Source organism: Pongo pygmaeus, chromosome 5 (assembly GCF_028885625.2).
Source record: "Pongo pygmaeus isolate AG05252 chromosome 5, NHGRI_mPonPyg2-v2.0_pri, whole genome shotgun sequence".
Classification (NCBI taxonomy): Eukaryota; Metazoa; Chordata; class Mammalia; order Primates; family Hominidae; genus Pongo; species Pongo pygmaeus.
In genome coordinates this window covers 7,892,874-8,037,052 of record NC_072378.2, presented here as the reverse complement: position 1 = coordinate 8,037,052, position 144,179 = coordinate 7,892,874, and the positions used below count along the sequence as shown (strand labels likewise).

Genomic DNA, 144,179 nt, shown 5'->3' with positions numbered 1-144,179 from the left:
AGACTCTGTCTCAAAAAAGAAAAAAAAAAGCCTATAATACAAGATTTAAAGTTCTACAAATATGAACTATTATCCATACAAATAAGCAGTGTGATTTTCTAATATGTATATTAGAAAATTATATATATAATTTGATATATATATAATAATATATATAATAATTTGAAAATTATATATATTTTAGGAATCAAAAGCTTAGTTCTTCTATTGACATCTATGTGACCTTGGACTAGTGATTTAACCCTTTTGAGCCCAGTGTTTCCTCAGTTGTAAAATGAGAGGAATGATCCTGACATCAAAGGATGCTTGAGGCATAGTAAACATTAAATGAACCTGAAGTCCCTTCACTCGTTGCTCCCTGATGGGAGTCCAAGAGGAAAAAGAAATCACTTTGAAGGGAATGGAGGCGGATCGTTATCTGTTAATGCAATGGCTTCTTCCATCCGGATTGCATTGTGATGCTCATGCTGTTGAAATAGTTAGTGTTTCCAAGGAAAGGCAGTTCTTGATTCCTTTCTCCCTGCTCTCATCCCTCTTCAGCTGCAGGATCAGCAAAGATAGACTATTTCTCCCAACCACTGCTCTTTACTGAAGCCCATAGAGCAAAGACAGAACCTGGCTAAATGTCCCTAGAATTCGAGCTAAAAAAGAGGCCTTTATCCGTGTGCCTCTGTTTCCCAAGTGCCAGAACTGCTATGCACAGTGAACTTCCTTTCCATAAGTGACAAAATGCATAACCAGAGAGAGGGAGCAACCACGTTACAACACAGGGCAGTGCAGCAAATTTAATGCTGATGTGTTCGTTGATTAAACCTTGATTAACCAAATAAAAGTGGTTTTATTTGGTCGTTGTTCAGTGTTGAGAACATTCTTTCCCAAAACTCACATCAAATTAGGCTGACTTGATGATAAAAACATAGTTGCACAGATAATATTAGTCAAGCCTGGGCCATAACAAACATCCGTCACTGTTCAAGATGACAGGCGCTGCTTGTTGGCTGAAATTCTGTCTGATGGTGTTAATAGCAAAGAGAGAGAGAAATTCTTTTAAACTCAAAAAAAGGCCACTCTTATGGTTAAATCAAGGAATCACAATTTTTTTCCTTAAATAAAATGAATCAGACATGAGAATTAGGAATATCAATACAGTATGTTATTTTATATTTGTATTATTCTTACTTTTTTAGAAAAATGCAAGGGCATATTCCAACACATAGATAAGAGGCACTCAAATAAATTAAATGTAAAATATAACTCTCTGGGGTTAAACATAGGGCCTTTGCTGTTAAGAGTTAAGGAAGAGGTTTTCCTTAAAAATGTGTTTGAGTTTCAGAGATATTTGATAATTAACTGTAATAAGAAACAAATAGAACAACAACAGAAACAACAAAACTTCCTCCTAAATAGAAGCAACCTTAATTGAAAGCAAAGTAAGCAATCATAACTGTGATGGTTTAAGTATTCCTACACAGCCCTCAGGAGGTGAGAAGGATGATGGGGGAGGCGGATGGAAATCAAGTTATTTATTTAAGGATTATGACCTGAAATCCATGTTTAAAAAATATATATATATATTTTTTACCTCAAAGCACTGATCCCGGTTAAAATGCAAACATTTCAGAAGGGTTGCACTTCAAGACTTTTATTAGTCATTTACCACTTAGTACAAGCTAGCTCCCAAAAGCAAAATTTGAAAACACAAATGGGCCCGACACGGTGGCTCGTGCTTGTAATGCCAGCACTTTGGGAGGCTGAGGCAGGCAGATCACTTGAGGTCAGGAATTCGAGACCTGCTGGGCCAACATGGTAAAACCCCATCTCTGCTAAAAAATATGACAATTAGCTGGGTGTGGTGGGCACCTGTAATCCCAGCTACTCAGGAAGCTGAGGCAACAGAATCGCTTGAATGTGGGAGGCAGAGCTTGCAGTGAGCCAAGATGACATCATTGTGCTCCAACCTGGGCAACAGAACAAGACTCTATGTCAAAAAAAAAAGAAAGAAAGGAAAAAGAAAACACAAATATGTAGATGGAGGGAGAGCAGGAAAAGGATGGAGTGAAGGAATTAGAGGCACTAGTTCCTTAAAAGGTTATATCCACAACACTAAGAGGAAATTTATCCAAAATGATATTTGGCCTTCTGAAGGTCAACTTCTTTTTGTTTTACATTTTTGCCAAGGCCCAATACAAATGTTAAACGAATTAAACAATTCTCAGGTCTTAAAAATCAATTTAATAGTGTCCACTTATTTCTTTCAAATGTGGCTTAAATGAGTGATGAAAAATGCTCACACACTTCCTGACACATTGCACATTACTTTTTATTAGTTGGGCAGAGAAAGCAGAAAGAACCAGAAAATGTCCCCTGGATACAAGAGAAACTGGGTCGGTATGTCATCAAATGTTATCCCCTGAAGGAGTGGTACCATCTCTGCCTTCTTCAGTGCTATACTCCCAGCGCCAAGCACACACCCGCAGGATGGTCTTAGGTAACCTTTGTTACCCATAAACGACCTGACCATCAATTTTACCCCCTACCAAATAACCAGGATTGCATCATTTGGCCGATGAGGAAGCTAAGACTGGGAGAAATTAAAGGATTTCCCCAGAATCGCACAGGAACTTCACAGGAGAGCCAGGACGAAAACACAGGTGCTCCCGATTCTGCAGTGAACCAGCTGAGTTCCACATCCCACCATGCAAATCAATTTGTCCAGCTGGTTGCTTCCAAGTTTACCATAAATTTATCTGAGCCACTTATCACTGACTAATGGACCACCATATTTCAGAAAATCTAAGACACTGTGGGTTGTGACATGCACCCACGTTTTATATACCACTAAGAGAAAAACCACTGCTAACTCAACAAGGACACCATGCTTTCTTACTACATAGACAATCATTTTATGCTCATTAAAAGAGCTTTTTTAGACCTGACTGGGGATAGATTTTATCAGGTATCACCCCTGTGCATGCATTTTGAAGACATGAAATAGATCAGTTAAGATATTCCTAAAACAGGCCGGGTACGGTGGCTCATGCATCTAATCCCAGCACTTTGGGAGGCCGAAGCGGGTGGATCACCTGAGGTCAGGAGTTCAAGACCAGCCTGGCCAACACGGTGAAAACCCATCTCTACTAAAAATACAAAAATTAGCCAGGCGTGGTGGTGCATGCCTATAATACCAACTACTCGGGAGTCTGAGGCAGGAGAATTGCTTGAACCTGGGAGGTGGAGGTTGCAGTGGGCAGAGATCGCATCACTGACCCCAGCCTGGGTGACAAGAGCGAAACTCCAACTCAAAAAAAAAAAAAAAAGATATTCTTAAAACTTTCTCACAGAATTCCACTCATGTGACTCATTTTTTGACTTACAGCTGTCTTATGTTTACATTTTGCCAAACAATGTCATCTTCAGTACCTTAAGATCATTGGTTTTGCAGCATTTCTTAAAATAAATTCATAAGAGACCATAAAGCCGCCGGTGCTGGCCTCCTGGCCAGCTATGCACAATGCAGTGCAGGACAACTCCACTCCCGCTTCCAGGAGGTTGCTACATTCTGCTAATTCATTGCTGCCCCGACTTCCACCCCAGAACCATTTGTTCATAGATGCTAAGAGAGTGGGCCATATTGTCTCTGGGATTGTCTTCCATGCTCTTGACACCTATCCTGAAGTTTTTGATGTCACGCTTTTTCAGGCAGTGACCATTACAGACCAACAGTGACCCTAAGATGCATCCCAGTATCAGAGATGCTCTAAAAATGTATATGCATTTGGAATCCATGAAATGCTGCACATATTGATTTGCTATTTGTTGTTTATGTCTCTCCACTAGAATGTGAGTGCAGGGACTTTGTCTATTTTGTTCACCCCCATGTCTCCAGCCCTAGAACAGTGCCGGTATGGTAGGCAAGCAACATTTATTGTATACACGACTGGATTCATTAATTCCATTAAGTTGCTAATTTGGTTGGGGGGCGGTTTAGTTAATTTTTTTCTCTTCATTAAAAAGCAGTATTATAGGCTGGGCACAGTGGCTCACACCTATAATCCCAGTACTTTGAGAGGTCGAGGCGGGCGGATCACCTGAGGTCAGGAGTTCAAGACCAGCCTGGCCAACATGGCAAAACCCCGTCTCCACTAAAAATACAAAAATTAGCTGGATGTGGTGGCGCATGCCTGTAATCCCAGCTACTCGGGTGGCTGAGGTGACAGAATCACTTGAACATGGGAGGCGGAGGTTGGCACTAGTGCTCTCCAGCTTGGGCGACAAAGCAAGACTCCATCTGGAAAAAAAAAAAAAAAAGCAGTATTATAGTATAATCTTTCTCTCTTTTTTTTGTAAAATATGTTTACACCTAAAAAGAAGTAGAGATAAATAACCTTATATTAAGAGCTGTATATAATTGATTTTTCTTCCTTTTGTTTATTTACACTTTCTAAATTTTCTAGCATGAACATTATTACTTGCTAATTTGATAAGAGCGTATATCTGCACATTATTTTAATTTGTATTGCTTTATTTGTATGTGGTAAAAGGTGAAAGCTTTCTGTACTGCATAGCAAAAATACATGGTGAATTCAATTATTTTTGCATCAACTTTATTTTCAATACGTTAACTTTACAACATCTTGGCAGAAAAATTTCTTTAAAATGCATATCTAAAGCCTGAAGACTGGTTGCGGTGGCTCGCACCTGTAATCCCAGCACATTGGGAGGCTGAGGTGGGCAGATCTCTTGAGGCCAGGAGGTGAAGACCAGCCTGGCCAACATGGTGAAACCCCATATCTACTAAAAATACAAAAATTAGTTGGGTGTGGTGGCACGCATTTGTAATCTCAGCTACTCGGGACGCTGAGGCATGAGAATTGCTTGAACCCAGGAGGCAGAGGTTGCGGAAGCTGAGATCGCACCAGTGCACTCCAGCAAAAGCCTGAAGACAAAAGAAAGAAGACCAAGCTAGGGAACCCTGGGATCAATCAAAAACTCTCTAGGAACCCTGGGCAAGGCCCTAGGTCCTGTCACCTGAACAGGTCCCTCTGTCCTCCCAGGTTCTGTGGTCTTCAGGAAGGGTCTCTGGGCCAAGAAGAAATTCTTTATGTTCTCATGGTTCTGCAGAGGAAGATCATGGGCTGTTGGCAAGTATGAACCATGCTACTCAGAATGGCATATAAAAGCTGAAGGGAATGCCAGCACTTTGGGAGGCTGAGGCAGGTGAATTGGTTGAGCCTAGGAGTTTGAAACCAGCCTGGGCAACATGGCAAAACCTCATCTCTACAAAAATTACAAAAAGTTAGCCAGGCATGGTGGTGCACACCTGTGGTGCCAGCTACTCAGGAGGCTGAAGCACGAGAATCGCTTGAACCCAGGAGGAAGAGGCTGCAGTGAGCTGAGATCACATCACTGCACTCCAGCCTGGGTGACAGAGCCAGACCCTGTCTCAAAAAATAATAATAAAATAAAATAAAAGCCGAGGAGACACATTTCAGTCAGATAATCAGCATCTCAAACTGGTCAACTTCAATCCAGACCAGTGAAGGGATGGGGACAGGGGTAGAGGTTAAATTATGTTTCCCCCAAATTCTTATGTTGAAGCCCTAACCCCTAGTACCTCAGAATGAGATGTATTTGAAGACGGAGCCTTTAAAGAGGTGATTAGGTTAAATGAGGCCATTGGGGTGAGCCCTAATCAAAGCTAACTCGTGTCTTTATAAAAAGAGGAAATGTGGACATGGAAGGGGTGGCAGGGATGCAAGCACACAGAGGGAAGACTGCATGAGGACAGAGTGAGAAGGTGCCATCTACAAGACAAGGACAGAGGCCTCACCAGAACCCAGCCCTGCCTGCACCTTCCTCTTGGACTTCCAGCCTCCAGAACTGTCAGGAAATAAATGTCTGCTGTTGATGCCGCTCGGTCTGTGGTACTTTATTATGGCAGCCTTGGCAAACTGGGGATAGCCAGTTAATGACCCTGGGTCAGCAGGACTCTTCTTTTAACAAAATTTAAACTCGGAGAGTTTATCTGATCCCCCATGGTCCATGAAAGACTGTACATGATTCGCAATAGTGACAGGAAACACAGGCAGAAATGCCTTCTACCTGCAGTGAATTCCAAAGCACTTCTCAGCTTTTATTCTCGAGCTTCTCCCACACCAAACCTCCATAATTTGCTAATAGTTGGTGACTGAGAGACTGATTGAAATCCCCATTTCACCTGGACTCCTTGATGGTCCAAATAGATGAAGGGCAGGTGGCAGAAAGGACATAGTAAATGAGAAGCTTGGAAAAGGCACTGCTTGGTTAATCAGCCCCTTATAGATAGTGCTGAATTCGTTGTACCTAACAAGATGTAACGAAGCTTATTGCATAGGAAAAAGGAGCTGACGGATTATTAGCCTGACATTCTCTATTTGCTAAACGTACAGAACAGATTCATTACCTTTGTCCCCCCCGCCCCTTAACAGTATGGGTTTGATTGCCCTCTTGCCTACAGGTGATTCTCCATCAAAATTAAATCCATCAGCTAGTTCTCAATTTTATAAACTATGCAGGCAGGGGGAGAGAGGAGGTCGGGCGGAGGCTTGCTCTGGGTGGGAGGAAGGTTACCTTTCCCAGGGCTACAACGCCAATCCAAAATTCTTCTAATCCGAGGGCTCTGAAGATACCTGTATTCACGGTCCCATAGTGACACCAGCTGGTCAGATTCCAAACAACAGCTTAGATGGAGAGGAAATGGCTCAGCCCCCTGCACCGCGCTCAGATGATAAATAAACAGCCCTGGCCTCTTGACACTCTGCCTGTTCCAGTTTAAATGACATATGCCATATAAGGCATAAATACATTTATAGAATAAATACATAATACAAAAATGTGTAGATACTTTGGCTGTTACAAGCTCCTCTTCTCTTTCCCAAAAGATCAATGACACTGTTGATGCTTAATTGTCAATTACCGTTTTCCTCCCTAGCAATTACACACCCAGCCCTATGAGCTGGCGCAGATTAAATCGGGAGGTCCTTGCCGGTTTACCAAGGTATGGAAGGTGCGCCATTGGGAGAGAGAATGAGACCTGATGTTCAGTTTGTATGTGACAGATGGAGAGGACGGATTGTGAAGGCCAAAAATACCTCTAGATTTGTCCATTTCAGAGCTGCTGGAGCTCCAGAGTCTCCTGTGAAGGCTTCTTCCCCAAAATGCGGCCTTAGAGATATATTCATGAAATATTCACTTTGGCTCCTGATTTTATATTCATAATCTTGTAGTCTTTTCCTTTCAGGAAAAGGCTCCTTCAAATTGTATAAGCTTCAGACTTTGAAAAGCTGGGATCCACACCTGCAATAATGTATATACTAGATGTACTGGTACAAATGTTGGATACCTACTATATCCTCAGTACTGTGCTAGGTGCTGGGACATGCCCAGGGAAGGAGCAGGAAGCTTCCTACTCGATCAGTTAACCACACCAGCACATAAAATAACTAGCCAGCGTTGCAATGCAATATGTAATTAAAGACTAAATTGTGTAATCCAAATTATGTGCACAGTAGCCTGGAAATTCACAGGGGGAAATAGAGGTTATTAAAGGATGTGAAGCAATTCTGGAATGCTTCACTGAAGAAGTCTTAAGTGGAGCCAGAAAAGTATGGGAGAAAGTAAAAAGAAGTATCTAATCAAGGGGGAGAAGGGGGAGTGAAAGCCTCGAGGTGGAAATGAGGTGTTTTTTGGGGGGTTTTTTTGTTTGTTTGTTTGTTTGAGACAGAGTCTCACTCTGTTGCCCAGACTGGAGTGCAGTGGCGCGATCTTGGCTCACTGCAACCTCCACCTCCTGGGTTCAAGCAATTCTCCTACCTCAGCCTTCTGAGTAGCTGGGATTGCAGGCTAATTTTTGTATTTTTAGTAGAGACAGGGTTTCGTCATGTTGGTCAGGCTGGTCTCCAACTCCTGACCTCATGATCCACCCGCCTCGGCCTCCCAAAGTGCTGGAATTACAGATGTGAGCTACCACACCTGGCCAAGGGAATTAGGTCATTTTTGGTGAGCAAGAATGAGAGCAGCTTGACAGAACCAAGCTGCACTTTGGAAAGTCTTGGGAGACGTTGAACTGAACGAGGTGGGAATCCAGCTACCATGGACAGGGACAGCGCGTCAAGAATTTTGACTTGATTTTGGAATCTCAAGTGAGAAAAACCACACAAAGGTAACTCTGCTGGCGTTTTACACAATGATTACGCACATTTTTCTAACAACTTGCTGGAAATAGAATGAGCATTGCAGCACCATCGGACAGGTGCCTTACTCATTGGAGATGTCTGGACAGTGCTGTGATCATCCTCGCCAGCTGCAGCAATAGCACCCTGGGTCCTACAGCCAGAAAGAAGGATCTGATCATCACCTCGTCCTCATGCTGTGCTGATGAGCCTCAGTGTACAACTACTGGCCTGTTTTGGGAAAGGCAGATAAGTCCCAGGTGCAGAGCTTATGGCACACAATTTTTACCTAAACTAACTTTTATCCACGATACCTACTCCGCTTTCACTGCCTTCCTAACTTCTTGGCTCTTAGAATGTCCCAGCTTCATGCTCTTTTTAAATACCTGTATAAGAAATCATGTCTTTAAATAAGTAGAGGGTGCTTTTCATGTTACCATGTAAAGGTTTTGAAATAGCCCCTGAAAAAAACATAAATATCTCTTTTAGCAGCCTATCAAAATGCCAGACTTCTCGGCATTTTGTGTCATTTCCTGTGGATTAACCCAATATCAATGTCAAGCTTCTTGAAGACAGAAATGATGCCATTTCCTAGCATATCCCAATGCCTCGAATTTGCCTAGCACGTAGGAGTTGCTCCATAAATGTTTGTTGGATGGACGGATAGATGGATGGATGGGTGAGTGGGTGGGTGGATGGATGGATCTTTGGTTGGATACATTTAAAGTAAAATGAAACATCCTGGCTAACACCGTGAAACCCCATCTCTACTAAAAATACAAAAAATTAGCCGGGTGTGGTGGCACGCACCTGTATTCACAGCTACCGGGAGGCTGAGGCAGGAGAATTGCTTGAACCCGGGAGGCAGAAATTGCAGTGAGCCAAGATTGCACCACTGCACTCCAGCCTGGGCGACAGAGGAAGACTCTGCCTCAAAAAAAAAAAAAAAAAAAAAAAAAAGTATAATGAGAAACTGGAAATATGTATGCATTGGTTCTGATAGGAGTGGACCCATCCCATTGCCATTGTTGTCAGGATCTGGATCAGCAAGACATTGGCCAACTGGGACAAAGAAAAGAATAAGACTCAAAAAGTGATGAGAAGAACCAAATACTCCTGAAGACAAACTTCACTGCTCAAAGTGGCCTGGTGCCAGTCCTTTTCAGGAATTAGATGAAACTGCAGCATCACTGAACCACCTCACAATTCCATTTGCAGACAGGAATGCCCAAGCAGATCCCAACAGGATACTCACCCCATGGAGGGACAGAGTGGGTTGATCCAGCCCACTAATAATGCTGACATTTCTACAGTGCTTTCTTAGGTGCCAGGCTCGTTCTAAGTGCTCTACTTACATTAACTCCTTTAGCCCTCATGACTAACTTTAGAGGTATGTAGTACTATTTTAGAAATAGTCCATTTTACAGTTGAAATGCTGGAACACAGAGATGTGAAGTAGCTTCATCCAGGCTATACTCCTAGTAAGTGGTAGGGAAGGGAATGCCAGGGGGAGCCTGGCCTTGGATACCAGGCTTTTCCCCATCTGCCGTGCTGCTCTTGGATACCAGCTGAGGGTAGAGCAAAGATAGAGGGCCTCGGGCCAGGCGCAGTGGCTCATGCCTGTAATCCCAGCACTTTGGGAGGCTGAGGTGGGCAGACCACAAGGTCAGGAGTTCAAGACCAGCCTGGCCAATATGGTGAAACCCCGTCTCTACTAAAAATACAAAAAAATTAGCCAGGCATGGTGGCGGGCACCTGTAGCCCCAGTTACTCGGGAGGCTGAGGCAGGAGAATCGCTTGAACCCTGGAGGCGGAGGTTGCAGTGGGCCAAGATCGTGCCACTGACTCCAGCCTGGGTGACAGAGCGAGATTTCATCTCAAAAAAAAAGATAGAGAGCCTCAAGTACACAAAATCACTCCACATCCAACCACACCTGAAGCCAACTATAGCCAAGAATCACCAGGTAAATGTATTTTTCCAACACCTACACATAAGCTACATTCTCAAAGAGTATTTTATAATGATTCCTTCAAACAGGTAATATTAGTAGTTGGTAGTCAGTGCAAGTTTGGAACTAAGCTTTCAGAAATGGGAATTTTTAAACCTTCCAGGGACAGCAAGTATGATCATGAGCCCAAATAAAGAGCATGACTTTCATAGTTCATGAGTAAATTTTAATTTTACAATATAAGGTAGAGACTGCAGCACAGTATAGATGAGATGGATTCTCAGACAATATTAAGACATAAAAGACTCCTTTTAGAGAGGTGCACAGCTATGCCAGTTAGCCTAGGCCCTGTGTAAACTCATAATACAAGAAAATTAACCATTCAGTAGTGTGGTCATAAGAAAATACAGTTGAGTTGATCTTAGTCCAGACCTCCTCCTTCACTGGCTTAACAGAGGAAGACCTTTTGGTAGGAATTTTGACAAGGTGCTGATAGCTTCTTAACCCTGTGTTTTGCTTTTTTTTTTTTTTTCGGAGACAGAGTCTCATTTTGTCACCCAAGCTGTAGTGCAGTGGCATGATCTTGGTTCACTGCAGCCTTGACATCCCAGGCTCAGGTGATCCTCCCACCTCAGCCTTCCAAGTAGCTGGGACTACAGGTGTGCACCACCACACCCAGCTAATTTTTGTATTTTTTGTAAAGATGGGGTTTTGCTGTGTTGCCCAGACTGATCTTGAACTCCTGGTCTCAAGGGATCCTTCCACATCAGCCTCCCAAAGTGCTGGGATTACAGGCGTGAGCCCCCGTGCCAGGCCCACTGTCCTAACATTATGGGAGAGTCTGTGATTCAAGTAGAACATGAATGCAAGAACAGGAGGTTGACAGGCAGGAAAAGAAAAATGGAGAGTATCATGCTCATACCCTGAGGCAGGTAGAGAGGGGATTGGGGAAAACTGTTGGGATCATTGGATTCATTGGATCGGAAGAAACAGTCTAAAACCTCCTGGTATATTTTTTAAAAGATGAGATCTCCCTCTGTTGCTCAGGCTGGCCTTGAACTCCTGGGCTCTAGTGATCCTCTCACCTCCGCCTCCCAAGTAGCTGGAACTACAGGCATATACCACCGTGCATGCCCTAAAACCTCCTAGTATCCTGTGGAGAAGAAACCAGATGACTCCTAGTATCCTGTGGAGAAGAAACCAGATGACTCCTGTGGAGAAGAAACCAGATGACTCCTAGTATCCTGTGGAGAAGAAACCAGATGACTAAGTTCTTGGTTTTTTAGATCCGGGGATACATGTGCATGTTTGTAACATGAGCATATTTCAGGATGCTGAGGTTTGGGGTATGATTGATCTCATCACCCAGGTAGTGAGCATAGTTCCCAATAGGTAGTTTTTCAATCCTTGCCCTCCCCCTTCCCCTTTTTGGAATCTCCAGTGTTTATTGTTCTCATCTATGTGTTTGTGTATACCAAATGTTTAACTCCTACTTATAAGTAAGAGCATGTGGTATGTGGTTTTCTGTTTCTGTATTAGTTCACCTAGGATAATGGCCTCCAGGTACATCCATGTTGCCGCAAAGGACATGATTTCATTCTTGCTTACGGCTGTGTAGTATTCCATGCTGTCTATGTACCACATTTCCTTTCTCCAGTCCACCATTGATGGACACCTGGATTGATTCTATGTCTTTGCTATTGTGAATAGCACCGTGATAAACACACATGTGCAGGTCTCTTTTGGGGTACATATATTTACCTTTGGGTATATACCCAGTAATGGGATTGCTGGGTTGAATGGTAATTCTAGTTTTAGAAAGAATTCTCCAAACTGCTTCCCACAAAGGCTGAACGAATTTATATTCCCACCAGCAGTGTATAAGCATTCCCTTTTCTCTGTAACCTCACCAGCATCTGTTATTTTCTGACTTTTTAATAATAGCCATTCTGACTTGTGTGAGATAGTATCTCCTCGTAGTCTTGATTTGCATCTCTCTGATGATTACTAATGTTAAACATTTTTCATACGTTTTGGTCACTTGTATAGGCAACCAAGTATTAAATGAGATAAATGAGGCATGCAGGAAATTATTTATTTCTTAATTAAAGGTAAACTTGCTTTTAAAGGTAAAGAAAATATATTGGTAAAGGAAGAATGGGGGGGATGATTAAAACTGAAAAAGTCTTAAAAATTTAAAGGGCTGTCAAATGCAGTGGCTCACACCTGTACTCCCAGCACTTTGGGAGGCTTAGGTGGGAGGATCGCTTAAGCCGGGAGTTTGAGGCCAGCCTGGGCAGCATAGCGAGACACTGTCTCTGGAAAAAGATACAAAAATTATCCAGCCATGGTGGCATGTGCTTATGATCCCAGCTACTCAGGAAGGGGCTGAAGTATGAGGATTGCTTGAGCCCAGGAGGTAGATTCAAAAGCATTTATTGAGCATCTACTTTGTACAAGATGTGTGAGACAGTGAGCATATAGTGAATCTCACAAATGTAGATTGAGTCATCTTTTCTGGTGTAGAGTTTTAGCCCTTGGTATGTTACTCAGTAACTTGCCCTTTTCTTCCACAAATGTCCTACTAAGAATGAATCTCACAAGCATAATGTTAAAGTAGATTGTATTACTGTTCCTACTTGTTTTCTGCCTTCCCTTGTAAGAAGATGATATATCCCTGTCTCTAGCCATGTGGCTTGCAGTGCATCCCTAACTGAGGATTATACTTTTCTGCCCTACTTATGTCAGGGGTGGGCATTTGACTTACTTTGGCTGAGGAAATGTGAGAAGAAGCTTGAAGAGCTGTTGGGTGGTTTGGCCTTAACCCTTTTTTCTCTGCCACAAGATCATTATGCCCCCAGATGGGGGTTGGGGTGGGGGTTCTTCAGCCTGTATTTGAATGAAGGCACACAGATCAGAAACAACTGTTGACCTGTGGCTGATACAGATAGTGAGCAGGAAATCTTCATTGTAGGTGGCAGTTACAATTAAGAGCTTGGTCACTCCACACATGAGAAAATAAATTCTTAAATTATACATATGAATGACTTAAGGTCGACCATGACCTCACAAATGTAGATTGAGTCATCTTTTCTGGTGTAGAGTTTTAGCCCTTGGTATGTTACTCAGTAACTTGCCCTTTTCTTCCACAAATGTCCTACTAAGAATGAATCTCACAAGCATAATGTTAAGCAAAGGAAGCCACATGAAAAAAGTACTTACTAACAGAGGAGTGGATAAAGAAATTGTGGTGTGTCCAAACAACAGAATACTAAAGAGCAATAAAAAAACAAACTACTGATACACAAAATAGCATGGGTACATCTCAAAATAATTATAGGGAGTGAAAGACCAAAAAAAGAGTACATTCCTTATGATTCCACTTCCATCAAATTCTAGAAAATGCAAACTGATTTATGGTGACAGAAGCAGATCAGTGGTGGCCTGGGGAGAGTAGAGGAGGGGCAGGGAGATGGTAGACAAGGAAACTTTGGGAGTGATGGATATGTTCATTATCTTGATTGTGGTGATGGTTTCATGGGTGTATTCATATGTCAAAACTCATCAACTTGTATCCTCTAAATATATGGAATGTATTGTACAACATCATGCCTGAACAAAGCCTTAAAAATAAATGCTTTAAAAAGGCTACTTACCATATAACTATGTTTATATAAAGTTTTAGCAACAGGAAAAACTAATCTATGGTATTTGAAGTCAAGGTGGTGGTTACTTTTAGGATCAGTAACTGGAAGGATTAGAAAGGGGTGCATGAGACGGCGCTTTTTTATCTGGGTGCTGGTTACATAGGTGTGTTCTATTTGTGAAATGTTGATCTGTATGTTTACAATTGACACACTTTTCTGTGCGCAAGTTGCGCAGCAATAAAAACTGCTTAAATGTGCTATTTTTTTTTTAGATGGAATTTCACTCTTGTTGCCCAGGCTGGAGTGCAGTGGCGCAATCTCAGCTCACTGCAACCTCCACCTCCTGGGTTCAAGTGATTCTCCTGCCTCAGCCTCCTGAGTAGCTGAGATTACAGGTGCCCACCACCATGCCTGGCTAATTTTGTATTTTCAGGAGAGACAGGGTTTCTGCAAGTTGGTCAAGCTGGTCTGGAACTCGTGATCTCAGGCTATCCACCTGCCTCAGCCTCCCAAAGTGCTGGGATTACAGGCATGAGCCACCACGCCTGGCCAAATGTGCTATTTTCTTTAAAATATCAACCATCTTAAAAAATATCAAATACCTTCCTCATAAATTATTTATGATGACAGAAAAATAATAGTTGTGTGATCACATTCATTTATTATCTGCTTTTGAAATTCAAAGGCTATGAGTGGATGTGTTCCTGCCAGGGTCCGTGAGAGAGGACAGACCACAGGGCTTGTCAGTCATAGACACCAGGACTGAGCAGTTGCAGGGACAGGTGGAGGAATGCATCAACTAACAGGGTGCCAGTGATTGTCTCCAGATACGTGCCAATTCTGATGCTTCTGTTCTCTCTAGTGCCCTTAATCGGAATTACTGTTGCCAGCGCTGTCTTGCGCAGGGGCATATGGGAAGCTACATATATGGACAAATGGTACATGTGCTCATAAAACAACTGAAAAAGCAGGCAAGCTATGTCAAAGTCCCACAGTTGGGATTACGATGTTGCAGACAGCTGACCTAAGATAAGAAATGAAAATTCCTAGACACTTTTATGAGCCCATCATTTTTACCATTTAATATATTAAAAGAAAGAAAACCCTGTTCCTACTGATTGATTACTTTAATGAATAAATGTACAGTCAATGATTTGGTGGTTGGAATGGATTAAATTTCCCTTGCTGGCAAGAATGGCCCTAAATAAAAATGAATGAAAGGTTTATCTTTTTCAACAACCTCCCCTTATCTCCCCCAAAAAAGATAGAAAATCAGTCTGAATTTCAAATGACTTTGGCCTTTGTGTTTATTTTATAAACTATTACCTGGCCCCTGTGAATGTCCCTGCGGAGTAAAAACAAATTACAGTGTCTCAAATTGTGTGCTCAAGTAATTTTAAAAGGAAAATTTTTCAAAATGTCATTGATCTGTTGTAAAAACTACTACTCTCTTTTCATGCAGAAAACTTTAAGATTCCCCACTGGACTCTGTCTAATAAGAAAAAAATGAAAATAACCATAACTACCTATGCCCATCATTTAAAATGTGAAAAAAGACAAAAATAAAGAACTGAAAAATATAATTCCACATCAAATATCCACTATCTACCAGGTGCTGTGCTACAGACTACATAGATAAGTTAAAAACAGATTTTGGGCCGGGCACACTGCCTAACACTTGTAATCCCAGCACTTTGGGAGGCTGAGGCAGGTGGATCACCTAAGGTCAGGAGTTCCAGACCAGCCTGGCCAACATGGTGAAACTCTGTCTCTACCAAAAATACAAAAATTAGTGGGGCGTGGTGGCAGGTGCCTGTAATCCCAGCTACTTGGGAGGCTGAGGCAGGAGAAACACTTGAACCCAGGAGGCGGAGGTTGCACCGAGCCGAGATTGCACCACTACACTCCAGCCTGGACAAGGGCAAAACTCCATCTCAAAAGAAAAATCAACAGATTTTGTTACCTGGAAGTGGGCTGCTGTTCTAGTAAGATCCTAGAATATATACTAGTGGCTTAATGATCCCGCGGTCGATAGAAGTCCTAAGGACCCTGAAGAGACCATTCGTAGAATTGAACATGGCCCCTAAAAGGTTGTAATAGAGGGCTCATAAAAAAGTTAAGAAAATGTTACCAGAAGCTAGAGGAAAGAAAGGGGATCCTTGTTATTTAGTAGCAAAAAATTTAATAACACTGTTGCCTGTGTGTCTTAGTCCATTTTGTGCTGCTGTAAAGGAATACCTGAGAGTTGGTCATCTATAAAGAAAAATGTTTCGGCCAGGCACATTGGCTTACGCCTGTAATCCCAGCATTTTGGGAGGCCAAAGTGGGTGGATCACTTGAGGCCAGGAATTTGAGACCAACCTGGCCAACATGGTGAAACCCCGTCTCTTCTAAAAGTACAAAAAAAAAAAAAAAAACTAGCTGGGCATGGTGGAGTACGCCTGTAATCCCAGCTACTTGCGAGGATGAGGCAGGAGAATCGCTTGAACCCAGGAGGCGGAGGCTGCAATGTGTTGAGACTGTGCCACTGCACTCCAGCCTGGGTGACAGAGACTCTCGGGAAAAAAAAAAAGAAAGAAAGAAAGGAAGGAAGGAAGGAAGCAAGAAGGAAAGAAAGAAAGAAAGAAAGAGAGAGAGAGAGAGAGAGAGAAAGAAAGAAAGAAAGAAAGAAAGAAAGAAAGAAAGAAAGAAAGAAAGAAAGAAAGAAAGAAAGAAAGAGAGAAAGAAAAATGTTTTATTTGGCTCACGATTCTGCAAGCGATACAAGAAGCATGATGCCAGCATCTGCCTCTAGTGAGGGGCTCAGGCTGCTTCCACTCGTGGCAGAAGGTGATGGAAAGCCAGTGTGGACAGCAGGCACATGGCGAGAGAATGAGTGAGAGAGAAAGAGGGAGGTCTCAGCCTCTTTTTAACAACCAGCTCTCTCAGTAGCAGACAGAGTGAGAACTCACTCACCTCCAAGGGAGGGCATTCATCTATTCATGAGGGATCTGCCCCATGACCCAGTCACCTCTGTTGAGGCCCCACCTCCAACCTTGGGGATCAAATTTCAATGTGAGATTCAGAGGAGACAAATATCTAAACTACAGCACTATGAGAACATGGAAATAGAAAATGTCTTTGGGTGCCAAGCACTGTGACTCATGCTTGTAATCCTAGCACTTTGGGAGGCTGAAGTGAGAGGCCCACTTGAGCCCAAGAGTTCAAAATCAGCTTGGACAATATGGTGAGAGACCTAATCTCTACAAAAAATAGAAAAATTAGCCGGCTGTGGTTACACACTCCTGTAGTCCCTGCTACTCAGGAGGCTGAGGTGAGAGAATCTCTTGAGCCTGGGAGGTGGAGGTTGCAGTGAGCTGAGATCATGCCACTGCACTCCAGCCTGGGCAACAGAGAAAGACTCTGTCTCGAAAATATAAAGAAAAGAAAAGAAAACGTTATTCTGAAAGGGATAATCTAACTGATATGGTTTGGACTTGTGTCCCCACCCAAATCTCATGTCAAATTGTAATCCCGGTGCTGGAGGTAGGGCCTGGTAGGAGGTAAATAGATCATGAGGGCGGACTTCCCCCTTGCTGTTCTGATGATAGTGAATAAATTCTCACAAGATCTAGTTGTTTAAACGTGTGTAGCTCTTCCCCCTTCTCTCTCTCTTCCTCCTGGTCCAGCCAGGTAGGACGTGCCTGCTTCCCCTTCCCCTTCTCCTTCTACCATGATTGTAAGTTTCCTGAGGCCTCCTCAGCCATGCTTCCTATACAGCCTGCAGAACCATGAGCCAATTAAACCTCTTTTTCTTCATAAATTATCCAGTCTCAGGTAGTTCTTTATAGCAATGTAAGAATGAACTAACACATTAGCTAAAGAGATTTCCAAGCAAAGTGGTGAAGGTGATGCCTGGCTTTGTTTGCCACTACAGTAAAATGTAAGTAGAGAAACAAACTAAACTAAATAAAGTAAAGAAAGAATTGTTAACATAAAGGAACTAGGTCTTGCTAGGTTTAAAAATAAAACTGTTTTCCTTCCCTGGCTTTCCAGATAGCAAACAATACAAAAACTACAAAAAGTAAGAAATGCCTTCCAGACCTACCCTACCCTACACAAAAAAATAAAATAAAATAAAAATAAAAAATAAATAAAATAAATTCCAGAGCACTATCAGGAAAGCATGAACTAAAGATGAAGCCAAGGATGTGACGGTAAAACGGTGTGTTATGGTCTCAGAAGGCATTGCCCCTTCCAAACGGAAAAAAAGTCCCCGTAAGATGAGTCTTCATGTCATTGTCCCTCAGCTGCCTTACAGGGAGTCTAAGCTAGAGATATTTGGGAAGAGATTTGTGGCTTTTCTAATGGAATGAATTACAAATTGATTCACACAGTAAAATACAACACTTTCAAAGGAATTCCATTACTTGAAAAAAAAAGGGATAGATAGTAAAAAAATAAAATGAAGCTTTTAAAACCTCAAATTTCTGTGAGTAGGAAACAGAGTGAGAAAATTACTCAAGTGCACACAGGGGCCACATTTTATGAAAAAAAAAAAAGGATTTCAGAGGATGGAGCCAAGAGCCACAGTGAATCCTAAGGCCTAGTGTCTGACCTAGACATTAGGATTGAGCCCTAATCACGGAACTGGCAACACATGCTGAATTTCAGAGTTGTGTGCCTATAACTGCTGTGTGCCCTTACCCTTTTTTTTCTTTTCACATTTTAGAAAACAGTTCTGTTGACACAATTGACATACAAAAACCACAGTACTTAAATTGGACAATTTGATATGTGGCAACTGTGAAATCGTCATCGCAATCAAGATAATGAACATGTCTCCCTCATAGTGTGCTGTCAACACGTCTTAGTCACAAAGACATCCTTTCATATGGCAGCCATCATTTTTGTCTTGCTAGTAAGCCAAACGAAGCCTCACCATCCTTTCCAAGTGATCCAGATCCACTATCCAACTGGATGAAGTCTCCTCACCATACCCCAAAACCTGCAACTGCAGAACCCCACACCTGCCCACTCCCCTGCCAGGGAAGTACTTTCCTGTGAGTCTAACACTGAGATAAGGTAACACCTCCCTCACATCTCTGCATCCAGGTGAAAGGTGAGTTTCAGCCCATAGGTTTTACAGTATCTTCAAATCAGACAGCTACTTTGGAAAGAATGTCTTACCTCCCTGGTGAGGAAGCTTAAAGCCCCATAATGACTAAAGTTCACTTTAGTTCTCTCTCTCTCTTTTTTTTTTTCTTGAGAAGGAGTCTCACTCTGTTGCCCAGGCTGGCGTGCAGTGGTGTGATCTTGGCTCACTGCAACTGCCACCTCCCAGGTTCTAGCGATTCTTCCACCTCAGCCTCCCGAGTAGCTGGGACCACAGGCGTGTGCCACCACGCCCAGCTAATTTTTGTATTTTCAGTAGAGACCATGTTGGCTATGTTGGCTAGGCTGGTCTCGAACTCCTGACCTCAGGTGATCCACCCGCCTCAACCTCCCAAAGTGCTGAGATTACAGCCATGAGCCACCGCATCCGGCCATTTCTCTCTTTCACCAGCGCATTACAAGGACATTTCCTTCCCTCAAAGAAGTCTTAATTCAAAAATTATCTACCCTCCACTCCCTTGGTTTTCACCCAACCTGACCCAGCCTTTAGTCTTTGGGGAGGTGAGATGGGGCGAGGGGAGGAGCCAGATTTTAGTTACTTTCTGCTGTTGCTCTTGACAGGAGTGTCCCTGAAAATGGAGATTTTAGGATTCCAACAGAGGGCTAGAAAAAAAAGCAAGTTAGAAACATTTCCTGAAGGAAACAAAGTAAGTGGCTAAGGCTGGATTAAATGTAAACCCTCTAAACTTAGATACTTCTTTTAAAGGGAGTCCCTTCACTCTTTTTGAACAGGAGTATCTACAGTGGCCATTCCATGCCTATCCCACCATTGCATGTTGAGAAAGTGAGACCCAGATAATGTGTCACTCTAGTTACTGGTCTTCCAATCAAAAGGAACAGTTCTCAAGGAGTTGTTTGAGAGGAACAATATTTGAAGAATCTCATCCTCACTTGGACCTGATTTAGGTGCTGGGATTCTAAACCTTGAGTCACAGCCTGAAGTCCAAATGGGATGAAGCTTTAGGGCAAACGTATTTTGAATGTGTGAAGGATATGCATTGTTGTGGCCGGAAGGTAGATGGTAGCAGATTGCATTTTTCAAAAATGGCTGCAACAATAATTGTAGTCCCGTGTGCCCTTCCAGAATCTTGCCACCACTCTTTCTTTTTCCTTTTCTTTCTTTTTTTTTTTTTTTTTTTGAGATGAAGTTTTACTCTTGTCACCCAGGCTGGAGTGGAATGGCAGGATCTTGGCTCGCTGCAACCTCTGCCTCCTGGGTTCAAGCAATTCTCCTGCTTGAGAGTAGCTGGGATTACAGGCATCCGCCACCACGCCCGGCTAATTTTGTATTTTTAATAGAGACAGGGTTTCACCATGTTGGTCAGGCTGGTCTCAAACTCCTGACCTCAAGTGATTCACCCACCTCGGCCTCCCAAAGTGCTGGGATTACAGGCGTGAGCCACCGCGCCTGGCCACCACCACTCTTTCAAGAGGTAGAATCGATTTCCTTTCTTTTTAAATGTGGGCAGCCTCGGTGAACAGCATGTGATAGAAATGACACTGTAAGACTTCCACTTCTGGGTAATTTTACAAATAAATTTTGCAAAATGTCATCGATCTGTATGAAAACGGCAACTTTTTTCTCTTGCATAAAGCTTTCAGATTCCCCCAGTAATCCGCACCAGAAGAAAGAAAAAATCAAAACCATGCAACCATGACTGAAATGTGAAAAAGACAAAAATCAAAAATTAAAAGTTCAGGCCTAGCATGGTGGCTCACACCTATAACCCCAGAGCACTTTGGGAGGCCAAGGCAGGAGGATCACTTGAGCCCAGGGGTTCAAGACCAGCCTGGACAACATAGTGAGAGTTCATATCTACAAAAAAAAAAAATTAAAAATTAGCCAGACACAGTGGCATGCACCTGTAGTCCCAGCTACTTGAGACGCCAGGTGGGAGGATTACTTGAGGCCAGAAGGTCAAGGCTGCAGTGAGCCGTGATGGCACCACTGCACTCTAGCCTGAGGGACAGAGCAAGACCCTGTCTCAAAAAAGAAAAAATTAAAAGTTCAAGTTAGCTTTGGATATCTACCATTTATCTGGCACTGTTATAAGACCAGATATACACAGATAAATAACAATGTCTATCCTCATGTAGTTCACTGACAGGCAAAGGTGACATGATATAAGCCATTAATATAACATAATATAAGATGTGCTGGAGGCTTGGCATGGTGGCTCATACCTGTAATCCCAGCACTTTGGGAGGCCGAGGCAGGTGGACCACCTGAGTTCAGGAGTTCAAGACCAGCCCGGCCAACATGATGAAACCCCGTCTCTACTTAAAACACACAAAAAATAACTGGACATGGTAGTGCATGCCTGTAATCCCAGCTCCTCAGGGGGCTGAGGCAAGAGAATCACTTGAACCCAGGAGGCAGACGTTGCAGTGAGCCGAGATCGTGCCCTTGCACTCCAGCCTGGACAACAGAGTAAGACTCCGTCTGAAAAAAAAAAAAGATGTGCTGGAAGAGATGGCTGCAAACAACGCTTTAAACAAGAAATAGGAGAGTGAATAGTTCTATCATGGAGAAGACAAAAAAGTAGTTACAGAGTTTATACTGAGTTGAGTGTTGAAGAATAAATAAATAAGATTTTGCCAGGTAGACAAAAACATTCAAATAAAACCTTTGACATAATCAGGACTAGGTTTAGCTATATATGTGGCAGAAAAACACACACACACACACACAACTAAATGACATAAGCAAAACAAATTTTATTTCTTGATTACATAGAAAAAGCTTGTCCAACCTATGGCCCCGAGGATGCATTGGGACAGCATTACATGTGGCTCAACACAAATTCGTAAACTTTCTTAAAACTTATGAGTTTTTTTGCAATTTCTTTTTTTTTTTTAGATGGAGTCTCGCTCTGTCGCCCAGGCTGGAGTGCAGTGGCGCGATCTCGGCTCACCGCAAGCTCCGCCTCCCAGGTTCACGCCATTCTCCCGCCTCAGCCTCCCGAGTAGCTGGGACTACAGGCGCCCGCCCGCCACCACGCCTGGCTAACTTTTTGTATTTTTAGTAGAGACGGGGTTTCACTGTATTAGCCAGGAAGGTCTTGATCTCCTGACGTCATGATCCACCCACCGCGGCTTCCCAAAGGGCTGGGATTACAGGCATGAGCCACCACGCCCGGCCGCAATTTCTTTTCTTTTAGCTCATCAGCTATCGTTAGTGTTCATGTATTTTATATGTGGCCCAGGACAATCCTTCTTCCAGTGTGACCCAGGGAAGCCAGAAGATTGACATGGAGGCATCTGGCACGTGATGGAGATTGGCATATTTCATCATATCACCCAGGCCCATCCAACCTTTAGTCTTTGGGGAGCAGGGACAGGGGTGAGGAGGGGAGCTCGGTTTCAGTTGCTTTCTGCCCTTCCTGGGGGTTTTCCTAACAATAGAGGTTTTTGGATTCTCACCGAAGGCTAGAAAGAAAGTCATTTAGACACTTTTCTTGAAGAAAGCAAGATTTGGCAACTCTATAGTCATGAGCGAGCCAAGCTGCTTCTCTTGTTTTTCTGCCACATTCGTGTATGGCTTCCTCCTCATCGTCCAAGATGGCTGTTGCAGCTCAAGCCATCACATCTGCTTTCCAGTCAGCAAAAGGAAGAAGGTCAGACAAGGGAGGGCTCGTTCACATGACACTTTGGCTTAAATCCCACTAACCAGAACCGAGCCATATGCCTCACCTAGATGCATAGGAGTTGGGAAATGTAGTCTTTCTTGTGGACAGTCATGAGTCCGTGTATCAATCAGGGGTTCCATTACTAGGGAAGAAGAAGAGAACAGGGGAGTTAGCTGTGCTGGGAACTCAGTCTGATCTGGATCTTCCAAGAGCAGTGGTGACGAAGCTTTAGCATCTGGCCTTGAACATCATAGGGGCCAAGTAGGATTGCAGTAGTATTGCTGGAGTAAATTCAGTTTTCTGCAGATAACCGTAACCAGTACAATGTTTTCCTGATAAAAGGGAAGTGCCTTTTCCCTTTTGCCCTCTTGGCCTAAAAAGGCACATGCAATGGAGGTACAGCAGCCATCTGTCAACCATGAGAACAAGAGCAACATGTTGCAATGACAGAGGCTGAAAACAGAAAGAGCCTGGGCTCTAAAGGCACAAAAGAGCAGCCAAGGACTGCCATGGACTGCCATCAATAGACTTCTTCTTATGCGAAAAACCCCTTTGATGAAGCCAGTATAGTTGAGTTTATGACATAATCAGCCATTAGTATCACAATCCTAATCCTAAGTGATAGACCAAGCTGCCGTAATCCCACACCTGAACCCCGTGAATGGCTTGCAAATTCATTTCCCTGCAGCCATTCATTCTGCCCCACCATCCTTTCTTCACATGACTATCAGTATGATCTTTGAAAGTGTACAGCAAATTACATCATGCCCCTGCTTAAAGCTGCTGAAGGCTCCTCAGTGTATTTGAAATAAAACCCAAAGACCCCATCATGGCCCCTGATGCCCTGGTCCTTACACATCACTCTGACCTCATCCCCTATCTCTCCCCCTCTCTATTCACCAAGTTCTCTTCAACCCCTTTTCAATCAAATTCTGTTGTGCTTCAGAATCTTGTACTTGCTGTACCACAGAAACCTTCTCAGAGGTTCTTTCATGTCATTTGGGTCTCATTTCAAGTGCCACCTTTTTAGAGAGACGTTTCCTGAACCCACCTCCTAACATAAATCTCTGTTTTATTTTCTCAACAGCACTTATCACTACTGAATCATTTAAATTATTTACCGTTTGCTTATTTATTGCCTCTATCCGGAAGACAAAGCCATGCTGCGTGTGGAGAAACTCACCCTTTCAAGAATAAAACTAAATGAAAATATTAATTCTTTCTATTTCAGAGACCTCAGAAGCAAGCCATGCATGCGTAGGGGTGATATAACGAATGGTTGAGGTTTTGAGTCATGTATTACTGAAAAGTAAAGTCACTCCTTTCCCCTGAGTCTCTTCTCCCCAGATTGTGCAGCTGATAATTTACTTTAGCTGAGAACCTCATGAAGTCATTTCAAAGTTCCTCATTCATTTAGGGATTTACAGAGGTGGGTTGTAAAGAGATGTTTGCTCAGTAATGAGCCTTTCAAAAAAAAAAATAGCTGCAGAACTGGGGGAGACAAATTTCAATGCATGGGAAGGATATTTAAAAAAACGGACCTACACTTCGTAGCCTAAGAAGCAGACAATGGCCGGGCGCGGTGGCTCACGCCTGTAATCCCAGCACTTTGGAAGTCCGAGGTGGATAGATCACAAGGTCAGGAGATCGAGACCATCCTGGCTAATACGGTGAAACCCTGTCTCTACTAAAAATACAAAAAACTAGCCGGGCCTGGTGGCGGGCACCTGTAGTCCCAGCTACTCGGGAGGCTGAGGCAGGAGAATGGCGTGAACCCGGCAGGCGGAGCTTGCAGTGAGCCGAGATGGCGCCACTGCACTCCAGCCTGGGTGACAGAGCGAGACTCCGTTTCAAAAAAAAAAAAAAAATTATGCTACATCTACTCTTGTATGGACATACTATGTTTATTCATTATCAGATGATGGACATTGAGTGGTGTTCACTTTTTGGCTGACCCTTATATTGCCTATAAAATAGAATTTGGGGGACTTCAGGCATCATCCAGTCCAGAAGCTTCTAAATTTGTTTTTAGCAGTGGCACTGTTCTTTAAAAGAAATGTTCTCATTGCTGAAATTGGGTAATCAGTAATAAGGGTTCATTATATTATTGTCCCTACTTGTGTGTATATTAATTTTTCATGTATTTTTAAAATATTACATTTAAATTTAATATGTAAAGCAGATTGAATGTATGTAGTTTAAAACTGCAAAGTATTCTTCCAATATTTTGCATACTTGCAACAAATCATTTCCAAAGAATCTTGGCAGATGATCTCCAATTGCTTAAATACTTGCAATGACAAAGAGTACTCTAACTTTGAGGCAGTCATAGTTGGATGGCTCTGGTCTGTGAGAAAATAATGTGTATATTGATCCAAAATATGCCCCTTATAACTTCGAGTGGGAATCAGACAATTCCTCCACCATGAAAGTATTTTTATCTTCTTTATTTTTATTTTATCTAGTGCCTTTTCAAAGAATGCCAAGTAACTGGCAGAGTTTGGTATTCTGTATCACACTAACATATGCTACACAGTCTGCTTGAGAGATGCTAAGGGCTATGTTCCCATCTTCTGGGTTAAAAAGATATGAGCAAAATATTTAAGTAAAATTAAGATACCTACAGGCAAAATCTGACAAAGTGTTGCACATTGTGCTACATAATAGATTGAGATTTTTTTTTTAATATCACGTTTCTCCCCAGTTTCACCTGCCTGTCAGCTCTACATCATTTGTTATTAATTTAACACCAGAGAACCTGGGAAAAGCTGCAAGCTAGTGAGCATACACAAATCAGGCACAGAGATGGCAAGTGCTCCTTGGAGATTCTTGTTCACAAACTTTAAGGGAATTTGAAAAATGCCCGCCAATTTGCAGGATGCTTGATATGAAATCAAACAAAGTAGAGAAACACAAGTTACAACTGCCTGATTTAACTGCAGAAACTGACAGAAAGACACAAGCAGCTTGGTCATCTGCGGAATTCCCTGTAGCACTGTAGGAACATACATCTCTCCTCCTGACTCCCTTGGCATCTTCCTCTTTAATGACAAGGGACTTATTCCCAGCATCAGCTGATTCTAAGACACACACGTCTATGTGCATCTCAGCAGGATGAATTGGAGGGGGAAATGCATCTAGTTTGCAGACTCATTTTTACAGCAGTACCCCTTCACTAAGAATTACTTTGGGCCGGCTGAGAGCGGTGGCTCACGCCTGTAATCCCACACTTTGGGAGCCTTGAAGGGGGTTGCGGGGGCTGGATCACCTGAGGTCAGGAGTTCGAGATCAGCCTAGACAACATGGTGAAACCCCATCTCTACTAAAAATGCAAAAATTAGCTGGGTGTGGTGGCATGGCCCTGTAATCCCAGCTACTCGGGAGGCTGAGGTGGAAGAATTGCTTTAATTCGGGAGGCAGAGGCTGCAGTGAGCCAAGACTGTGACACTGCACTCCAGCCTGGGCAACAGAGCAAGACCCTGTCCCAAAAAAAAATAAAATAAAATAAAAGAACTACTTTGGACCCTACAGTGAAAATTTATATAAAGCATGTTTGTGCCCAGTTAGCCAAAGCCCAGTTTCAGATGAGTAGTCTTCATCCCAATGTTCAAATGCCATTTTAATCACAAAAAAAGTCTGCAAGCAAAATTTTTCAGTGTGAAAAAGACCCTCATCTACTAAAGTTCCTCATAAAAGTCCATCTACTTTCATCAGTATACGTATTATATATATTAGTGTATTTATATAAGACAAATGATGTTGACCATATATATCCACATTCGCTGAAAGCCAAGGATTAAACTTAAAAATTGGCACTGACCATAATGTGGCAGCAACTGACTAAATGCTCACCAGACCACTTCCCTCTCCTTCCCATATCCATCAGGTTTCCTGCAGGAAACAGAATCCAACTCTGATGTTTCAAGAGGCTCTAAAGAAAGGACTAGATATAGAAGCATGGAAAGGATTAAGAAAATCAATCCGGGAAGTTGAGATGCCCAGGGACTAGCAAGAATAGGAAGCCATTACCACTTCTAGGTTACCAACTGCTCTCAGATAACACAGCCTGTTTTCTGGTCATTCCACCAATAGGGAACAGACTTCCTCCCAATCAATAGATCAGATATGGAGATTAATGACCCTCCTTTATGCACCAAGAAAGTAAGAAAGAAAGTCTATTACTAACACACAGAGGACTTCTGGGGAAGGGCAGGTGCAAGCTGGCATGAAGCTGAGGGGTTCAAATATCAAGAGGTCAGGAGCTTGGGGTGGGGAGTTCCTTACATGAAGTCCCAGATGTATGATGGTGGGCAGGGCAAGGGTGGATGGAGGCCTAAATGCTGTGAACAGTCAAACATCACAAACGGAGTCAGACTCTACTGCACAACCAAATGCAGGAAGGGAGAAAGGTATAAATACTCCAAACTCATGCTCTCCAATCTCTTAACTGTGCCTTCCACACTGAACCTATCTGGAAGCCAGAAGGTAGGAGACTCTGGGTAATGTCATCCACAGACTCAGTCTTCTGTGTCAAAGAGCAGGGCCAAGGAGAATGGAGAATAAAACTGGGGCACAGGTGCAGAATAACCAGCAGACAGACAGATCAGATCACTTCACTCAGCCTCCCTTTAGCCAGGTGTGTCTTCCTAACTGAGTTTCAGCTAATGAGATCTGGACAGAAGTGATGTGCAACATTTTCAGACCTAGCCCATAATACCTAGTGTAGTTCTCAATGGTCTCTCTCTTGCCTCATCTATAGTTCAAATGACAAGAGCCTAGGGCCCAGAAAGGGACTTTGAAGCCTTAGAGGATGATGGAATCACTAGACTGTAAGTCTGAGTTCCTAAATGACTGGCAATCAGAGACCCACATTGAACCGTGGCACGAGTGTTCTATGTGCTAAGCCTCTGAGACAGTGGAACTACTTGTTATCAAGACAACTATAACTAATACACACGTGAATGTTATGGAGAAAGAAAAAGTCTAAAATGACCTGAAGTTTACAAAAGATTCTAAGATAACTCTTTAAAAGCCATTTTAAAAATTATTAGCAGAGAAACGCCATGAAAGAATAAGTTACCAACTTGGGACCAAAGTTATCAACCTTTGTTTTATAAGCTTTGCCCCTGTACTTCCTGGCGGTATTATGGAAGCTGTGCTCTATTATACGGTAAAAAGGAGAGGAAAATAGCTTTGGGTAGGAAACCAATAGTCCCCGTCACAGATGGGAACACGTGGGGCCCTTCAACATCAGCATATGACTGGCTAGTCCTTAAGCCTATATATAGCTTTGTTTCTCTTTCTTTTTTTTTTTTCTTCCTTTCTATTTTTTGTTTGTTTGTTTTGTTTTTTGGGTTTTTTGTTGTTGTTTTTGTTTTTTAGGACAAAGTCTTGCTCTGTTGGCCAGGCTAGAGTACAGTGGCTATTCACAACCACAACCATAGCTCACTGCAGCCTTAATCTCCTGGGCTCCTGCCTCAGCCTCCCAAGTAGCTGGGACCACAGGTGCATGATACCATGCCCAGCTACCTTTGCACCACTCTAAAACCCATCTTCTTTATTTTTTTCTTTTTTTTTTTTTTGTTGCTGTTGTTGTTGAGACAGGGTGTCACTCTGTTGTCCAGGCTGGAGTGCAGTGGCATAATCTCAGCTCACTACAACCTCTGCCTCCCGGGTTCAAGTGATTCTCATGCCTCAGTCTCCCAAATAGCTGGGATTACAGGCGTGCGCCACCACGTCCAGCTAATTTTTGTATTTTTAGTGGAGACAAGGTTTCACTGTGTTGGCCAGGCTGGCCTTGAACCCCTGACCTCAAGTGATCCACCTCCCTCAGCCTCCCAAAGTGCTAGGATTACAGGCATGAGCCACCGCACCCAGCCCCATTCTCTTTCAACACTCCTCTGTCCCTCTAATATTTCACCCCAATGATTACTATTCATTAACCTTCATTCACTCATTCTAGAAATATTATTGAATGCCTACTCTGTATCAGTTGCATCTCAAGTGATTTAGAGTCTATTTGGAAGAGTCCAAAATGTGAATAAATAGGTGCGATGAAGTATGGCAAATTTCTTTGTAGGGAGCAAATACAGGGTTCAGCAGAACCCAAAACACAGAGTGACCAGCGCTGCCTGGGTTGCAGGTGAGGATAGGAAGGGATTAGGAAAGTCTTCAGAGAGAAGGTGACCCTGAGCAGAGTCTGAAAGGAAGTAGTTCTTGGGGCACATGTCCCTCCAATGGCCTGTGCTGCTCTTGAACAGAAATAATTAGCCTGTCACCAGCATGCTGGCCCCAGGCTGACTCTTCACCTGAAGGATGGCACCGAGGACATGCTCCACCCTTGAGCCTTCCTCCAGAGAGTGTGGGGAAGATGTTCTGCTGCTGAAAATCCTGTGACTTTCTGCTGTCATTGTCCTCAGGGCTGTGGTTGGAGCTGTGCTGACAGCTCCTCTCTCACACCTCCTCTGCAACAATCTCAGTGACACTGTGCAGCAGGGTCCCCAGCATGACTCTCAAGCCAAGATCCACCCAAGCCTTGATGAACTGGAGTCCCCCAAGAAGAGCCTGGAGTTCTAAATTGAGTCGCTGCTGAGTCGGAGAATTAGGAGGCTACAGAGAGGATGTCGGGGCAGACCTCAAAATCTGGGGGATACTTTGTTCTTTTCTAAGGTACTTCTCTATCTGTAATGCTCTGAAAATTCATTTTCTTACCCTTCTTGGAGCCTCAATTGCCTCATCTATAAAATGGGGATAACAATGGTATCTGTTTCAAAGGCTGGTGTGATAATTCATGAGTTAATACAAGAGCTTAGAACAGAGTCCGGCACAGAGCAATGATCAATAAATGTTTGACAGCCAGATGCCGAGAGGGAGGAGAATGAGGACAATGGCGATGATGATGGTGATAATGTAATAAATGGCCACTTCCTGAGCCCAAAGAAGGTGGCTTGGGGGATCAATGAATGAGTGTTTAGGAGACTAGTGAAAGAAAATGATTTTCCTTTCAGTACATTGGTTGCCCATTCCTGACTTGTAGTTTTGAGTCATTTTCATTTGCACTGGTCAACCATCAGATAAGGGTTTTTTAATTTTTGGTGTTTAATGTTTGCTTAAAGATGAGACTGTATAATATCCTCACAGTTCTCATGTTAACTTGTTTTGACCCATTGACCTAGCTTTCAACATCATTCCATATGTTTGCATGATTCTTTATTCATTTGGCAAATGAATGTATCCAGTGCTCACTCTGTTCCAAGGCTGGTGCCCAGTGCAAAGACTCAGTAATAAACAGGATGCAGTCTGTGTGCTCAGTCAGCATGCTGGCCAGGGCAGGCAGATACCAAGAAGGTAGCCTCAGCACAGTGGGGTCTGTCTTGTGGTGGGAGCATTCCCAAGGCTGTTATGAGTGCTCAAATTCAGCCCTAAGAGAGGAAGGGGGGCATTCCTGCTGGAGTGAACCAAAGACAGAAAGGCCCAGAGGCAAGATAATATTTTGGGCTCCCAGGAGCTGTGAGAAGATGGCCAGGGCTGGGGCAAAAAATGCCAGGCAGGAAGTGTCTAGAAGTGAGCATGAAAAAGTCAACAGAGGTCAGGTTATAAAGGACCTTAGCTCCCAGATGAAGGAGTCTGGACTAAATTCTAAGTGCCGTGAAGAGCCACAGGCATGTTTTCTGGAAGGAGTAACCAAATAGATTGGCAGCTAAGAAAGATCACCTGAGGCCAGGCGTGGTGGCTCACACCTGTAATCCCAGCACTTTGGGAGGCCCAGGTGGGTGGATCATGAGGTCAGGAGTTCAAGACCAGCCTGGCCAACATGGTGAAACCCTGTCTCTACTAAAAAAATACAAAAAATTAGCTAGGCATGGTGGTGCGCACCTATAATCCCAGCTACTCAGGAGTCTGAGGTAGGAGAATCGCTTGAACCTGGGAGGCAGAGGTTGCAGTGAGATGAGATCACACCATTGCACTCCAGCCGGGGTGACAGTGATCTGTCCCCCACCACCCCACCAAAAAATAAAAGTTTTTTTAAAAAAAGAAAGAAAGAAAGAAAGATCACCTGAGCTGCAGAGCGGAAGACGGATGGGGCAGGGTGCTAAATAGATATTGGGACCTCAGATGGGAGACCACTGACAAATTTCAGATGGCCTGCGATGGTGGCTGTGCTAAGGCATGAGCAGTAGGGATGGGAGATGTGGCTGTAAAGGCAGCCATCAGGGGAACCACAGAAATCAGAGGAAGTCTGAGCCCAAACACAAATCCAGTGTACAGACTTCTAGCCAGTCTTTCCATGGTGGGGTGGCAGGAAAAGGAGGATTTCTTTGCCATGGGGCTTGAGTCCACTCACTGTTGCCTGCATATAGGACATGAAGGAGGGGAAGAGTCAAGGATGACATGTAGACTTCTGATGTGAGCAACTGGTTGAATGTCAGTCAGTAAGATCAAGACTAGTGCAGAAGGAGCAGCTTGGGGGAAAATAATAGTTCAGGTCAGACATGTGTCTCAGATGCCTAGGAGGCTTTAGAGTCCTCCAAAGAAACAGAACTAATAGGAGATACAAATAGCTATATCAATACCTGTATATATAGATACATAGAGATAGGTGTATATAAATGATTGTAGATAAGAATTGGCTCATACAATTATGGAGGCTGAGAAGTCCAGTGATCTGCTGTCTGGAAGTTAGAGACCCAGGAAAGATGCTGTGATATGGTTTGGCTGTGTCCCCACCCAAATCTCATCTTGAATTGTAACTCTCACAATTCCCACGTGTTGTGGGAGGAACCTGGTTGGAGGTTATTGAATCACAGGGGTGTGTCTTTCCCATGCTGGTCTCATGACAATGAATAAGTCTCATGAGATGTGATGGTTTTAAAAATGGGAGTTTCCCTGCACAAGCTCTCTTCTCTTGTCTGCCGCCACGTGAGATGTGCCTTTCACCTTCCACCATGATTGTGAAGGCTCCCCAGCCACATAGAATTGTAAGTCCCATAAACCTCTTCCTCTTGTGTAAATTGCCCAGTCTCAGGTATGTCTTTATCAGCAGCCTGAAAACGGACTAATACATGGTGGTACCATTCAAAAGCCTGAGAGCTGGACAGCAATGGTGCAGATTCCCATCTGAGTTTGAAGACCTGAGAACCAGGAGCACCATGGGCAAGAGAAGATCAGTGTTCCAGCTCAGCAGTCAGGTCAGGAGTAAATATCACCTTCCTTCATATTTTTGTTTTATCCAGGTCCTCACAGACCAGATGATGCCCACCCACACTGGTGAGGGTGATCATCTTCATTCAGTCCACCAACTTAAATGCTGATCATTTCTGGAAACACCCTCACAGACACACCCAGAAATGGTGTATAACCAGATATCCAGGCATCCTGAAGCCCAGTCAAGGTGACGCATAAAATTTACCATCAAAAATAAAGGATGCCCAGAGGCCTCTAAAAATTTTTAGAGGCATCGTTCAAGGACCCTTCCAATCCAGCATCTGCTTACCTGTCTAGCCTGAACAGTTACTCCAAAGAATCATGCTCTCTTCCACTTTGCAGCCTTTGCACATGCAATTCCCATTGCTCAGAACTCTCCCTCAGTTTTCCACCCCACCTCTCACCTGACCAACTCTTGTTCATCCTTCAAGTCTCAACTTGAACACCATGACCTCCTGGAAGCAATCTTTTTATTTTTTTGAGATGGAGTCTCACTCTGTTGCTCAGGCTGGAGTGCAGTGGCGCAATCTTGGCTCACTGCAACCTCCACCTCCCGGGTTCAAGCAATTCTCTGCCTCAGCCTCCCGAGGAGCTGGGATTACAGGTGCCCACCACCACACCTGGCTAATTTTTGTATTTTTAGTAGAGACGGGGTTTCACCATCTTGGCCAGGCTGATCTTGAACTCCTGACCTCGTTATCTACCCACCTCAGCCTCCCAAAGTGCTGGGATTACAGGCGTGAGCCACCGTGCCTGGCCAGGGGCCTTCTCTGCATTCTTATCATGCCTTCCACTTCCTGATCTTTGCCTTATTGCAAAATTTTTCTAGTGTCTTTCCTCTCAAGATACTCTAAGTTTCATGGGGGTTGTTCATCAATGTGTCCCCAGTGCATTGTACAGTGCCTGGTGCATAGTAATGGCTCAATAAACAAGTGTGATAAGTGCAAGACATACATAGATATGAGAGGTATCTATAGAGAGAAGAAAATGCATGCATAGCACCTGCGTCACTTTATTTACTACATATTTAATATCATTCACACCTAAGTTTAAAACCCTACCATATTCTGAAATAGAAAGTTGAACTCTTCTAAAACTGAAAATTTGCAGATGATGGCATTGCTAAGAGCAGTCTGATACAGTAACAGTTTCTGGCATATGCAGCTCATTTTAACAGATGCCTGTATGACATACAGAAAGCTGTCAGACATGCTCCAAAAAGAAAAGCCATCCAGTTCATATTCCACTTGCCAAATTAATTTCATTTGACGTTTAATTTATATCCTAAGGTACTGTAGATTTAAAACTTGACTATGATAATAGCAGATTAGAGAAGTGTTCTATTTGACAAAATCAATTCATCAAGTTACTTTTATTATGAGTAAGGCTGTCTTGATATAGATATTTCCAGATCAAATATGTAGATCATCTAAAAATACATTTATTGATTCTTTCTAATAAAATATAAGCTTTCTCCTCTTTCTTATGTCTAATGTTAAGTGAAGTAAAGCTTGCAGCTGCTCACCGTAACAACAGAGAAAGGAGACATTAGAAAATCAGAACGGTGTGGGTTTAAAAGCCAGAAAGCAGAGTTGAAATTCTCCATCTGCCATAGGAGGTTTAAACCCTGGCCACATATTAGACTCAGCTGGGGATTAAAAAAATAATAATAATAGCACCCGGTCCCACCCCAGATAAAGTGAATCAGAATCTCCAGTATGGCATGGATTTTTTTTTTTAAATCCCCAGATGATTCATGCACAGATCTATTAGTTATGTGAATATGGGTATGTAATTTAATACCCATAGTATATAAAATGGAATGTAGTAGACATTTGCCACAATTATGATGTGACAATCCACTTAAAAAAATTAACAGTTTATTAGTTGGAATCAGACTTGAAAAAAAGATTTATATATTGCAATTGGTTGACAGTTCCCTTATAACACTTTCAACTTATAGGTTCACCTCTCTCTGCCTTTTCTTTTTGCTTTGCAATTTACTTGTTGAAACAACTAGATCATTTGTCCTATAGTTTTCATGATCTAGAATTTGCTCATTGCATCTCCATGACATCATTTAACGTGATCCTCTTTCCTGCTATTATTTCTTGTAAATTGGCTGTTAGATCAAAAGGCTTGGTCAAATTCAGATTCGATTGGCAAGACTGGGCGACGATGTACACCTCTCTCAGAAGCACTTTATGTCTGTTTGTCTCTGTTTTTATGATGTGAATAGCTATTGATAATTGTCACCTAGATTCATTATCAGTAGCTGCAAAATAATGATATTCTATTGTTCTGTTTTTATTAGTTAGAATTCTATAAAGACATTTTTCCTCATCAGAGTTTAGTTTCCCTGAGATACAGTTTACATAGGATAATCATGAAAAGATATATTGGTTTCTTAATGTGTTTTCTTTATCATTTTTCAAAATAATGAATTGGATCTCTAGTATCCTCCAAAGGTAACCAATGAGGATTATTTTGATTTTGTTCTTGTTTTTTTAGTATCATTATGAACTCATAGACTTAAACATATTCAACATGTTTCAATTCATTGCAATTATTCTTATTGACCCTCAACTTGTAATGACTATTATTGACCCTCAAGTGATCTGATCCTACCCTTTGACTCTCCTCATTACTCTTACTTTATTTTCTTTCTACTATAACTAGGTGGTCCAGACTGATCTCCTGCCCAGGTTTGGATTCAGCCAGTCTCCCAAGAGCCCTCATTTCTTTTTGTGGGAAATAGTATTTGAAACCAGAATCTGGGTGCTAGGGTGCTCATTGCTACTGAGTTGTCCTTGTTTCTAGGCCTTTTAAGTAAACAGAGCTAGGTAGGAAATACTTTTCATTTTCCTTAAGATAAAAGCGTCATAAGTTCATATTGATATTACAATTCAAATTCAGGACCAGAAAATTTTGATTTAACCTCATCTACCTTACAACTCCTTCTCTTTTGGGCAACACCAAACACCCAAGTTTCCAGCAACACCACATGATTGCATCTTTGCTTTACTCCATAGTACACATGCAGCACCATACCACTGCTGACACTGCCAAGATGCTAACCAAACCAACAAACAGAAAGAACCAAAAACAGGTTTTCATGAATTTTGTCCTTAAAGCATATCTTACTAAGAGTATACAATTAAATGACTGCGCTATAAAGTCACTTAAAAGAGGTCCACACTGGGTGATGATGTCATCAATTTGATGTACAATATGCTTTGTTCTGCTTTCAGTTTTTTAGGGATTTCTTTTTTAATTTGGTATTTCTATAATTATGTAAAGGCCAAACCTTATTTTAAATATACCACCCATTGGCATTGGATAAATGTTAATTTTTTAAAAAAATGTTTTATTACAAGCAAAAAGTGTACCTAAACACTGAAAATAGATATGTGAATTATCTTAGAGGGTTGGTCTTTTAAAAAGTAGTAGAATAGTCATTCAATTATCTGAATATGGAAAGTAAAACAGATAATTTAGTGCATAACAATCCACTTATACTGAAATTTCTTTTGTATTTTGTTATGTTGATTTGGCAAAAGTTTCTTTTCCTTATGTTTACTTCTGCTGCCAGAGTAAACTCATTAAGTATTCTGGGATAGGGAAGGTGTAACACAGTAACAACATTCCCCACTAAACTTTGATATTTCTGATTCAACGATGAATTACCTTGTAGGATTGTTCTATTTCTCTCAGGCTAATACACAATTTGTTTATTCATTCTTCAATGTGGAAAATATTTTGCATTTTCACAAATCTTTTGGAAATATTCAACATATACTACTAATTTTCTTTCTTTCTTTTTTTTTTTTTTTTTGAAGATACAAGAATGTAGCAAGTTAGTGGGGCAAAGTTATGCACCTTGTTTATTTATATACCAAAACTTCATAAATTATGTAACCAGCTTTCTGGTACTGCAAATAAAGATCATTAATTCCATTGATGGCTGATTTCCTTGAGCTGTAATTATTTGACCCCTATCTGACATACTCCGTGCTCTGTGATCAATCTTTAAATGTGTAATTCTACTGCTAGTGTTGAGCTGTAGATTAATAGCAGAAAAACCAGTTTTTCGAATTCACCACTACAACACAATTAAAATCCTCATGAATTATGCTACACGTTAGAAACTCCTAATGGATTGTGAACTCTTTGCTATTCAATTTGATTGTTCAAATTTACAGATTCCTGAACCAAACTAAGGTAAATTTCAGTTCCCATCATATATAAATTCTCTTAGACTAGCAAATGAGTTAACGAGTTACCGCTGGCAGCCATGTCAATAGACTGCCATTTAGAGATCCAGATCCAGTTTACTGCAGCCACCGAAGCCCGGCCTTGGGGCCCCTCTACCAGTAGCTCCCCAACAGTTCAAGTGGAAATTTGTCATCACTTCTCCACCTATCTCACACCCCGCCCTCAGCCCCGCCCCTCCCACTGGCCCCGCCTCCTGCGCTTTGGCGCGCGCTCTCCACGCCCCTTCCGTTCAGCCAATCGCCGCTGAAGTTTGCAGGAGAGGGACTTCCGTTTCCACCAATGCCGGAGGTTCTTGTTCTGCAGGTCTGGAGTCCGCCAGGAGCTACGGCCGGAAGATGGCGGCGGCCGCAGAGTTGTCGCTACTGGAGAAGTCCCTGGGACTGAGTAAAGGGAATAAATACAGTGCTCAGGGCGAGCGACAGGTGAGAAGGAGAGGCGGCGCGGAGGGAAAGAGGTGGACGGGAGCGAGGCCTGCCGAGTCCTGGCAGGACCCGGGCCGGCCACCCGATACGGGCGGAGCGAGGATGCTGCTACCCGGCTCCCCACGTGTCTGCGCCGCTAGCCGGCTGGCGCCTCTGGGCCTCGGCCCCTGCCATCCTACCTCCTGGAGGGAGGGGGTAACTAGCTCAGGTTGGGCTTGGCCTGAACTTCACCTCCTGGGAAATTGTCATCATCCCATTATGAGGAAACAAAACCAGTTGGAGGAGGGTCCTCACAGGGCTCTTAGACCAACCTGGAATGTATTCGGTAACTGGCTTTTTTTTTTTTTCTGTAATCGCACCTTTCATTCAGTTATTGCGCAGCGACTCCGTGATAGCTAACAGGGTGCCAGGTAGCACCGTGCTGGGCCTGGGGAATACAGCGGTGATTTAGGGGAACATGCTGCCTCCTCTCAGGAAGCTTGCTTTTTGGCCGGGTGGACAAACATTGCAACCATTTTAATTGGAAGAGTGCCACGTTGCACCATAAATGGCAGAGAGAACACCTAAGGAGTCTTGGCCCAATCTTGGGGATTCGGGGAAGGAGTTTCTAAGGCCTTGGATTATCAATTTATGAGTACGACCCACAGAGAATGCGGGAAACATCACAAGGTATGAGATTGCCTGGTGAGGCACTCTTAGAACGTTTGTGTTTTATAGTTGTTTGTCGTAGAAGGAATGTATTAGAGAAGGAAATTGGTTGTAGGAAGACTACTTTGGATATATGTTTTTTTCGCTCCTTTGAGATTTTTTCCAAATGATGTTTGTTTTTTGTCTTTAATTTTTTCTCTTCTTCATTTGGTCCATGTGGAGATCTTGTCTAGAAAGTAGTAGTATAGTTTTTATTTAAGTTAACCTGAAGCCTAGAAAGGTTAAGTGTTCAGCCTAAGATCAGCCCTGTGATTGGTGGCAGAGTAGGCGTTGGAGCCAAAGTGGCCTTCTTTTGGTGTTTCCTCTGCCCCAGTGATGATTCCGTCCCTTCAGCCCCTACTCCTTAGTTTAGTGTATATATTATATAATATATATGTAGCATAAAGATAATATATATGGCCGAGTGGACAAACATTGCAACCATTTAAATTGGAAGAGTGCCATATATATATATATATATATATATAGATATATATATTTTTTTTTTTTTTTTTTTTGAGACAAAGTCTTGCTGTGTCGCCCAGGCTGGAGTGCCATGGCATGATCTCGGATCACTGCAACCTCTGCTTCCCGGGTTCAAGCGATTCTTCTGCTTCAGCCTCCCAAGTAGCTGGGGTTACAGGTGTGCGCCACCACGCTCAGCTAATTTTTGTATTTTTAGTAGAAGCCGGGTTGCACCATGTTGGCCAGGCTGGTCTTGAACTGGTGACCTCAGGTGATCCACATGCCCTGGCCTCCTAAAGTGCTGGGATTACAGGCATGAGCCACTGCGCCTGGCCTAGTTTATATTTTTTAGGGACCATTGCCAAGATATGAGTATTATCTAGTATGAGAAACAATCATCAGCAAATAATTTAAAGCACAACATAGTAAGCACTTTATGGACTGTCGTGGGTGAGCAGCAACTCTCTGGGGCTGGTGACGCCAGGGTAAGAATTTACCAGGACAGCTGTAGGTAAAGAAAAGCAGATTTATTAGAGAAAGTATGAAAATATGTTGCAAGAGTGCAACAGGCAAGTTAGCAAGAGAGGAGCTAACTGCAACGAAACAAAGGCTGGCTGGGGATTTTACGGAATAGTACCTGTTGTGTGCTGAAGAGGGGTTTGTGCGGTACTGATAACACCAAGGTTGCAGTGAGCTAACTTGAGTTTTCTATCAGCCGAAGGTCCAGTGATAGCTGCACACGGAAAGATTGTTGAGTTATTTGTGCAGAAGGGCTGTGTCCTGGACCATGAAGAAAGGCAGACTTGTAGCTTATCGCCCTTCTCTTTTTGCTTTCCCTTGGTCCCCTCAACCTGACTTCTTTTCTCTAATTAGGACTCCATATGGAGCAAAACACTGTTGAGGAGTGTGAAAAAGGAAGTTAATTCTGACTATAAAAATGGATTTATAAACTCATGGAAGAGCTGGCATTTAAGGGATTATGCTTTGAAAGATGTGTAAAACCAATAAATTATGAAGGATTGGGAAGTTTAGGGCAGTAAGTAAACCAATATGAGGAATGATGCAATGCAAGGTAAACCCCAAATTACAGTTTGAGGCCCAAATGTGAAGACTTTCGAGTTCAGAGTGTGGTTTTTAATTTAATTTTAATTAAAGCATTTTAGCAGCTAGTGAAAGTTTCTGTTTACTTGTATGGGGAAACGGTTGGCCATATGTGATAAGATTCAGCCATTTTTTGGGAAGACAGCTGACAGCAGTGAGCCAGCAATAAGGCATTCTCTGCAACATTACCAATCATAGTTAAAAATTGAAAGCAGTTCAGAGATCCTTATCTAGGATATTGATTCTTTAAATTATGGTACATCAACACATTGACATACAGTCACGTGTTATTTAAAGACAAGGATATGTTTCAAGAAATGCATTGTTAGGCAGTTTCATCATTGTGTGAACATTATAGAGGGTTCTGTTTTTTTTGTAGTTTTTTTTTTGAGGTGGAGCTTCACTCTTGTTGCCCGGGCTGGAGTGCAATGGTGCGATCTCGGCTCACTGCAACCTCCGCCTCCCAGGTTCAAGGGATTCTCCTGCCTCAGCCTCCCGTGTAGCAGGGATTACAGGCATGTGCCACCATGCCCGGCTAATTTTTGTATTTTTAGTAGAGACGGGGTTTCTCCGTGTTGGTTAGGCTAGTCTCGTACTCCCGACCTCAGGTGATCTGCCCACCTCAGCCTCCCAAAGTGCTGGGATTACAGGCGTAAGCTACTGCGCCCAGCCTTAGAGTGTTCTTAAACCTAGATAGTATATCCTACTTCACAAATAGTAGGTATATGATATAGCCTATTGCTCCTTCAGGCTACAAACCTGTACTGCATGTTACTGTACTGAATAATATAGGCAGTTGTAACAATGGTAAGTATTTGTGCATCTCAATATACTGAAACATAGAAAAGGTACAGTAAAAATACTTGATTATAATCTTAGGGGACCACCATTGCATATGCCATCCAGAACATCGTTGACCAGAATATCATTATGCAGTGCACGCTATTGCATATGCAGCCATTAAAAGTAATTACTTTGAAGACTGTGGAACCTTAAAATGAATGTAAAAATAGTATGTGTCTCCTAAGAATTGTGTATTTTAGGCTATGTAAAGGAAAGAAAATGGACATTTGAGCCAATAGGACTTTATTTAAACCCTGGCTCTGCCATTGCAAACCAAGCAACCTTGGTTTTTATTATCTGTAAAATGAGGATGAGATGACTTACCTTATCTTAGAAGATGTAATGATTAGATGAGAACGTAACTGGGAATTTTTTTAGAGCATGCTTGTGTTGTGGATAATTTATTTTTACAAATAATTCTCTTTAGAGTTAGTTGTGTCCCCTCCGCCCAGCAGTTGTGAGTCATTTGATTTCTCTTTTTTCCCCAAAATATACCATGCATTCAGTACACAGATCTTGATGTTACCACCAAGTTAACACACTCAGGTAACCACCCAATCAAGGCATAGAACATTACTGGCACCCCTCAGAGGGTTCCATACTGTTTTCTTTTAATACATTTAATTTATTGGTGATCTTAGAGATTGTGGTTTCATTTGAATTGAAGAAAAAAGTGAGAAGTCAAGGAGCTATGAATAGTGAATGGAAAGTGGAAAGAATTTTACCTCCTTTACTTTGAAGTTACCTCCTTACTTTGAATCTGTATCCTGTAGAGTATTAATCTCCTTGTATACTTCACCAAGTCCTTTTGATGTAGATGTATGAAAATGCCTTGCAAAGTATAAATCATTATAGAAAACAAGATAGTATTTCGCAGGTGCGGTGGCTCACACTTGTCATCCCAGAGCTTTGGGAGGCCGAGGTGGGTGGATCACGAGGTCAAGAGTTCGAGACCAGCCTGACCAACATAGTGAAACCCCATCTCTACTAAAAATACAAAAAATTGCCGGGTGTGGTGGCACATGCCTGTAGTCCCAGCTACTCAGGAGGCTGAGGTGGGAGAATCAGTTGAACCCAGGAGGCAGAGATTACAGTGAGCCGAGACCATGCCATTGCACTCCAGCTTGGGTGACAGAGTGAGATTCCATCTCAAATGAAAAAAAAAAAAAAGATACTATTTCTATTTCATTGCTGAAAAGAGCAGCAGTCTTCCCCCAAAAAAATTCTTTTTTCATTTGCTGAAGTCATTGAGATTGTATATTTGTTATTTGTGTTTGGTCAGTCTTCCCATTAGGTAATACTTTCCATTTTCTTTTACATTTCTCATAATGCATTGTGCTTATTTGTGTATCAATAAAATTTAAATTAATTGTCAGTTTCTTATAAGCAAGCAAACCTGATCCTTTATATTGCTATTGTAATAGGGGAAACATGAAGTCAGGTTTATTTAAGTATGTTCACTTTGCTATATAATAGGGCGCAGGTAAACTTGATTGAAATTAATACAGTATAATTAGAGTTTCCATTTTCTCTCATTGTACATAGTTTAAAATTATTGTAGTTATATTATACTGATTATTGTAGTAATATTATACGGATTTTTGCAATGTTATTACCAGTTTCATCATCAAGCACCTGTTACCAAATTGTAAATTATTTAACTGCTATTTTCTAGACTTTCATTTGTATGTAATTTAGTATCTTAGAGTAAAATCCGGGATTATTTCAGAAAACAGTTGAGGGATTTCGTGGTTACTTAGAAGTTATAATCATGATGTGGTCCTTGTTTTTTAAATTCTGTGAACTTTTTTTTTTCTTTTTAAGATTCCAGTTCTTCAGACAAACAATGGTCCAAGTCTAACAGGATTGACTACTATAGCAGCTCATCTAGTCAAGCAAGCCAACAAAGAATATTTGCTGGGGAGTACTGCAGAAGAAAAAGCAATCGTTCAGCAGTGGTTAGAATACAGGGTCACTCAAGTAGATGGACACTCCAGTAAAAATGACATCCACACACTGTTGAAGGTATCGTGACTCCTCTTATAGGCTGAAATGCATGAACTGTTAATCAGAAATCTCTTTCCCCTGAGATTAAAAAGCTGCAGCTGTTGGCCTTCTTCACCTCTTTCCTTCTGCCTCAGTAGTTTGCATCTGTTATTCCCTCTGCCTGGAACAGACTCTGTCCTCCCCCGCCACCACTGTCCCCCTTCAAATCTCAGCTGAGATATGCTGCCTTGGAAACTTCCTTGACTACTTCTCTCTCAGCTGGCTGAGGTTCTTTGTTCTATATGCAGTCACAGCACCCTGTGCTTTTCCTTCAGAACCCTTGTCATAGTCAGTAATTACAGTATTATGTGACTTTTTTTGTTTTTTTAATGTGATGCCCCACTCGACAATCCCGATTCTCTAAGGGGTAAAGTACTTTCTCAGAGGCAAGAGAGAATCAATCTTTTAGGGTTGTAGTTTGAAAAAACTGTCTGATCTGGGAAAGCTCACCTTTCCCTGTTTTGGGAATCATTGCTTTAAATTTTTATTTTCAAAGGCATCAAATAATAAAATAATCTACTGGATATAGCTTCAGAGTTACCAAGAATAAAAAAATTCCAAATGAAGTTATTTTTGTTAATTTATTTATATAAAAAGAAGGCAGATTTTAAGATTTTGTTGAAGCTTTAAATTTGAAAGAAACTTAAGAGGTTATTCAGACAACAGCATATCATTGTAGGAATTCCTTCTGTTTCTTAATTTTATTGTGATTGTTATATCATGGCAACATAAGTTGTGCAAGAAAGGTCTTCCTTTATCACTTTGGGGAAAATGGTTCAAACTGTATTCTTGATAGATGCCGTCAAGAGAACTGGTACAAAGTCAGATTCAGAGCTTGGCTCTTTGTATGTCTGTCGTGATCAACCATTTATTCTTAATATCATGTTGGTCATTCACAGGGACCCTTCTCTTGTGCCCCTACTATTCACAGCATTTCCAGGGGGAAGCAGTCATATCCTCCCTCCAAGTGAATGTGAGATTTCAGGCAAATAAAAAGTGAACACAACCATCTTTTATAGTTTTCCAAGGGAAAGGATAGTAATGAAGTACTTAATTCTGAAAGATAGGAACAGAATTTCAATGAATTGGGTTTATAAGGTTCAAAAGTTATATTAATAGATGTGGTATTAGAAGCATAGAAGTAACTTCCAAAGTGTTATCTCTGAGACATGTAAATATTTAATTGAGAGCCTCTGATTTAAGATGTTCCTGTTTTTGAAATGTATGTGGAGCTGGGCAATTTGCATTGTCTTCCTTGTCTGACCACAGTTTGCTCATCTGCACCTACAATATAAGCACTTGCAGTGCACCAGGATGCAGTTCTGAGGGCTGGTGGTGCATTAGACACAGTTTCTGCCCTTACAGAACTCAGACTGGCGGGTGAGACTGATTGTATATAGAGTGGATTGCAATGTGATTTTGGCCACATGCACAGATGAGAAAAGGGTTGATTTGTTTTGTTTTGCTATTTTAAGACAGTGTTGTTTTTATTTTAAAAGCAGTAAATATTACAGAATTTAGGAAGTACAAATAAGCAAATGGAGGACATTTGAAATATCCATAGTCCCACCAACAAGAGAGAACTATTAATGCTTATGTTTGGCCATCAGATATTTATTAAACCCCTTTTGTGTTTTTTCTGTGCATTTTTTTTTCCTTTTGTATATATGTGTGTATGTATTTTAAAAAAAAAAAAACAAACCAGGTACCTACTGGGCATGGTAACCTGTTGGTTTTGTTTTGTTTTTTCTTTTTATTTTTTTGAGACAGGGTCTCACTCTGTCACCCAGGCTGGAGTGCAATGGCGCAATCTTGGCTCACTGCAACCTTCACCTCCTGGGTTAAGCAATTCTCGTGCCTCAGCCTCCCGAGTAAATGGGATTACAGGTGCGCACCACCACGCATGGCTCATTTTTTTGTGTTTTTAGTAGAGATAGGGTTTCATCATGTTGGCCAGGCTGATCTCGAACTCCTGACCTCAAATGATCCGCCCACCTCAGCCTCCCAAAGTGCTGGGATTACTGGCGTGAGTCATCTCGCCTGGCCAGTAAACTGTTTTTTTGTTCACCGACAGTGTGTTGTCAGCACCTTTTTTACGTCAACAAGTATTCACTTACACTCTCCTTTTAATAACATGTTAGCATTATATCGTATACAGTTGACCCTTAAACAGTGCAGGGCACTGACTCCCTGAGCAGTTGAAAATCCATGTATAATTTTGATTTCCCAAAAACTCAATTGCTAATAGCCTACTGTTAACTGCAAGCCTTACCTGTAAGATAAAGTCAGTTAATACATATTTTGTATTTTATATGTGTTATATACCGTATTCTTAACGTAAGCTAGAGAAAAGAATATTATTAAGAAAATCATAAGGAAGAGGGAATACGTTTACTATTCATTAAGTGGAAGTGGATTGTCATATAGGTCTTTATCCTCACAGTCTTCACTTCACATTGAGTAGGCTAAGGAGGAGGAAGAAGAGCAAGGGTTTGTCTTACTCTCTTGGGTGACAGAGGCAGAAGAAAATTTGTGTTTGAGTGGACCTGTGCAATTCCAACCTGCGTTGTTCAAGGTTTAAGCTGTAATTGTACCACAATTTAAATTATCTATCCCTGGGTAGTTACTAGATTGTTGCTAAATATTTGAGCACATTCCCATTTGTTTCCTTAGCCTAATTTTTTTTTTTTTTTTTTAAGAGTCTTGCTCTGTCACACAGGCTGCAACCTCTGCCTTCCAGGTTCAAGCAATTCTCCTGCCTCAGCCTCCCGAGTAGCTGGGATTACAGGTGTATGCCACCACACCCAGCTAATTTGTTTTGTATTTTTAGTAGAGATGGGGTTTCAGCATGTTGGCCAGGCTGGTCTCAAATTCCGAACCTCAAGTGGTCCGCCTGCCTCGGCCTCCTGAAGTGTTGGGATTACAGGAGTGAGCCACCGCACCCGGTGTCCTTAGGCTAAATTCCTGCAAGAGAAACTGCTAGGCTAAAAGCTATATATTTTTAAAGTTATGTTGCTCATTTGTCCTCCAGAAAAGTACATTGTTATAGTATCATAGCATATGAGAGTGGCCTCTTCCACAAAACTAACATGGTATTACCTCTTTCTCCTTCACTACCCCAATTTAATTACCAAAACAAGAAAATTTAAAAATTATTCGTTTGAGGCCGCATGCGGTGGCTCACGCCTGAAATCCCAGCACTTTGGAAGGCCGAGGCAGGCAGATCACTTGAGGTTAGGAGTTCGAGATCAGCCTGGCCAACATGATGGAACCTCCGTCTCTACTAAAAACAGAAAAATTAGCTGGGCGTGATGGCATGCACCTGTGGTCCCAGCTACTCAGGAGGCTGAGGCAGGAGAATCACTTGAACCCGGGAGGCGGAGGTTGCAGTGAGCCAGGGTCACCCCGCTGTACTCCAGCCTGGGCAACAGAGCGAGGCTGTGTCTCAAAAAAAAAAAACAAAAATTATTTGCTTTTTTTTTTTTTAAATAAAATTATTAATGTGTCATTTTCATACTGCTTATTAGCTATTTTATTATTTTTAAAAATTCACTTACATGTATTCCTTGCCTGTGTTTATACTGGGCTGTATAGGTTTTTATTATTTATTTTTAAAACTCTTCCTTTTAGGATATTATGAAAGGGTTTAATTCTCATTTGTCAAAGTGCCATTTCAGTGGTAAAACCACAATGCTAAGTTTAAATGCCTCATAAATAAGGTAGTATATAATTTCAAAAAGCAGGCATTGCAAAACACTAACATTTGTTGAGTCTAGATGGAGAGTATATAGTTGTTTTACTGCTTTTTCAACTTTTTTGTATTATTAGAAAGTTTAATAGATGGAAGGAAAAAGAAAAATCAGGTGGAATTGTAGGGGAAGTATTTAACAGTTTGACAATGGCATCAGAAAGAATTGTAAAAAAAAAAAAAGAGGAAACGAACGTCAGACATAATTAGTTCTCACCTGTGAATATTTTGAATGTGTGAAACTCTGTCTTTTGGTAGGAAAAATTTTCTTTATATCATGAACCCAGAAAATATTACCTAATCATAGTTTATAAAAACTACATTTTTAAGAGTCTTGGCCGGGCACGGTGGCACACGCCTGTAATCCCAGCACTTTGGGAGGCCGAGGCGGGCTGATCACGAGGTCAGGAGTTTGAGACCAACCTGGCCAACATAGTGAAACCGCTGTCTCTACTAAAAATACAAAAAATTAGCCGGTCATGTTGTGTGCCTGTAGTCCCAGCTACGCAGGAGGCTGAGGCAGGAGAATCACTTGAACCCTGGAGGCAGAGGTTGTGGTGAGCCAAGATCGCGCCACTGCACTCCAGCCTGGGCAACAGAGTGAGACTCCATCTCAAAAAAAAATAAAAATAAAAACAGTCTTTATCACTAAAACATGGATATAGATTCTGTTTTTGGAGAAAATATACAAAACTGGTCTTTAAATACTTCTTGAAATTAAATGAAGATGTATTTATTTTATTTGAAATTAAATGAAGATATTTTATTTCTTATACTTTCTCAAAGTTGATTTCTCTGAAGATATTTGGAGAGAAATCATATCCATTCAACAGAGTACCATAAAATTTAAGTGGTAGTCCCTAATATACCAATACGTTCTACCCTTTCCACCCAAATTTTATTTTGATTCTTCCATGCCTGTCTCATTTGTGTCCATATTCCTTTATGTTCTTATCTGTACCACCTTTAGGGGCTCATATTCATATACCATTTTGAAAATGACTGTCTTTAAATGAAAATCGTCAGAGAAAATGTGTTTACTCTTTATTAAGTGGAAGTAGATTATCATAAAGGTCTTCATCATTATCTTCATGTTGAGCGTGTATCATGTTAACTTTGTTTGCAAACTCAAAGAGATTAAATTCAATTCTGCAAACATTTTTTACTGATTGCTGAACCACTATATTCCAGATACTCTGGGATGTTGCTATGGTCTGAATGTTTGACTCCCCCTCCCCAAATTTATATGTTAAAATTCTAACCCCCAAAGTGATGGAGTTAGGAGGTGGGGTCTTTGGGGGTGATTAGGTCCTGGAGGCAGAGCCTTCATGAATGGAATTATTGTCCTAATAAAAGGCCTGAGAGAGACCTCACCCCTTCCACCATGTGAAAAGACAGCTGCCTGTGAACCAGGAAGCAAGGCCTTACCAGACACTGCATCTGCCATCACTTTCATCTTAGACTTCCAGCCTCCAGAACTGTGAGGAATAAGTCTCTTTTGTTTACATGCCACCCAGTCTATGTATTCTATTATAGTTGCCCAGGTGGACTAAGACAGATGTGATTTGAGAATCGGAACAAAATGCCCTCTCTATAGTTTAAGGAATTATTCTAGAATAAATGCTGTTGATCACTGGACAGTTTTTTATATCTAGTCCTTAGAGGAGCCTCAAAGAGTATTTAATAATAGTTCATATAACTCATTTACAAAACCTCCTCTGAAGGTTTTATGAATTTGTTGTTTCACTTAATTGACTATAATTCAATGTAAATTCCTATTCTACTAAATTAAGTGTTAATTTTAAGGGAAGGCAACATTTTCCATCTCAGGAAATTGACGTATTCATGCTGGTCTGCCAGAAAATACCTCTAACAAAAGTAAAAATAGATAAATTGGACTATGTCAAAATTAAACATTTCTGGACACAATCAAAGGAGACAACAGAGTGAAAAGGCAGCCCATAGAGTAGGAGAAAATTTGTAAATCATATGTTTGATAAGGGGTTAATATTCAGAATATGTAAAGAACTCCTACAACTCAGCAACAAACAAACCGAATATCCTGATTTCAAAAGTGGCAAAGGACTTTAGTATGCATTTAGCCAAAGAAGATATACCAGTGGCCAGCAAGCATATCAAAAGATGCTGGAATCACTAATCATTAGGGAAATGTAGATCACGTTTACAATGAGATATCATTTCACACCCATTAGGATGGCTACTACCAAAAAAAATCCCACAGAGCAACATGTGTTGGTAAGGATATGAAGAAATTGTAACCCTTGTGCATTGTTGGTGGGAATGTAAAACGTGTAACTGCTATGAAAAGCAGAACAGCACTTCCTCAAGAAATTAATGGAATTACCATATGGTCCAGCAATTGTACTTGTAAGTATATACCCAAAAGAATTCAAAGCGTGGTTTTGAAGAGATGTTTGTACGCTCCTGTTCACAGCAGCATTACAGTAGCCAAGAGGTGGAAACAACTATGTCTATTGACACAGGAATCGATAAAATATGATCTGTACATACAGTGGAATATTATGCAGCCCTAAAAAGGAAGGAAATCCTGACATGTGCTGCATGCTACATGGAGGAACTTTATATTCAGTGAAACAAGCCAGTCACAAAAGTACATAAAGTCTATATTGCACTTATATGAGGTATCTAAAGTAGTCACATTCATAGAAACAAGGTAGACTGGTGGTTGCCAGGACCTAGAGGCAAGGGGAAATGGGCGAATTATTGTTTCATGGGTATAGAGTTTCTTAGAATTCTCTAAAGAGATTGAAATTGTTGGGGAATTTTTGTATTTTAATGGAAAAAATAAGTGTAACTAATGAGCATGAGTAACAAAATATTTCCAAAAACAAAAAGCTAGACTTTAAAATGATCATAGATGGCACTTTGAATATCATTTTCTAATGTTTTCTTGTTTATTTAAGACTAGTAATGTTTAGCCTATTTTTTTAAAATGAGGTGACTGGTGTATTATTTGTGATTTTGAATGAATATTAATGTCAAAGAGTAAATTTATTAAATGGCAATATTTTGTTTTCTAGTAGCCTAAATCTTTTAAGTCATGATATGATAATTAACTTTATTATTACTGTTTTTTACATTAATATTTATTTGTTTTTTCTTTTTTCTAGGATCTTAATTCATATCTTGAAGATAAAGTCTACCTTACCGGGTATAACTTTACATTAGCAGATATCCTATTGTACTATGGACTTCATCGCTTTATAGTGAGTATTTGTATAGTTACTGGCTTTTTTTTTGTAGTGTTGAGAATGATTTTTAAAACTTTGTCTTGAATTTAGATCAGATTTGCATTTTTGGCTTATCAAATAAAAATGAAAGGAATTCCTTTCAGTTGCTTCCTTTTCCTTGACCTTGATTTTTTTCCTATGCTTCTGCTCTTCTTCAGCAGTGACTTCTCCAGCTACACTTTAGGTTTTGTCATCATCCCCTGGGCCCCATATTCCTACCATTCCACCTCTAGATCTTAACTCCAGTACCCCATCTTCTGTGTAACCACTTGTGATGGTTAATACTGAGTGTCAACTTGATTGTATTGAAGATGCAAAGTATTAATCCTGGGTGTGTCTGTGAGGGTGTTGCCAAAGGAGATTAACACTTGAGTTAGTGGGCTGGGGAAGGCAGACCCAAGCTTAATCTGGATGGGCACCATCTAATCAGCTGCCAGCAAACATAAAGCAGGCAGAAAAACATGAAAAGATTAGACTGGCTTAGCCTCCCAGCCTACATCTTTCTCCCATGCTGGATGCTTTCTACCCTCAAACATCAGACTCCCAAGTTCTTCAGTTCTGGAACTCGGACTGGCTCTCCTTGCTCCTCAGCCTGAAGATGGCCTATTGTGGGACCTTGTGATTGTGTGAGTTAATACTTAATAAACTCCCCTTTATATATATATATATTCCATTAATTCTGTTCCTCTAGAGAACCCTGACTAATACACCGCTTATCTTAGCTCTTTTAATCTCTTAGTGTCTAATTTCTGTCTGATGTAATTTGACTCCTCTTTTCCAAATCTGTATACTTTCTTCCCCACCCAACCTAGACCCCCTTTTGTGTAACTTCAGCTACGTCCTCTTAGTATCTTCAGCTCCTTTGCTTTACCCTACAGTCACCACCCTTTCCCTGTAAGTTCCCGGCTCTTGGCCAGTCCAAATAAATGTCTTCAGTCTTACATCCAAGATCCAAGCTGAGCTCTACTGGAGAAATTACAACACTGTAGATGACTGCCACTAAAAATGTTGACTATCCATTTGCAGCTGGGCTCTCATACTGGCTCAGCTCCTTTTTTTTCTCTCCCAGGGATACTTCCAAACCTTTACTTCCTTCCTTAAGCCCCTTCCTTCTCCCTCCTCCTTTATCTTTAGTCCTTATCACCGAGCCTTCCTCCATTATTCATCTAGAAAAGTGGAGGCTGTTCATCTGAATCCCTTCATCTTCCAGCCTGCCTGATTGTGCATCCTTGTCTATCTTGTCTCCTTTTCCTGGTCTCAGCCTTGCCTTTTTCCTAGGCCGATCCATTTGTATTAGTCCATTTTCACGCTGCTGATAAGGTCATACTTGAGACTGGGTAATATATACAGGAAAAAGGGTTTAATGGACTTAACAGTTCCATGTGGCTGAGGAAGCCTCACAATCATGGTGGAAGGCAAGGAGGAGCAAGTTGGAGCAAGTCATGTCTTACATGGATGGCAGCAGGCAGAGAGGGCTTGTGCGGGGGAACTCCCACTTATAAAACCATCAGATCTCATGAGACTTATTCACTATCACAAGAACAGCACAGGGAAGACCTGCCCCCATGATTCAATTACCTCCCACCAGGTTCCTCCTGTGACATGTGGGAATTGTGGAAGTTACATTTCAAAATGAGATTTGGGTAGGTACACAGCCAAACCATATCACCATTCATCTGGCCTCTTACCTGAATCTCCTCTCCGCCTCCTGCCTTTTCTGGATCTTGCTCCAGATTGTATTTCCTTTTTTTCTTCAATCTTGCCCACTACCTACATGATCAGTCTCTTTATTTTAAATTTGTTCATGAGCGATGACATGATACTATGTTCTTGGCACTGTTCTTCATGCTGTACAAATGTTGACTCATTTAATCCTAATAACAGCCATGTAGGGTAGGCACTAATATTATCAGCCCCATTTTACAGATGAGATAACTGAGGCATAGAGAGGTCAAATGTTTTCTTTGAGATTGCCCAAGGAAGTGGTGGAACGAGGTCCAGAAACCAGACACTTTGGCCCCAGAATATGTGCTTTCTTATACCCATCTCTCTGCCTACAAGGTTGGCTCAACTCCCCATCACCCCAACACCCATCTTCCCCCTGTGGAAAAAAAGAACTCATGCATTTTTGTGCATTGTGCATTGTGCACCTCATGTATCCAGTCAATCAGATCCTGATTTCCAGCTCCTAAATGCCTCTCACATGTGTCTTTTCCTATGATCCCAATGACATTTCCCAAGTTCCAGTATTTAGAATCTTTTGTTCATCTAAAGAGGATGGACTATAAGAGATGAGCTTGGTGGCCCCTGGAGCAGTCTTTCTCATGACCATGTCTTTTTCTTTCTCAAAATAATTAACTCAGACAGGCGCAGTAGCTCACCCCTGTAATCCTAGCACTTTGGGAGACCAAGGTGGGCGGATCACCTGAGGTCAGGAGTTTGAGACCAGCCTGGCCAATATGGTGAAACCCCGTCTTTACTAAAACCACAAAAATCAGCCAGGCGTGATGGCGCATGCCTGAAATCCCAGCTACTCCAGAGGCTGAGGCAGGAGAATTGCTTGAACCCAGGAAGAAGAGGTTGCCGTGAGCAGAGATCGCACCAAGGCACTCCAGCTTGGGGGACAAGAGTGAAACTCTGTCTTAATTCATCTGACTCCTGCCTCCCTTGCTATCCTCCTTCCTGTCATTCTCTCAGCCACAACATGTGCCCCAGAGCCTGCTGGATGCTGGGCTCTTTCTACCCAGCGTCCTTGCATTACTCTTCTCTTTTGCTCCCTGGTCCCAGCCCTTCCCTTCTTCCCCACTTCATTTGCATTTCCCAATGAAATGCAAATCTCTCGGTTCCCACTCATTCCTCCGCTGAATCCCTCTCAGGCTCCTAAACCATATTGAGGTGCTTCTTCCTCTGTGTGTGTTTGTACCTCATATACACCTCAGGTCTAGCTTGTTTCACTCTTACTGAAATTCTTTGAAAATAAGCTGCTTGACTCAATGATTGTAGCGACACATATTTGTAACACCATTGTCTGAGGTAATTCCTGGCATGTGTATGTAGTCACCCCTCCATAAACACTGAATACATTTTTAAACGTATTTCTCTCTGCTTTTCAAGGAGTTGCCTCTATACTTTCTCGCTGTACCTCATCACTAAGAAGGAAATAGGACCAGTGTTATTAGCCTCCTTTTACAGAGAAGGAAACTAATGCTTAGGAAACTTGAGTGGTTTAAAGGCACAGCGCTCAGTTTTTGGAAGGGCCAAACTAGATCTTCTGACTGAAGTGTCTTAATGTGTGGGGAAGCTCTTTGTATTATAAACTATAAAATACTGTAATAATTGAGGCCTGCGCAGGCCCCAACCTGTCCATGGTTTGGGGCTGCTATCTGCCTCATAAAGCAAAGTGGAGGGTTTGTCTTTTGGAAAAACAAAGTCGTTTTCTCCTCTGAAAAAGCCTCCTACATAGTTGGCTTTGCCATTTGCCAAGAATAAGAGGGCACAGATTGAGGCCTCTTGAGTCTGGGTTTTCAGTTGAGGTTGAAGAGAAAAGACAGGGATTGTAACCAGAAAATTCAGAATGGAATGCAGTTCCCTCCCGAACTCCTGGGCTTCATGACAGTCATAGAAGTGGATTCCTTTTAGTTTCCCCTCACCCCCTAAACATACCGTAATAATGCATGATACAGTTATTAGTCCCCTACTCAAGCTATAATCCTTCAGTTTGAATTTACTTGACTTTATTCTGAATTGTTCCTCAAAGATCCTCAGTGATTATGTTAAATTCTGTAACATTATTGTAATGGCTTAGAATGATCTTTAATTTAATGTAAAACTATTATGAGTTTTAAATGATTTATTGAGAGCCCACTGTGTATGCCCACTATGCCATACTTGAGAGGGAGACAACAGAAGTATAAAACTATTTTCAGGGGCATATTAATCTTATTGAAGAAATTAGACTGTTTTACATGAAAGCAATTAATGAAGTAGAGAAAATGGAATCCAGTGCTAATCTCTGGTCAGAATATTATGTTATTAATGAATGAGGCAGATAAGTAGAATACAGAATCATAAAATTGTCAGAAAAATATCTGAAGATGTGGATGGCCTTGGCTATCTAAGGGAATTTTCACTGTTCTGGAAAGCTTATGATAAGTTTGATTACAAATATTCTTTGTAAATAGGGCGACCACATGATTTCTCATCCAAAACACTTGTCTGTGAAAGGAGGCCTATTAATAATTACGTTGAGACAACAGGAGTGAAGTAGAATGAATGTTCCCCATACTTACAAAGAATATGATTCAATTTACACAAAATAAGGGACCAAAGAGGATTTGTCTTATTTCTGTTCATCCCCTCTTGGCTTTTAAAACAGTGCCTTGTGCAGCTAAATGCTTATTGAGATTAGCAATATTAAGGCTGGGCATGATGGCTCATGCCTGTAATCCCAGCACTTTGGGAGGCTGATAGATAGCTTGAGCCCAGGAGTTCAAGACCAGCCTAGGCAACAGGGCAAAACCCGTCTCTATTTAAAAAAAACAAAAAAACAAAAAAACAAACCATTAACCAGGCATGGTAGCTCTGTGCCTGTAGTCCCAGCTACCTGGGGGAATGAGGTAGGAGGATCTTCTGAGCCCAGGGAGGTCAAGGCCACAGAGTCATGATTGCACCACTGTATTCCAGCCAGGGCAGCAGAGTGAGGCCTGTCTTAAAAAAATAAATCAAAGCAATATGTAACAACTGGTACCAATTTATAGTTCCTATTTCAGATTTTTTAGATTTTTTATCTTTGTAGTGAAAGTGTAATATAAGTAATGTTATTTAAATGTGGAGAAAGTTTATTGGAGCTGAAATACATTGATTACCAGCTTCTTTTATTCCATGCTAGGTTCAATATGTTTTAGTAGCTTTTCGAATTTAAAATGATCATAAGGCACAACTTACCTCATTTCAAAACAAAAAAGCCTCCGAGGTAAAGAGGATTTGCTGCTAAGGTATTTAAGCATCTCTCTCCTGGTGGCAGCCTAAACACAGTCTTTGAACTTGAGGGAGTCTGTACTTGATTTTAGTGAGACTGTGCTGCTGTGGGCATGGCTACCCAACAGGGCTCCAAGAACAATTTCTATCTGAAAACCACATTAACAAACTTGTTGGCTTTTTAAAAAATATATATTTAAATGTGACATATGTTTTGACATTTAACTTTTTAAGCTTTATATTAGGAAAAATACCATCAGTCATCCTTTGTGATGACAGCCAGCAGGCTGGTGAATGTCTGTTCAGACCCACAAGATCTGGCTTGCTGTAGCATCGGGCTGTCATTAAGAAGGAAAGTATTTCTACATCTAATTAAAAATAAAAAAGATGATACTGAAGTGCAACTCATAAACCAAGTGTTTAATTAAATTTTCCTTTCCTCTAGCTTATGCAGGTTTTGCAGTAGGGAAAAGAAATACTCTGAAAAGGAGGGAACTTGTTTGGAATTCCTTTGCCAGCAGAATAAATAAGGTCATAATCCTATAGTGCAAAATATTCATAGTACTAGCTGCAAAGTTATTTAATTACAAGTCTAAGTGCACTGGAGGGCACTTGGTTTTTAGGCAGGTTAGAAGTGTTTCATTCAGTACAGCATGTTAAAGTTAGGGTTACATTAATAATATTTAGCATTCTGTATGTGTTTACATTTTCTAGTTTGGAGTGTATGTCCTCTTCATATATAGTGACTAGGATGTTGTGATTAAAGATATCCTTATCTTTTTCAAAGTGAAATTGAATAGATTAATATGTAAATCACTGTTGACCATCCTTTTGGGTTCCTATCATGAGTCAAAGTATCTCTCCCACTCTAGTCCAAGTGCAGGCAAAGTAATCAGAGAAATAAACACCTTCTCAAGGAACAGGCCTCACAGACTAAAACCTATACAATGGCAGAATTGCACTGTGGTGTTAAATGACATTCCAGTTAAGTTGGGTACAAATACATTCAGATGTGGAATAAATGATTTCTAGGTGTTAAGGTAGGGTGAGTGTGAGGTGCAGATTGGCCACCTGCTGATATTTGCCAGGTCTTCGTGCTTTGTTTGCTTTGGCAATATTATTTATTTTTGTCCTCGTGCATTCCTTAATTTGTTTGTTCGCATTATTCAGTACGGAATACGTAATCAGCACAGTGTACAAAACAGCAGTCAAGGAACCTTCGAGTCATCAGAAAATTCCACTGTATTTTGTTTCATTGTGAGCCCAATTTTAGTCATGGCTGAGTTATTCTAAGATCTGGTCTATCTTAACTCCGTTTGAGGAATATTATGTTGCCTTTCCTTTGTTATACTGCCTGTTAGTGTGGCTGTTTATTATAACACCAGTGACTCACTGCTTTCTTAAAGTGATTTCACTAGTAGATAGTCATCCCTGTGAACAGACTGTTACTCAAGATTATTAAAATCCTTTGTAATATTATGTGCTGCTTGACTGTAAGATTGTTATCAACTGAAATACTTTTGTTCTGAAGTTTGGAGCACCATTGGAGGCATGTGGTTCTTTTATAAGGAAAGGAAAAATAAAAGAAATAACTGCAAAAATAGTCCAGGAGCACTGGCCCTAAAGAATGTCCCAAAGTCGGCAGCGTGATGCCAGTTGGAAAGGTAGCAAAGCAGCGTGTCACCCTGATCTGGAACGGGTCACTTAAAGTGTTTCTCACATGATTTCATGGAAAATTAGTGATTCAGAATATTATCTGCTTGGCTTTAAAGATCAAAGTCATGACAGAGTGCCAATATAAATTAAAAGGAATTATTATTTTAGGCAGAAAGAGCCAAGCACCACTATAGACACACTGGCATGCAGATCAACATGAAGCAGGAAATGGCAGCTAGAACAATTGCATTGTTTCCTGTTGTAAGAAAGGAAAAAGAACTTCAGCTAGAAAGGGATGGTGGAAAACCAGTGTTGTAAGTGAAATAGTCCGGGAGATCCCATCAGAAATGTTTTTAAAATCTGTAAATTTGGTGAGGGGAGAAATCTGTTCATTTCTTTGTTTACAGTAAGTTTATATAGGGAATGTCTTCCAAAAAAGTAGCAGAGTTAACAAGTCAAGATCACTCATAATTATCTCAGACTCAAAGGGACAAGTTCCAAAGTTTAAACTGTAAAAAGAGGTGAAAGTGGTAACCGTAACCTCATCCTTTTTGAAAAACTCTGTGAGTTTCTGGCAAAAGTTTCCTGAGGGAAAATGTATAAATGTACATTCTTAAAATAGATCATCTAAAAATATTGTCAAATGGATCATCTAGTTAAAAATTATTAGAATAGGGGGCTGGGTGCAGTGGCTCATGCCTGTAATCCAGGCACTTTGGGAGACCGAGGCTGGTGGATCACTTGAGGCCAGGAGTTCGAGACCAGCCTGGCCAACATGGCGAAACCATGTCTCTACTAAAAATACAAAAAATTAGCCAGATGTGGTAGTATGTGCCTGTAGTCCCAGCTACTTGGGAGGCTGAGGCAGGAGAATCGCTTGAACCCAGGAAGTGGAGGTTGCAGTGAGCCCAGATTGCGCCACTGCACTCCAGTCTGGGCAACAGAGTAAGACTCTGTCTCAAAAAATAATAATAATAAATAAATTATTGGAATAAATTAGGAATTTTTAGAAGCTTTAGGAGCTCTTGGAATAAAAACTATTTTTTACTGTGAGTCTGTTGATAATCCTGACTCTAGAGACTCCAAATGTAAAATGTTTAAGTTGGAGAATATTTATTTTGCTGTGTTCTGTATGTTATTATTTCTTTAAATAATAGGCCTGTAAGCAACTTATACTAGTCCTCAGTGACACCAAATGCTGTTCTGAAATACAAATATCACACATAACATTGCCCTTTTTACCTAGTTTAAAATCTGGGTGAACAACTTGAACATAAACAAGCATTAGTACTCTATTATTTGGAAATGCTTTACCAAATGGCTGAGTGGAGAATTATCTGAAATGAAAGAGCTATGAAAGGACTAAAATGGTAAGAAAGAGGTCAGATTTGAATCATCATATATTTCAGCAGCTGACATGAAATCAAGTTGGAGTAAAACTTATTGTTACATCTGTTTGCTTTAGACAAAGAGATTTGTCGAAGTTGATTTTGAATTTTATTCATTCATTTATTCATTTTTGGTAAGAAAGCTCCCATTTCTTGTTAGATTTGCAGCTCTGTTTATTACTGGTTGAGCTTTTAATAAATTTTTTGAAGTCCTTGCTGAAGTTTATGTATGGTAAAGATTTAGAAAAAGAACAAAATGCTCTTTTACAAAATATTTTTCAAAATATTTTTGAAATATAGACTGATGCTCAGTTTATTCCACAGATTAAGTGCTGCCTATGAAAACACACCTGACAGGTAGATGCTCCTTTCAGTTTGAATCTACCAGTTAGCCTAATGTAATTCTTTCATGTGAAACCATGAATTTTCATAATAAAAATTAAACTTTTACATTAAAAAAGACATACTTGACCAGTTTTCTTGACTGATGTGTTATTTATCTCTGTGCCATGGACTGACTGTTATAGATGAGACAGTTATAGTAACATCCTTCTAAGTAGACACAACCTTACACACCTTAGACAAGATGAATGTTTTTATAATGTGCTAGAGCAGCTTGTGTGTAGGACTTAAGTATGTATCACTAAAACCTGAAACTTAAACTTTTATGAAACAGAAGCAGTGAAGATTCTCCCTAGTAACAACTTAAGTAAACCGAGCCGACAAATACGAGTCCAAATAAACATTTAATGAGAAAATACTGCCTACTTTTTAATTTTATTGTTAATATCCTTTTGTATTCTGTAATAATTATTGCATGTAGAGTGATTTATCCTTCACCTTTGGTGATCTGGTAACTTAGCAGAATGTTTGTCTGCAGAACAGGTATGTGCTAAATTCTGAAAAGCAAAGGAAGTTCATCTCACTAAAAATGTCTCCCAACAAGCAGGCTACTGGGGGGTTTGTACCGCTTGTAGGGTGGCTGAGTTATTTCTTTCTGCGAACACTCCTGTCAGTGTTATAGAGACTTGCACTATCTGTTAAGTAAATGTGACTTAGGAGAAGGAACTACACTACCCATTCATGGGGTCATGGCTGCAAGTTACTGCCCTACTGGTTTTCTCTTTACCTGATAACTCTCAATAATTCTAAAATTTATCTTAGAGACAAGTCTTTGAGTCACCTATTTTGGAATTTGAGCCCAGTGAAATGATAAGCACCTGCAGTTTGTATCACATCTCTCTAACCAAATCTCTGAGCATTCTTGTAGCTTGATAGCAAATTGGGTGAACTGCTACATTCACTAAAAGATTGAGTTCAGCTTTATTGCAAACAGAATTATGAAGGTCCGTTCTCATGCATTTACTCAGCCTCCTTCATCTGAGTCACACACCACTGGAAATAGCCCCTCCTTATATTAAGCAATATTGACTTGAAATGGATCATTTCCTTTTTTTAGGTTTACTAAAGAATACCAGAGAAAGAACTGTATCTTAATCTATCTTCCTTTCCAATGAAGTAAAAAACAAATTATTTGATCCAAATCCTCAGTTAATGTAAATTTTGCATTTGCTGAAAACTTGGTATTTCCCAGGAAGCACATCAGGTTTTGTACTGAACATAACATTGAACATGAAGAACTTTTACAAGTCAGTGTTCACTGGGCTGAAACTTTTACTCCTATCTGAATATGTTGGCTTTTGAGAACTCTTGGGGGATTGATGTTGTTGTTTTTCAACTTCTATCTCCTACTTAAGTGATATTAATATTTGTGCTTATGTAACATCTGTGTTGTGTGTGTATGTTTTTAATCTCTACTTAGGTTGACCTGACAGTTCAAGAAAAGGAGAAATATCTTAATGTGTCTCGCTGGTTTTGTCACATTCAGCATTATCCAGGCATCAGGCAACATCTGTCTAGTGTTGTCTTCATCAAGAACAGACTATATACTAATTCCCACTAGAAGCTGTCCATGCCATACAGAAGATCTAGTAAAAACGTTTTAAATGGAAAATGTACTCTGGACCACAGGACTAATGTAAATTAATATACAGCCATTCATTATTTGTTGAAGTTGATAGAATTTTTGAAGTGTAAACTTGTGTCTGAATGTTTTATTTGTTCTTTAGTTGAAGTTTTGCAATTTTTATGTCAAAATTCAATTGCTATTAAACAAGTTGAGATCAAGTTATAAATTAACCTTGTTTTTAATAGATGACATGTATTTCAATAAAAGTTGCAAATCAGGCTTAATCTTAAAATTGGTGGTCCTTTCAATGGTTGACATATTTGGCTATTTATTAACCTCTCTTTCATATTCTAAAATTCATTTTCCCCTTATGGATACTTATGATAGTTTGTTAAGAACTGTGATAAATTGTGCCAAGGAAACTGAAAGGGAAGACAGATGGATTTGTTTTAAAATATTTATGTGAGCTAGTAAATGTGGTTGAAAAAATATTTTTTCGTTGTTTCTTTCTTTCTGTAGTCAGTACTCATTGGCGTGAAACTAACTACTGAACTGCCCTACGGGAAACTGGAGTAAGATACATTCCTCTTGAGTTAATGATTCTTTTTTGTTGTTGGGCTTATTGTAATATGCAGTGGCCAAAAAGAGATGGGAAATTCTTCCTCCTGTAAGGAGGAAAATAAAAACAAAGAGATGGGAAAGTCTTATTGTCCCACTAATTTTGGATTTTTAATTACCAGATTTTTTCTAAACTGAAAGCCAACTCTCATGGAAAGACTGCTGTTGAAGTGCTGTGTGAAGAACAGAGGCACTTTATTAAAAGATCTGTATATTTTATAACTTGCTGGTTGAATAAATAATAGTTATTGTAGAGCTAAAGACCTTATCTTTACAAATAATGAGAAAAATGGGGTCTTTGGGGGCTTTCCCGTTTAATGCTACTTAATGTTTTGATGTTGATGCTGAGTCTGACCAGTGGACCCTTCAAAGTTCTAGCAGAACTTTAAACAAAGCAGTTAATCATATTTTCTTAATCTCTAAAAATAAAAATTAAGATAATGCTAAATTAGGATTAAAGTAGACAACATGAAGAAAAAAGCCTAATATGTAGCTCTTGGCAATCAGTAAGGTTAGTTTCCTTTCTCTTCTCCAGACAAATCGTGATTTTTTTGTTTATAACAAAATGAGGATTGTAACAGGCCCCCATTTTTGTCTCTAAAGTTACTGAGTCAGGAGACTTAACAGGCCAGGTGTGTGAGCACAGGCACACCTCATTTTACTGCATCTTCAACACATTGAAGGTTTGTGGCAACCCTGCTTCGAGCGAGTCTACTGGCACCATTTTTCCGTCAGCTTGTGCTTGCTTCATGTCTCTGTGTCACATTTTGGTAATTCTCACATGACATTGAATTTTTTTCATTACTCTATCTGTTAACAGTGATCTGTGTCCCGTGATCTTTGTTACTATTATTATTTTTGGGGTGCCACAAGCCATGCCCATATAAGACTTCAGACTTAATAAATGTTGTGTGTGTTCTGACTGCTCCACTGACCAGCTGTTCCCCATTTCTTTCCTTTTCCTTGGGCTTCCCTCTTCCTCGAGCCACAAGAGTATTGAAATTAGGCCACTTAATAACCTAACAGTAGCCCCTAAGTGCTCAGGTGAAAGGAAGAGTTGCACATCTCTCTCTAGAAATGATTAAGCTTCTTGAGGAATGCATGTCAAAACCAAAACAGGCTGAAAGCTAGGCCTCTTGCACCAAACAACCAACTTGAATGCAAAGGAAAAGTTTTAAGGAAATTAAAAGTGCTGGCTGGGTGTGGTGGCTCATGCCTATAATCCCAGCACTTTGAGATGTGGAGGTGGACAGATCACTTGAGCCCAAGAGTTCAAGACCAGCTTGGGAAACATGACAAAACCCCGTCTCTACAAAAATTAGGCATGGTGGAGTGCCTGTAGTCCCAGCTACTTGGGAGGCTGAGGTGGGAGGATCACCTGAGCCTGGGAGGTTGAGGTTGCAGTGAGCCGTGATCATGCCACTGCACTCCAGCCTGGGCAACAGAGTAAGCCCCTGTCTCAAAATACGTCAATAAATAAAAGTGCTACTCCAGTGAACACACAGATGATAGGAAAGCAAAACAGCCTTATTGCTGATAGGGAGAAAGTTTGACTTGTCTGGACAGAAGATGAAACCAGCCCCAACATTCTCTTAATCCAGGGGAAGACCCTAACTCTCTTCGATTCTATGAAGGTTGAGAAAGGTGAGGAAACTGCAGAAGAAAGGTTTGAAACCAAGCCAGCAGATATTGGTTCATGAGATTTGAGGAAAGACACCATCTCCATAACACAAGTGCAAGGTGAAACAGCAAGTGCTAATGTAGACTGCAAGATCTAGCTAAGATCATGGGTGAAGGTGGCTACACTAAACAATAGATTTTCAGTGTATATGAAACAGCCTGCTATTAGCAGAAGATGCCACATAGGACTTTCATGGCTGGAGAGAAGTCAGTGCCTGGCATCAGAGCTTCAAAGGACGAACTGACTTTCTTATTAGGGGCTAATGCAGCTGGTGACTTGAAGTTGAAGCCAGTGCTCATGTACCATTCCAAAAATCCTAGGGCCCTTGAGAATTATGCTAAATCTTGCCAGGTGCAGTGACTCACGCTTGTAATCCCAGCACTTTGGGAGGCCAAGGCGGGCGGATCACGAGGTCAGGAGATCGAGACAATCCTGGCTAACACGGTGAAACCCCATCTCTACTAGAAATACAGAAAATTAGCCAGGCGTGGTGGCGGGCACCTGTAGTCCCAGCTACTCGGGAAGCTGAGGCAGGAGAATGGCATGAACCCGGGAGGCGGAGCTTGCAGTGAGCCAAGATCGCTGCCACTGCACTCCAGCCTGGGTGACAGCGCGAGACTCCATCTCAAAAAAAAAAAAAAAAAATTGTGCTACATCTACTCTGCCTGTGCTTTATAAAAGGAACAACAAAGCCTGGGTGACAGAACATCTGTTTACAGTATGGTTTACTGAAACCCACTGTTGAGACACTGCTCAGAAAAAAAGCCTCCTCTCAAAATATTACTGCTCAATGACAATACACCTGGTTACCCTTAGAGCTCTGATGGAGATAAAAAGGAGATAAATACAGTGTTTTCATGCCTGCTAACACAACATTCATTCTACAGACCATGGATTAAGGAGTAATTTCAACTTTCAAGTCTTATTACTTAAGAAATACATTTTGTAGGCCGGGCGCGGTGGCTCATGCCTGTGATCCCAGCACTTTGGGAGGCCGAGGCGGGCGGATCATGAGGTCAGGAGATTTAGACCACCCTGGCTAACACGGTGAAAACCCGTCTCTACTAAAAATACAAATATTAGCCGGGCGTGGTGGCGGGCGTCTGTAGTCCCAGCTACTCCGGAGGCTGAGGCAGGAGAATAGCGTGAACCTGGGAGGCGGAGCTTGCAGTGAGCTGAGATCAAGCCACTGCACTCCAGTCTGGGCGACAGAGTGAGACTCCCTCTCAAAGACAGAGAGACAGAGAGAAAGAAAGAAAGAAAAGAAATATGTTTTGTAAGGCTATAGCTGCCATAGATAGTGATTTCTCTGATGGAGTAGGCAAAGTAAATTGAAAACCTGGAAAGGATTCAGCATTCTAGATGCCATTAGGAACATTTGTGATTCACGGGAAGAGGTCAAAATATAACATTAACAGCAGTTTGGAAGAAGTTGGTTTCAACTCTAAAGGATGATTTAGAGGGAGTTCAAGACTTCAGTGGAGGAAACAACTACGGATGTGGTGGAGATAACAAGAGAACTAGAATTAGAAGTAGAGCCTGAAGATGGTACTGAATTGCCGCAGTCTCTTGATAAAACTTCAACATATGAGGAGTTGCTTTTTATGGGTGAACAAAGAAAGTGGTTTCTTGAGGTGGACTTTATTTCTAGTGATGATGCTGTGAACACTGTAGAGATGAGAACAAAGGATTTAGACTATTACATAAGCTTAGTTGACAAAGCAGCTGCAGGGTTTGAGAGGATTGACTTCAATTTTGAAAGAAGTTCTACTTTGGTTGAAATGCCATCAAATAGCATTGCATGCTACAGAGAAATGTTTTTTGAAAGGAAGAGTCGATTAATGTGGCAAACTTTATTGTTGTCTTAAGAGATTGACACAGCCACCCCAACCTCCAGCAACCACCACCGTGATCAATGAGGAGCCATTGACGTAGAGGCAAAACCCTCCACCAGCAAGAAGATTGACTTCCTAAAGGTCCAGGTGATCATTAATGCTGTTTTTAGCAACAAAATGTTTTTTAATTAAGGTGCATAGATTGTGGTTTTAGACATACTGCTGTTGTACACTGAATAGACTCCAGTATAGTATAAACGTAACTTTTCTATGGACGGAGGAACTGAAAAATTTGTGCAACTCACTTTGTTGTCATACTTTATTGTGGTGGTCTAGAAAGGAACCCACACTCTTTCACATCTTCCTGTATATTATAACAGATCAAGACAGTTTTTACATGATGTATTTCACAATTCATTGCCCTCAGGCGTATTTTTAGTTTTGTGACATGGTCTTTAAATTAAAAACTGTAAATTTGTATTTGTATGTTCGGAGACCACAGGGTTCAAATTAATTATGGGAGTTGTTATGTGTCTTACAAGGGTAGGTCAAGTCTGTGTACCTTTCATGCTAACCACTGGGTCTGCTATAAGCATGCCACATTATGTCTCACTGCTGCAAATTACACCTAGCCCCAACACTTCTGTCTTCTCCCATCATTCAGCAGGAAGATTGAAGCAGGACAGATAGAGGCAACAGGAAATAGGCCACCAAGCATTCTCATCCCAACGATTTCACTCTTTTCCTTCATTTTAGGTCCAGCAGTGAGGAAAGAGCGGAAAGACAGAGAGGGAGACCACCTCTTTGTCAAGCAACCCCTCTTCCCGCTTCTTCCTGTGTCTTACTCCTCTGAATCCCTCAGTCGGCTAGGCAATTCTTTATTGTGCAAAACATTGATGGAACAGGTATTACTTGGTACCACCAAGTACCAGGACTTCTCGCAACTAACTTAGATCTTGGAGGATGAAGAGATGGTCGAAAGATGAAGACCTGGCTTCTGCAGCCAAGTGTTAGATCATATTCTCAGCATCCAGATCAAAACATTTCATTTCCTTGTAGAATTTCTACTGTGCTTCTTGGGTCATTTCTGTCAGGCACTTGCCTGAAATGCCCTTTCCTTCTCACTTGGTAACCTCTTCAGTATTCTGCTTTGTCAATGTCCTCATGGAAGTCAAGTCTGTCCCACCCCTGGTCCCTGATTCTGGCACTGGCATCATTGTACTGTTTTTGATTATCTGTTTCTTCCGCCGGGCTTAGTAATTTCTTGAGAGCAGAGACTATATTTTCCCTTGCTTCTCCAGCCCTCAGAACAATCATTGGCACACCACAGTCGGTGCTCAATCTGTTAAAAGAATGTACTGTTATTTTAAGTTCCTTTTGAGCTGACTGAGAAAAGTATAAGTGTAAATTACACGTATATGTTACCTGTACAGCTGTATATTGCAGAAAGACCCAATAACATCAGGGTGGGTTGTTTTTTTGTCATGTAAAAGAAGTTAGGAAATTAGCCCACCTTTGGTGTGAAGCATCCAGCTCCTGTTTTTGCTGCTCCATGCTGAACGAGTGGTTTCCATTCTTAAGTTCAACATATGGTCCAATATTAATGTCGGAGCTCCAGACATCAAGTCTGATTAAGACCCAAAGAAAGAGCAAGAGGGGGACAGCAAAAGGCTTCTCTCCCAACCTTGTCAATTCTCCTGAAGGGCCTTTCCTGGAAGCCCTGTTTGGCTGTATCGATTTACAATTTTGGCCACTCCAGCTGGGAGGAGGCCAAATGTGTAGTCGGAGGGCACCCAGAATAAAGTTCTGCTCTGTCAATGAGAAAAGAAGGAAAAGGGATACTGCATAGGCAACCAGCTATCTCTGTCACAGTGAGTAATGCTTAAATGGGAAAATGCCTTCTGAGTGCCAAATGATCAATTGTATAAGATATTTTGTTAATAAATTGCTGACATCACATGCATCATCAATTTGCAAAGAACTGGGATATAATACAATTTCCGCTGACTACATTTCACTGACAATTTAATTTTCATGATTCAGAGCTAATTTTAGGATTCTGTAGTATGCAGAGTTATGAAGATCTGTTAATGCTTTTTAAAATATCTGTTAAAACTTTTAATAACAACAATAATAGATAACATTTATTGAGCATTTAGTGTGTATCAGGCACTATTCTAAGTGCTTTAAGTGAATTCACTCCTTTTTTATCCCCTTTTGCAGATAAGGAAGCTGAGGCACACAGAGGTAGGGAACTAACCCAACATCATACAACCAATAGTCAAGGAACTGAGATTCAAACACAAATATCTGGCTCAAACTTACCTGTAAACTACTCTACATGGAGTGCCATAAAATTCTGCTTAATTAACTTGTGGAATCAGTTTTTACCAACCTAGAAAAAACCTGCCCTAGGTATTAGATAAAATAAATGGGTACATAATTTTAAGAATAAATGAGATGCTTGCACCACTCTGGGAATATATGGAAAACCTCTAACTTGTACACTTTAAATGGTGAATGTTGTAATACGTGAATTACAGCATTAAATCATTTAAGGGTGGGGAAGCAGTGGAGTCGAGCACACCAGCCTCACCATGTATTAATTATGAGACCTTGCTCAAGTCACTACACATGGAATTCCTCATATGAAATAGGGGTAAAGACAACTGATCTCGTTCAATTTGCAGTGGGAATATATAAAAATTACTCAGCACTGTGCCTAATATGTAGAAAGTTATGAGTAAAGGACAAACTGCTATGGAAGATTGTAAAATCATAAAGCCAAATTATTAAGACTTTTCCTACCTGCCAATCATCCCTGAGGTACCAACTTGCTCAACATGTGAGCCTGAGATAAAAATGGTGGCAGAGCATCCTGGGATTTTGATAAAATATGAATTTACATTACTTACCAGTTTAAAAGTCTCTCACGCCTGTAATCCCAGCACTTTGGGAGGATGAGGCAGGTGAATCACAAGGTCAGGTGTTCAAGACCAGCCTGGCCAACATGGTGAAACCCCATCTCTACTAAAAATACAAAAAATTAGCTGGGCATAGTGGCAGGCGCCTGTAGTTGCAGCTACTTGGGAGGCTGAGGCAGAAGAATTACTTGAACCCGGGAGGCGGAGGTTGCAGTGAGCTGAGATCATGCCACTGTACTCCAACCCTGGTGAAAGTGCAAGACTCCATCTCAAAAAAAAAAAAAAAAAAAAAATCTCTGGTTCTCACATTTTTCAAGCTGTTGGAAAAAAGACCATGCTGTCTTTCTTATTTTGTTTCTAATAGATCAATGAGCCAGGTGTGGTGGCTCACACCTGTAATCCCAGTGCTTTGGGAGGCTGAAGCAAGAGGATCACTTGAGCCCAGGATTTGAGATAACAGTGAGCTATGATTGTGTCACTGGATCCCAGCCTGGGCAACAGAGTGAGACCCTGTCTCTTAAAAACAAAGATTGATTAGCCGGGCGCGGTGGCTCACGCCTGTAATCCCAGCACTTTGGGAGGCCGAGGTGGGCAGATCACGAGGTCAGGAGATCGAGACCATACTGGCTTACACGGTGAAACCCCGTCTCTACTAAAAATACAAAAAAATTAGCTGGGTGTGGTGGCAGGTGCCTGTAGTCCCAGCTACTCAGGAGGCTGAGGCAGGAGAATGGTGTGAACCCGGAAGGTGGAGCTTGCAGTGAGCCGAGGTCCCACCACTGCACTCCAGCCTGGGCGACAGAGCAAGACTCTGTCTCAAAAAAAAAAAAAAAAAAAAAAAAAAAACAAAAACAAATGCGACCTGTCTAAAACAGAGTACAGCTGTCTTTGTGAATGCTCTTCCTTCTGAAAAGTGAAAGCCCCTTTCCAAGGATTTTCTTTCTGTAATTCCGAGAAGCCTACAGCACTGACCAGTCAATGATAATCCAAATATTATTTAGGTCATACTGTGTAACAGAACTCTGCTAGGCCTTGCAGATAACACAGTGACATCCCTGCCCTCATAAAGTTTACAATCCAATGGTCTGTGAACACATTCCTGAAACAGGGTATATAGAGCACTCTTTGGGAGGCTGCCAGCCACTCAGCATTGTTTGAAAGTAAATAATTAGATACCATTTACTGAGTATTTAATATGTTCTGAGCTCTGTATGGGAATTTTACAACATTAATATGACCTCATGTTAATTTAGGAGCCAGAGAGGAGGCAGAGACTAACCCACATGCTATCCACCACCTCGGTTAGACCATGGCTGAAATGGGAACTGTATGATTTCAGGGTTGAAGACCATCTGTTGCCATGTTCACTGGATTTGATTCAACTGCCCTGATTAGACACATGTCCCTATTCCATGTGGAACTTTTAGGAACAGACCAAAAATTCCAAGTAGGGAAGAATCACTCTTCAGTCAAACATCTGTGAACTTTTTCATTAATTAGAATAAAAACGAGTTTTAAAACAAATAGAAATTATAGAATGGGAACAATGTCAAACAACCACAGCCACGGTTATACCCAAGCATCCAAGAGATCACGAAGTATTTTGTGTAGTTCTGCAGTTGTGAGTCTCTTCCCAAGCGATGACTGTCACAATATGGTAGAAAAGGTGACATAGCTCCAAGAATGACATAATCATCCATCCATGACCTGACTTCCCAGTTAAACACCCCATCTCCCACCCCCAGTTCAGCAAAAAGATTATTCACTAAGGCTTTTAGCAGATATATAGGAATTCTCACGTTTACTCTCAGTTACACCTAAAATTAAGATGGCCAGATATGTAGCAGTTTACTTGCTAGCAGTACTGGTAAACTCCCAGTTACCCCACCCAATTATACCTGAGCCCACGGTTAACCACAGTCAGTAATGGGCACATTAGATCTCCCACCGGGATGAAGAAGGCAGGAAGGGAGGAGTGGAATGAATGTGAATGATCACCCACTGCCAGCGCGTCATACTGTCAGAGCCCCCTTAAAAATGTAATTCATGGCCAGGCACGGTGGCTCACGCCTGTAATCCCAGCACTTCAGGAGGCCAAAGTGGGCAGAGCACCTGAGGTTGGGAGTTCACAACCAGCCTGATCAACAGGAAGAAACCTTGTCTCTAGTAAAAATACAAAATTAGCCAGGTGTGGTGGTGCATGTGTGTAATCCCAGCTATTCGGGAGGCTGAGGCAGGAGAATCGCTTGAACCCAGGAGGCAGAGGTTGCAGTGAGCCGAGATCGCGCCATTGCACTCCAGCCTGGGGAACAAGAGCAAAACTCCGTCTCAAAAAAAAAAAAAAAAGTAATTCATGAGAGCCCTGCTGAAAGTCCATCCAGAATAGCAAGTCTGCCCAGAATAGCTTCAAGATATGTTGATAAAAATTTAAGCAGTTATATTGTTACGACGGAATAGAACTCTATTATAATCAGGTACATGTACATCACACCCAAAGATAAAATACACTATTTTGACAAGTGGTCAAATTAGAATTATTGTGAACTATAGCTTTTTCATTTATATTTTTTTCTAACATTTGACTTAATTCCTTTTTAAAAAGTCAGATGTTACATGAACTCTAATATTAATCTAGCTTTGGCAGGGCTTTGGTAGTTTAATGGATTAGAGCATTTAGCTTTTTACCCCAGAGAGCAATATTTCTTCTTTCTCTGTATAATTAGATAATCTGCTACTGCCCATTACCAGGGCACTAAATTTCAAATTCTCCATACACCTGAGCAGGCTGCTACATATCTGGCCATCTTAATTTTAGTCTTGACTTATTGAAGTGGAATTACATTCCTGACTCTTCCTGGAGCACTGGGTGAATTTTATTGCAAAAGTAATGGGGAGAAAGTTACCGTCATATATCTCTCTTGCTGGGCAGAGCTTTTAGATACACAAGGGGCTCTACATCCCACTGCTCTGTGTCTTGTATACTGGATTTATAACACTGTGAAGCCCAGCTCTAGGGTTACATACAGGCATATCAGAGATGAGATGAGGAATTTGATTTTGCAATAATGATTACTTGTAGCTGGCGCCCACATTCCTGCAGGCTTTGCCTTTTTTCCCAATACCGCTAGCAAATAAAACTAATTCCAACGCTACCTAATCTAGCAAAACTCATCTTTCACTTAAGGAAGAGAGGCCAAAAGAAGGTAGGCAGGAAGGCAGGAGAATTTGAGATGCTGGCCATTCTTTGCTGTTATTTCAAGGATTTCTGCTTCCATTATCATGATTCCTTTAGGAATATTTTAATCTTTTAAACTTTTGTTTCTTTGGGGATAATGAAAGCATTGCATCTTTTCCAGCACAGGGAGTTAATTTAATGGCTCATTCGTGCTGTCTCTTCCACTTCAAAGAGGTCAGGTCCCTAGGGCTAGCCAATTGTATTATGGTTCCTGCAGATTTGGCTTGCCATTCCTGCTGGGTGTCATCTGTCCTCGAAGTCTTGCTGTGTATAATTTTTGTTCTCCCCAACATCATCTGCTTGAGAAATTTGTGCCTGGCAGGCCTGTCTGTCCAAGTTAAGCTTGAAATACAGTAGCCATACGACCAATTTGACAAGGCATAGCTCTAAACAATAAGGCCACAGGCTTACTTTGAGCAAGGTGAGAAACTTCCAGCCACCTGATTACAAATTCCAAAGCTTCTTTGGTGCAGTCGATGAACTAGTCTGTTCATGTAATGTAAGTTCTCCTTCTCCCCCATCCCCATTTTCCCTGACCTTCTGCAACACACATACCTTGTCTTAAAAACCCTTAGAAGTTTTAAACTCTTAGACTGACCTCATGAAGTTTCCAGTTCCTGACCATTTTCACCATTTGACTTGAGCCCTGTTACTTGGATAAAAGAACTCTATCATTGACTCTCATTATCAGATGCTGAGGAAACAGGTAATAGACATTGCAATAAAGCACAGGTTCTCAGACTTAGCATGCATGGGAATCACCTGGGGCTTCTCAAACCACAGATTTCTGGGATCCAATTTGAGTTTCTGATTCAGGAGGAGTCTAATACTGCTGCTGTGATGACCATACCATGAGAACCACTGTACTACACCTGTCCAAAGCTTAGGTGACAGGCATACATAGGGCTAGCCGCATGCACACAACAACTCATGCTTTTGTCTTTTTGCACAGCTGAGTCCAGTTTAATGAAGGTGTGCCCAGGGTGGTGGATGGAATGCATTCTGTGTTCCGATGGGTTGGCTTTGTCACCGGAGCAGTTACTTTCTAGTAGCTCTTGCCGTAAGCCCTGCATGTTCTCCAAATGATGGAGCTACACCAGAAGCTTCTCTATGGGGACCTAGCAGCATGTGGTACAGGAAGATTCAGTACTGGATTATAAAATTGCTTCAGCCTAGAAGACCGCTAATGCTAATACAAAGTGTGCTACTTCACACTAAACTGGCTTTCATGCCCAGTGTGCCCTAAGCATTTCCAAAACTTTTTTTTTTTTTTTTTTTTTTTTTGAGATAGAGTCTCGCTCTGTTGCTCAGGCTGGAGTGCAATGGTGCAATCTTAGCTCACTGCAACTTCCGCCTCCCAGGTTCAAGCAATTCTCCTGCCTCAGCCTCCCAAATAGCTGGGATTATAGGTGTTTGCCACCACACTCGGTGCTAATATTAAAATTTTTTGTATTTTTAGTAGAGATGGGGTTTCACCATGTTGGTCAGGCTGGTCTTGAACTCCTGATCTCAGGTGGTCCACCCGCCTCAGCCTCCCAAAGTGCTGGGATTACAGGTGTGAGCCACCGCACCCGGCCACATTTCCAAAATGTTATGAGATTGCTACACAGTAATATTTAGTACCTCACCCAAAGAGACCACCTACTCTTTTGTTTTTGTTTTTGTTTTTGTTTTGAGACAGTTTCGCTCTTGTTGTCCAGGCTGGAGAGCAATGGTGCAATCTCATCTCACCGCAACCTCCGCCTCCTGGGTTCAAGCGATTCTCCTGCCTCAGCTTCCCAAGTAGCTGGGATTACAGGCATGCGCCACCATGCCCAGATAATTTTGTATTTTTCGTAGAGACGGGGTTTCTCCATGTTGGTCAGGCTGGTCTCAAACTCCTGACCTCAGGCGATCCGCCCACCTCAGCCTCCCAAAGTGCTGGGATTACAGGCATGAGCCACCACGCCCAGCAAGACCACCTACTCTTTTCTCCTCTTTTGCTTTAATCAGTTTTTGCATTTTTTAAAATTTTTTAACCCATTTCTAAAATAGGTTAGACAAACGAAGATAAGAAATAATGTCAATAAAAGATGTTGCAGAGGAAATCTCATGGAGTGGATTTGATAGAACACAAAATAAACTTAGGAGTCCCTCTATTTCCCACCCTGTGCCTATTATGATTCCCCTTGATGGGTTTATACTAAGGAATAAATTATAATTTTATTCTTTGTATACATGTAGTTACTCATTTATTTTTTAATTTTCACAAGATTCAATATGGGATTACAGCAAATAATTTCCCCCGAAGTCAGAACTTTACTTCTACTAAATTGACAATATCTCCATGATTTAGATGTCTTGACTCTCAAAAAGCACAGTAACTGGAAAAATCCCTTTACAATCCCATGCTTATATTTGTATATGATATTGATTCTCCAATCTTGTATAGAGGTTATGATGTGAGTACAGCTATTCTTAAAAATGTAAAGGTACTTAATGTATGATTTCATTTCTATAATATTTTTGAGGTGAAAAAATTTTTAGAAATAGAGGACAGATGATAGGTTGCCAGAAGTCAGGCTGGGGACAGGGAGGAAGGTAAATGTGGCTATAAACAGGAACCTTAACGAGATCCTTATGGCATCGGAACTGGTCAGTATGTTGACTGTGATGATAGATGCATAAATCTACATGTAATAAAATTGCATTAACTTAAACATATACACACACAATGAATACAAGGAAAACTGGTGAAATCTGAATAACGCTGGTGGATTGTATCAATGTCAATATCCCAGTTGTAACATTAGCATTTGCAAAATGTTACCACTGGGAGAAACTAGGCAAAGTGTAAAAGGAAACGCTATTATTTCTTACAACTGCATGAGAATCTACAAATATCTCAATAAAAATTTCATTTTAAAATACAGGAAAAGTCTCGTCAATCCAGAGACAATACAAGACCTTCAGGGAGAGGATAAGTGTCCCATTTTAGCCTCAAAACTCTTGAGATTTCATGGGTCAAAGACCAAGGACACACTCATAGCAGCTGAATGTGCCAGGCAAAATGGCACTGCCAATGTTGCTTCTCAGTCTCTCAGCTGTCTGAGCTGCAGTGTAAAGATTTATATAAAAGTGGAGAGAGAACAGAGGCATATGCTGGACCTCACCATCCCAGAGAACAATACAACTTAATAGTGTATAATCAAATAGCTAGAATACATATTCACAGGCTACAAGCAACAGACTTGCAGAAAAGTAATTGTGTACTTATTCAGTGTTGGCTCCCCTGCAGGCTGCATGAGGAAAGGAAAAGGCTGCATTAGTCTTGTTCACCACTGTATCTTAGCTCCTAGCACTATGCTGGGCACATAGCAGCTGCTCAATAACATATTTGTTGAATGTTTTTGAATGAAAAAATGAAAAGCCCATGTGGCCTGTTAAAGTTAATATAGCTTCTCTCTCCCTTCTCTCCAAATCTCCCTTCCCCACTCTCTCTTCACCCACCACCTATGCTTAAACACATACACAGAGGCAGTTGTTTCTGCCACATACAAGTCAGGCAGTCATTTAACCTCTCTGTGCCTCAGCCTCCTCATCTGTAAAATGAGGACAATAATAATAACTACTTCAAAGGCCGGCCATGAGGATTAAATGAATGCATATTTGTAGACCACTTACAGTGTTACCTGGCATGTAGTAAGTGCCATGTAAGTGTTTGTTAAACTGCAGTGCTATCCAAAGTTAGCACAGACTTCAGAGGTCAAAGCATGGTCCTCCTCAAGACTCCCCTTCAGACACCTGCCACAAGCTTTGGGGTTCCCAGGCCACCTGCACTTCTGACCAGCTGTCTCTGTCACATGCCCAGGGCCTGAGCACTGTCTGCTAGGGTGCCTCAGTTCTCACCCATGCAGCTTCTCTCTATACATGATGTTTCATTGCTATTCGCTTTACTCCCTCAGGTTTCACAGAATGACTCATAGAACTCAAGAAAGTGCTTTCCTTACTATTACAGTTTTATTATGAACGACACATATCAGGATCAGCCAAATGAAGAGATGCATAGGGTGAGATGTGGGGATTTCCCAAATAGAAGCTTACGTGTCCTCAAGAACGCTTCCCCCTCCTGACACTCTGATGAATGATTATCGACCAGTAAGCTCACCTGAGCTTCCATGTCCAGAGTACTCACTGGGGTTCCATTATGTAGGCATAAGCTGGTTAAATCATTGGCCACATGGCTGAACTCAGTCTCCAGCCCCAATCTGCTCCCCAGAGGTGGGCCTGCTTATGTGGCTCAAAGCCTAAGCCCTCATGGTTGGCCCGCCCTTCTGGTGTGGCCAGCCTCCATTCTGAAATCATCTTGGGCCCTCCATGAGTCATCTCATTAGCATAAACTCAGGTGTATTCCCAGAGGCCCACCATGAATAACAAAGACCCTTCTATCACTTGGGAAATTCCAAGGATTGAGGGTACCTCCCAGGAACCAGAGTCAAAGTCCGGTCAAATTCTTTATTATACAGCATAAGTTTACTGACTTGAACAGTCAGAGGGAGCAAGAAAAGCATTCTAGGAAACAGGTGTCTAAAAAGAAAGGCAGGAATAGTCTGCCACACTCATGGCATAGTAGGGAAACAGCCCCCAGCTGATTGGCTTTGCTATACAGTAGTCCCACCTTATCTGAGGTCTCACTTTCTGTGGTTTCATTACCTGCAGGACGGTACAATAAGATATTTTGTGAGAGAGACTACATTCACATAACTTTTATTAAATTGTTCTAATTGTTCATCTCGTACTGTGCCTAATTTATAAACTTTATCATATGTATATACAGGAAAAAACATAGTATATACATGGTTCAGTACTATATGCAGTTTCAGGAATCTACTGGGGGTCTTGGAATGTATTCTCAGCAGATATGGGAGGACAACTGTACTGTAATGCACCAGCCTTGAGCCAAACAACCAGGACTCTGAGTTTAGCTCCAAAGTTCAAGCACCTTCCTAGTCTAGCAGCATCCGCCCTGATCCAGCATGGCGGCAAGAGCTTGTTTCAGTTCACACCCTGACTACACGGCAGGCGCCTTTCCGGAACCGCCAGCTGGGTAGATTAAATTTCTCCGGCGCCCTGTAATGACGCCAAAAAAAAAAAAACCCGGGCGCGCCTTGTAAGAGGGCGGCCGGGTTTGCGCAGGCGCAGCGCGGCCGCGGGTGGGCGGAACTGGTCGGGATGAGTGGCGGAGGGGCAGAGACCCCTGTGGGTTGTGAGGCCGCCCCGGGCGGTGGCAGCAAGAAGAGGGACTCCCTAGGGACTGCGGGCTCAGCGCACCTCATTATCAAGGGTACGGAGTGTCAGGGCTATAGTTCCTGGTGGATCCCAGCACAGCCTCATCTCCCAAGCGGCGCCCTCTGACCCGGGCCGACCCCCGGCTCCCGGGCTGGCGCGCGTGCGTTTGTGCGGGTGGGGGAGTCGTGATCGGTCCCTGCCTTTTTCCCCGCGCCAAATGCGTCCCGCCACAACCAACCAGCCCAACTCCTCGTGTTTCCCCGCTTTCCTCTGTCGCAGCCTGAGCCATCAGGCCCGCCCCCGTCCATTCCGCAAGCTCAGGACCCCTGGGCGCAGAGCCTTTGGGCAGCGTCGCGACGGACGTGTAGTGGAAAGGTTATTGGACCTGGGAGGCGGGAGGCAGTCGTTTAGGAGTTGAGTGATTTCGGGTCACTGGCTTTACTCACTCTCCTACCCGATCTGTTCCTGGTCGTGCGAGGAGTAAGTGAGATACACTTATGAAAGCGCTCTATAGCACCGTAAAGAACCATTCACATTCAGAAATGTCCATGTGTTCTGTGTGCTTTGAGCTGGGAGAAGGTTACAACCTAGATTCCCACAGAATCTGCATTAGGTTTGACTCCTAAAGCTCACAACGCTGTTTGCTGCGTGAAAGTCTTTGACAGTTGAGTTGTAGTCCTTTATATATACCAGATATATACAGTGCTTGTATTCGTATTTTTTCTACTTGACATGCTTAAGAAGATATGTCCTAATAAAATTCATTAAAATAGAGAATTGAAACCTGCCCATCGTATGTCTGCAAAAATGAAAAATTTGGGGAACATTGCCAGTGAATGAATATGAATAATACATTGTCTTAGATTTAATTTCTCAAGGAATTTTGAGATTTACATTTTAAACTACATAGTTGTAACTAAGAAGAATAAACTGACTCACCAAAAGACTTAAATTCAGACCTTCTTTTCTTAATGACTTTTTCAGACTTATGATAAAGAGACTTACAATGAACATTCACCACCCACCTTAATAAATAAATTACTAAAAGCCCCACTGTGTCTTGCTCTAATTGCACTAGTTCCCCTCCCTCCTCTCAAGGTAGCCACTATCCAGAATTTGGTGTTTATTATTCTTGTGCATTTCTTTATAGTTTTGTTGCTTCTATCTATATCCCAAAAGGAAATATTTTGAATATTTTAAAGTTTTATGTAAATTGCTTTAATCCTTCTGAAACTTGCTTTTTTATTATATTTATTATAAAATATGTGTTATTTTTTATGTTTATGTTGATAAGTGTAACTCTGATGTATTTATTTTTACTTGGTGATTCACAGAATTCCATTGTATGAGTATGGTTAAGGTGTTTTGCATTTTTTCTTTCGATATTACACCTATGCTGTAATAAATATATATAAATGGCCTTATTCATTTGTGCAAGAGTTTTCTAGGCTACATACCTAGGCATGAAAATGCTAGGTATACATGTCTGCAACTTTATTGGATACTGAAGGATTGTTCTCAAAAGTAGTTGTATCAGTGTACACATCCACTGGCAGTGGATGAGATTTCCTCTTAGTCCATAGTCTAAACTGGATTTTAACCTTCATCTCTTGGTGGGGAAGGGAGAGAGTAAAACAAGCTAGAGATTATGGCATTTAGCATGGATTAACCCTGAATTTCATTTTATCTTTATAGATCTTGGAGAAATTCATTCAAGGCTTTTGGATCACAGACCAGTTATTCAAGGTGAAACTCGTTATTTTGTAAAAGAATTTGAAGTGAGTATTTAAACTTATTTTATAAAAGTACTTCCCTAATTGTTAGTGTGTTATTATACAGAAGAGAAATTCCCCAGTTTTAAAATCTGATTTTAGTTCATGTGTTCATAAAATATACGAAGTAAAAATGATGAAGACGTAAAAATTGTTGTTTTTAACGGGATAAGTTCCATACTAAACAGCAGGAGACGTAAGTTCTGGTGCCTACTCTAGGGTATTTAATGTCTGTTGATCTGAGGTTTTTTTAATCTATAAAATGAGATATAGTGGGGGAAAAAAAGGGATTTTAGAGATTGATGGGTCTGAGTTTTTCAGACTCATTTTCTGTATTTTTTTCCTCAATTGAGACATCACCAATTATTCAAGCAGTCAAATTAAAACTTAAGAATTATCCTTGGCTATTTCCTTTCTTACAGGTTCCACATTCAGTGACCACATCTTTTAGACGTTACCTAGATGTTTACCTCATAAATGTCCATTCTTTCTGACAGGTTTTCCTGCTTTATCAACCAAGTCAAATCCAGTTTTCACCCTGCTGCCAGAGGAATCTAACATTATTTCACTTTTTAAAACCTTTGATAATATTTCTGTCCACAGGATAAAGTCCAAGCATTGTTCTGTGACCTGGCTCCTGCTTTTCTAGCATAACCACCTGCTACTCTACCTTACATACTGTGTTCCAGCGACAGTGATGCATGAACATGCCATCTTGTTTCATATTACTGTAGTTTTGTACATGTATAATTGGTTTATTGTGCTTTAAGCAGTAACTTCTCAAACTGCTGTTGGGATGGTAAATGGTGTTGTGATTCTGTGTAAGTTTCCGTTTTTTGCAAATGATACTGACCAATCAGGATGTGCAAACATGCCAAAAAGAGAGAACCTTTTAATAAACCCAGTTGAGGGTTTATTAAAGATAGAGGCCCAGAGCTGTTGCATTAGATAACCATTTCTGGGTGCAAAAGATGCTGTGACTCAAAAACTGCATAATACTTCACAGGATATGTGCATTTTAGAATATTGTCTGGTACCTAGGAATTAACTAGGTACATAACCAAGTTAATTATACATGTTAAGTAACATGTGTAATTGGTTCAGTTAACATGTTAATTAGTGTGTATAATTGGTTTAGTTAACATCTTAACATGTATAATTGGTTCATTGTTCATTAAGCAGTAAGTTCCCACAATCTGATTATACTACATCGTCATCATTTAAAAAAAATTTTAAGTCTTTTTTACCTTTTTGATATTTATTTATTTGTCATCATTATTTATTATTCTTATTAGGAATAAGAATAATAATGTGGGAGACACAGAAAATTATCCAGAGACTATTCCTTTACCGTGCTGCGTAAAGATGATTACCAATTCTTTAGTAAGAAAGTGGAGGCCAGGCGAGGTGGCTCAAGTTATCCCAGCACTTTGGGAGGCCAAGGTGGGCAGATCACTTGAGGTCAGGAGTTTGAGACCAGCCTGGCCAACATGGCAAAACTCCATCTCTACTAAAAAATACAAAAATTAGCCGGGCATGGTGGCATGTGCCTGTAGTCCCAGCTACTCGGGAAGCTGAGGCAGGAGAATCTCTTGAACCCAGGAGGAGGAGGTTGCAGTGAGCTGAGAACGCTCCATTGCACTCCAGCCCTGGCGATGGAGCGAGACTCTGTCTCAAAAAAATAAAAAAAGAAGAAAGTGGAAATTTCTATACAAACTTGCTATAAGATTTATACAGTGTGTTGTATAAATATGTTTTTAAAATTGTATTGAGTTTTACATGTATAGAATGTGGATTTAGTTCTTAAATGTGGGAGTTATATTTTCTTCTTTTTACTTCACTTCAGCAACCACATTATCAGCAAATCTACCTCTAAAACATATCTTAAATCTTTCTACTTATCCTTCTTGCCATTACCCCCATCCCAACCCAGCTCACCGTCAGCCCTCACCTGGCCACCTGCAGTAGGCCCCTACCTGGTCTCCTTGATTTCAGTCTTATCTCTGTGAAATAACCTTTCTCACCCAGTAGCCAAATGGTCTGCAAATCCAGTTGTACCACACCCTTGCTTAGCCTCCTCCTACTTTGGCTTTTCTTTACATGGACAGTGCACTCCAGCTCCTTGGCTGTACTTAAAAATCCTAGATGATCTCTGACCTCTACTTGTCTTTCCGACTTTATTGTACACAACTCTTCACTCCTTGTGTTTCAGCCACAATTCTTCCTTTCTTTTTCTTTAACACATCACGATTGTTACAGCATCAGCAATTCCATCTTCCTAAGATGCTGCTACTTCTCATTTTTCACATGGCTTATTATTTTTGGTTTAGATTGCAGGTTAAATATCACCTCCAGCCCTTTAATCCAAAGCAGTCACCAGTACACTCTATCATGTCACCCTAATTTACTTCAATATATGGCACTGTATTCATTTTCTAAGTCTATGTAATAAATTACCACAAATTTAACAGGTCAAAACAGCTTATAATAACAGCTGATTATATAAAGTCAAACAAAATGTGTTGAGCACTTATTTTATGTGAGGCATAATATCAGGAAGTAATGATATGCCAGTGAATAAGACAGACGTAGTCCTACCCTTCATTCTTACAGTGCTTTGAAGAATGGTCTTTATTATTGAAGAATGGTCTCTGAAGGGCTCAAGAACATTTTATCAGCTAAGTTTGAGTTGCTTTTCTTGAAAAGTGCTTGATCCAGTCTTTTCACACAGTGACCAACACGACCAATTGGTCTTCCCTCCGCAGTTGGTCTTCTTGAGGGTTTAGTGTAGCACAGAACCTCAGGCTCAAATGCCTTTTCTGTCTGTTATACTCTCCTCTCAAATTAGAAGGAAAAAGCTCAACATGTTTCAGAGGCTTTAGGTTTGAATATACATCTGCATTATTTGTACTTCTTTTCTATCTTGGCCAAAACAATGATATCAGATAATTAATAAATGTGGTCTTTGGTTAGATAGAGAAGAGTGGCGAAGCAGAGCTGCTGGTACCTCCTGGAAGTTTCATCTTTTCTGTATCATTTGAATGTAGGTTACTTTACGAAAAAATGGCTAGCACTTAAAACTAAAGTTGTTTATATGTTTAAAAAACTTAAGGTATATGGCAACAATTACCTTTTTCTTTATAAAATTTTATTTGTAAAAGAAGGGAGTAAGTGCCACATGGTGGCAGCATTACTTAAATTATTGAAGTCCTCTTAGGCTATTTTAAGCTCTCTTTTTGTTTTCGTTAGTATTTAAGGACAGTTGACTGTCTGTCTCCTGACTTTATACAAACTCGTTTTCCGTTGATTCCAATGAACATTATGGACAGAGATTCATAAGGATCTCATCTTTCAGATGGAATCCTTCCAGTGAGTATTAATGTAATACTATCAGTGGGTAAAGGCATTGTCCTCTGTGCCACTGTCTTTCTAGCCTTGGAGGAACTGTTACGGCCTTTCTCATGTGGAGCAGAACAGAGACTCATGGTAGTCAACAAGTATTTAGACATGCTTATAGAGTATATAGTCCTGTATAAGTTCCTTATTTAGTTTTTAGCAAACTTTATTCATGCAATGCTTTATGGAACAGTTGTTGAATACCTACGTATATCAGTAAGGAGTGTGTTTAGTTAATAGTGACAGAGATCTGAAAAATAGTGGATTTAACAAGTGATTAATTTTCTATCACAATATGCAGAGTTTAGAGTTAGCTTAGGGCTGGAATGGTGGCCCTATGACGTTAGCTTTTTCTTCCAGTTTTACCTTCTATCCCCCTGGGATGTTGCCTTTGTCCTTATGCTTACAAGGTGGCATTTTTTGTTTTGTTTTGAGACAGGGTCACGCTCTGTAACCCAGCCTGGAGTGCAGTGGCACGATCATGGCTTACTGCAGCCTCAACCTGCTGGGTTCAAGCAGTCTTCTTACTTCAGCCTCCCAAGTAGCTGGGACCACAGTAACCCGTCCTCTGAATGGAGCTGCATAGCTCCCCTCTCTGTTCTTAGTTGTGTTTGTCTTTGAACTGAGAGACCATTTTCTTGTACATGTAAATTAGTCTCTGCCATAAGGAATGAAATAGTTTCCACTACTCTCTCTTGATTCTTCCAGATTACAATGCCATGGCCGGCTGTTTGTTTGTTTTTTTTAATTTTCATAGAGACAGGGTCTCACTATGTTGCCCATGCTGGACTCGAACTCCTGGGCTCAATTGATCCTCCTACCCCAGTCTCCAAAAGTACTGAGATTATAAGCATGAGCCACCATGCTCGGCCTACAAGGTGGCTTTTGGACCTCCAGCCATTACATGTGCATTTCATGTAGCAAAAAGGAAGGCAGGTAGGAAATAGCCAGCAGTCTCTGTTATAGGCATGTTACCACTCCAAATAAAATTTAGGTGTTGATAGCAAGAGAGAAGGGAATGGAGGCAGAGGTACCAGGCATACAAGACGTGTAAAAATAAATAGGAAACAATTCCTACCTCCATGAAGTTTACCATCTAGGGAGAAGAAAGGCATGTAAACAAAGAGTCATCATGGTGTAATTGTTATAATAAAATAAGCACAAAAGACTTGAGAGCTCAGAAGAGGAAACAACTCGAGAAACAACTTCTAAGAGAGCTCAGGGAAATTTTCATAGAACGGGTGATGTTTGGACTGAAAGAAAAATAAGTGTTAGGAAAAATGAAGCAAATGTTGGTTAAAATTAGAGGCAAAAAGAAAAGTATTTAATAGTGCAGTAATTATAAGAGTTGAGAGGGGTTGTTTTAATTAATTCTAATGTGGGTTAAATTGATGAAGAGAAAATTCCCCCAAAGGCAGCACAAGAATTTCACTTGGTCTCCTGATTCCTTGTTTTTGGTTATAGGTTACTAGAGACGCTGTCAGGTTAAAACATCATTTTATCAGTGTCTGTTCCATATAACACATGATAAGTATGTTTATACACCATATGGTTTTAAATCTTGTGACTGATTTAAATTATATCAGTCTCATTTTCTCTCTAATGCTATCAGATTACATCAGAAAGCAAGCTTTATGAGTGCTGAGCTTTGCGCTGAGAATTTTCACGCCAGAAACAATATACATATATAAATAAACAAATGTTAGTTTATATTCTTCCTTGTGTGATAAGTGTGAACAGTACCCCTCAGTTAAAAATATCAGCATAAAAACAAACGCACACCAGTTGGTGAGTTTAAGGGAAGAGACTTTCTAACGTCTTTTTTGTATAATAGTGTCGTGGGTTTTTTGGGGTTTTTTTTTTTTTGTCTTTTCTTTTTTTCTTTTTCTTTTTTTCTTTTTTTTTTTTTTTGAGACAGTTTCACTCTTGTTGCCCAGGCTGGAGTACAATGGTGCGATCTCAACTCACTGTAACCTCCACCTCCCAGATTCAAGCGATTCTCCTGCCTCAGCCTCCCAAGTAGCTGGGATTACAGGCATATACCACCACGTCCTGCTAATTTTGTATTTTTTTAGTAGAGAACAGGGTTTCACCATGCTGGCCAGGCTGGTCTTAAACTCCTGACCTCAGGTGATCCAACTGCCTCAGCCTCCCAAAGTGCTGGGATTACAGGCGTGAGCCACCACGCCAGGCCTTTTTTTGTCCTTTAAATTGATTATTAATGGGTTGTTAGAGAGATATGGCTACTAATTCACTTACTGTGTGTAGCTACCAGTTTGCTTGCTACAATAAATAAGCCTTTAAATAAGTAGTTCTCTTAGTAGGTCATGGACTCTTTTAATAATTTTTTTCCCCAGAAAAATGCATAGAGAACATATGTCTTCAATTTGACTACAATTTCAGGAGCACCCTGGAACCCCAAAGCCCATTTATAGGCCCCAGAATAATAACCTATCCTCTGAATGGAGCTGCATAGCTCCACTCTCTGTTCTTAGTTGTGTTTGTCTTTGAACTGAGAGACCATTTTCTTGTACACGTAAATGAGTCTCTGCCATAAGCAATGAAATAGTTTCCACTACTCTCTCTTGATTCTTCCAGATTACAATGCCATCTGGAGAAGGTGGCAGTGGCGGTGGCATAGTTTTATGTTTTGTTTTTTTTCCCCCTCGAATATGTCTAAAAGCAGAGCAATTAGCACAGCAAAACCAATCTACATCTGTAATAAAACCAGGCAACAGGGTACCCGTGATACCAATGGCCAAGTCACCAACAGCTAAAAGACTTCTGTGGTATCAGAACTGCCAGAGGGAGTGGAAAGAATGCAGAGGGACTTGTGAGAGCCTTGAGTGCTAGAAAAAGTCTATATCACGTTTCTGTTTAAGAAAGGGAATTTAAAAGTATGTACAATATATTGGTATATTTCAGAAATATTGTGGGTTTGGTTACAGGCCTCTGCAATGACGTGAATATTGCAATAAAGCAAGTTAAACAAATTTCTTGGGTACCCAATTAATAGAAAAGTATGTTTACACTATCCTGTAGTCTATTAAGTTTGCAGTAGCATTATGTCTAAAAAGCAATGTACATACCTTAATTTAAAAATACTTTCTTGCTAAGGCTGCTAATAATCTGAGCCTTCAGCAAGTCATAATCTTTTTGCTAATGGAGAATCTCATTTCGATGTTGATGGCTGCTGACTGATCAGGGTGGTGGTTGCTGAAGATTGGGGTGGCTGTGGCAATTTCTTAAAATAAGACAACAGTGAAGTTTCCCACATCAATTGACTCTTCCTTCTACAAAGATTTCTCTGTAGCATAAAATGCTGCTTGGTAGCGTTTTACCCACAGTCGAAGTTTTTTCGAAATTTCAGTCTTCTCAAACCCTGCTGCTGCTTTATTAACTAAGTCTATATAATATTCTAAACCTTTTATTGTCATCTCAGTCGTGTTCACAGCATTTTCAATATGTCTTTCTAAGTGTAATCATTTCTGGCTTTTGATTAAAGTGGGAGTTGTGCAACTCTTCCTTTACTTAAACACGTACAGGCCATTGTAGGGTTGTTAATTGGCCTAATTTCACCAGGAGTAGATTCCATCTCAAGAAACTGCATTCTTTGCTCATCCATAAGAAGCAGCTCCTCATCTGTTCAAGTATTATTATGAGATGCAGCAATTCAGTCACATCTTCAGGCTCCACTTCTTTTTTTTTTTTTTTTTTTTTTTTTTTTGAGACGGAGTGTCGCTCTGTTGCCTGGGCTGGAGTGGTGCAGTGGCGCAATCTTGGCTCACTGCAAGCTCCGCCTCCTGGGCTCACGCCATTCTCCTCCCTCAGCCTCCCGAGTAGCTGGGACTACAGGCACCCGCCACTGTGCCGGGCTAATTTTTTTGTGTTTTTTTAGTAGAGACAGGGTTTCACCGTGTTAGCCAGGATGATCTCGATCTCCTGACCTCGTGATCTGCCAGCCTCAGCCTCCCAAAGTGCTGGGATTACAGGCGTGAGCCACCACACCCGGCCTTCAGGCTCCACTTCTAATTCTAGTTGTTTTGCTTTTTCCACCCCATCTATAATGGCTTCCTCAGCTGAAGCCTAGAACTGCTCAAAGTCACCCATGAGGGTTGGAATCAACTTCTTCCAAACTCCTGTTAATGTTGATAGTTTGACCTCTTCCCATGAATCATTAATGTTCTTAATGGCATCTAGAATGGTGAATCCTTTCCAGAAGGTCTTCAATTTACTTTGCCCAGATCCATCAGTGAAATCGCTGTCTGTGGCAGCTATTAAGAAATTTATTCCTTAAATAATAAGTCTTGAAAGTTGAAATGATTTCTTAATCCATGGGCTGTAGAATGGATGTTGTAGGCTGGGCGCAGTGGCTCACGCCTGTAATCCCAGCACTTTGGGAGGCCGAGGCGGGCGGATCACAAGGTCAGGAGATCAAGACCATCCTGGCTAACACGGTGAAACCCCATCCCTATTAAAAATACAAAAAAATTAGCCAGGCGTGGTGGTGGGCGCCTGTAATCCCAGCTACTTGGGAGGCTGAGGCAGGAGAATGGCGTGAACCTGGGAGGCGGAGCTTGCCGTGAGCCAAGATTGCGCCACTGCACCCCAGCCTGGGTGGCGAGACTCCGTCTCAAAAAAAAAAAAAAAAATGGATGTTGTATCAGCAGACGTGATAACAACACGCATCTTCTTGTCTATCTCCATCAGACCTCTAGGGTAACCAGGTGTATTGTCATTGAGCAGTGATGTTTTGAGAGGAGTCTTTTTTTCTGAGCAGTAGGTCTCAGCACTGGGCTTCAGTAAACCATACTGTAAACAGATGTGCTGTCATCCAGGCTTTGTTGTTCCTTTTATAAAGCACAGGCAGAGTAGATTTAGTATAATTTTTTATGACCCTAGGATTTTTGGAATGGTATGTGAGCACTGGCTTCAACTTCAAGTCACCAGCTGCATTAACCCCTAACAAGAGAGTTAGCTTGTCCTTTGAAGCTCTGAAACCAGGCATTGACTTCTCTCTAGCTATGAAAGTCCTAGATGGCATTTTCTGCTAATAGCAGGCTGTTTCATATACATTGAAAGTCTGTTGTTTAGTGTAGCTACTTCAGCAATGATCGTAGCTAGATCTTGCAGTCTACGTTAGCACTTGTTGCTTCACCTGGCACTTGTATGTTAGGAGATGTTGTCTTTCCTTAAATCTTATGAACCAACCTCTGCTGGCTTGGCTTCAAACCTTCCTTCTGCAGCTTCCTCACCTCTCTCGACCTTCATAGAATTGAAGAGAATTAGGGCCTTCCTCTCGGTTAGGCTTTGACTTAAGAGAATGTTGTGGCTGGTTTCATCTTCTCTCCAGACCACTCAAACTTTCTCCCTATCAGCAATAAGGCTGTTTCACTTTCTTATCATTCGTGTGTTCACTAGAATAACTTTTTTTTTTTTTTTGAGATGGAGTCTCACTCTGTCACCAGGCTGGAGTTCAGTGGCGCAGTCTCAGCTCACTGCAGCCTCCACCGCCCGGGTTCAAGTGATTCTCCTGCCTCAGCCTCCTGAGTAGCTGGGACTACAGGCGTGCACCACCCTGCTCAGCTGATTTTTGTATTTTTAGTAGAGACAGGGTTTCACCATGTTGGCCAAGATGGTCTCAATCTCTTGACCTTGTGATCTGCCCACCTCGGCCTCCCAGTGGAATAACATTTTTAATTTCCTTCAAGAATCTTCCTTTTCCACTGGGCACAGTTGCTCATGCCTGTAATCCCAGTACTTTGGGAGGCCAAGGCGGGTGGATCACCTGAAGTCAGGAGTTCAAGACCAGCCTGGCCAACATGGCGAAACCCTGTCTCTACTAAAAATACAAAAAAATTAGCCAGGCATGGTGGCGCTCGGCTGTAGTGCCAGCTACTTGGAAGGCCGAGACATGATAATTGTTTGAACCTAGGCGGCAGAGGTTGCAGTGAGCCGAGATCACACCGCTGCCCTCCATTCAGGGTGACAGAGTGAGATTCTGTCTCAATAAAAAAAAAAAAAAAAAAATAGAAGTTTCTTTTCCATTCTCATCTTGGCTAAATATCTGGTGCAAAAGGCCTCGCGTTCATCCTGCCTTGGCTTTCAACATGTGTTCTTCACTAAGTGTAATCATTTCTAGCTTTGGATTAAAGTCAGAGATGTATGACTCTTTATTTACTTGAGCACTTAGAGGCCATGTGGGGTTATTAATTGGCCTAATTTCAGTGTGTCACAGGGAATACGGAGGCCCAAGGACAGGGAAAGAGATCAGGGAATGGCCAGTCAGTGGAGCAATGAGAACAGACCCAACAGTCATAGATTAAGTTCATGGTCTTATATGATTGTGGTTTGTGGCGCCCCAAAACTATGACAACAGTAACATCAAAGATCGCTGATCACAGATCACCCTAACAGATGTAATAATAATGAAAACTTGTGAAATTTTATGAGAATTACCCAAATGTGACAAAGGGACACAAAGTGAGCTCATGCTGATGGAAATGTGGCACCAACAGACTTGGTTGAAACAGCGTTGCCACAAACCTTCAATTTGTAAAAAACATAGTATCTGCAAAGCATAGTAAAGTGAGGTATGCTTGCGTACACTTAGAAGTATATACATCCGCCGGACACAGTGGCTCACACCTGTAATCCCAGCACTTTGGGAGGCTGAGGTGGGTGGATTGCTTGAGCTCAGGAGTTTGAGACCAGCCCTGGGCAACATGATGAAACCCTGTCTCTACAAAGAATACAAAAATTGGCCGGGCATAGTGGCTTGTGCCTGTTCTCTCAGCTACTTGGGGGCTGAGGCGGGAGGATTGCTTGAGCCTAGGAAGCGGAGGTTGTAATGAGCCAGGATCATGCCACTCTACTCCAGCCTGGGCAACAGAGTGAGACCCTATCTCAAAAAAAAAAAAAAAAACAGTATATACATAATTATATACACATTGACATGTATGCATTTATATATGCATGTATGTACTTAAAACAGTGGTTGGATAAGTTGTTAATAATTACCTAAAGGGAAAGCTATGGAGGAGATAGGGTGCAAAGGATAGGAGTAGAAGCTAGACGTCTTTGAATGTATTTTGTTCTACAGATGTAGTTTTGGAGCTATATAAATGTTTTACATAATTTAAATTTTAAATTTAAAGAGCAATTCCTAAAAATCAAGTAAAATTTACAGAATCAAGCCTGTGTTTTTGGATGTGACATTGCTACTCAGAGAGAAATTGTTCCACGTTCTTTCTTTCCTTTCTTTCTTTTTTTTTTTGAGATGAAGTCTTGCTCTTGTCCCCCAGGCTGGAGTGCAATGGCGCGATCTCGGCTCACTGCAGCCTCCGCCTCCCAGGTTCAAGCGATTCTCCTGCCTCAGCCTCCCGAGTAGCTGGGATTACAGGTGCCTGCCACCATGCCTAGCTAATTTTTGTATTTTTAGTAGAGATGGGGTTTCACCATGTTGGCCAGGCTGGTCTTGAACTCCTGACCTCGTGATCCGCCCATCTCGGCCTCCCAAAGTGCTGGGATTACAGGCATGAGCCACCGCGCCTGGCCTCTTTCCTTCCTCCCCTCCCTTCCCCTCCCCTCCTCTCCTTTCTTTCCTTTCTTTTCTTTCTTTTGAGGTGGAGTCTCTTTCACCTAGGCTGGAATGAAATGGTGTGATCTCGACTCACTGCAGCCTCTGCCACCCTGGGTTCAAGCGATTCTCCTTCCTCAGCCTCCTGAGTAGCTGGTATTACAGGCGCTCACCACCACGCCCAGCTAATTTTTGTATTTTTAGTAGAGATGGGGTTTCACCATGTTGGCCAGGTTGGTCTTGAACTCCTGACCTCAGGTGATCCACCCACCTCGCCCTCCCAAAGTTCTAGGATTACAGGCGTGAGCCACCATGCCCAGCCAACTCTTCCACATAATTTCAAGGCACGATGATTTGACTTTACATCCTAGTGAAATATACCTTCAAAACAAAAAGTTAAAAAATATATATTAAATTTCTTTTTTTAGTAATCATTTTGTTGATGCTAGTATTGGTATTATGACTTGACTGAATCAGTGATAAATAATTATGTTGGTGTTTTGATAACTGGAAAGAAACAGATAAGACAGAAGAGGGTAATTAGAACTTCTATGGTCTTGAATTTGAGTTTGACTATCAATATGAACTCAGGATATATCTATTTTTTTAAAAAATACGTATTTCCTAGCCTTGTCCACTGAAAAGTTAGAAACAGTGACCAACCCAATAAAAGTGAGCAGCCTTAGTGCTCAGTCTCCGAATTCCATTTCTACATCCCAGTGGGAGTTAGACACCTGCTCATTCCAAGTCCAGAGCAGGAGATGGAGAGGATGAACCTTGAGTATCAGATCATGCCAGAAAGCAAATGAGCTACTAAAAAATACGAGAGTTTTGTCTGAAGCATTCCAGAGCCAGCTTGAATAGGCTCCCACTGGACAAAGCTGGGATAATCTCAGTACCAATTATCTGGTGCAAAAGGCCTTGCGTTTGTCCTGTGAGAAATACTGCGATGGATTGAAAAACTTCAAATATCTCTAAATCTATGAGTCATAGGGATATGTACAAACAAACAAAAAACCTTTCTAATCACCTTTAGTGGATACTAGGAAGCCAACTCATTATTTTTGAAACTGGTAAATACGGGAGAAAGAATCAAGTGTTCTGTTTTGCCTTTTATATGTGAACATTCCTCAGAATAACCAAGTTGTTGATGGGGGCAGTTTCTCTTCATAGAGTATTTCTGCTAGTAAACAAAGACAGAATGCTACCAAGATGCTGTTGAGAGTATACAACCCATGTCTGAAAAATTCTTGCAAACAAAAGACAGAACCCTGAATTTGATCAGGGCTTTAGTTCTAACGACTAATTTACAGGAAAGAGAACAGACGAAGGAGTATGTTAAATTACACCATGGGGATTCATTCAGCAAACAACAGACTATGGGAAACTGTGCAGAACAAATGACTCACTTTTTTCCAACAAATTGCAAGGGAAAAAGTGAAAGGGGAAATCTATTGGTTAAAAAGGACTTAAGAAACATATTAATCAATTGCAGTATATAAAACTCGTTTAGGTTGTGGTTCAAACAAACTGGGGGATAAAAAACATTTATAGGACATTTGAGGGAATGTGAACACTACTTTGATATTAAAAAATGGTTGGCCAGGCGTGGTCAACAAATGTCTTTTATAGAGAGATGGGACAATTCTGTCTCTATAAAACATACAAAAATTAGCCAAGTGTCATAATGTGTGCCTGTAGCCCCAGCTACTTGGAAGGCTGAGGTAGGAGGATTGCTTGAGCCAGGAAGGCAGAGGTTGCAGTAAGCCAAGATTGTGCCACTGCACTCCAGCCTAGAAAACAGAGCCAGACCTTGTCTCAAAAAAAAAAAAAAAAAATTACTGTTGACTGTGTGTGTGTGTGTGTGTGTGTGTGTGTGTGTGTGTGAGAGAGAGAGAGAGAGGTGGACTTATTGTTTGTTTAAGGCAAGTCTCGTTTTGAAGATATTAATGTATGTTGAGATCAAGCATGGTGGCTCCTGCGTGTAATTCCAGGACTTTAGGAGTACAGGGTGGGAGGATTGCTTGAGCCCAGGAGTTTGAGGCCAGCCTGGACAACAAAGTGAGACCTTGTCTCTACAAAAAATTTTAAAAAAAGAAAAACGAGCCAGGTGTGGTGGTGTGCACCTGTCATCCCAGCTACTGGGAGGCTGAGACAGAGGATTGCTTGAGCCCAGGAGTTCAAGGCTGCAGTGAGCCATGATCACACCACTGCACTCCAGCAGTAGTGTGATCTCAGTGACAGAACAAGACTCTGTCTCTACAACAACAACAACAACAAAAGATACAGGTTGAAATATTTAACAGTTGAAATGATATACTTTCTAGGATTTGCTTCAAAATAATCTAGAGGGAATGAGGTGTGGAGCATTATGGAGGGGAAAAAATCAGTCATGAGAATTGTTGAAGCTTGGAGTATATGAGACTTCGTTATATTATTCTCTCACAACTTTTGTGTAAGTTGTTAATGTTTTATTATGGGAAAATTCGAAAAAGTAAGAAGCTGGCCTTATAAGAATGGCTCAAAAAAAATAAAAAGCTCAGTAACATAACTAACCTATTATTTTTTCATAGTCAAGTTTACCACTCTTTTTTTTTTAGTAACTTCTTGTTTTAATTTTAGATTTGTAGAAAAATTGCAAAGATAGTACAGATAATTCCCATGTACCCCTGTATTAGTCCATTTTCATGCTGCTGATAAAGACATACCCAAGATTGGGAAGAAAAAGAGGTGTAATTGGACTTACAGTTCCACGTGGCTGGGGAGGACTCAGAATCATGGTGGCTGGTGAAAGGCACTTCTTGCATGGTGGCGGCAAGCGAAAATGAGAAGGAAACAAAAGCAGAAACCCCTGATAAGCCCATCAGATCTCGTGAGACTTATTCACTGTCATGAGAATAGTACGGGAAAGACCGGCCCCCGTGATTCAATTACCTCCCCCTGGGTTCTTCCCACAACACGTGGGAGTTCTGGGAGATACAATTCAAGTTGAGATTTGGGTGGGAAGAGAGCCAAACCATATCATTTCACCTTTGGCCTCTCCAAATCTCACATCCTCACATTTCAAAACCAATCATGCCTTCCCAGCAGTCCCCCAAAGTCTTAACTCATTTCAGCATTAATCTCAAAAGTTCACAGTCCAAAGTCTCCTCTGAGACAAGGCAAGTCCCTTTCACCTATAAGCCTGTAAAATCAAAAGCGAGGTAGTTACTCCCTAGATACAATGGGGGTACAGGTATTGGGTAAATACAGCCATCCCAAATGGGAGAAATTCGCCAAAACGAAGGGATTACAGTGCCCATGCAAATCCGAAATCCAGTGGGGCAATCAAATTTTAAAACTCCAAAATGATCCCCTTTGACTCCAGGTCTCACATTCAGGTCACACTGATGCGAGAGGTGGGTTCCTATGGTCTTGGGAGGCTCCAGCCCTGTGGCTTTGCAGGGTACAGCCTCCCTCCCAGCTTCTTTCATAGGCTGGCATTGAGTGTCTGCGGCTTTTCCAGGTGCATGGTACAAGTTGTCAGTGGATCTACCATTCTGGGGTCTGGAGGACGGTGGTCCTCTTCTCACAACTCCACTAGGCAGTGCCCCAGTAGGGACTCTGTGTGGGGGCTCCGACCCCACATTTCCCTTCTGCACTGCCCTAGCAGAGGTTCTCCATAAGGCCCCCACCCTTGCAGCAAACTTTTGCCTGGACATCCAGGAATTTCCTTACATCTTCTGAAATCTAGGCAGAGGTTCCCAAACCTCCATTCTTGACCTCTGTGCACCCACAGGCTCAACATCATTTGGAAGCTGCCAAAGCCTGGGGCTTCCACCCTCTGAAGCCACAGCCCAAGCTGTACGTTGGCCCCTTTCAGCCACTGCTGGAGTGGCTGGGACACAGGGCACCAAGTCCCTAGGTTGCACACAGCATGGGGGCCATGGACCTGGCCCAGAAACCACTTTTTATCCCTAGGCCTCTGGGCCTGTGATGGGACAGCCATGAAGACCTCTGACATGCTCTGGAGACATTTTCCCCATTGTCTTGGGGATTAACATTTGGCTCCTTGTTACTTATGCAAATTTCTGCAGCCGGCTTGGATTTCTCCTCAGAAAATGAAATTTTCTTTTCTTTCGCATTGTCAGGCTGCAGATTTTCCAAACTTTTATGCTCCGCTTACCTTATAAAACTGAATGCCTTTCACAGCACCCAAGGCACCTCTTGAATGCTTTGCTCCTTAGAAATTTCTTCCACCAGATACTCTCAATGATCTCTCTCAGGTTCAAAGCTCCACAAATCTCTAGGGCAAGGAAAAAATGCCGCCAGTCTCTTTGCTAAAGCATAACAAGAGTCACCTTTGCTCCAGTTCCCAACAAGTTCCTCATGTCCGTCTGAGACCACCTCAGCCTGGACCTTATTGTTCATATCACCATCAGCATTTTTGTCAAAGCCATTCAGCGAGTCTCTAGGAAGTTCCAAACTTTCTCACATTTTCCTATCTTCTTCTGAGCCCTCCAAACTGTTCCAACCTTTGCCTATTACTCATTTCCAAAGTTGCTTCCACATTTTCTGCTATCTTTTCAGCCACGCCCCACTCTACTGGTACCAATTTACTGTATTATCTGTTTTCACTCTACTGATGAAGACATACCCAAGACTGGAAAGAAAAAGAGGTTTAATTGGACTTAACAGTTCCACATGGATGGGGAGGCCTCAGAATCATGGCAGGAGGTGAAAGACACTTCCTTCTTTTTTTTTTTTTTGAGACAGAGTCTCGCTCTGTTGCCCAGGCTGGAGAGCAGTGGCACAATCTTGGCTCACTGCAACCCCCACCTCCCGGGTTCAAGCGATTCTCCTGCCTCAGCCTCCTGAGTAGCTAGGACTATAGGCATGCACCACCACACCTCGCTAATTTTTTTGTATCTTTAGTAGAGATGGGGTTTCACCATGTTGGCCAGGCTTGTCTCAAACTCCTAACCTCATGATCCACCCACCTCAGCTTCCCAAAGTGCTGGGATTACAGGCGTGAGCCATCACGCCTGGCCTGAAAGGCACTTCTTACGTGGTGGTAGCAAGAGAAAATGAGGAAGAAGCAAAAGTGGAAACCCCTAATAAGCCCATCAGAGACTTATTCACTATTACGAGAATAGTATGGGAAAGACCAGCCCCCATGATTCAATTACCTCCCCCTAGGTCCCTCCCACAACATGTGGGAATTCTAGGAGATACAATTCAAGTTGAGACTTGGGTGGGGACACAGCCAAACCATATCAACACCTCACCTAATTTCTTTTGTTATTTAATTTTACATTACCATGCTGCATTTGTAAAAGCTAAGAAACCAACATTGATACATTACTGTTAATGAAACACCAGACTTTATTTGAATTTTACCAGTTTTTCTATTACAGTCCCCTTTCTGTTCCAGAATCTAATCTGGGGTACCACATTGCATTGAATGATCATGCCACCTTAGTCTTTGGTCTGTGACAGTTCCTCAGCCTTTCCTTATTTTTTATGACCTTTACATAAGTCTTGAATACTGGCTAGGTATCCAATCTGGGTTTGTCTGTTGTTTTTCTCATGACTAGACTGGGGTTATGGGTATTGGGAAAGAATACCACAGAGATGAAGTACCCTTATCACATTACATCAGTGGGTGCATGCTATCAACATGACACCACTGATAATATGAACCTTCTTGGCTTGGTTGAAGTATTATTGCATTTGCTAGTTTTCTCTAGTATCATGTTGCTAGTTTCCTCTACTATAATGTTAATATTTTTCCCTTTCCCTGTTCTAATCTTTGGAAGCAAGTTACTAAGTATAGCCCACGCTCATTTTGGGCAGGGAGGGTGGTTTTGCTCTACTTTCTGGAATGGAGATGTTTTCGGGGTTCCTAAAACCACCTGCAGGTTCAGTGATTCACTAGAAGAACTCACAGGAGTCAGCATATGGCCATACTTGTGGCAAGCTCTTTTATGGCAAAAGAATACAAAGCAGTGTCAGCAAAGGGAAAAGGTGCTTGGGAAACAGTCTGGAGGAACCCAGGTAGAAGCTTCCAAGAGTCCTCCCCCAGTGGAGTCACACAGGATGCACTGAATTCCCCTTGTGACAAGTTGTGGCAACACATGTAAAGTGTAATCTTACAGGGAAGCTTGCCTGAGCCTAGGAGTCCAGGGGTTTTATTGGGGACTGATCAAGGAGGCATCCTCTGCCTAGCACATTCAACATTTTCAGACTTCCAGAAGGAAAGAGGTATTCAACATTAATCACATTGTTTGTGTAAACCAGGGGTGTCCAATCTTTTTGCTTCCCTGGTCTACAATGGAAGAAGAATTGTCTTGGACCACACATAAAATACACTAACAGTAACAATAGCTGATGAGCTAAAAAAGAAAAAAATAATCGCAAAAAAATCTCATAATGTTTTAAGGAAGTTTTATAATTTGTGTTGGGCTGCATTCAAAGCTGTCTTGGGCCGCTTGCAGCCCGTCTGCCGCGGGTTGGACAAGCTTGGTGTAAACCATTTAGGCACAGTGAACCACTTTTATAATTTATGGAAGGGTTTTATACCAACGTAGGAAACTGTTTACTAGTTAAGTTTCCAGCCCCCAGCCAGGGCCAACCTTATGAGGAGGCCTTTGTTATGATAATAGCATCAGGCCTTCAGTGTTCTTTTCTATATAGGGAAGTATCTACATATTACTTTTACTACCCATTTTTATTTTGAGAAAAAAAAGGAATCAGATAAAAAATACAGCACATAATAATAGAAGCTATATGATAGAATGACAAAATGAAATTTAAGATCAGATCAGGGGTGTTTAATTTCCTTCTAATAAAATATGTGGCAATCTGGACCATTTTTCTGGTTTTTTTAGTATTTCTCTTGCCAATTTTTTAACATTGCTATAAAAATATTACTCATATTGCAACTTTTGGAGCATTTCATAATTTTAAAAATGCCTCTGGGTTATGAGGCATTTATTGCCAAATAATTAGAAGAAAGCTGCATAAATTTTCAGTAATAAGTCATAACCTAACAACCAAAACCTGGGTGGATATCTTAGAAAGTAATTACTAAGATTTAGGCCAGGTGCGGTGGCTCATGCCTGTAATCCCAGCACTTTGGGAGGCCGAGGCAGGTGGATCAGGAGGTCAGGAGATCGAGACCATCCTCGCTAACACGGTGAAACCCCGTCTCTAGTAAATATACAAAAAATTAGCCAGGCGTAGTGGCAGGCGCCTGTATTCCCAGCTACTCAGCGGGCTGAGGCAGGAGAATGGCATGAACCCAGTGGGCGGAGCTTGCTGTGAGCCAAGATAACGCCACTGCACTCCAGCCTGGGCGACAGGGCGAGACTCCGTCTCAAAAAAAAAAAAAAAAAAAAGTAATTACTAAGATTTAAGACACAATATGGCCAGGCACGGTGGCTCACAATTGTAATCCCAGCACTTTGGGAGGCCGAGGTGGGCGGATCACAAGGTCAGGAGTTCGAGACCAGCCTGGCCAATATGGTGAAACCCCATCTCTACTAAAATAAAATAAAATACAAAAATTAGCCGGGCGTGGTGGTGGGAGCCTGTAGTCCCAGCTACTTGGGAGGCTGAGGCAGGAGACTCACTTGAACCCAGGAGGCGGAGGTTGCAGTGAGCCGAGATCACACCACTGCACTCCAGTCTGGGTGACAGAGCGAGACTCCATTTCAAAAAAGAAAAGAAAAGAAAAGACACCATATTTATTAGTCATCTACTTTCTTTTAATAGGAAAAACGTGGTCTTCGAGAAATGCGAGTTCTTGAAAATTTGAAGAATATGATCCATGAAACAAATGAACATACTCTTCCCAAATGTAGAGATACAATGCGGGACAACCTCAGCCAGGTTCTCCAGAGATGTGAGTCAGCAATTTTTTTTTTAAATTGCTTTTCATTTCAAATGAATGCTACACCAAAATGTATTTTCTTGGGTATTATGGGGGGAGGTGGAGAGGGAGAGGGAAGCTCAGTTACAGAGAAAGTGGTTTTCTAGTGATTAATGTGTGTTGCCATTAATTAATCTCCAAACAGCATTAATCTCCAAAGCGAGATGTGTGCATCTGTGGTACACGAGACAATCTGTTTAGTATGTGAGAAAGTCAAAACATTTTTCACCTATTTTTACAAACTTTTTTTTTTTTTTTTTTTTTTTTTTGGAGGCACAGTCTCACTCTCTCCCAGGCTGGAGTGCAGTGGTGCGATCTCAGCTCACTACAACCTCCGCCTCCCAGATTCAAGTGGTTCTTGTGTCTCAGCCTCCTGAGTAGCTGGGACTACAGGTGTGTATCACCATGCCTGGCTAATTTTTGTATTTTTAGTAGACATGGGGTTTCACCATGTTGGCCAAGGTGGTCTTGATCTCTTGACTCATGATCCACCTGCCTCGGCCTCCCAAGTGCTGGGATTACAGGCGTGAGCCACTGTGCCCAGCCAGGAATCTCGGTTCTTGACTACAATCTGTGTTCCTGTTCTTGGCTACTACTTTTCAAAGTTTATAGTATGCAATTATAATTCTTTACTGTTTAGTAAATGGTGAAGTTTTTTCCTTTGAAAAAACTTTTTATTTATTTTGAGAGGCATTTAAAGGACTAAGTTTGTGTGATTTTGCTTCACTCTGCCATCTTTACCTAGAAATCTTTAACAACACACTGTAATTTAAAATACAAACTAATTTATATAGCACTTTACTAGTTAGAATTTTCACCTGTATTTTTTCATTTTTTTAATCATAACCCAGTAAGATAAATGTTTATCATCTTTCCCACCTTATAGTTGAGAAAACCGAAATTTATAGTGGTTGAACACTCTAGATTCTCCAATAATAATTGGAGGAACTACCATGCAAGCCTAGCGCTTCTGCCTCCAGAGCTCAAGTTCCACTTCAGGATGTTACTTCTGTATATCTTGGAAAAGGTAGTAAGAAAAGGCTGCCTTTATTCCTGGATTATCACTTTTTCTTGGATTGCCTCCTACAACACAGGCTCCTCCTTCTCAGTCTACTTTGTTAGTTCCCGCTTGCCTTCAGACTTTTCACCTTGTGGCGCTCTCAGGCTTGGTTCCGCAGCTGCTTTCTTGTTGAAACTCACTTGCTTGGTGAGCTCATACAGAATCACGCCTTTCAATATCATCTGTATACCAATCAGTAATTAAATTCCACATTGTGGTTTTAGCCTGGTCCCATACCCCTGTCTTCCCAACTAAAATTTGAGTCCTGTAAGCTCAGGACTTTTGTTGTTGTTGTTCACTGTGGTATCTCAGGCACCTAGAACAGTGCCTGCTATTTTATAGCCACTCACTAGTTATTTGTTCATTGAAATTAATGAGTGAGCATTTGGCCAAAATCTGTTCCTAATGCCAAGCTGAAATTATTTTCTTTTTTTTTTAAAGCTAATACTACATTTACTTAGCTTTTTAAAAATAACTTTACTTTTGTATTATTGTATAATGTATGTATTTTGGGGGTTCTTATGGTAATTTAATGCTTTTATATAATTTGGAAAGACCAAATTAGTGTAATTCACATATTCATCACCTTAAATATTTGTCCTTTCTTTTTGTTAAAAACATTCAAATTATTCTCTTCTAGCTATTTTGAATTATATAATAGGTTATAGTAAGCTATAGTCACCCTACTGATATATCAAATACTAGGTCTTATTTCTTCCATCAGACCATATATTTATATCCATTAATCAACCTTTTCTCATGCCCTCCTCCTCACTATACTTCCTGGCCTCTGGTAACTATCAGTCTACTCTCTATATTCATGAGATCCATTTCTTTTGCTCTCACACATGAGTGAGAGCATGCAATATTTGTCTTTCTGTGCTTGGCTTATTTCACTTAACATAATAACATCTAGTTCTGTCCATGTTGCTGCAGATGATGGGATTTCATTCATTTTTATGGCTGAATAATATTCCATTGTGTATATATACCACATTTCCTTACCCATTCATGGGAATTTAGGTTGGTTCCATATTTTGGCTAGTGCTGCAATAAACACGTGAGTGCAGATGTCTCTCTCCTTTTCTTTTAGATATATACCCAGTATTGTGGAATTGCTGGATCATATGGTAGTTCTATTTTTAGTTTTTTGAGGAACCTCCAAACTGTTCTCCATAGTGGTTGTACTAATTTATATTCTGACCAATAGTATACGAGAGTTCCCTTTTCTCCACATCCTCGCCAGTATCCATTATTCTTCATCTTTTTAATAAAAGCCATTTTAGCCAGGTGTGGTGGCCCACGCCTGTAATCCCAGCACTTTGGGAGGCCGAGGCAGGCAGATCGTTAGGTCAGGAGATCGAGACCATCCTGGCTAACACAGTGAAACCCCGTCTCTACTAAAAATACAAAAAAGTAGCCAGGTGTGGTGGCGGGCGCCTGTAGTCCCAGCTACTCGGGAGGCTGAGGCAGGAGAATGGCGTGAACCCAGGAGACAGAGCTTGCAGTGAGCCGAGATAGTGCCACTGTACTCCAGCCTGGGCAACAGAGTGAGACTCTGTCAATAAATAAATAAATAAATAAATAAATAATTAAAAGCCATTTTAACTAGAGATGCTATTTCATTGTGGTCTGATTTGCATTTCTCTGATAATTAGTGATCTTGGGCATTTTTTTCATATTCCTGTTGGCCATTTTATGTCTTTTGAGAAATGTCTCTTTTGAAATAGATCTTTGCCTATTTTTAAAATTGGATTCTTTGGGATTTTTGCTATATTGTTGTTTGAGCTCCTTATATATTCTGATTATTAATCTGTTGTCAGATGAATAGTTTGCTAATACTTTCTCCTCCTGTGGGTTGTCTCTTCAACTTGCTGATTATTCTCTTTGCTTTACGGAAGCGTTTTAGCTTGATGTAACCCCATTTGTCTGTTTTTGCTTTGGTTGCCTTACTTTTGAGGTCTTACAGAAAAAAGTCTTTGCCCAGACCAATGTCCTGGAGTGTTTTCCACTAGGCTTTCTTCTAGTAATTTCACAGTTTCAGGTCTTAGATTTAAGTCTTTAATCCATTTTTATTTGATTTTTGTGTATGGTGAGAGACAGAGGTTTAGTTTCATTCTTCTTCATATGGATATCCAGTTTTCCCGGTCATATTGATACCCAGTTTTCCCAGCACTGGTTATTGAAGAGCCTGTCCTTTCCCCATTGTATGTTCTTGGTGCCTTTGTTGAAAATGAGCTGGCTATAAATGTGTGAGTTTATATCTGAGTTATTGATTCTGTGCCATGCATGGCCTGTGTGTTTTTATGCTGGTATCATGCTGATTTGGTTACTATAGCTTTGTATTAATAATATGCTTTGTAATCAGGTAGTGTGATGCCTCCAGCTTTGTTCTTTTTGCTCAAAATTGCTTTGGCTATTCAAGGTCTTTCGTGATTCTGTATAAATTTTAGGATTTATTTTTCCTATTTCTATGAAAAATGTCGTTGGTATTTTGATAGGGATTGCATTGAGTCTGTAAATTGCTTTGAGCATTATTGTCACTTTAATGGCATTCTTCCAGTTACAGAGCATGGATATCTCTATTGTTGTGTGCCCTCTTCAATTTTTTTCATCAGTGTTTCATAGTTTTCCTTGTATAGATCTTTTACTTCTTGGTTCAGTTGATTCCTAGGTATTTTATGTTCTTTGTAACTATTGTAAATAGGATTGCTTTCTTGGTTTCTTTTTCAGATTGCTTGCTGTTGGCATATATAAATGCTATGATTTTGTATGTTGATTTTGTATCCTGCAACTTTACTGAATACATTTATTAGTTCCAAGAGCTTTTTGGTGAGTCAACAGGTTTTTTTAAATATAAGATCATGTGATCTGCAAACAAAGCTAATTTGACTTAATACCTTTCCAATTCGTGTGCCCTTATTTCTTGCCTAATTGCCCTGACAGGACTTTCAGTATTATGTTGAATAAAAGTGGTGAATGTGAGCATCCTTGTCTTGTTCTGGATCTTATAGGAAAGGCTCTCAATTTTTCCTCATTCAGTATGATGTTAGCTGTGGGTTTGCCATATATGGCCTTTATTATTTTGAGCTATGTTCTTTTTATACCCAGTTTGTTGAGAGTTTTTATCATAAAGGAAAGGTGGATTTTATCAAATGCTTTTTTAGCATCTATTGAAATTACCATATGGGTTATTTATAGATTTGCATATGTTGAACCATCCTGCCATTCCTGGGATAAATCCCGCTTGATCATGGTGAATGATCTTTTTAATGTGTTGTTGAATTTGGTTTGCTACTATTTTGTTGAGGATTTTTGCCTTTACATTCATTAGTGATATTGCCTGTAGTTTTCGCTTTTTTTCTTGTTTTGTCATTGTCTGATTTTGATATCGAGGTAATGCTGGCCTTATGGAATGAGTTTGGGAATATTCTCTCCTCTTCAAGTTTTTTGAAGAACTTGAGTAGAACTGGTGTTAATTCTTCTTTAAATGTTTGCTGGAATTCAGCAATGCAGCCATCAAGTCCTGAGCTTTTCTTCGATAGGAGACTTTATCATGGCTTCAGCCTTGTTATTCATTACTAGTTTGTTGAGGCTTTCTGTTTCCTCATGGTTTGTACTTGGTAGCTTGCATGTGTTTAGGAATTTATCTATTCCTTCTAGGTTTTCCAATTTGTTGGCGTATAGTTGTTGATAATAGTTTAATGACTCTTTGATGTTTTTAGCCTCAATTTTATTTATTTCTGCTCTGGTCTCTATTATTTCTTTCCTTATACTAATTTTGGGTTCCTCGAGGTTCATTGTTAGGTTGTTTATTTGAAGTCTTTCTATTTTTTTGATACAGGCTTTTGCTGCTATGAATTTCCCTGTTAGTACTGTTTTTGCTGTATCCCATAGATTTGGGTATGTTATATTTTCATTTTATTTGTTTCAAGAAATTTTTAAATTTCCTTCTTAATTTCTTCCCTGACCCATTGGTTGTTCAGGAGCATGTTGTGTGTGTTTATTTTCCAAGTTTCCTCTTGTTACTGATTTTTAATTTTATTCCATTATGGTCAGAAAATATACCTGATAATGATCTCTGTCTTTTCTGAATTTGTTAAGACTTGTTTTGTGGCCTAAGATATCTGTTCCAGAGAATGTTCTGTGTGCTGATGAAAAGAATGTGTAACCTGCTGCAGTTGGATGAAGGTTCTGTAAGTGTCATTAAGGCCTGGTCGAGTTTGTAGTTGAACTCTCCAATGTTTCTCTGTTGATTTTCTGTCTGGATGATCTGTCCATTACTAAGAATGGGATGTTGAAGTCTCCTGCGGCTATTGCATTCTGTCTCTCCCTTTAGATCTATTAATGTTTGCTGTATGTACTTGGGAGTTCCAGTGTTGAGTACATAGATATTTATAATTGTTACACCCTCTTGCTGAATTTTTGGATAAGGCGTAAGGAAGGGATCCCAGTTTCAGCTTTCTACATATGGCTAGCCAGTTTTCCCAGCACCATTTATTAAATAGGGAATCCTTTCTATATTGCTTGTTTTTGTCAGGTTTGTCAAAGATCAGATGGTTATAGATGTGCGTCATTATTTCTGAGGCCTCTGTCCTGTTCCATTGGTGTGTATATCTGTTTTGGTACCAGTACCATGCTGTTTTGGTTACTGTAGCCTTGTAGTATAGTTTGAAGTCAGGTAGCTTGATAACTCCAGCTTTGTTCTTTTTGCTTAGGATTGTCTTGGCAATGCAGGCTCTTTTTTGGTTCCATATGAAGTTGAAAGTAGTTTTTTCCAGTTCTGTGAAGAAAGTCATTGGTAGCTTGATGGTGATAGCATTGAATCTATAAATTACCTCGGGCAGTATGGCCATTTTCACGATATTGATTCTTCCTATCCATGAGCATGGAGTATTCTTCCATTTGTTTGTGTCCTCTTTTATTTTGTTGAGCAGTGGTTTGTAGTTCTCCTTGAAGAGGTCCTTCACGTCCCTTGTAAGTTGGATTCCTAGGTATTTTATTCTCTTTGTAGTAATTGTGAATGGGAGTTCACTCATGATTTGGCTCTCTGTTTGTCTGTTAATGGTGTGTAGGAATGCTTGTGATTTTTGCACATTGATTTTGTATCCTGAGACTTTGCTGAAGTTGCCTATCAGCTTAAGGAGATTTTGGGCTGAGACGATGGGGTTTTCTAAATATACAATCATGTCATCTGCAAACAGGGACAATTTGACTTCCTCTTTCTAATTGAATACCTTTTATTTCTTTCTCGTGCCTGATTGCCCTGACCAGAACTTTCAACACTATGTTAAATAGGAGTGGTGATAGAGGGCATCCTTGTCTTGTGCCAGTTTTCAAAGGGAATGCTTCCAGTTTTTGCCCATTCAGTATGATATTGGCTGTGGGTTTGTCATAAATAGCTATTATTATTTTGAGATACATTCCATCAATTTTTTTTAAATTTTTTAAATTATGGCCATTCTTGCAGGAGTAAGGTGGTATCGAATTCTGGTTTTGCTTTGCATATCCCTAAAATTATTGATATTGAGCATTTTTCATATGTTTGTTGGCCATTTGTATATCTTCTTTTGAGAATTGTCTATTCATGTCCTTAGCCCATTTTTGATGGCATTGTTTTTCTCTTGCTGATTTGTTTGAATTCTTTGTAGATTCTGCATATTAGTCTTTTGTGGGATGCATAGTTTGCAAAGATTTTCTCCCACCCTGTGGGTTGTCTGTTTGCTGATTATTTCTTTTGCTGTGCAGAAGCTTTTTAGTTTAATTGAGTCCCATCTATTTGTCTTTGTTTTTGTTGCATTTGCTTTTGGGTTCTTGGTCATGAAGTCTCTGCTCAAGCCAATGTCTAGAAGGGTTTTTCCAATGTCATCTTCTAGAATTTTTATGGTTTTAGGTCTTAGATTTGGGTCTTTGATCCATCTTGAGTTGGTTTTTGCATAAGGTGAGAGACGAGGATCCAGTTTCATTCGTCTACATGTGGCATGCCAATTATTCCAGCAACATTTGTTGAATAGGGTGTCCTTTCTCTAGTTTATGTTTTTGTTGGCTTTGTCAAATATCAGTTGGCTGTAAGTATTTGGCTTTCTTTTTGGGTTCTCTATTCTGTTCCATTTGTCTATGTGCCTATTTTTATGCCAGTTCCATGCTGTTTTGGTGACTATAGCCTTGTAGTATAGTTTGAAGTCAGGTAGTGTGATGACCTCAGGTTAGTTATTTTTGCTTAATCTTGCTTTGGCTATGTGGGCTCTTTTTTGGTACCATCTGAATTTTAGGATTTTTTTTTCTAGTGCTGTGAATATTGATAATGGTATTTTGATGGGAATTGCATTGAATTTGTAGATTGCTTTTGGCATTATGGACATTTCACAATATTTATTCTACCCATCCATGAGCATGGGATGTGTTTCCATATGTGTCATCTGTGATTTCTTTCAGTAGTGTTTTGTAGTTTTCCTTGTAGAGTTCTTTCACCTCCTTGGTTAGGTATATTCCTAAGTATTTTGTTTTTTTTGCAGCTGTTCTAAAAGGGGTTGAACTCTTTAATTTGATTCTCAGCTTGGTTGCTATTGGTGTATAGCAGTGCTCCTGATTTGTGTACATTGATTTTGTATCCTGAAACTTTCTGAATTCATTTATTAGTTATAGGAGCTTTTTGGATGAGTCTTAAGGGTTTTTTAGGTATACGATAATATCATCAGCTACTAGTAACAATTTTACTTCCTCTTTACTGATTTGGATGCCCTTTATTTCTTTCTCTTGTCTGACTGCTCTGGCTAGAACTTCCAGTACTATGTTGAATAGAAATGGTGAAAGTAGGCATTCTTGTCTTGTTCCGGTTCTCAGGGAGAGTGCTTTCAAGTTTTCCCATTCAGTATAATGTTGGCTGTGGGTTTGTCATAGATGGCTTTTATTGCCTTAGGATATGTCCCTTCTATACCAGTTTTGCTGAGGATTTTAATCATAAAGTGATGCTGGATTTTGTCAGTTGCCTTTTCTGAGTCTATTGACATGATCATGTGGTTTTTTTTTTTCTTTTTTTGACTGTTGCTCTGTCGCTGAGGCTGGAGTGCAGTGGCGTGATCTTGGCTCACTGCAACCTCTGTCTTCTGGGTTCAAGCAGTTCTCCTGCCTCAGCCTCCCGAGTATCTGGGATTACAGGCACCTGCCACAATACCCAGCTAATTTTTCTATTTTTAGTAGAAAGGGGGTTTCACCATGTTGGTCAGGCTGGTCTCGAACTCCTGACCTCAAGTGATCCACCCGCCTTGGCATCCCAAAGTGTTGGGATTACAGGAGTGAGCCACTGTGGCTGGCCTTTCTTGAGCTCACTGACTCTCCTCTGCTTGATTCATTCTACTGTTGAGAGTCTCTAATGAATTTTTCAGTTCAGCAAATGTGTTTCCCAGTTCCAAGATTTCTGTTTGATTTTTAAAAATTATTTTAATCTGGCCAGGCGCGGTGGCTCACGCCTGTAATCCCAGCACTTTGTGAGGCCGAGGCGGGTGGATCATGAGGTCAGGAGTTTGAGACCAGCCTGACCAACATGGTAAAACCCTGTCTCTATTAAGAATACAAAAATTAGCCGGGCGTGGTGGCGCACACCTGTAGTTCCATCTACTCAAGAGGCTGAGGCAGGAGAATCGCTTGAACCCAGGAGGCAGAGGTTGTGGTATGCCGAGATTGTGCCACTGCACTGCAGCTTGGGCAGCAGAGTGAGACCCCATCTCAAAAGAAAAAATTATTTTAATCTCTTTGTTAAATTTCTGAATTTTTTTCTGTGTTATCCCGGAGATCACTGAGTTTCCTTAGAACTGCTATTTTGCATTGTTGGTCAGAGAGTTCATACATTGCCATCTCACTGAGGTCATTCACTGACTGGTTCTTTGCTTTGTCTGTTTAGGGAGGTCTTCATTCCTTGTTTGCTGTTGTTTCTTGTGGATGTACATCTGCGTCTTGGCATTGAAGCATTAGTTATTTATTCCCATCTCCTCTGTCTTGTTTCTGTTTTTATTGGATACATTTGCTTAGAGATTCTTTGTATTTTACCTGCAGATTTCTTTTTTTCTTTCACTAGGTCACTGCTTCTTTTCAGCACTAGACTGTACCTTAAACCCAAGTCTGCCTTAGTTCTAGTAAACAATCAGAATGCCACTCATCTTGAATGGGGGAGGTCCCCAAAGGGATATCTTGTTAGTGTGGGAAGGCTGGCTAGGCAGCCTCTGTGCCCAGGGGACCTGGGGAACGAACCTCCTGCAGTGTGGTGCTGCTGAGTAGCCACTTTGATTTGGTGTCTCCTTTGGCTGAGTTACAGAGCAGAGTTTCTAAAAGGCTGGGGGTGGAAGTGGCACCTGTCTCCTTTTTCTCTGGCTGTCCTTGAGGATATGTCTGCCCTCGGGTATCACCAGTGCTTTCCATGGGTTAAGGCAGCGACAGTTCCCCTGCCAGGGAGCCCAAGATGATGGGGAAGCTGATCATCCATCATGATCCCTCTTTTAACATAGAAACCATGAGTCAGGGAAATGTCCCATGTGCTTGGTGCCAAGGCAGGTTGGGGAAGGAATGTTACAGAGATGGAAGTCCAATTCTGTTCCTGTCTCCTCAGAGTGTTTTTCATTTCTCTGTGGCCCTGAGAACTGTCTCATCCTCGTGTTTGAGTTCTGGGGGATCGCTGGCGCTTTATACCTGATTTTGGTTTTCTGTTGTGGAGAGTGAAGCTAGCTTGCTTCTATATCCGCATTTTGGAACTGCAAGTCGTGAAATGATTTTCTTATGTGTGTATTTGAGGTTTACTTATAGACACCATAATAGAATGAATTTGTTTCTTTTTTATGTGAGGAAAACAGAACATTGTTAACTATGGTATGTGGCACAAATCTACTTGAATAATCTTTTGGTTAAGAGAAAAAGCACTTGATAAATTCTTGACTTTTTTTTTAAGTCAATATAGTGTCCTAAAACACTGAGACAACAGAGGAAATGGCTTCGTACTGAGTTACAACCAGTAAGTGATGCAAATGTGATAGGAAGGTTCAGAGAAATGGGCCTTCTTGGTGTCACTAATTGTTCAAAAAGGGAATGTTTGGTGCAGTCTGGTGATTGTCTTTGACTTTAGAAAAGCAAGTTTCATAAATTCAGAAAGTAAACCTTTTCCGTTGTGTGCCTAAAGAGTTAAAAGGTGAATTGCTTCAAAGGGACTGTAATTTCTAAAAGTGGATATTCTGTCTAAACATAACAATCCTGATGAGGAACAAAAGTGCACCTTTGGCAGATGTGTTCTGATTAAAATTTTAAAGGACATAACAAATGACAAAGTAAGTGGCAGAAGCCTGTAACTCTTTTTTTAGGTTGGACTCAGAATCTTCTGAAAGTGATGAAGCTCCTAACAACTGCCAAATGGATTTTAAGTTATGTTCGCAGAGCCAGTGGGGGAAAAAAACAACGCAGGAAATGATAGAAGCACTCCTTGGGAAAGATGATGTAATATTAATATGCCACAGAAAGAAGGCAGAGCTAATCAACTCCTGTTTTTTTTTTTTTTTAATATTTTCTTTTATAAAAAAACAATGATTGGGAACCTAATTTTCAATACTTAAATATTATCTTTGATATAGCTAAAATTAATGGTTACTGATAAAAACACAACTTTTTGAAAACAAAATTCTTCTCTTTTACCGTATTCCCAGAGGGAGAAGCCTAACATTTCTCTGAAAGAAAAATCACAGTCCCTGCCCTATTGTGGAACTTGTGACCTAGTTGGGGCCGGATTGGGGTGGGGTAGGAAGACATAATTGTAAAACAATTAGACAAACCTCCAATTTCAGCAAAGGCAAGATATTAATAAATGGTAGGATACACACACACCTGATTAAAGAATTTCAAATAGGGAAACTCCCCAGAGGGAAGGCACTAATCAGGAGGGCTTTATAAAGACAGTAAACCTTGAACTGGGCTTTTGAAACAAAACAGTTTAATTAGTGAAAAGAAATAAGGAAAGGATTTTCTTTAGGGATAGTATAATAAATAGAATATTGGTAACAATGAACAGTTCTTGATTGCTTATTATATGTTTTTTTTTTTTTTCTTTTTGAGATGGAGTCTCGGTCTGTTTCCCAGGCTGGAGTGCAGTGGTGCGATCTCGGCTCACTGCACCAGGTTCGAGCGATTCTCTTGGCTCAGCCTCCCGAGTAGCTGGGAATACAGGCGTGTGCCACTATTCCCAGCTAATTTTTGTATTTTTAGTAGAGGCAGAGTTTCACCATGTTGGTTAGGCTAATCTCGAACTCCTGACTTCAGGTGATCTGCCCGCCACGGCCTCCCAGAGTGCTGGGATTACAGGCGTGAGCCACTGTGCCCGGCCTGACTGCTTATTTTAGATGAAGAACTACTCTAAGTGGTTATCATTATTAATATTGAAATGATTTAAGCATAGTATGTACTGTGTTCTCATGTAAATTTTGTGTCACTTCTGAAGCCTTGTTATTAGTTGTTATGTTCATTTTACAGATGAGGGACTAAGGTGCTGAGAGATAGGAGGACCAGCAAGAACAGTGCCTGGCACAAAGCAAATGCTCAGTAAACATTTGACAAATGAATAACTGAGCGAGCAAACATGCCCAAGATCATTCGCACAACTGAGTGCCAAATTTGACTGACTAAGGCTCACTCTTAGCCTGCACACTACATGTCTTTATTTGGATGAAGTAAGTGAGAACATTTATGAACAGCAAAAAATGCATCTGGCAGATGAAAAGGTTTAAATAACTGAAGAATTACAACTGGTGTCATTGATGAAATAATTAAAGAGGCAGTAGAGTGTTGATAGTAAGAGCCAAGTCTTTACAGCCAGAAAGATCTGATTTCAAATCCTGTTTCCTGTACTTATTAGTTTTATAACCTCCTTGATTGACAGCGTCACTTCTCTGTACCTCAGTTTTGTTATCTGTAAAATGGAATAGTGATCATTTCCTGATAGGAAAGTGGGATTAAGAAGGATAATGCATAGATCTTGGCACTTAGTAAATAATAAATAATTACAATAATTATTACTAGCAGTTAGTTCTTAAGAAAGAGAAATGACTTAATGGAGATGGTCCGGAGGAAGTTGAATCTTGCACTGGCAGCCGGGATAAATTAGAAGTCAAGAGAGCACAGGCAAGAATAGTGGAAAGTTGTTGAAGTAATGTAGTTACCAGGTACTGCAGTGAGAGAGCTGTAGACAATCTGTCATTGGAGTTAGTATTTAAATGCCCTTCGGCTTGTAGCTCAAAGCTCAAGAATTATGGTTGTTCTAATTATGACATCCTGAATATATTGGCAAAACTTATTTTCCCCTTCTGGCCATCCCACCACCACCAAAATAATATCAGTTTTCTGCATAGTTTTTTGAGATCTAAAACAATCCATGTACTCTCCACACACACTCCTCCCCCAGGTATGTGTTTCCTTGAACATAGTCTGCTGACTGAAAATCCATGTCTTTTTCATTTCAGTGCAAGCAGCTAATGACTCAGTCTGTAGACTCCAACAGAGGGAACAGGAACGAAAAAAGGTAAAAGATCATTTAGATAATGGGGCATATAAGTCTTGTGTCTTTATTATCATATTATTAGCAATTGCTTTTGATCAGAAAATTCTCTGAATGCAGTGAGTTTTACATATTTTTAAATGGCTGATTCATTGAAGATGTGTTGAGGAGATGTGGTCACACAGTCATACCATCAATATTTTTATAATTGAAATTGCAGAACGCTCTTTTTTCCTTTTCAACATTTCCATCTTTTCCCTGAAAGTGGTATTTGTCTCTTGGAGGAGAGAGAAAGTAGGACTTTTACATGGAACAACAAATAACCACCGGATTGGAGATATAAATCTTTCCTTTGAGCCTGAAGTATTGAGTATATTCTGTATATTTCATCTAGAAAGGGAAGCATTCATGCCTGTGTAGGTTATTTAATGAATAGCCATAGGAGTATTTGAATCATTTGCTGGGCAGTGCTTTGCTTATTTGAATTATATGTTAACTAAATTCAGATGTGGAAAAATAGCACAAGAATTTAAGTTCCTGTGATAATTTGGTGTTTTTCACTTGCAGTTATCATAAAGTGTTTTTGTAACTTATTCATTGCTCTAAACTAATGAAGATACATCTTACACTTATTAAGAAACATTGAAAAGACTAAGTCACTCTGAAAATAATGCCTTTTTGCTTGTGTGTGTGTGTATCGACAAATGTTACTGTCTCCATTTATCTGGAATGTGTTGTGGTTAATCCACAATAATAGTTCACATCTGTCACTGTATAAAAATATAATGGAATAAACCTTCTCAGAGTTTCAGTTTCTGTACCCTCTGCTCAAATCTAAATGTTGATATAAAGTTTGAAAATTCAACAATTTGATAATCGAAAGGACTTGACATTTAAGACAGATGGGAATGCTGCCCAAGGATAGTGGGACCCTGCAGGCCAGTCGGGAAGCAGGGCCACAGCTGAGCTCCTGGATGAAGTGGCAAGGCAGAGCTGTGGTCAGGGAAGTTTGTGTCAGGATGGGGTGCTTGCACAGCGTGCAGAGAGTGCTGGAAAAACAGGCAGGGCTGGGGACGTAAGTGGACCATGTCAGGCTGGACAGCAGATATATTTTTAATTCCTCTACTTTGCTAGGTGCCACGGGGGGTGATCGATTTTGTTAACTTTAGGGCTGTTCCTACACTTAAGGAGCTAAAAGTCTTGGAGTCCCAAAGCACTAACACTATAAAAATAGAGGATAAAGTAAGGACTGTGATCATTACTAAGAACTTTTTGGGATCTTGGCAAAAGTGTAATTTATTAGGAAGATAATGGCATTCAAGCCTGACCTTGAGCAGAGGGAACTTAAAATTAAATTATAATTTGAACAGTTTGTCTTGTCACTTTGAACTATTTCTACATGTGGTGTTGTTAGCCCTGTGTATAGTAGGAAGATGACCAGATTGGGTAAGAAATACCTGGCTTCTTTTATTTCTGGTGTTGGTTCCCTGTACTAGCTAGCTATAAGCCCTTGGACAAATCCTTGAGCTTCCAGCTCCTCGTTTGCAAAATAATGATCTATTCTACTTATCTGATAGATCAATGGGTAAATTGCATTATAAAAATTATTTGAAATGACTTTGAAAATTGTATCTCACTATCAAAATGTAGGGCAGCATTTTTTTCCTGCCAGCTCACTGTTTAAGATGCGAGCGGTTCCTGTGTGAGTAAGAGCCCTGCCGTGGTCTGTTAGAGTCTGTGAAGCACTTGAGAAGCCTTCTCATTGATGATTTTGCAAATTAAAAAGTGCTGTCTGTCCCATGGTTTAAAAAGCAGTGGCCACAAGAAATAAGAATATTTTAATATTTAATATGAAGTACATTTCTTTTCTATTTTTTTTTTTGAGATGGAGTCTCACTCCGTCACCCAGGCTGGAGGGCAGTGGTGCAATGGCTCACTGGCAATCGCCGCCTCCCAGGTTCAAACTATTCTCCTGCCTCAGCTTCCCAAGTAGCTGGGATTACACCTGTAATCCTAGCTAATTTTTATATTTTTAGTAGAGACAGGGATTTGCCATGTTGGCCAGGCTGGTCTCGAACTCCTGACCTCAGATGATCCACCCGCCTCGGCCTCCCAAAGTGCTGGGATTATAGGTGTGAGCCACTGTGCCTGGCCTGAAGGACACTTCTTATAGATATTTTGTCTGGGGATATTTTCAAACTAATTTTTATAGAATATATATTAAAAATTAGTATTTTAAAATATACTGAAACATTGTTTCACCAGAAGTTGGTAAGTCTGTGAGACTTAGTTTGTAAGCAAACTTAGATTTGTTACCCTGATTTTCTTTTCTGAAGATAATTTAATAAATTAACCAACTTAAAGTCATAAACAGATATACTTCTCTGCTCAAAGTAAAAATTCTTTATGCTCTTATTGGAGCAATAAACTTTTAGTCCTGTCTTTATTTCTTTTTTCTTTTTCTTTTACTTTTTGTTTTACTGCCATATGTAGCTTCTTCTGAATCTGTGACATGGCAGAGGTTTCAAACCCCACACATACACATGTGCGTGCACACACACGTATGTCATAAAGGTAAAGTTTAATTTCTCATCTAGCCAGTGTAAACAAAGCAAAAGACCTGACCTCTAGCTGCATCTTACAACCTAATGTTAATTGTTGCCCTTGGTTATACTATTGCATACATTTTGTATATTTGAAAGGTTCTCAGAACAAAGATGGGAGTAGTAATGAGATAAAATAGACTACTGCCATTACTCATTAATTCTTTTTTTTTTTTTGAGATGGAGTCTCACTCTGTCAACCAGGATGGAGTGCAGTGGCACGATCTCAGCTCACTGCAATCTCTGCCTCCCGGGTTCAAGCGATTCTCCTGCCTCAGACTCCCAAGTAGCTGGGATTACAGGTGCACGCCACCACACACGGCTAATTTTTGTATTTTTAGTAGAGACGGGGTTTCACCATGGTGGTCAGGCTGGTCTTGAATTCATTAATTCTTTTATGTCAAGACAATTTGTGGATTTCTGTAGGAAGTAAACTGATAAGCGTCATACATACAAATCATATTTCCCATAATTGATATCTAAAAGTACATTCAGAAGAACAATAAATGCACATTCCCTAGTTATTTGACATGTCTTAAAAACTACCACTGGTACAAAGTTGCATTTTGGGTATTAGCAATAAGAATAGTGAAATGAAAATATTATTGCCTTATAAAATTCACTGGCTCTTAAAATATGCCACCGGTGGAGATGAGATGGTTAATAATATCTGTCAATAATTTAAATTTAGGTTCATGCACAGGTGTCAACTTTTGAAGCCCTATTCAACCAGACTGGAAGAAATTATGAAGTAAATATGAATGCTTTTGATTCACCTTGTCCACAAATATTTATTAGATCCAGTTATCCGTCTTTATGATTACTTTCATGAGAGCAACAAGTTCACATGGCTTGTACATTGTTTTTAATAGAGTTTGAAAATAGAGTAACATATTGGTACATATTGTTGTATAAAATCATTTTTGGCAGTTGTTATACTGACACTCCTTATCAAAGGAAATAGTTTTTCCTATGTCTCTGTAAGGCATATATAAAATTAATGGCATGCGTATTACTGGCAGATGCTCTAAAAGACCTTTTAGACCTTAGTTGGATTATTCAGAGTTTTCCTGTAGACCAGGGTTTCTCAACCTCAGCACTGTTGGCACTTTGGACCTGATAATTCCTTATTGTGGGTGCTGTCCTGTGCATTGCAGGATGTTTAGCAGCATCCTTGGCCTCTACCTACTAGATGCCAGTAGCACCTCCCCACAACCTGTGTTATAATAACCAACAATCTCCTGGGGGAGAGGGGTGTAAAATGCCCTCCCCTGCCCCCCATTGAAAATCACTGACTTAGACGAATCTCTGCAGAAGTGTGGTTTTATTTTGTAATCCAGACTTCTTTTATAGACCTGATTCTAGACACCTATCTTCAGGATTGGTTTCTATTTCAAATTGTCTTTAATTGGTAGAGGGCAGTGAGTGTGTGCCTGCATGCGTGCTGGTTTATTACTATTTCTTTCTCTGTTGTAACTTAATGTATACATTTTACTAAGTAGAAAGAGATAACACCATTATAGTTCATTATTTTTGGTATGTAGTTATAGGTTATTAATAAATTCTCTTCATTTTCTTTTAAAGTTGGCATTTTCTGAGTTTATCTTGAAGAGTGCAATTGATTTCATTTAAGAAGAGCCCACTGAAACTTGATTTAAATTTTTTTTATTGTGGCAAAATTCATATAACATAACATTTACCTTCAGAACCATTTTAAAATGTACATTTCAGTGGCATTATCTATATTCACATTGTTGTTCAACCATCACCACCATCCATCCACAGAACTTTTTTTTTCTAAATTTATTTATTACTATTTTTCTGAGATGGAATTTTGCTTTTGTCACCCAGGGTGGAGTGCAGTGGTGCAATCTCGGCTCACTGCAACCTCTGCCTCCCAGGTTCAAGGGATTCTCCCACCTCAGCCTACCGAGTAGCTGGGACAACAGGTGTCCACCATCATGCCCAGCTAATTTTTGTATTTTCAGTAAAGACGGGGTTTTGCCATGTTGGCCAGGCTGGTCTCGAGCTCCTGACCTCAGGTGATCCACCCACCTCAGCTTCCCAAAGTGCTGGAATTACAGGCGTCAGCCACCGCACCCGGCCCACAGAACTCGTTCATATTGCAAAACTGAAACTCTATACCCAGTAAACAGTAACTCCTCATTCCCCTTTCTCTCCACCCCTGGAAACCACCATTCTACTTTCTAGCTCTATGAATTTGACTGCTCTAGGTTCATCGTGTAAGTAGACTCATACAACGTTTGTCTCTTTTGTGACTGACCTGTTTCTTTAGTGTAATGTCGTCGAGATTCATCCATGCTGTAGCATGTGTCGGAATTTTCTTCTTTTTTAAGGCTGAATAATATTCCATTGTATGTGTAGACTGCATTCTGTTTATCTGTTCATCTGTCTATGGACGTTTAGGTTCTCCCACCTTTGGCTATTATGCATAACATTGCTGTAAACATGGGTGTACAAACAGCTGTTCAAGTTCCTACTTTTAATTTTTTTGGATATATGCCCAATAGTGGAATTGCTGCTTTGTATGGTAATTCTATGTAAAAGCCAAGGTTTTTATCTTCTTTAAGCACAGTGCTCTTATAACTTTAGCCACTTTTGTTGTTGTTTTTCTAATTTCTTTAATTTATTTTTAAGGGGCAGTTTCCAAGTCATTTTATTCAGGATTTTATGTTTCTTGAATCAATAAATACTATATAAAAATAATGTCAATGTAAAAATGGCTACCATTTTCTCTCCTCTGCTTCCCCTACATGGGTACAATCCCCTGGGCAGCCTCACTTAGTTTTAGGGGCTCTCCCTCCAGATTTGTTCCAGCAAATGAAGTTGAGTGACATAGTCCCTTGAATGATTTCTGGAGAAACTCAGCGGGGATGGGGAGAGCCTCTGGAATCTGGAGGTAACTAGCTTGGGGAAATGAATCAGTGTTTTGGGGGAGAAGAATTGGCCCCTAGGGCAAGAGTCTACCCCAAAGAAAAGGGTGTCTGACATGTTCACAGTTAACTCCTTTTGCCTTAGAAAGTGGTATTTATTCAGAGAAAAAAGCGACAAGATGTCCATGCCATACCCCCATGCCTGCTGCTCCTCTGCCCCTAGCTGGGGCCAGGTAGCAGGACAGCCTCTCAGACGAGGTCAGCAATATTGAGGGGCATCTCCTTAATGGAGATGTTGTAGGTCTCCATGTCTTGAAGGGTGTTCTTGTCTTCTGTCACCATGAACTTTGATTACTTTGGATGGAAATCTTTAAAAAGATATTCTATACTTTTATGTTATTTAAAAAATTTATTAAATGTTACAGAATAATTTTGTAGCAATCAGGCATTATTGAGAATATCAGATTTTATATTATGGTGAGTATGGTGATGTCATTAGGGAATGAGAAAGAGAGACACTGTGCTATGTTTCTGTACCAACTGCCCTCAGATACTGTGTGTTTTAAGTTTTTGTATCTGCCTCCTCTTTGCTATAAGGCTGATGCCTGTTATTCTTCCCTTATTTATCAGCCTTTTCATTTTATAACTTGTAATTTTTTCATAGGGTGTCATCTTAGAAAGCAGTTAACTAAGCTGGTTAGAATTGTATGTAATGTAGGTCAAATAGGCTCGGAATCAGAAGAGCTTTTCATGTGCCCTGCAATATTTGTAAATGGACTTTGTAGTATCTTTTTTGTTTGGATGACTTAAAGGTCTTACCACATTCTCAACTAAGGTTCAGATAAATGTTATTTCCAGGTAGCTGGATTTTATTTGTATGTAAAGACTGCAGTATTGTCAATACGTGAATGTATAGGCGACCGCCTCCCCTTTTTTTCTTTACTAATTGTTGTAAAGAATGTAAGAATGGGCCGGGCGCGGTGGCTCACGCCTGTAATCTCAGCACTTTGGGAGGCGGAGGTGGGTGGATCACCTGAGGTCAGGAGTTCAAGACCAGCCTGGCCAATGTGGTGAAACCTTCTGTCTACTAAAAATACAAAAATTGTCCAGGTGTGGTGGTGGTTGCCTGTAATCCCAGCTACTTGAGAGGCTGAGGCATGAGAATCACTTGAACCCGGGAGGCAGAGGTTGCAGTGAGCTAAGATTGTGCCATTGCACTCCAGCCTGGGCAACAGGAGGGAAACTCCATCTCAAAAAAAAAGAATGTAAGAATGCCTAGCAGTTACTATTACAAGTGGGAAACTAGGAAACGATAGCATGGAATGACTATAATAAACTTCTTGATAAGGAAGTGAAACTAGATTTTTATTTGGATTTGGAAGTTGTCACCTTTTAGCTTATTTTCACTCGGCCTACAAGGCCAATAAGCGATATGCCTGATGTGAACAGGCTACTTGAATATGTTTAGCTTTATTCATAATATTCTGAAACTACACAATAGAAATACTGATCTTTGGCAGTATCTTATTCACTAATATATTGCAGTATCTTAAAGACTTCTTGTAGCCAAATGGTTAATAATGGTTACATCAAGGATTAAATTGAATATAGGAATGGAGGGGAAAGTCTGTTGCTCTTGAGTTGTCTCTGTTGTTTGAATTATTACAGTAATCTGCTGCTAAAATTAAATTATTAAAATTAAAGAACAAAAACTGAAATGGCAGGGAGATAAAAGTGGAGTGATCTGCCTTCTAGATGCTTCACTTGTGATTTGTATAATATTTACCTTTTATTAAGTTCCTCAGGCACTGAGCTAGGAACTTGACATGTTCTACCTCTAGTCTTTATAAATATTATTTATAGATGCGGAGTATTTATTTTTCTCATTTTAAAGTTAAAGAAACTTTAAGTTGCTCAGCATCATGCAACTAGTGACAGGTAGACCAGATTTTGAAGCAAGGTTTGTATGCCTGCCAAAGCTACATTTTTCTTTATTGGGCTGTACTGGATAAAATGCATTCTGGTTGGGAAGGGGAACACGGGCTGTTGCCTTGTGGTCCACATCACAAGGTCAGCAGAGCCAATGATGACTTTTCATTTACAAAGAAATGAACAAATTAAATAACATCTGAGTATGCATGTTTAAGATTCTCTGTATTTATTAAAACACAACTAAAGCTAAATATCATTTTGATGAAGTTTATCTGCATTTTTTCTTTTTCTAGTCTGACTGTGGCTTTTCTCTTAGACTGTAACAGTTTTTGCAAAAGTTCCATCAGAAGATTTAATAAACTCTTCGTGCATCTTTTGGAGAATTCCAATCTATAAGGCTGAAAAGTTAAAAAGTAATGCATTGAATTTTGTTTAACCTGTTTAACAAATTTATTGGATGAGTAAACCCCTCCCTCCCTAATCCTCTCTCCCTACCACTGTAATATCTGTTCAGATCCCAAGTGTTTGTGGGACATATTTTAGAGCAAAGTTTGACTATAGAGGAACAGTCAAACATTTTAGAAGAATGTTTGACCAAGAATTTTCAATTGGAAAGAAGTTGACGTGAGTCTGAAGTTGAACAGTCTTGGTGCTGGGGAGCTTCAGATCAGCCTAGCAAAGAGGCTCTCACAAGACTGTTTGTCTTGTGAAAGGGATTTTTAACTACCTACGTAAAACTTCCTCTGGAAAGATCTGATTTGCACTCTGTGATAGAAAAGGTGTAGAAAAGGCGTAGGTTTGGGTGTCAGAAAGACCTAAATTTGAATCTACAACCAAGCTATAGGTGAGTGACCATGGAGGATAAAAGTGTCCTTAAGCCTTAATTTCTTTGTCTGTAAAATGAGAATAATGTCATCTTAAAGGAGAGGCTTTTAGAAGTAGCTATGCAAAACAACTAGCAGAAATTTGCATTTCATGGGTACTTAGAGCACATTGGCTTATTCAGCCCTTCATCCTGTTTGTCATCCTGACCCAAATGAGAGAGAAAATAGAACAGCAAGAACATGATGAACAGCCTGAAGATGGTTTCTTTTTCCTAGTAGCTGTTTTTCTGGTGGCTGACATCTGAGTTAACCAGCATCTGAGTACACTGCGTGTCCCTTTTTCATTCAAGTGCTGGAATTAACATGCCAGAATTAACAGTGACTTCGGGTGCTTTGTAGGGGTGTGTGTGTGCGTGTGTGTGTGTGTGTGTGTGTGTGTGTGTGTGTGTGTGTGTGTGTGTGTGTGTTTGTTTTTGAGACGGAGTCTCGCTCTGTTACCCAGGCTGGAGTGCAATGGTGCGGTCTCGGCTCACTGCAACCTCTGCCTCCCAGGTTCAAGCAATTTGACCTTCTAGGTTTTTATAGTTTGCATATCCCAGTTTTTGTTTGTTTAATAGAACCTAATCTGTATCAAAACTTAACTGCTAACGACATACATGTAGAATAGTTGAAATAGGGATATAAAGTTATTTTTTCATACTCTGTTTAGATTTTTGTTGTACATATTCCAAGTTAATCATTGAAATTATACTTTGGAAGGAGGGAGAAAACTAAATTCATACCTTTTTTATTTATACAGCATTTTATCTGTATTACTGTGGTGCTAGAAAGAGAAAGAAAAAACCTTTCATCCTTATATAGCAATATTAAGGAACATCTCAAGAACTGAGACATTTGACATAGATGTTTGAGATGTTGATTTGCTTTAAGGACTAGAACTGACCCAGAGGAGATTTCTTTTTTTTTTTTTTTTTTTTTTTGAGATGGAGTATCACTGTCACCCAGGCTGGAGTGCAATGGCGTGCTCATCTCACTGCAACCTCTGTCTCCTGGATTCAAGCAGTTCTCCCGCCTCAGTTTCCCGAGTAGCTGGGATCACAGGCCCTGGGATCACAGGTGCACGCCACCACACCGGCTAATTTTTATATTTTTAGTAGAGACGGGGTTCTGCCATGTTGGCCAGACTGGTCTTGAACTCCTGACCTCAGGTGATCTGCCCGCCTCAGCTTCCCAAAGTGCTAGGATTACAGGCGCGAGCCACTCTGCCCATCCTAGAAGAGATTTCTCGAGTTCTCTTCTAGTGACTAATAATTTATGATTCTTTTTAATGCACTTAAAAATATTTTACGTAAGACAGACATTTTGATTTCTTATAGCAGTGATTCTTTTAGCATATATTTTTTAAAAATTGGTTTTAAAATATCTGCAGTGAAATGGGATTTGAGGAGAAATAGAAATATGAAAAAATACTTGGATTGTGTTTGATTTTATCATGTAAAGATACTAGACGCTTTTTTAAAAAAAATTTTTTTTTTGAGACGGAGTCTCACTCTGTCACCCAAGGCTAGAGTGCAGTGGCGCCATCTCAGCTCACTGCAACCTCTGCCTTCCGGGTTCAGGCGATTCTTCCACCTCAGCCTCCCAAGTAGCTGGGACTACAGCCATGTGCCACCACACCTGGCTAATTTTTGTATTTTTAGTAGAGACGGAGTTTTGCCATGTTGGCCAGGCTGGTCTCAAACTCCTTACTTGAGGTGATCCACCCGCTTCGGCCTCCCAGAATGCTGGGATTACAGGCATGAGCCACCATGCCCAGCCCACTTTTAAAATTTAAGAAATGAGAATATCCATGTTTAATTTTAATGAGAGAAGCCTTAGATGTTTCTAATGTGTCATCTTTTTTTGGATATTATAACACAACTTTTTCCTTGTGACTTACCAGCTGATTGTTAGGGTAACCAAATATCAAGAGATAACGTTATGAAATAATTGTCTGGAAAATGTCATGTGACTTTCTAATTTTCTTTTCTCAGATTCATAGTGACCACTTAGTAGCTAGTGAGAAACAGCAGATGCTCCAGTGGGACAACTTCATGAAGGAGCAACCCAATAAAAGGGCTGAAGTGGATGAAGAGCACAGAAAAGCCATGGAGAGGCTTAAAGAACAATATGCTGAGATGGAGAAGGACCTAGCGAAATTTTCGACCTTTTAAGAACTTGAACCACAACAATCACAAACTAATGAGAAGATGTTCACCTCTCTCCTGAAAAATATTCCCACCAGACCGTTTAGCCTCTGCTTCAAGCTTAGCAATATATTCAGTGGCATTCTTATATCAGAAGAAAGAAGTTTCTACTGGTATACTGATTGGATGTTTAAAGAAGGGTGCCACATTTTTCCAGCTTTAAGTGCCTATATATGATTATTTGAATGAAGAGGAGTAGGAAGGAAAATGGAATCAATATACTCTTTGTTAGTCAGAATTGATCATCTTTTCCATTGATTAGCTCAGAGAACTGTAGGTATAGACTTCTTAGAAAGATAATTTCATTCATTTCTATACAGGGTTAACAATAGTTTATTATTGTGGTTTAATGGGCAGGTATAGAAGCTACCTGTCATAGCCTCCTTGGCTGTTGGAAAGATGTATAAAGTGTTACTGCATGAGTAATGTAGACAAAAAAAAAAAAAAAACAGCCAGCTGTCCTTGGAGCAGAGCTCACATTTCAGAGAGGTGAGAGTGGACACATTGTCTCTGCTGTGGCAGAGATGGCCACGCTGGTGTTTGAGCTGCCTCTTGGGAAGGGTTGCACATTTCACGGTGCAGCATAATGCCATGGGCTTCCGTGGATGAGAAGACACATGTTAAGTTTTGTGGCCTTCCAGCACTTACTATTTTCAGCTTTTAAAGCATGGTTAGAAGGAAAAGCTTACCAAAAATATATTTTGACATTTAGTTTTTCCAAGAACTATAATCTTACCCATAGTATTTACCTCATTTTTGTGTCTGTTTTGCTGTGGGTAAGCTTTATAAGAAATAATGTCTATACATGTTTCGACTATTTAATGAGTAATCAACAAAATCTGCCAGGGAGTCCCTCTGGAACCATATAAAGTTCCCGGCTTTGAATGAACCAGAAGTGTTTGCCCACATAGCAAATGGTCCATGTTAAATGTAAATCCTTTTTAGTGTTAATGTCTGTTCTCATAAGCAGGTATATTATGATGAAACATGTACCAGTTCTGTCATCACTGTGATCTTTAAAAACCTGCATTTAACAGTCTAATTTGAGGCTGGGTGCAGTGGCTCACACCTGTAATCTCAACACTTTGGGAGGCCGAGGCAGGCGGATCATTTGAGGTCAGGAGTTCAAGCCTAGCCTGGCCAACATGGTGAAACCCCGTCTCTACTAAAAATACAAAAATTAGCCCGGCATGGTGGTGCACACTTGTAATCCCAGCTACTCAGGAGTCTGAGGCACGAGAATCACCTGAACTCAGGAAGCAGAGGTTGCGGTGAGCTGAGATGGCACCACTGCACTCCAGCTTGGGTGACAGAGTGAGACTCCATCTCAAAAAAAAAAAAAAATCTAACTGAAGAACCAAGTTGATTTTTTATTTGCCATAAACCAAGGAAAAGTAAATGCAATAATTTCAAGAGATTTATGGTAAACGAATTTGAGGTATGGATAAATCTTTCACATATTTTTTATTGCTCTTTAGTAAAGAAAGGCACAAGAAAGAAAATATCCAGCTCTCTTGTGTTATCTCAGTGTGGCGACTGCAGAAAATTGACAATGCCTGCCTGTGTAAATGTATGGCTTACTGTCAAAGCTTCATTCTTGGCTGCATGTTGAAAATGTGATTAAAGTTAATAGAGGAGATGAAATAAGTATTTGAGATTTTTTTCAGTAACACTGAACTTCTGCCAACTTTCTCTATCCGCTACTGTAGGCTTGACAGGCTCATCAATCATTTGCTGGTACCTGGACTAAAAAGCGCACTTGCTGACACCAAGGCATGTTGGAATTTTCTTAATTCAGTGGATGGAAAAAAAAATACTTCCAAAAATATCCCACACATGAAAAGGGAGGGGAGCCTTAAATGAAAATTCCCTTTGTACCGTAGACACTTTTTGGAATGCGATCAATTGCCAACACATCATTGAATGAATGCTGTAACCAAGAAATTAAGATTGTGTGTGTGAAGGGAATATATTCTTAACTGTGGCTACCCAACTTGTATAGCAAAGATTTCTGATAGTTTGTGTTCATCTCATGTGAATAATAAATACTTTACCTTATAAGTTTGTATATTATTCCATAAATACCTAAGGGACTTCCTAAACCCAAGTGAATTGATGGGCTTTTTGAGCTTTAGACATTAAGATGCTTAATTGTTTCCTTGTAACATTTTTAACTATTCAACATAGCTTCTATAAGAGTTGGTTTATTTACCTTCCTTTTGATATTTTTAGTGGTGAACACTTTTGCTTCTGTTTCCCAGTTGCCAAATCACTTTTGATATGTATTTTATTTATATGTAAAAAACAATTTTAATAACTTCATAATTTGTAACATTTCTTTCCTTTTTTTTTTTTTTTTTGAGACAGAGTCTCACTGTGTCACCCAGGCTGGAGTACAGTGGAGTGATCTCGGCTCACTGCAAACTTTGCCTCCTGGGTTCAAGCAATTGTTGTTCCTCAGCCTCCTGAGTAGCTGATATTACAGGCATGTGCCACCATGCCCAGCTAATTTTTGTATTTTTAGTAGAGAAGGGGTTTCACCATGTTGGCCAGGCTGGTCTCGAGCTCTTGACCTCAAGTGATCTGCCCACCTCAGCCTCCCAAAAGTTCTGGGATTACAGGCATGAGCCACTGTGCCTAGCCAGTTTGTAACATTTCTGCTGTGTTTATGCTGTTGATCAGAGATACTATGGGTTCTATGTAGCTCATAGGATTATTGTAATGATGAAATGAAATAATGTTTTATAATTTTAAAGCACCATAGAAAGATTTGTTTTTAAGTTCTATGTATTTTTAATTTTTAATTATGATTTCTTTCTCGACTAACATATGTATGAGGCTTTTTTTTCCCATTTCCTAGCGTGTATATTTTTAAATTCTGTGTTTATTGATTCCTGTTTTAATTGAATTTGAATTGTGGACAGAAAATAGGTACATGTAAGACTGATCTGTTAATATTTGTTGAGATTTGCTTTATGACCTAGATTATAACCTGTTTTTGTAAATGTTTCATGATTGCTTGAAAAGTATGCTTGTTTTTTAGTTGCTGGATGTCCATTAGACCAAAGTTGTTAATTTTGTAGTTCAAATTTTTTCTATTTTACTATTCTTTTGTCTTCTACTTGATCTCTCAAACTCTGAGATATGTTGAAATTTTCTATTCTAGTGAACTTACCAATTTCTCCCTGTAATTCTGTCAATTTTAGTTTTATATATTTTTATATATTTTGAAGTCTTGTTATAAATAAATAATTATAAATATATACATAAATATAAAAAATACATAAAATATATATTATATTTATATGGATTATGCCAGCTAGCTAGATTTATAGGAGATATCTTTTTTCATCCTTCTGTTAAACCTTGCTGTTATGTTTTAGATATGCCCTTTAAAAACTGTGACTGGGGTCGGGAACGGTAGCTCATGCCTGTAGTCCCAGCACTTTGGGAGGGCAAGGCAGGCAGATCACGAGGTCAGGAGATCGAGACCATCCTGGCCAACATGGTGAAATCCCATCTCTACTAAAAATACAAAAATTAGCTGGGCGTGGTGGCATGCACCTGTAGTCCCAGCTACTCAGGAGGCTGAGGCAGGAGAATTGCTTGAGCCCAGGAGGCAGAGGTTGCAGTGAGCTGAGATTGCCCCACTGCACTCCAGCCTGGGTGACAGAGCGAGACTCTGTCTTAAAAAAAAAAAACTGTGTGACTGGATGTTTTTCTTTCTTTCTGATCATTTGTTAACTAAGGAGTTCAATCCATTTACATTTTCAAAATTACTGATATATTAAGATTTATTTGTATCATTTTGTGCTTTTTGTCCCACCTTTTCTGTTTCTTGCCTTCTTTCAGCTTGAGTTTGTTTTGTTTCGTTTTTCCATTTACTTTTCTTCTACTACTTTCAAAGTTAAACATTTCCCAGTTTCCAAATCACTTTTGATATGTATTTTATTTATATGTAAAAATTAACTTTTAGTGAAGTGCTAAGTAGTTAGAATCTAAAATTAACATCTTTACTCTCTTCCTATACATTAGAGATTTTTGTACAAAGTCTGATTTATCTCTTCAACTTACAAATTGTTGTCTAGAATTCTAGTTCTATCTTGGTTTTACTACAAAAGTAGTTATTTTGTATAGTCAGTGTTTATGTAGATTTACCTAGAAGTTCACTATTTTATTATCCTTGAAAGTTAGCTAGGTATACGATTATAGGTTGACAGCTGTTTTCTCAGTATTTAATAATATTCTGCTGTCTTCTTGCTTCCATTGCTGCTTCTGAAATGACAGTTGTCAGTCTGATCAGTATTTGTAGCTAATCTGCCTTCTTTCTCAGGTCATGTTTAAGATCTTTGTCTTTGGTGTTCTACAGTCAAATGTGATCATGCTACAGTATGTTTAGCTGTATATTTCTTTTCATTGTCCTATTGGGATTGATTGAGATTCCTGAATCTGAGAATTGGTACTTTTCATAAATTCTGAAAAATTCTCAGCTACTGTCTCTTTGAATATTGTATCTCCCTCATTCTCTCTATTCTCTCCTTCAGGAAATAAAATTAGACTTCCGTTTTATGATCTCACTATCCTCTCCATATCTCTTAATCCCTGTTTCATATTTCCCATTTCTCTGTCTCTTGGTGTTGAATTCTGGATAATTTCTTTAAATCTATTTCATTAATGCTGTCTTTACTCTATCTCTAACCTATTTTACCCATCTGTTAAGTTGTTAATTATAGTTATTATATTTTTTTATTTTCAGAAGGGTTGTTTGGTTCTTTCTTAAACTTTCGTGGGTTGTCTGAGATGGTTCCGTTATTCCCTCTTTCTTTTCTTTAAACATATTAAAAGTACATATTTTACATTCTGTACCTGGTAATTTCAATATTTTTTGTGGATCCGAATTTATAGTTTGTTGCTTGTTGTTTTTGCTGAAACAAGTTTATGGTGACTAGTTTCCTAATGTGATCAGTCATTTTTTATTTTAAGTTTGCATTCCTCTGAACTTTCTTTTGGGAGTTTTTTTTTTTTAATTTCAAATATAGTCCTACAGAGAAGATTTTTTTTCCCTGCAGCACCAATTTGTTTCTTATGACACTACAAACCACAGACCACTTCAAAATCAGTTTTCATCTTGGATTCCCTGTCTCTCCCTTTTCTACTCCTTAAGCTTTTGCACCCACACACACGTGTGTATGTATACACACTCACAGAATGTGGATTTCAGCCCTAAACACCTGTGACTGTTGGCTTCATTGAGGCATTCCCAGAGGAGATGTTTTTCTCCCTTTATATCTCTTCTTGAATAATGAAGAAGGGTAAATTTAGGTGTTTTCCTAGTTCACTCCTGAGGACAGTGTCCTCTGAGGCTTTACAAGTCCTCCTGCTCATCCAGCTCAGTCCCTGTTATGGACTGGATTTTGTCTCCCCTGAACTCATCAAGTAAAGCTGTAACCCCGTTGTGACTGTATTTGGAGCCAGGGCCTTTAAGGAGTTAGTTAAGGTTAAATGAGGTCATAGGGCGTAGAAGAGAGAACCCAGAGCTCCCTTCCTGCACATAGAGGCAGAGTCGTGAGATCACAGCAGGAAGGCAGCCATCTGCAAGCCGGGAGAGGGGCCTCATAGGAACCACATTTTTCAGGACTTTGGCCTTAGACTTCTTGCCAGCACATCTTTAAGAAAATTAATTTTTATTTAAGCCACCAAGCCTGTGGTATTTTGTTATGGCAGGTGGAGAAGACTGGGAAAGTCCCTCACTTTGATTCCTGTCCCTTACGCAGGTATGGCTCCTAACAACTGGGGCCTTCCTAGGCTGCAGGGATGGGGACGCCTTTAGGGCAGTTATCCAGAGCTCAATTACCCTATAGAATGTCCCAGTCTCCTGAGCTGCCTTCAGTTGTTTTCACTAATTTGCTATAAATTCAGTCAAGAATAATAAATAAAGTTTAAATTTTTTTCTAGCATTTCTGGTGTTCAGTGGGCAGATTTCTCTGTAGAGAAATGGCATGTTAGACAAGTATATGGTGATTTTATTATATTCTCCAAAAAAGAACATGCCCATATTCTAGTGTAAACGATACTTTTTTACTTTTTCAATATTACACTAAATCTTTTATATTAGATTATTTCCTATTATCCATGAACTAATATGATTGTCTCTATTGCTTCTATTGGATTGATCTTTTACTGTTTATGAGCTAATGAAAGCAAGAGTTCAGTAGTGTTCTAAACCTGCGTAACTCTTATCTGAATACCTGATTTTGGAATTTTTAATCTTTAGGACATTATTGTGGTTTGTGAAAATGTCTCAGGCTACTATTATGGGCATGTAGATAGAGGGGGCTTGATCTGTGCTATTAAACCCAAAGTGCCATGAAAATCTGGAGGAGTCACAGATGCCTCCAAGATACATAGTGAATTCTCTTCTTTGCTTTTATAATACATAAACTTTCTATCTGAACATTTCCATCTACTATTTGAACAGTTTCCTACTGTGCACGTGTCTAGAGGTAGTGGGTTTTCTGGTTGCCATTGCAAATGAAAAGGGAGTGGTTTTTATTGCTTTGGAATTTAGCATAATGTCTGCCTTTCCTGAAATTGTACCCTGGAGGCTTTTTATTTTTATTTATTTATTTATTTATTTATTTATTTATTTATTTATTTATTTTTTGCCATTTGGGGCTGTAAGTCTATCTCTCAGGATGAAAAATACTAGAAAAATATTTTAAACATTAATTCAGTCAAAATATTTGAAGCTCCCATTACAGACGATATATTTTCTAGTAGTTTGTTCTTAGTCTTTCAGAAAGGTTTTGTGATTATTTCATAATTTTCAACCCCAATAAAATGTTAATATTTTATTGACTTGGTGCAAATCAAGGTCATACAATGAATGGAGAATGGAAATCAATGATAGCATATCACCTACTGCCTGCTCTTCCTCATTCTGCTCTTTTTCTTTTTTTTTTTTTTTTTGAGACGGAGTTTCGCTCTTGTTGTCCAGGCTGGAGTGCAATGACGCAACCTTGGCTCACTGCAACCTGTGCCTCCTGGGTTCAAGCGATTCTCCTGCCTCAGCCTCCCAAGTAGCTGGGATTACAAGTGCCTGCCACCACACCCAGCTAATTTTTGTATTTTTAGTAGAGATGAGGTTTCACCATGTTATAGTTATTATATTTTTTTATTTTCAGAAGAGTCGTTTGGTTCTTTCTTAAACTTTCTTAAACGCCAGGCTGGTCTCGAATACCTGACCTCAGGTGATCCACCCGCCTCGGCCTCCCAAAATGCTGGGATTATAGGCATGAACCACCGTGCCCAGCCCTCTGCTCTTTTTTGAATCTTAACTGCTACAAATAATGCTTTCTTGTGACTGGTCTGGCAACGATAGCAAAACAGCATTTCCTCTGGTATTTTCCTATTTATGTTCCATAAGCAAGAGAAAACAAACTTAGATTTTCAGATGTGATACACTTCAAAGAGCAGTAAGTTAGTAAGTACACTAACATTTGATCCTCACAAAAACTCAAGCTTCAAATTATCTCTGAAGAAATAGTCCAAGTTAATTTAAGGTAAGTAAATACAATACTCATATTTGTATAACATAACTTAGAGCCTATTTTTAAGTGCCTTATATGTAGTTTAATCTTATTTCATCATTATAACCTAGAAATACCCATTATATTCTTTTAGAGGAAGAGCAAAACAGCACAGAAATACAAGGAATATGGTGTTTTGCCCACCTGATGTCGAGCTAGCAACAACACATCAGATAGACTAAATAATACTTTCATGGTTTTTTAAAAATTCCATAAGTGATATCATGAAAATCCATAGTACAGATGGATCCAAAAATTTTTCTTTATCATTACATCGCTTTCTAAAATGGTAGTCTGATGTACTACAAACATTAATAAGTCAATATGTGAAATTCTGCTCTAAAATATTCTGAATCATTAAAGGTATTTACTATTATTTCGTCATTCTCTGTGTGGTCAGGCTTTGCCATAGGATAAAATATAACATGAGATGATAGATATGTTAATTAGCCTGATTGGATCATTCCACAATGTATGCATATATCAACCCATCACATTGTACCTAATAAATATATACAATTTTTTATCAATTTAAAAAAAGAGCCAAACACAGTGGCTCACACCTGTAATTCCAGCACTTTGGGAGGCTGGGGCAGGAGGATCACTTGAGGCCAGGAATTCAAGACCAGCCTGGGCAACATGGTGAGACTTTGTCTCTACAAAAAAAATAGGAAAAAAGAAAAAGAATATAACATGAATGTAGGTAAGATTAAGATAGAAAGTGCCACCTTGGGAAGAGGCCAGTGCATGATTCAAGGACATTTAGAGCAGACAGCACCAGGCTCAAGTGATGCAGCATTTACTGATAGCAAGAGAGGAGAGAGTGCGTACACAAGATCCAGCCCTTTGCATCAGTCACCTGTGGCCAGCAGGTCCACTCTGCAGCCCATGTGGTCAGTACTGTATTTTTTTAAAACTTGAATGAGGATAGATATGTGCATTCCATCATTCCTTGGAGCAATTGTTTTCCCCTTTTAACTTTAAAAAAGAAAAGTTTGTTTGAGACCTGGCAGGCATTACAAGTTAGCCTCCATTGCAAATATTATTACCATTTATGAGTGTGAAGTTTTACCATAATAGAAGTCAGTGTACGAGGTTATCTGTGTTGTGCTTAAAATTCTCTCTACATAGACCTGATTTTTGACTTTTGTGAAATGGTTTATATTGCTAACATTTACCATTCAGAGAAAATATTCTGTAAATGTTGATTTAATGTAATAGTTTCCCTTAAAATAGAATTTATAGAGAATTTGAAAAGAAAACCACAAGTTAATTCACTTTTTAAAAAATTTCATGTCATCTGAATACTTAAGCTGCTTTGTTGGGAAAGTGTCTTTTTAAAGAAAATAGTTAATAAAATTACAGTAAGATAATTGTCACAAAATAAAAATCTTAGGTGGTTAGTTGTGTATTACAGAGATTTGGTTTTAACAATTATACAACTTATTTAAGTGGGAAACATTAATATTAAATTTTATTAAGAAAAATTTTGACACCAAAAAATCTGTCCTTCACTTAGAATATAAAATGTATAGCTGAACACCAGCAGGTGTCACTGTGATAACATGTTTTCCCCCCTTTAAACAGTTTTATGTGGATGGGTGCATACCATCTATGGACAAAGATATTTAGGAGATAGTAAATGTAAGTTATATAGCTGAATAAAAATATCAAAATGTAGGAAAAGCCTATGAGTTCCATGATGGTTAGGAATGCTGTATTTTTTTTTAGGAGTGCTGTATTTTTAGGAGAATTGTATTTTTTTTCTCGCTTTCTTCATGTCATAAACATAGAGTCTTTCATTATGTAAGTGATGTGCGGTTTTATTAGCAATAAAAGTATAGTGAAAAATCCCTTTATATTTGGGCTATGTTGAAGTGTAGAATGGTACAAAAATCATTAAGTTACACCTTGTATAACCAAAGCCAAATTAAGAAACGGAACATTCCTAATAATGTTTTTATATGGGTTTTGAAAAACTTGGCCGGGCGCTGTGGCTCACGCGTCTAGTCCCAGCGGTTTGGGAGGCCAAGGCGGGTGGATCGCTTGAGGTCAGGAGTTCCAGCCTGGCCAATGTGGCGAAACCCTGTCTCTACTAAAAGTACAAAAAAAAGTTAGTTGGGCATGGTGGCGCACACCTGTAGTCCCAACTACTCAAGAGGCTGAGGCAGGAGAATAGCTTGAGCTCGGGAGGTGGGAGGTTGCAATGAACCGAGATTGTGCCATTACACTCCAGGCTGGGTGACAGAGCGAGACTCCATCTCCAAAAAAAAAAGAAGAAGAAAAGAAAAAAACTCTTGGTTCATTCCTGCAAATTAAGGCAGTTATAATTTTTAAATTAATGTTTACAGGCACAAACATACAGCAATTTGTCGAAAATAGAAATTTAAGAGCTAGTTGTCAGTATTTTTTTCCCCACCTAGCATGGAAGCCAGAGTAGGATTTAATAAACATATGAGCATTGTTCTGTGTCAGGATTATATTCCAAAAGGCAGATAGTCAGAAATAGCACTCTATCTTGAAGGAATTTATAATTGAGTTGTGCACATGTAATAATAAAGTAGAAAACCAAGACCGTAACATTACGTAATACCACATCAAAGACTATGATAGGCTAAGCAGGCAGCATATGACTAAAATAAGTGAGTCCCAAGTAGGAACTGTCTTTGTGAGTTGTGATCAGGGAATCATTTGTAGTAAAGATAAAACTTGAATGCAATAGGATTTGCGTTATGAAAAGGATGGCAGAATCTTTCCAGCTCAGTCTGGTTCAGTAAGCACCTGTGTTCCAGGAACTAGGGCTAAGAAGCTGACTGAAGCTTGGTTTCTGCCCTTGTTTATCAAAAACACAGGTGGACATACTTTTGGGAAATTTAGACAATAATCCATAGACTTCTTTGATGTTGAAGCAGTAGTGGATCAGTCTGGAAATTGGAAAGTGCACTGGAAATTGGAAATGAGAGAAGACTTGCATTTTGGTCTTGCTTCCATCACTAAATTTGTACAGAGACTTCAAACACATCACATAGATGGTTTTCACATCATTTCCAACTTTAATAATTTGTGCTTATCCTGTAGGTATTGCGACTCTTAGTGTAAGTGGCATGATGAAAGTGTTACTGGAAGGTTACTCTGTGGACTCAGATGTATGACTGATAGGTTGAGGAAATTATTAGCCTGCATAAGGATTTTTTTTTAGAATGTAGCTGAAAATAGCAATTCCTAGTCTAGACAGGGCAGGGATAGAGATGAAGATCTTGGTTTGGAATTCAAGATTATGGGAATTTTTAACATCCATATATAGATATGTCTATGGACTGTTTATGTTACTTATGACAATTACTGGCATGGCTTCAGATTTAGATAATCTCTATTTCTCTTTTATGTAAAATTGTAATTCTTAGCCCAGAGTGACTGAATTTTTGCTTTTGAGAACACCATTACTATAAGCAGGAAATCAAGAAAGTTATTAAATGGTCTTTGTCTTTTAGGTAAGTATTTTGCTTTTTATAATCAGTACGAAAATACATCAGGTTTTATTAAGCAGCTACCTCTATTTAAGAATTTCCCATTTCCTTTCCCAGAAGACTGAATTATTCAAGGACAAAGAATGTTTTATGCTGTTTTATATCCCATGCATAGGACATGTGCTGACCACATATTAAAAAGGGAAGTTCATGGGGGCTATGAGGATGCAAAGGCATAAGAATGATATAATGGATTTGGGGGGCTCGGGAGGAAGGATGTAAAGGGGTGAGAGACAAAAGACTACACATTGGGTGCAGTGTACACTGCTCAGGTGATGGGTGCACCAAAATCTCAGAAATCACCACTAAAGAACTTCTCCATGCAACCAGTTCCCCAAAAACTATTGAAATAAAGAGAAAAGAAAAGGGAAGTTCTTGCTGTATTACAAGGCTGATCATGAGTTAGTTTGGTTAAGGAAGATTTGGGTTATCCTTGCTGTTTACATTGCATTTGTGTTTTACAATTGAATATGAAGAAATAAAGACTAGATGAATGTGTTTCATTGTTTTTAATCAAAACAGTCAGGCTCCTCAATAGTCTGTCATCACCTGGTTTATAATATTTGCTATTTATCTCTGGAAAGGCTTTTAATCTTTTAAAGTAAGCTATATACTGCAAAAGTAGAAACTTGAAATTTTACCTTTTTGGAAAAAAGTTACCCCAATTAACAGTATTTTCCCCCAAAACCTCACTTAGGTCATTTGTTTGGGACTTGGAATGCATCTCCCAATAGAAACAATGATGTACATGGTGATTAGGCTTTTAGCTGGCCCACAAACACGGTATCATGCCTCAAAATACCATAGTACCAGTAGTGATACATAATACTCTAAGCTAATAATGAGCCACTATATTTGATGATTTTTTTTTTTTTTTTTTTAAGAACTGTATTCAGAGCCTTAACTTGTGGGACCTGGGATGTACCCATTTGGCTGCAGCTCTGAAAGTCATATTGCCAGGTGGGAAAGCAAAGCAGAATCTCTTAGCTCCCGGTCCCTGAAGGAGGTGTCTGCTGTTTAGGACCATTCCCTCTGCGGCTGCAGCCCCAACCTCCTACCAGCCTGCTTCCCTTTCTGTTTACTTACTGCCTCGAAACAGTTTGTTCTTCAACTCACTTTCAGAAAAAGTCTCACAGTTTCCCTTTTATCTGGTGCTGAAGAGATTTTGAGGTTTTTACTAAGATTTTTGACAATAAGGAGAAGCAGATGAGAAGCACCCCTTTCCATCACCACTAGACACACACACAGCTTTAAGAGTGCTTAGGTGACACTGATGGTTCCCTAAACGCATCACTGGATAAAAGCATCTCCATGTGCAGATTAAACGAGCTCCTGTAACATTCTGTTCATGGTTTCCTTAGTGCGGGATGTTCTGTGGGGTAAGTCGGTTCTGAGGTTGCTGCCTATGGGATTACACTAAGGCTGAACAAATGACTAGTGAAAGTGCAGAGCAGTCCCCAAGGATTTATTTTCATCCCTTCCTTCTTGCCGCAACTGGCCCCTGGCTATCACAGACCTAGGTATCTTATGAAGTGAATTCGGCTCCCACTTGGAGATCCCAGGTCCCAGTGGTATCTGAAATCATGAGAGCATAACAAAATCCCTCTTCTCTTCTGTATCTGGGGTGTGTGTGTGTGTGTGTGTGTGTATGTGTCTTATACGGATGTTAGGTTTATTGTGTTAAAATCTTATGTAGGTATCTAATTAAGGCCACAGAATAAGACTATACTTAAGTCCTGAAATGAATAGACCTTACTAATGTTAATCACCTGAGAAAGTGGTGTGTTCTTAAAGAGGACTAGGTGGGTGTGAGAACCTACCTCTCTCTCTCTCTCACCCTCACTCTCCCGCTACCCCTTTTCTTTCTTCTCTCTCTCCCTACACAGTGGGCAGAGGTTACAGATAACCTCTGCCTCACGGAAGTGGACTACAGGTCACACAGTCGTCTTTGTAGGAGCACCCGAACCAGAGATGAGTGAGTTATGCTTTGTAAACCAGATTCTCTAGTTATATTGTATTGTGCGGCCATTTCCAGGTTGTAACCCCCAAATTCTCCATGAAACTTTGTTTAAATGTTCTAGCATGATCTCGGCTATGTAGAGGAAGTTAAGCAAGGCACTGTCCCTCAACACCAAATGTATTGGATAGTGGTGGTGGCAGGGAGAAATCTCAAAGGAGAAGGTGGATGTTGTCCCGTGAGGTCTAGTTACTACTCTCCATGTGGATGTTTCCCCCTCCATTGCCCACCTAGGAGCATCTAGACTAAATTTTCATGAAGAAAAGAGCAAGTTCCCTCTGTAAGTGTTAGGGACAGCAAAATTGCAGGCTATAGAAACTGAAAAGTAACTTGGAACACTCATTGCTGAGGCTGAATGACTGGCTGAACCAAGTGTAGACAACCATTTGTAACCTATCCTGCTTCTTGCAAAACAAAACAACATGGATTAAATGTGTACAGAACAGAAATTCATATTTTGAACATTAATTGTCAAACTTTATCTTTTTCAGAAGATGATTTAGATTATGCAAAATCATTAATTCAGCATATTATAAATGCGTTATAAACTGCCACCTAACCCCAAGAAGCCTTCCCTATGCTCCCCATTTTCACTTTAGCTACTGCTCCATTTATCTGCTCACGTTTACAGCAAAATGCCTGGAAGGAGCTGTCCGTATTTGCTGCTGTGTCCACTTACCGCATTCTGTATTCTCCCTTGAAGCCTTTCCAGCTTGGCTTTCAGTACAGCTCCTCCCCTGAAACCACCAGCCACCTCCATTGGGCCAAATCCAATGGTCCTGAGTTTTCACATTATTTTTCCACGGCAGTAGGTACAATTGATTACTCTCTCCTTCTAGAAACACTTTCTTCACTTGGCTTTTTGATGACCAGCTAGTCCTGGTTTGCTTTCTGCCTCTCTGGATGTTCCTCCTCTTTCCAACCTCTAATTATTGATATGCCTCAAGGCCAGACCTCCAACTATCTCTTCCCTGCAGATAGTTCCCTGCAGCCAGTCTTAGGATGATTAACTATCAACTCCCCAATTTGTATCTCCAGCCCTGTTTTTTTCTCACATATTTGACCACCTGATTAATATCTGCACTGAGATGCCTAATAGGCATCTCAAACCCCAATATCTGTGCCTCAGTTTCCCCATCTGTAAAACAGGGGTGGTAAAAAGACCAATACTTAACCTCGTAAGTTTGTTTTGAGGATTAAATGAGTTAATATATGTAAAATAGAACCTCACATGTGCTATATTTAATGTTTCCTTTATAACAATTATTGTCATTAGCATCAATTCTAGATGTCCATTTGGGAATTTGCTCTGTGTAATCCATCCGTTAAAAGGTCGACAGGCCATGATCATAAGAAATTTAAGCTTCTTAGAATGAAGTCCATAAGAGTTCCCCTTGGACCACTTAGTTGGATTCGACTTTTTTCTGTGGTCTTAAAATACATATTAAACCAAAGAAATACTAGTTTAGTAAATCCTTAGATGGCACACCCATACAGCTGGTACCACAAATGATGTCACATTTCAGGAAGATCAGCTAATATATTCCATGGAATCAAAGGTATTTCTCAGGATGAAATGTGTTTTACTTCTAGTTCCCTTGCTGGTCTTTGAATCAGACCCAAATTAGAGAAAAATTTAGCCTTTCAAATAGGCCTCTGCTGAACCCATTTTGATAGCACTTAATTTGTCGAAGTTATTTATTACCACATTTAGTAATTTTGGTAAAAGTTTCTCACTTCTTAAAACAAATTTTGCTTACACCCTTTCAAAAGAATGTTATTGGTATGTGGGTAGGTTGTCTGGGGCCAGCCTCTTATCTAGAGACCAGATTTTAAAAGTCTGAGTTGAGTGAAGTGACTTAGACTGCATGCCTTTTGTTTTGTTTTGTTTTCATATGCATGTATGGGTCTTGCTAAAACACATTGCTCCCCTCATCTAGGAACAATGCCGCACACATCATTTCCTGAAATAATGGAGTTGGAAGGCAATTATCTACCCACAAAACAGGCTGAAACAACAGTTCCTGATATTCTTCTCAAATACTTTAACTTCCCAAGGAATCCGGAAAAAATAATTCCATGAGACAGTGTTGTGAATGAAGGTATGACATTCCAGTTTCCTTCACTGCAGTCCAGGGACCAGAGGTAATAAATTACCAAGCACTCGGCGCTCTTGAGAGGGGCTCTGGCCATGGTGAGCTGTTGGTCTTTGTACTGCCTTACGGCCTCTTGGGAGATGATGGCCCTGGGTTCCTTTTTGTACACTTTTGGGAAGCATCCCAGAGATTACTTGCAGTTTATTGAACTATTCTTATTTTACAACATTGTTTTCCTTTTACTCCTAAAGAGAATTTGGGACTTCTGTTTCAGACTTTCCAGATAAGAAATGCAAACTTGTAGAAAGAATGAATATTGGCCAGGCGCGGTGGCTCATGCCTGTAATTCCAGCACTTTGGGAGACTGAGGCAGGCAGATCACGAGGTCAGGAGATTGAGACCATCCTGGCTAACATGGTGAAACCCTGTCTCTACTAAAAATACAAAAAATTAGCCGGGCATGGTGGTACACGCCTGTAGTCCCAGTTACTCGGGAGGCTGAGGCAAGAGAATTGCTTGAACCTGGGAGGCGGAGGTTGCAGTGAGCCCAGATTGTGCCACTGCACTCCAGCCTGGCAACAGGGCAAGACTCCATCTCAAAAAAAAAAAAAAAAAAAAAGAATGAATATCTATTTCAGCAAAACATGTTTTGGGGTAGTGTGAGAGTTTTTTAGGCCCCTTGAATGTGGATTGGTAGATACTCCTATGAAGAGGCATCTTTATAATCCTTAGCAGTCTAAACATCACCAAGGTAGCCTGATGGTACCCATGGCAAAGAATAACAATTAGGAAGATTGCTAATGTTTAGACATTGCTTTCTGGAATTCTCATTTGAAAGGAAGTCGGTACTGTAAATTATTTAATCAGGGATGAGAAAAAAATTGAGAATAGTCATCTGGCTGTTGAGCCTGTACAAGGCCAACTAGAAAGCTGTTTGGAAACTAGATTGTGTTTTACATTTCATCTGAATGTTTGAATTTGCCTTTGTGTTGACATATCCTCCCCCGTGAGTGAATGGTGTAATAAATTGGATATAAGAGTCACAGGGAGGAATACTGAGCAGATTGAAGAGGGACTTGAGACACTGCAGCATTACTTAGGGGGTTTCATCGGCTGCCTCTGGACATTTTTCCCAGAAAGATAGACCATTCTCTGTCTGGCTTTCTGGGTCTTTGTTAATCCTCTTCCCTGTGTGGAAGCTTAGGTATCAATGTCGTGTGTCTTCATTCCACCTCAAAATCAACTTGCTTGACATTTGCTCTAGTGAAATGTATAACTTTTACAAGTATAGTGTGAAACTGGCATTGAAAACTACTTATTTCAGGCAGCCGGATATGGTGGCTCCAGCCTCAGGAGGCCAAGGCAGGAGGATTACTTGAGCCCAAGAGTTTGAGACCAGCCTGGGCAACGTAGTGAGACCCCATCTCCACAAAACAATTAAAAAATAAAAATGCTTATTTCTGATTGTATCAGAAATTAACCAATTCCTCATAAGTTATGGAAATCGCTAAATTGAGATTTTCTTTCTTTAAGGCATCTTTCCATTTGGCCTGGCTGCTGCCTGGCTGAACGGTGTGGTTGGCCACACGTCCATGTTAGAAAATCCCTTACCTTTCTCATTGTTCCTTGACTCCCACTGGCTCTCTTCAAAACAGGAGACTCAAATTGAGAAGGTATAGGTGGAATGAGTCAATTTGTTTTATTAAAAAGGTAATAGGTCAAATTACCTCTTGAAGAAGAGTCAGTGACAAAAGCTAAAAGCAGAAGTAGGGTTTGTGCCACCATGCCCCGAGGGACAGCGAGTGGGGCTGTGCAGCCTGTGGTGTGGGGAAAGCAGTCCTGGGTGGAGGAGGGCCAGGCATAGGCCTTGCCACATCGTTCATTCTGCGGAATATGCTGGAGCCAGATTTCAGTGGTCTAGGCCTAGTTAAGAACTTGAGAATGAACAGTGTCTGGAGTCTTAAATCAATTGTCTTCATTGTTTGGCTTTAGTTTATAGCAGTGGAATCATTTTTGGCTTTCTTATCTTGGCTCACTCCTAGGACTGGCTTAACACACTAGTTACCCAATTCTATAAATTCCAGTTACCTTACTAGTCTTCATAGCTACCTCAGAGGGAAATCGCCAGCCATGAATACTCAACTCTATGAAGCTGTCTGTGAAGCACTTAAGCCCTAATGGGCTGGTGTTTATATTTAAGGATAAGTGTTATTAATGTTTTCTGGAATGGTCATTATTTTCTTGGTAATAATGAAATTTGGCAAGATATAGTATAGCTTTGTAAGCGAATACCAATTGTCTGTTAGTCTTCAGTGACTAGGCATAGCACAGGCTTACACAGGTAGGAAAGTTAAATTCAAGTCTGTGAATTTTTAATTCATTGTTACCTATACTGGACAAGTGACAGGTTATGAATTTGTATTTGCCATATACCTTTTTATAAGCATTGTTAAATGTAGAATGAAATTTTTCTAAAGCAACATCTGTCTTAGACTGCATGCAGGGACTGTATCACTAGGCCAGTCAACATGTATCCAGTACTTGGCTAATTACAGGGGGTGTAAATGAGCTATATAATATGTGATTACTGCCCTGTAAAAAAACTTTTGTTGAGGAAGCAAAGGCTAAGTTAAATGAAATAGTTGGGAAACAGTTTAAAACTACATTTTAGAACACTTGGATTTTACAGGAGGAAGAAATCACTGTAGGCTGAAATAGGTCATTGCATCTTCCAAAGAGGCTTCATGGAAGAGGCAGGATGTAAAAGATGAATGGAATGTAATTGGGCAGAAAAGAGACAAGACAGAAACATTTATGGAGCCTGTTTTGAATGCCAGACTCTTTGATAGCAACTTTATACACATAATCTCATTAATCCTGCTGAGTAGACATTTATATCCCTGTTTATACATGAGAATATTAAAGACTGGAGAGGTTAAGCAGTTTGCTCAAGTTTATACAACTAGTGAGATGCTCTTAAGTCATAGTTAAGACGATTGGCTCTGAATTCCAGGCAGTTTTAAATTTGAATCTCAGCTCCTCACTGACTGGCTGCCCTTCGTCTCCTTGTGCTTCCGTTGTTTCATCTGTAAACTGGGAACTTAATAACAGTGACCTCACAGGTATAGAGTGATGAATAAATTACTTAATGAGACAAAGAACTTCACACAGTTTTTCATATACTGTAACCACTCAATATGTGTTTAAAAATATATAGAAAGAGAGACAGATAATCTGACTGAGAGTCATAGCTACATCTTGTCTGACTCCTAAGTCTACATTCTTTGTAGTATATTACCCTGTAGAGGGAGCAGGTAGAAAATTCCAGATGGGAGAATAAGAATAAGCATTTTGTCTGCTAAAGAAAGGTGACGTCCCCTGCATGCCTAAAGTAGGGTTGGGCGATGAAGTCATAAAAAAGTAATTGGCTAAAGCAGATGGAAGCTAATTATGTAGGACCTTGAAGGGAGAACTTCAGACCAGATGCCACAGAGACCAGGAAAGCCAGCTAGTTCCTAGACGGAGAATAGCATGATGAAAGCATTGCTCTGGGCGGCAAAGAGGGGAAGGGTGGGGGTGCTGGAAGTTTACTTGGGAAACTGCCAAGTAAAGTGTGAGGTAATGTGGTCTTGTGCTGGGGGGAACAAAACCAGAACGTCTAAAGAAAGGACGCACATGGAGGATGCTGGTGCTGGCCGTGCCACCACACACAGCTCCTGGACTCTGGATGCTGCCCTCTCTACTAGCAGACCCTGCCCTGGCACTAATGCCACAATGCATTTCTCTGCTATAGACATGCTAAAGCTGAAAGCCAATGTTAACTAAAAATGATTCTGCCTTCTGTAAAATAAAAAGTAGGTGATGTTTTATTCTAAATAAATCACAAAATAAAATGTATGAGAAAAATATAGGGTACCACAGAGTCACTTAAGGTGTAAGTTTTCAGCTCAGCAAGCCTCATATACTGTTTTAATGCATGTGTACAATTTACTAAAGATTTAGCAAATTCACTACACTTCTCAAAAGCCTTGACATTTCTGATTGTACATCTCATTTTCCCCCCATTTTTTTTACATCTTTACCCAATGACATGTTTCCAGCTTGAGTGCAATAATGCCCAATCGTTTTACTTAGCAATGCAGACTAGCACTCTACCTGCTAGGGCATGTAATTATCTACAAAGGTTAATATCTGAACATAAAAAGTGGCATCTATTAGCTGAATGGATCCTGAGCAAATCCTTTGTTTATTAAACTAAAAGCTATCATCTGGAGGTCTTGCTTAGAAGGGCCTGAGTCTGACAAATTGTTAATTAATATTGCATGTTCAGCCAGTAGCTAGAGTATTCAGCCAGTAGCATACAAGAATTACAATGATATAATTATATCACTAATTATGAAAGAGTATATCAGAACGATTAAGAATATGGAATTAGGCCCTGTGTGGTGGCTCATGCCTGTAATCCCAGCACTTCGGGAGGCCAAGGCGGATGGATCACCTGAGGTCAGGAGTTCACGAGCAGCCTGGCCAACATGGCAAAAACCCTTCTCTACTAAAAATACAAAAATTAGCCGGGTGCAGTGGCGGGTGCCTGTAGTCTCAGCTACTAGGGAGGCTGAGGCAGGAGAATTGCTTGAACCCCGGAGTTGAAGTTTGCAGTGAGCCGAGACTGTACCACTGCACTCCAGCCTGGGCAACAGAGAGAGATCCTGTCTCAAAAAACAAAACAAAACAAAAATGGAATTGCAACCAGACAGTCATGGGGTCCAGTCCTGACCTTATTCCTCACTAACTGTATGAACTTGGCATATTCTTTATCCTCTCTGAGCCTCAGTTTCCTCACTTGGCTGCCAAAAGGGCTGGATGGGATACCATTTGGGAAGCATTTAGAACAGCATCTGGCACTTTTAAAATGCTTGATAAATGTTAGTACTTAATCATTATATTAAGCATGATAGTTTACAAAAAAACTTGCTCACATATTGAATTTCTTTGAACCTGTCAGTCCTGTGAAATGGACAGGAAAGGTGTTATTCTTATCTGATATTAAGAACTGAAGTTCGTAGAAGGATTCAGTAACTGAAGTTAATTAGCGGCAAATCCAAAACTGAAAATTGGGGGCTGTCTCCTCTAGATTTCTAAACTACACATATAAAATACAAGACAGAGGCAAGAATCCCTGGCCTTTATGAATTTAAGAGAAGGTTCCTGATAGCAGTAGTTTTCAAATGCCAGTCCATGGACAGTGATCCTACAGGACAGAGTTTTCCTGTATGTGTCATTTGGATTCTCAGACTGGATGGTGAAATGAGAACATGAGGGTTAGAGCAGTGAACTTGAGATAGAGTTAAATTCATCCACCTTAAGGAACTGCCTTTTACTATCATGTTACAGCTTTTCTACTTTTTGGTATTGAAATTACCTTATGAAATGATGACAGAATGGTAGCTATTTTTTGGTTAATGTCTCTATCTGAAGTAAGAGAACTCTGACAAAGACCACTTTGGGTCGCAGGTTTTGTTTTAGAAATGTTTCTAGTCCAAAATTGGAGAATCACTGCCCTAGATAGTGATTTCATTATTTTACATATTAGTAGTTAAGTATACCGTAATACTTAGTTTATCTACATTAAGCCATAAAATCAGGCATTTGGATTTTTATCCAATTTTTTTTCCTTCTTTTTTGTTTTTAGAGACAAGGTCTTGCTCTGTTGCCTGAGCTAGAGTGCGGTGGTGTGATCATAGCTCATTGCAACCTTGAATTCCTGGCCTTGAGCGATCCTCCTGCTTCAGCCTTCCAAGTAGCTGGGACTGCAGGCGCATGCCATAGCACCCAGCTAATTTATTTTTGTGTAGAGACAGGGGTCTTGCTGTCTTGCCCAGACAACTCTTGAACTCCTGGCCTCAAGCAATCCTCCCACCTCGGCTTCCCAAAGTGCTGCGATGACAAGCGTGAGCCACTGCATCCAGCCCTCCAATTTTAATTTTCTCTCGCTCTCTTTTTAATTACGTAGATCACTGATGCTTATCTTTTTTAAGTAGCAATCGCAGACCATTTTAGGAATCTTTTGGTAACTCCATCCCCCAAAACACATACACAAACAATTATAGGTGCAAATTGGCTAGTTCACGAATTTGGCGGTACAGAAGCCCAGGGACATGTAGGTGGCACTGGTTGGTTGGTTTATGTAATCCGTTTTCTTTGTTTTTTTTCATCTTGCTTGTTTTCCCTATTAGATGTTAGGGCTTATACAGGTGAGAGTGGTGTTACAGGAGACTGGGCAAAAGGCTTAATGTCAGGACCTGATGGTTACGTAGAGGTCACTGCACCTTGTGCGGTTTTTCAGGCAGAACAGGCATATGATGGAAGATTGTAAAATATTATTAGTTATTTGTTCTAGTTAATATATATGTTAGCAAAGAAGTGAGGAAGAGGACTCCTACATACTCCTGCATACTCTCAAAGGAGAGTATAAATTGATGTAACCTCTTTGGAGGGCGATCTGAAAATATCTATCAACATTTAAAATGCACATACTGGCTGGGTGCGATGGCTCACACCTGTAATCCCAGCACTTTGGGAGGTTGAGGCGGGTGAATCACCTGAGGTCGGGAGTTGGAGACCAGCCTGGCCAACATGGTGAAACCCAATCTTTACTAAAAATACAAAAATTAGCCGGCCATGGTAGTGTGCGCCTGTAATCCCAGCTACTCTGGAAGCTGAGGCAGGAGAATCTCTTGAACCCGGGAGGTGGAGGTTGCAGTGAGCCGAGATCGGGCCACTGCATTCCAGCCTGGATGACAGAGTGAGACTCTATCTCAAAAAAATAAATAAAATAAAAAAAAATAAAATGCACATTCTTAGGCCAGGTACGGTGGCTCACAGCTGTAATTCCAGCACCTTGGGAGGCCAAGGTGGGCAGATTGCTTGAGGCCAGGAGTTCGATACTAGCCAGGGCAACATGACAAAACTCCGTCTCTACTAAAATACAAAAATTAGCTAGGTACAGTGGCACGTGCCTTTGGTCCTAGCTACTTGGGAGGCTGAGGTGGGAGAATCACTTGAGCTCGGGAAGCAGAGGTTGGGGTGAGCCAAGATTGTGCCACTGCACCCCAGCCTGGGTGACAGAGCAAACCCTGTCCCATAATAAATAAATAAATAATAAAAATAAATGCATATACTTGCATTTGTATGTTAAGATGTGTACAAAGGTCTTTGTTGTAACTTTTTACATGAGAAAAATACTAGAAACAACGTAAATTATCCATTAATATGGAACTGGTTAATCAATTGTGTGGTATATTCAAATGGGAATACTATGCAGCCATGAAAAAGGATGGGTTAGCACTAAACATGAAAATATGGAATGATCTCCAAGATGTTATTATGTGAAAAAGAAAGATACATTTTAAAAGGAGAAAACGCACACATGCTTGCATTTGGATATTTCTAGAGTGTATATCAGCAGCTGGTACTGATGACTGCCTCAGGGTAGGGTCTGAGGAATCAAGGGTCTGCAGGTCTGCAATGGGAGGGATACTTACTTTTCCTTTTTCTATTTATTGTAGTGCCTAAATCTTTTTTTTTTTTTTTTTTTTTTTTTTTGAGATGGAGTCTTGCTCTATTGCCCAGGCTGGAGTGCAGTGGCGCGATCTCGGCTGACTGCAAACTCCACCTCCCAGGTTCACGCCATTCTCCTGCTTCAGCCTCCCGAGTAGCTGGGACTACAGACACCCGCCACTGCGCCCGGCTAATTTTTTGTATTTTTAGTAGAGATGGGGTTTCACTGTGTTAGCCAGGATGGTCTCGATCTCCTGACCTCGTGATCCGCCAGCCTCAGCCTCCCAAAGTGCTGGGATTACAGGCGTGAGCCACCGCGCCCGGCCTGTAGTGCCTAAATCTTTTAATCAGGTCCTTGTATTACTTACTCAATTAAAAAAGGAGCTAGTTAAAAGGAGCTAATTTTAAAAATTACTATGCAATATGAGCAAAAGAGGTCAGTGGATATTTAAATTTCCTAACTGCAAGGACATAAGGCAAAATGAACAGACTTCTTTTTTCCTTTTCTTCTTTTGCCTCATTCTCTAATGTGAGATCAAGGGGTCACCTGATGGAATTAAGAACTGGGAAATGAATAAATCAAAGGAAATAGCTTTTTGCACAGCATGTAGCTAGTCTAAGGAATTTACCACCACAGGCAGTCATAGAGTCAAATATTGTGGCTGGATTTTTTTTTGGAAGTCTGGTCACTATGACCAGTCATAACATTTGTAGTTATGCAAGAAAAGATAAGGATAATCAAATCTGATGGTGCAGGATGTAAGCTGATCATTGCAAAGGAAGGAATTTCTCCCCAGCCTCCCTTCTTTTTTGGCTTCTCCCAGTGCCTCAGAATAACATTACACAATTAGCTAGGTCTGCTTTGAAGAGTTGACAGTACTTCCTCTGAATCATTAGGTATTATCCACAGCCAAGGGAAGGATTCCAGACCTGCCAGAGCAGCAAAGCTCATAACTCTTTTTTTGCACCCAGAGCGATGGCCCCTTCAGTTCCAAGTTCAGCGTTTTGGCAGGACAGCCCTCCTGCTGCTGTGCTCCTCCTGCCATTCCCAGTGAAGAACATGTTCAAAGGGAAATAATGGGTTTCAGCTCTTCTCCCGTTGAGCTGGCACTCTTGTATAAACAACAAACCCAAGATTATTGAGGGACTGAATAGATATTCAGGAAATCATGCTTTTTTCTCTTTCTCTTTCCTTCTTTGGCTCTGACTAGTAATGAATCCCTCCACCAAGGGGTAGACAGAAGACGTAAAAGGAACCAGCACTGACCAATCTCATTTAGGCCCCAGTAACAGGTTTCACATTGTTCTAGGTCTCATTCATCCAAATAACCCAAGAAATACTGCACCCATGTACTGTCTTATATTTTTAGATCAAGAGTAGGATGTATCAAATTGACTTCGATTTGAGCAAGTAAGTAGAGTGTAGAATAGTATAGTATGTCAACATGAGCCAGATAAATTGCATTAAATAAAATCTACTGCAGATGAGTCCATTCGATTTCTTCCATGTGACTAGTTCAAAGGCAAAACTTTTAGTGTCCAGTCACATAAATAAGAGGACCTTCTTTTTTAAAAGTTTCTCCCCCATGTTATGGCAGCTGGCAACAGGCAGGCAGGGTATGTCTGTGCACGTATATGCATGCATGGTGAATGTCCTTCCCTTTTCTGCCAGCCAGCAGCTGGATGACTCCAAGACAACACAGTCAGTGATCCCAGGCCCATCTGGTGGCCACACACAGGGGCACAGCCTGTTGCTTGTCCCACAGTCAAGATTCAAAACAGTCACCCAAACACCCAAAGTTCCAGGAGAAAATTTGTATCATTTTTGTTTGGCTAAATTATGTGTTTAAAAGTTCCAACAGAATTTTTAAAAATATCTCTTATTACATTTAATTATAATTTTAAAATAATTTCTTTGCTACTCAAACTCATCGACACCATGTACAACCTTACCTCTGAAGCTTTTTAGGAGACCCATTTCACTTCCAGCATTGTCCAGTAGAACTTTCTGCAGTGGTGGAAGTGTTCTATATCTGTGTTGTCCAATATGGTAGCCACTAGCCGTATGTAACTATTGAGTACTCGGAATGTGGCTAATGTGTCTAAGGAACTGAATGTTTAATGTGACCTAATTTTCATTGACTTATAAGCAACAATGCCACCTGAACTTTAGCATTTCTTATATCCTCAGCCCATTTTTACTTTAGCATCCTAGCAAACATTCAGAAGTGACATGGCCATTTTCTTCCTTCTGGGATAGAGCGTTGGCTCTCTTTATTGTCATTAAGATCTTTGAAAGCAATAAGAAGATATAATTAGCCGGGCATGGTGGCTCACGCCTGTAATCTCAGCACTTTGGGAGGCCAGGAGGGTGGATCACCTGAGGTCAGGAGTTCAAGACCAGCCTGGCCAACATGGTGAAACCCCATCTCTACTAAAAATGCAAAAAATTAGCTGGGTCTGGTGGTGCACGCTTGTAATCCCAGCTACCTGGGGGGCTGAGGCAGGAGAATCTCTTGAACCTAGGAGGCGGAGGTTGCAGTGAGCCAAGACTATGCCATTGCACTCCAGCCTGGGCAACAAGACCAAGACTCGTCTCAACAAAAAAAAAAAAAAAAAGAAGAAGATATAATTTTGCTGTTTTCACACAGCTTTAGGAAAAGTGACACAGACTTGTCATTATGCAAAGGCTACAGTTTTTACTCAAATCCTGTCATGGGGCCTGTGTTGATACCTAATATCCCAATGGTAACCTCAACCTGCAACAGTAGTGAGGCCTTTTTCTCTAAATGGTATAACCCATAATTTTAGACAATAATAAAAGTTTAAAAATCTAATTTTTGCACAGCCAAGAATAACATGGGGTACTAGGAAATTCCATCAGCAAGCCAGGCAACTTCTTGGCATCAGGGATTGTGTCTTTTATCTGTTTCCTTAGTTCTAGCATAAATTTTAATAAGTGCTTCTCAAATGAGTGGTTTAGTATATGAGTGGATGAATAAATGTGTCTCAGAAGTGATGCTAGTAACATAACATTAAAGAAGCCTCTCATTAAAGCTCCTGGTACCCTAGCAGGTATCTTTATTAGCAGATAAGTTATGGAAAGACAATGTAAGAAATAGTATTTTGGACTCATGAAAGAACTCATATAAAAACATTGAAAACTCATCCATGACTAGTTTAGGTAGTTTGAAGAATAAGTGGTACCCTGTGTTTATAAAGTATATGGGTCCAGAAACAAAGTTCGTTTTCACAAAAAAATTTATTTCTCTCTGCATTTATTTATGATGATGCATATCATCTTTCCTGGTCATGCCTTTTCACCTCGCTCTGTCTTTGCCTTATGCTGACAGACACATGGCATAGTCAGCTGCCTCCCTTCCTTGACTCCTGCCTTGTTTTACAATTATTACAGTCAGGTGTATTAAATTACAAACTAAGAGCC

At 40.4% G+C, this 144,179-nt stretch overlaps 2 protein-coding genes and 1 long non-coding RNA gene across 4 annotated transcripts; 2 read left to right on the top strand and 1 right to left on the bottom strand.

The window, feature by feature from the left end:
* Positions 1-21,849: 21,849 nt before the first annotated feature.
* On the bottom strand, positions 21,850-36,191 carry LOC134739686 (uncharacterized). Its single transcript, XR_010126569.1, has 3 exons — positions 36,077-36,191; positions 22,654-22,731; positions 21,850-22,549 (listed from the first exon to the last, which is right to left on the bottom strand). It is a non-coding gene; the product is annotated as an uncharacterized LOC134739686 (long non-coding RNA).
* A 103-nt stretch (positions 36,192-36,294) lies between these two features.
* EEF1E1 (eukaryotic translation elongation factor 1 epsilon 1) lies at positions 36,295-65,147 on the top strand. Of its 2 annotated transcripts, none has more exons than XM_054490862.2 (4): positions 36,295-36,490; positions 41,411-41,611; positions 48,533-48,628; positions 58,496-58,934. In XM_054490862.2, the coding sequence occupies exons 1-4, from the start codon at positions 36,404-36,406 to the stop codon at positions 58,634-58,636; spliced, it is 525 nt and encodes a 174-aa protein (XP_054346837.1). In that variant the 5' UTR covers positions 36,295-36,403; the 3' UTR covers positions 58,637-58,934. The 2 variants fall into 2 exon arrangements, with proteins under 2 accessions (XP_054346837.1, XP_054346839.1); XM_054490864.2 differs by lacking the exon at positions 58,496-58,934 and adding an exon at positions 65,000-65,147 and having other exon boundaries at positions 36,323-36,490.
* Positions 65,148-74,098: 8,951 nt separating this feature from the next.
* Positions 74,099-119,592, top strand: BLOC1S5 (biogenesis of lysosomal organelles complex 1 subunit 5). Its single transcript, XM_054490861.2, has 5 exons — positions 74,099-74,258; positions 75,899-75,981; positions 94,706-94,835; positions 107,412-107,470; positions 117,733-119,592. Exons 1-5 carry the CDS (start codon positions 74,147-74,149, stop codon positions 117,910-117,912), a joined length of 564 nt encoding a protein of 187 aa, XP_054346836.2. The 5' UTR covers positions 74,099-74,146; the 3' UTR covers positions 117,913-119,592.
* The last annotated feature ends 24,587 nt before the right edge of the window (positions 119,593-144,179 follow it).

Bases quoted from the DNA above. Each gene is read 5' to 3' on its own strand.
- EEF1E1 (XM_054490862.2), top strand. From the start codon at position 36,404: ATGGCGGCGGCCGCAGAGTTGTCGCTACTGGAGAAGTCCCTGGGACTG. The intron at 41,612-48,532 runs GTATCGTGACTC...TCTTTTTTCTAG, and splicing joins ACATCCACACACTGTTGAAG to GATCTTAATTCATATCTTGA. The intron at 48,629-58,495 runs GTGAGTATTTGT...ATCTCTACTTAG, and splicing joins ATGGACTTCATCGCTTTATA to GTTGACCTGACAGTTCAAGA.
- BLOC1S5 (XM_054490861.2), top strand. From the start codon at position 74,147: ATGAGTGGCGGAGGGGCAGAGACCCCTGTGGGTTGTGAGGCCGCCCCG. The intron at 75,982-94,705 runs GTGAGTATTTAA...TTCTTTTAATAG, and splicing joins ATTTTGTAAAAGAATTTGAA to GAAAAACGTGGTCTTCGAGA. The intron at 94,836-107,411 runs GTGAGTCAGCAA...TTTTCATTTCAG, and splicing joins CAGCCAGGTTCTCCAGAGAT to TGCAAGCAGCTAATGACTCA.